The sequence below is a fragment of the Delphinapterus leucas genome, chromosome 7 (genome assembly GCF_059928025.1).
Source record: "Delphinapterus leucas isolate spDelLeu-1000000601 "Yukka" chromosome 7, BTC_Dleu_Yukka2, whole genome shotgun sequence".
Classification (NCBI taxonomy): Eukaryota; Metazoa; Chordata; class Mammalia; order Artiodactyla; family Monodontidae; genus Delphinapterus; species Delphinapterus leucas.
This window is the reverse complement of record NC_143135.1, coordinates 96,002,464-96,144,321: the sequence shown is the minus strand read 5'-3', so window position 1 is coordinate 96,144,321 and position 141,858 is coordinate 96,002,464. Positions and strand designations below refer to the sequence as shown.

Below are 141,858 nucleotides of genomic sequence, written 5' to 3'. Positions count from 1 at the left end.
TAGCAAATGAATTTTGACGAATATATTCACTTGGGTAACCACCAGCCCATCCTATTTGCATCAGCTCAGAAATCTCCCTCATATCCCTGCCCAGTCAACACCCCACCGACCCCCACCCAATCCGATTTCTATCACTGTCAATTTGTCTTGCCTTTTCTCATGCAGTTTTCATGCAGTGTGTACTCTTCTTTCACCCAGGGCAACAGTGTTGGATTCACCCACGTTGTTGCATATATCAATCACTAATTCACTCCTTTTCGTGCTCTATAGAACTCCATTGTATGGATACACCATTTGTTTATCCATCCACCAGTTAATGGACATTTGGGTTGTTTCCAGTTTGGGGGCTCTTATGAATAAAGCTGCTATGAATATTGCTTACAAGTCTTTTCGTCCATATATATTTTTATTTCTTTCAGGTAAACACAACAATTGAAATAGAATTGCTAGATATGATAAGTATGTGTTCAATCCTATAAGAAACTACCAAGCTGGCCCTTAGGGTCAATTGTGAGAACCTTCAGCCTGACCTTCAAGGCCCTACATGCCCTGGCCCTCCTTTCTTTTCAGCCCCAACTTCCGTCCCTTCTTCCCTTGCTTACTGCATATCAACCACCCTCTTTCTTGCTGTTCCTTTAAAATACCAGGCTTCTTTTGACCACAGGACCTTTGCATGTGCTGGTTCTGCTCCTTGAAATGCTTTCGCCATTCTTCTGTTCTGCAGGTCTCATTTAAATATTCATTCCTCGGGGTGGCTTCCTAACCATCCCTCACCCCATCTGCATGTGGCGATCCTCATGCCTTCTCAAAGCTCCCTGTATATTTTTCCTGTAACACACATCATAGTATTCATTACATATGGTTATGTGTATGATGTGTGATCTTGTGTTTAATATTCCTCTCCTCCACTCAACTCTAGGCCCTGTGAGTGCAGGAATCATGCATATCTCCTGTGTGTCTGGCATAGTACCTGACACATAGGAGCTACTCCATAGATATTTCAGGGGATTAAATTAAGAAGCCTGAGCCCGAAAGCCCACAGGCCAAGGATGGGGCTTGCCTGCCCTGCTGAGGAACCTGGGAGCACCCCTTGTAGAGAGGCCCAGGCAGCCAGGCTGGGCAGCCATTCCACCCGAGATCCAATGACTGGGTGGGGAAGGGAGGGAGGGAGCAGGGGAAAGCAGGAGGGGAAGAGAATGACTCATCTTCAGAGACACATGGCAAAGGGGAGTGGAAAATGCAATCCAGCAGCTTCTCGTTCTTCCCTTTGTGAGGGACAAATGCTCCAGCCCCAGTGAGCAAGGGGCGGCCATCAGGAACTCCCAGCGCCAGGAGAACATTTGCCTTGCCCCACGAGCCGTAACAAGAAAAATTTCTCAGGCTCAGAGAGAAATCAGGTTGCCCACCTCCCCGCATCCTCAGGCTCTGCCACCGCACCCTTGTCCCCAGGCTCCTCAAAGGTGGCTGTCCCCACCTCACCACAGAGGCTGTGTGGAGGAGAGAGTGGTTTCCTCCCAGGACCACACAAAAGCAAAGGAACCTTTTTTTCCAAAAGACAAAAGGGATATGAACGGGCTGACCCCAGCCCAAAGCACCAGGATGAGGCCAGAGGCAGGAGCACCTTGGACGTGAGTAAGGCATGCCTGGGGGAAATTCTCAGAAATCCTCTGTTGTACATGTAGAAGTCCAGCCCACAAAGGGGAGAGAGGGTGGGGCTTCCCTGGTGGCACAGTGGTTAAGAATCCGCCTGCCAGTGCAGGAGACACGGGTTCGAGCCCTGGTTCGGGAAGATCCCACGTGCCACAGAGCAACTAAGCCCACGTGCCACAACTACTGAAGACCGTGTGCCTAGAGCCTGTGCTCTGCAACAAGAGAAGCCACCGCAGTGAGAAGCCCGCACACCGCAACGAAGAGTAGCCCCCACTCGCCGCAACTAGAGAAAGCCCGCGCGCAGCAACAAAGCAGACGAAAATTTTAAAAAATAATAATAAATAAATAAAAGGGGCGATAGGGTGGACCAGGAACAGATTGCAGTGGGTGGGGCCATGTAGGGACGGCTCTGGTCTGTAAGGCAGCTGGCTTCTTGGCTCCAGACGGTGTGGCCTGACTCACTAAAGCAATCTCCTGTCCCTAAACAAGAAATCTGGATAGGAGGGGCAGGGGGCAGAGCCTCAGCCCACTGGGGAAATGGTCTGAAGGCGTTGCAGGGCCACAAGTGCTAATGGATGAGGCCCTCCCTGCAGGATCATCACCCAGAGCTTCACTGAAGCAAATCTGGCTTTTAACTTCTCACTGACCAGATCTCCCCCTGTAGTTCTACAACCTTTCTTCATTCAGGTGGGGTTTGGTTTATTGTTCCTGAGAGGGTCAGAATCAGTTCCCCCAACCCAGACCCCTTGCTCCCATCCCCCTAGGACACAGCCAAGATAAAGTGTGTTAGGCTGGCTCATGCCCAAAAAAAAGCCGTCAGTATCTTGACCTTTTGAGCTGCCAGAGCCTTTGAGGGGCTGCTAGCAGGTGGATAAGGCAGCAGAGGAACTCAGAGACCAGAGCCTGGGGTTATTCATGGAGATCAGCAATTCTCTGGATTCTTCAGGGTGTAAATGGAGGCAGCATGGATGTGAGAGCATGGACTTTGGGGGAGCCTTGGTTCCCTATTCCTAAAATGGGGACAGTAACACCAACCTAACTAATACTTGTCAGGATTAAGTAAAGTAAATATTACAAAAAATGATAGCTCATATGATGAATGAACCTTAAATTCTATCACAGTCCATGTTTAATCCTGACATTTTAATCCTCATATGTATAAAGTGTTTTATTATTTATGAAAGACTTTCACATTTATGATCTTGTTTGATCCTTATAACAATCTTGTAAGCACACAGGACAAACACTATTAGCCCCATTTTACAGATGAGATAACAGTGACTCAAAAGGGTAAAGAAAATGGGCAAATTCCACAGGACCCTGTGAGTATGCAAAACCAGAATTAAAACCTCCTGACTTCTAGCCTGGATTTTTCCCCCACTGGACTTCCACTCTGCCATGCAAGTCCCTAGCAGAAATTAGAAAGTGAATTAAAATCCTTTCCTACAAAAAGTCAAATACTTGAGGAAGATGACAGATGCAGGAGTGCATTCATTATCTATTGCTGTGTAACAAATACCCCCAAAACTTAGTGGCTTAAACAAACAAAAAAATTATCTAAACAAAAAAAAATTATCTAAACAAAAAAGTTATCTAAACAAAAAAAAATTACTATTAGCTCATAGTTTGTGTGGGTAAGAACTTTGAGAGAAGCTTGGTGGGGTGGTTCTGGCCCAAGTTCTCTCATGTGTTTACAGTCAAGATGCTGGGTGGGGAGTAGGCATCTGAAAGCTTGACTGGGGCTGGAAGATCCACTTCCAAGGTGACTCAGTCACATGGCTGTGGGCAGGTGGCCTCAGCTCCTCCCCACATCAGTTTCCTACATGGCTGCTTGAGTGTCATGACATGGTAGCTGCTTCCCCAGAGCCAGGAGAAAGCCACAGTACTTTTTATGACCTAGTCTCAGGTGTCACACACTGTCACTTCTGCCATATTCTATTTGTTAGAAGCAAATCTCTAAGTCCAGCCCACACTCAAGGGAAGGGGATTGGGCTCCACCCTTTAAAGGAGCATCAAAAAATTTGTGGACATATTTTAAACCATCACAAGGGATTAAACACCCTCAGATAAGCAGAATATGCTCGGAACAGGTGCAGGAGACAACATCCAGATCAGGACCAACAGGCTGGAGGCCCTCCAAGCAGCAGCAAGAGGCCCCTCACCCCAGCCAGAGCACCCGACTCCTGCCCTCATTGCCACAACAACTTGGGCTACCCTGGATCAAGGGGACCAGGAGCCCCAAGGCAATAGCTGAGATGGAGGAGGAGAGAGCTGCCAGGATGTGGTGGAGACTGCCTTCACCCAAGCCTGAGCACATGGGGGAAGGAGAGATTGGGGTACTTCATGGTACTGAGGGGGTGGAGGGCCCCATCTGCACCCTGCCTGGGTAACAGCGACATTTCTGGGGACACCCCTGACAATGCTCATGGGTCTGGAAAGGAAACCCTTCCACTGGATCCTGGCTGGCTTAGGGGGGAAACTCAAGATTCCCCAGCTTCCCCTTCTGACAAACCTGCCCATTTCCAAGCCTGAGAAGGCAGCATCTTATACCACCTGCCTGCTGGCCTCATACAACTGAATGAAAAGTGGACACTTGACCCAGCAGGAGACGAGTCATTGGCTAACCAACAGCCAATCAGATACTTTCTCTTAAGATTTTGGCATTGAGGGCCCAGAGCCTGGGAGTCAGTCTGGGGCAGGGCCTGGAGCTGGAGGTCAGGCAGTCAGGGCAAGCTGGGGGAGGCTGGAGCAGCTATTTCAGGAGCATGTGTTGATGAGCAAGCGAAGAAAGCTGATCTGCAGAGAAAGGCAAGAAAACGGAGCCCGAAGAGCATCCGGGCCGATTCACAGTGTGGCATCAAAGGGGGGGAACAGGCGGAAAGGGCACCTTTCAGCTCTCCTGGGGCCTGGATGTTCTTCTGGTTCTTCTGGCTGTGGGTTCCACGAGGCACTCTTGCATCCTGTGTTAAATCCCCTGCTCCTGAAGCAAGCTTGAGTGGTTTCTGTCTAGACAGTCAGACAATCCTGCCTAAGACCTGAAAGAGGTAGAAAAGATAGAAAGACCATGGCATTGTTGCAACACCACCAGAAAGGACCTTTGGGTAAGAGTGTCACAGGCACAAACTTGAAGCCCAGGGAATCCAGAGAAACAAAACATGGCAGCTACTCAACTCTCACGATGATGTTTTCTTCCGACACCACCATCTCCCTCCGTTCCTCCTTACTATCCCCAAGGTTGGTTTCCAGCAGCAACAAGAAATAAAATCTGACACTAAGGCAGATGACTTCCCTCCCGATCCCTTCCAGGCAGAGGTGAGCAGGAAAGACAATGTGTTACAGACAGGCGGCCCTAAGTAGCTGGTGTTGGTGTTGTCCCGGGCAGTGACGCTAACGGCTTGTGGGAAGGCGAGGGGAAGCAGAGGGGCTGGACGGAGAGCTACTTCCTTCATCGTTCATGGCTCCTCTTGCCCTGAGACTGCGTCATTCAGCTTTAAGGCAATGTGAACTCCTGCAACAATAACCACACCCATCTTCAAATGCAAGTTCCAAAGAATGGACTTTTGAATTATCACTTCATTCAACAAACACTCATTGAGCCCTTTTTATATGCCAGGCCCTGGACTAGGTACAAACTTGAAACCAAGCCAATCCTTGACCTCACGGAGTGATGAGACGTGGAGAGCACTCATTAAGTGACACTCAAGACAGGGCCCTTAGGAGCTCATGGGAAAGATGATGGGTCAGGCCTTGAAGAATGGGCAGGATCTCTCATGGGAGAGAAGGACGTTCTGGATGAGGCACTGGAGCGGGGAGCAGGCTGCGGTGGGAAGAAACACGTGACAAGGAGGCAGGAGGTCTGGGTCGTACGTAGTTCTAGTTCTGTCCTTAACTCAGAAGATCCCCTTCCCCTCTGTGGGCCTTAGTTTTCCATCTGTCGACAAGGGAGCTTGACTTCGCAGCGCTGGCATTGGAGAGTCTATGGTGGCGGTTGCTGGGGGGACGGGCAAGTTGGGGAGTAGAGTTTCTACAGTTTGATTTCATTCAGTGGTTTCCTAGGCAGCTTCCCTGGGTCAGATGGGCAATGCCCCTAGACGAGGCCGGGGGAGCCCCATCTGGTAAGACCCCACTTCATCCCTCTTTCATTATTAATTCAACAAGGGGTGGATCCTGGGCGCCAGCCCCTCCGACAGAGGTCCAGGAGTGAAGTCGCAGCCTGCTGTATGACAGAGAACCTTCGACATCTTGGCAAGGTCCAGGCTGCCCTCGGGGAGGACATCCTTGTTTCCACCCTTCTCAGCAAGGTCATTCACGTGGTTTGAAAGCAAAAAGACACCAGCAGGCTGCTTTACCGCGTTCTGACCTGGTGACCAGGATCCCAGGACAGACCTCACCGTTCTGTCCCGAAGCCCACTTCTCACCAAAGGGGCCAATATACACTTTGTGATTATGTTAATCTGCAATTTCCCTGAAATGGTTTGACTTCAGCCTCCCACAGACTGACCGCCATAGGGGAACACAGGCAAGAGGACCCTGGGACTTGCACCAGGAACACAGAAGAGCCCAGCGTGACTGTACTGTGGGTGCCTTGGAGGGAAGTAAGACCAGAGCGACTCATCGAGGTCAGATCATGGAAGATCTTACATGCTGGGCTGAGGAGTTAGGTTTCAGAGTGCAGGAGTGGCTGATGGGAGATGAGCTTAGGAAACTATGCTGACAGCGGTGAGTGACACAGACCAGTGTCAGAGGGCCAGAGGGGCCCCAGCAGCCGGGAGAGGGCCTGACCCAGACAGAGGGAGTGGGGATGGAAAAGAGCGGGAGGGGGCAGATGGAAGAGATTATGCAGGAGGGGAACCCACACGAGTTAGCCACTGTCTGCAAGTGGAAAGCCAAGGAGAGGGAGGAAAGGGGAGGTAGCCTGGGAAAGTTCCAGCTTTCCTCCCAGTACAGATCCAGCAAATCACACACCTCAAATTACAGAACACCGTAAGACTGTCTACATAGCACAAAATACTGACAACTCGAAGCATCCATAAAGCCCCCAGATGCCATCAGGTCTCCAAATACCTGGAAAGCCATTCTGCTTTTCGTCTAAATGCTTGCAAAGGGCATGGGAGTAATTAGGTTTCTCTGGCTTTAGCCCCTACAGTCCCCCCAAAGCACTCTGCAGGAAGGTAGCAGAGTGCCAAGGTGCCGGGCGAAGGGGGAGCCCAGCCCCTGCCCTCATCAGAAGCCATGCCGGTATTTTTAGCGCCGCAATCAACAGCAGGGCCCGCCTTTGGATGGGCTCAGCCAGCCTGGGCTGAGCAGGGCTGTTAAAAATGGAATGGCACACACTGCAATCAGATGTGGCGGGCGAGGGGCACGCGGCGGGGCAGCAGCTGTGGCATCTGAAGCTATTGGTCCTCGAGCTGGCAGGCGAATGGGGGAAGCAGCCTCCCAGATCATACTGGGGCTCTGAGGTCGTCCCACACCCACCCATGGTGCCCTTGAAGCGTCCAGCAGTCAGGCCCCTGCCCCAAAGCACTGCCTCCACCCCTGCTCTTTACTGTGCCAGAAACGCCACCATTAGCATCTGTACCCTGCCCTTTCCCCACAGGCTTCCCTGTCACGGCCAACTGCCGGAGCTGGGGAGACTCTTGTGAAGGGGGAGGGGCTCTGGGCCAGCGCTGCCCTACGGGGAGCACTGAGGAAGCTGGACAGACAGGACACAGAGAGCCTATCGTGCCCGCTGACATGGGGGGACCATTTGTTGCTGCCTCTGCTGCCCCTCGCTTCCCTGTTCTGATAGGAGGGGGAGCTGCACAGGGAGCCCCGCCAGGATAGTGTCACTTCTAGGGTGGGGCGTTGCAGTAAGCAGCCTGGGACAGTGCTTGTTTACCACACTGAGACCCAGGAGGCCTGGGTTTGGAGCCATTTCTACCCATCTGTGATACCTATGGAGCCTTGGGTGAGGGCCTCCCCTCTCTGGCCTCCATGGCTTTATCTATAACATGACAAGGCAGGAGTAGAGCACTGACATCCCAGATTCTCTGAGCTGCCAGCAGGCTGGGTACAGAGCGATGGATGCTTCAGGGGCCCTGGTCACACCCCCTCCCCCCATCCCAGAGCAGAGGACTCGTGGCAAGGGCAGAGCTGGGTCCCACAAGAGGGGGTACTCTTGGTGCCCCTTCCAGACCAGGAGCCCAGAGGACCGGCTGAACTGAGATAGTTTTGTCATCATGATCCTGCCTCACCAGGAGCTGAGAGGGCTCTGTCGGGGTGCAGAGAGAACAGGAAATGAGTCAGGGTCCCAGGAAACCAGAGTTATCAGAGGAGAAGGGACTCCAAAGGCCATGCAGTCCCATACCCTCATTTTACAAACCTTGGAGCTGAAGTGAGCGGAAAGGCAAAGGGCACCAGTGACCCAGGCAGACGTGTGCCTGCATGGAGGCCGGTGTGGGACAGCCAGAGGCAGGAGACAGCTCAGTTTTCTTCATCCTTCCCCTGGACCCTGGGTCCTTCAAATGCCCCTTCCATCAAGGTATTCAGCACCCCGATTTGCCCCAGCTGAGCCCTCATCCTCACAGACAGGCTGTGGGGCTTTGCAGGCATCTGTCTGCAGGTGCGAGGGCGGGGCTCTGGTGTTTATTGAATCCGTGGAGGAGCATAAACCTGCGTCGACCTGCCTCAGAACAGTGCTCAGCCGGCAGGTGAGCTGGCTTAGGAAGACGCTTCACTGCCTGTTCTGGAACCCTTTACCCCCTGCGGGACACAGTCAGGCCTGACTAGCTGGGTGCCTCGCGTGAAGAGGCACCTTGACAGGTCATTCCTTCCATCCCCCTGCCTCACTCCCCTGGTGGCAGCCATGCCAAGCCAGCGGCTTCTTAACGGCATGCTCTGGACAAATGTGCTCCAGAGCTGGTTGGCCCTGCAGCAGCCGGGCGAGTCCTCCTCCAGGCATGGGAAGCTCCCTGCTGCCTCCCCTGCCAGGACCAAGCTGAACCCTTGCTCCCAGAGCCAGTGGCAGGAGGAAACACCCCAGTGCTCTCCGCCTGTCTCTGGCTGCCCTGCAGGCATCACGCCCTCCCACCTGGAAGGTGGGTACCCATAGCCAGGGCGTGCAGACTCCAGCACCCTAAGGCTGGCACATGGCAGAGCCACGTACGTCACCGTGCTGTGGGTTGGTGGTGCATCTCGTGTTTCCTCAACACCTCAGAAAGCAGGATGAGAATCTGCTGTCTGACAGCGTCAGGACCCACAGCCTGCCGGAGGCTCCGTCACACACCTAGCGCCGCAGATGGCTGGGCTAAGTCGGGGGAGGGGCGGCTGGCTCTCTCGCTGCTGCTGCTCAGCCTGGGAGATGGTGATGCCCGCCTTCCCAGGCGGCAAGCGAAGAGCCAAGCCCCCGAGCCCCCACCCCGTGCTGGGGCTGGCCTGCTGGGCAGCAGTAGGCTTGGTCACTGCCCTCTCTGAGTCTGGGGAGGCTGGCTCTCTGTGGAGGGCTCAAAGTCCCCCAAAGCTGCTGACTGTGGGGGACCAAGAGAGGGGCTGGCTGGGACTCAGCAGAGGGTGAAAAGAAAGCAACTGCATGAAGAAGAAGAAGAAGAAGATTGGCATCACCCCCAAAAACAGCCGAGGGAACAGCAACTTCTCCCAAGAGGCAGGAGGAGCATCCACCCTCCAAGCCAAGGAACAGTGAGAGCTGAAAGAGAGGCGGCCTCAGGAGGGGCAGAGTAACAGAAAGGAATGAGAAGGAGAGAGTGGGAGATAGGGGGTGGGAATGCCTCAGTGCTCACCTCCTACACGGTGAGGAGGCCGAACGAGGAGACCCCAGAGGTCTCTCCCAGCTCTGACTCTATGATTCTAGAAAGGAAAAGACACTGGTCAGTGACTCCATCCCCAACCTCTCCCTCCATCCCTCTCCGTCTCTTGCTCCAACTTTGAGTGGTTCTCAGTGTCTGCTTGGGAGACCCTGCGTGCCTCTCTGTATATTTCGCAGTCTTCCCCTGTGTCTCCCTGCTTGTATCTGCTCTTCTCTGGTGGCATCAACCCAACTGAGAGTCCTGTGCAGGGACACCCTTCGTCGACTTGAAGAAGACGTACTCACAGTTCTGAAACACAGGATTATAACTAAGAATCAGCCAGTAGAGAGGATAAAGCTGGTCACCAGTGCTGTGCAGAGACACTGGTGGAGAGAAGTGAGAAGGGGACTTGCCTGCTGTCCTCAGGGAGCTCCCTTTATAATGGCAGAGACAAGAGCCATCCAGAAAGCAAAGAGGAAGTTCAGAGTTGTGTCAAGCCTTGAGACAGGCCCAGGAGCTGGGAGATAGAGGGCAGACAAGCAGATGGGGCCATCAAGACCTGGAGGGGACCAGGCAAACTCATACGAACAAGGGCCAGGCATCCCTGGGACAATACCCATGAGGGATGTATAGCCTTCCAGCAAAGCCTTCTGACAAAGGCAAAGGAAAGATTCAGACCACCAAGGCTGAAGGGAAGACGTGAGAGCCAGGTCTGCTTTCTCAGCATCACACCAGAGACTGTGGCAAGCATAGTGGGATCAGATGCTCCTAAGCAGAAAGACATCATCCACGTGGCCAATATGAGGCTGAGGCAGTAGGTAGCATCTCCTACAGTAGCAGATAAAGGGGACAGGGACGATTCTGTTCCTAGAGGCAAAGTCTGGCTGCACAAGTACAGGATGGGGTAGAACCCATTTCTCAGAAGCACGTGGAAAACAGACTCAGGGCTTACCTGAAAACCAGTTGACCCGAGATAAGAACATGATGAGGCCACCGATATGTCTAAACATAAGTATCTTGGGCCAGGCTGCACTGACAGAACAGTGACCAGAAGAAGGGATGGTCAAGATCTACTGCTCCTGAAGTTCTGTGCTCAGTCCCATCAGGAAGGGACACTGTCAACCAAGGCACCTCCAAAGGGGTACAGTTAGAGCAGGGGCACAGGAGGGAGGGTGGGGGAGGGAGCAACGTCGTGTATCTAATTTTACAAGTGCTTATATAACACTGTATCCCCAGCACTCTTTCAAGTCCCCAGCACAACTATTAACTCTTTATATCTTCATGATGACCGTGAGAGACAGGCACTGTCAACGGCCCACTTGCGCAGATAACAAAACTGCAGCTCAGAGAGCTTGGTTAACTTACTCAGGGTCATCCCCCAGGTAAGCCGTGCAGGCAGGACTCAAACCCTGGAGATCCAGCTGCAGATTCACTGTCCCAACCCCTACACTCCCCTGCCTCCCTCACACACAGAGCTGTGAAGGGATGGGGAGTCTTTAGCCCTCAGAGGAAGCCCAGGAGCAGCAGGCAGGGGGCAGCCTGTCCTGCGGGCAGTGGCAGGATTAGCGCTGGGTGACCCAAGACAGCAGCCTGGGGCATCAGGAAATGTTACAGGGACAGAATACAGCTCTGCAGGAGGAAGGATGGGTCTCCTCACTCGCCTCCTCTCTGTTTCTAGGGCTCCCATGCTCTCCCAACTGTCCAAGTCCTCTAGGGCACTTATGCCAGATCCTAATTTTTCTAGAGATTTCCTGTGTATCTGTTTTGACTCCCCAACTGAGCTGTATATAGTCTTTGAGGCTAGAGACTGTATTTTACGTCTCTTCAGACACCCCGCTATCTACTTCCACTCAAAGTACTTGATGGAATCATGGCATCTCAAAGTGGGAAGTTACTCCCTGAAGATCTCCTGCATGATTTCTCAGCCATGCAGATTCCCCTTTGCATCAGCCCAGCTGCAAGAGTACGTTAGCCTTGGTCACCTCCAGTAATGGAGAGCTCAGTACCACTCAAGGCACCTATTCCAGCAGTGGATGGGCAATTCCATTAGAATGAGAGCTTCTCAATATTCTAGGACAGCTTGAGGGTGGGGTGTGAGAGGAGGGAAAGGTGATGCAAAATAGAATGTAGGGTCATATAGGCTGAAATCTTTTATGCAAAAGGAAATATAGCACCTTCTGTTTGTGGGAAACCTGAGAAAGCAGGTTAGAGCCTTCTGGTACTATAGAGAGGAAGCGGAAATGATCCCCCCCACTTTTACAGGGGTAAGTGACAGAAGCACAGAGGACCAGTCCCAGCTAGTTACAGAGTGAAGAACAGGAGAGATGGAGCATGAACCCAAGATTCGGGCTCCCATGGACGTTCTAGCCCTTTGACACCCAGCAAAGAGGCCTGGGGTGGCACTTAGGCCACGTGCACTCAGATGGCCTGTTCTCAGCAACAAAAACTGTTCAGACATGCTATCCACCCTACCTGGGGCTACTGAGCACTGGAAATGCAAGCAGTGTGAAATGAGATGTGCTCAAGGTATAAAATCCACCACACAGGCCTTCCCTGGTGGCGCAGTGGTGGAGAGTCCGCCTGCCGATGCAGGGGACACGGTTCCTGCCCCGGTCCGGGAAGATCCCACATGCCGCGGAGCGGCTGGGTCCGTGAGCCATGGCCGCTGAGCCTGCGCGTCCGGAGCCTGTGCTCCGCAACGGGAGAGGCCACAGCAGTGAGAGGCCCGCGTACCGAAAAAAGAAAAAAGAAAAAAAAATCCACCATAGATTTTGAGAAGCATGTAAAATATCTCAATAATTTTTTAATATTGGACACATTGAAATGATAATATTGGGTTACTTAAAATATATTATTAAATTTAAAAAAAGGACTGCTTAAGCTGTGGCATGCCAAAATGGAACTAAGACACACATACATGAAATATGAACTCCTTGTCATATGGTGTTAAGTGTTAAGGGGTCCAGAGAATCAGTAACCCAGGAGTTTAGGAAAGAGAAAACTCACTGCAGTGTGAGGAAAGGGTCAGGGAGGGTTGAGGTCGTAGCCTTGGGTGAAGCCTTAAAGGATAGATCAGAGGTGGACAGATGTCAAGGAGAAGAGACACAAGGAGTGGGGAAATGGGGTGCACTGGGAGATCGGCATGGTTGGGGAGAGAGGTTCCTGGTGAGGGCAGGAGAAAATTAATTAGGGCAGGGAAGATAGCTCCCAACAGAGGTCCATCCAAGGTCCTGTCTTTATCCCTGTCAAGCTCCCAACCCAAACTTCATTCTCTATGGTCTCTTTTCTCAAAATGCAGTGCATAATTAATCACTGAAGAGTACCTAACCACCTCCAGGCACTCTGTTAGGTGTTAGGGATGCAGCACTGAATAAGATCTTCTCCGTTCCTGTCCTCAAGGAGTTTACAGTCGGGACATCAAACAGGCAGAATATGACCTCCCAAACCCAGTTCCAGGACCCACAGTCCCGGCAACATGTCCAGGAGTCCCTCCCCTCCCACTCCACCCCCCCCGCCCACCGAAGGAACAGCCCAACCCAGGACTCCCTCGCATTTGCTGAGCAGTCCTAGGCAGTCAAGCCTTCTGAGAGACCAGTCATGAAAGCCCAGTCCACCAAGTATCCTCGGGGTTACTGGATCTACTGGGAACTCAGCATTGGCACCCATGAGCACTAGACCCACAGGCCTGATGGGGGCACCAAAGGGCAGGAAGGGCGTTCCTGCCTTCAGAGCCCTGTCATGAACCCTGTCCAAGGTGCTGAAATACTGAGCTTCTATGGTACAAAAGGGGAAAACACTGACTCTACTATCCAACCAAACACTCCTCAAGAAAACGGGGCCATGGACTTTAGCTCATGTTCTCAGATCTGCCAAACCTGAATTCTCAGTCCTGTCTCTCCATCCCTCGTCCAAATTCACCAAAGGACAAAGTTTCAGAGGGCAGGAAGATGGGGGCTGGGCCCAGCCCTCTCTCCAAACCTCCCAGCTTGACCCAGAGGAAGCCAACAGAGGCAGGAATAAAGCATTCCTTGGATTTCCTAAGTTGGATTCTGTCACCCATTTACATGACTTGTTGGATGTCCCCAAAACAAGGGAAAGTGAGTATCCCACTGTCATATCTCACAAATCAGAAATTGGGCTTGGAGTTCTGCATGCGTATTAGTCCAATATGTATACCATTAGTGCACATTCCACAGCACTTCCGGACCACACCCCCACCCCGCGCACACATACACACCTGGACACATTGAAAAGAACTAAGGAAACAGTCCACTCTATGGAGGCTGCCTCAGTGTAAGAGGCTCTGTCACATCCCAGGCCCCATCAGTAAGCTGGCAACCCATTCTAGTCATTGTGACAAGGCCCATCATTCAAGGAGGGAGCTAGGTGAAGCTGCTCAGAGGTGGATATTGGAAGAGTTGGTCCTCATGCTATAAATCTCCCTCATTAAAGACCTTTAGCACTGCAGCCTGTGGAACAAAAACCACATTCACAGAAAGATAGACAAGATGAAAAGCCACAGGGCTATGTACCAGATGAAGGAACAAGATAAAACCCCAGAAAAACAACTAAATGAAGTGGAGATAGGCAACCTTCCAGAAAAAGGATGCAGAATAATGATAGTGAAGATGATCCAGGACCTCGGAAAAAGAATGGAGGCAAAGATCGAGAAGATGCAAGAAATGTTTAACAAAGACCTAGAAGAATTAAAGAACAAACAAACAGAGATGAACAATACAATAACTGAAATGAAAAATACACTAGAAGGAGTCAATAGCAGAATAATTGAGGCAGAACAGATAAGTGACCTAGAAGACACAATGGTGGAATTCACTGCTGTGGAACAGAATAAAGAAAAAAGAATGAAAAGAAATGAAGACAGCCTAAGAGACCTCTGGGACAACATTAAACGCAACAACATCCACATTATAGGGGTCCCAGAAGGAGAAGAGAGAGAGAAAGGACCAGAGAAAATGTTTGAAGAGATTATAGTCAAAAACTTCCCTAACATGGGAAAGAAAATAGCCACCCAATCCAGGAAGCACAGAGAGTCCCATACAGGATAAACCCAAGGAGAAGTGCACCGAGACACATAGTAATCAAATTGGCAAAAATTAAAGACAAAGAAAAATTATTGAAAGCAGCAAGGGAAAAACAACAAATAACATACAAGGGAACTCCCATAAGGTTAACAGCTGATTTCTCAGCAGAAACTCTATAAGCCAGAAGGGAGTGGCATGACATATTTAAAGTGATGAAAGGGAAGAGCCTACAACAAAGATTACTCTACCCGGCAAGGATCTAATTCAGATTTGATGGAGAAATCAAAAGCTTTACAGACAAGCAAAAGCTAAGAGAATTCAGCACCACCAAACCAGCTCTACAACAAATGCTAAAGTAACTTCTCTAAGTGGGAAACACAAGAGAAAAAAAGGACCTACAAAAACAAACCCAAAACAATTAAGAAAATGGTAACAGGAACATACATATCAATAATTACCTTAAACGTGAATGGATTAAATGCTCCAACCAAAAGACACAGACTCGCTGAATATATACAAAAACAAGACCCATATATATGCTGCCTACAAGAGACCCACTTGAGGCCTGGGGACACATACAGACTGAAACTGAGGGGATGGAAAAAGATATTCCATGCAAATGGAAATCAAAAGAAAGTGGGAGTAGCAATACTCATATCAGATAAAATAGACTTTAAAATAAAGAATGGGGACTTCCCGGGCTTCCCTGGTGATGCAGTGGTTGAGAGTCCGCCTGCCGATGCAGAGGACACGGGTTCATGCCCCAGTCTGGGAAGATTCCACATGCCGCGGAGCGGCTGGGCCCATGAGCCATGGCCGCTGAGCCTGCGTGTCCAGAGCCTGTGCTCCGCAACGGAGAGGCCACAAGAGTGAGAGGCCCACATACCGCAAAAAAAAAAAAAGAATGGGGACTTCCCTGGTGGTGCAGTGGTTAAGACTCCACGCTCCCTAATGCAGGGGACCTGGGTTCGATCCCTGGTCAGGGAACTAGATCCCACATGCGTGCCGCAACTAAAAGTTTGCATGCCACAATTAAGGAGACTGCAAGCCGCTACTAAGACCCAGCACAACCAAATAAAAATAAATAAATAAATACATTAAAAAATAATAAAATGAAATAAAGAATGTTACAAGACACAAGGAAGGACACTACATAATGATCAAGGGATCAATCCAAGAAGAAGATACAACAATTATAAATATATATGCACCCAAGATAGGAGCACTTCAATATATAAGGCAACTGCTAACAGCTATAAAAGAGGAAATTGACAGTAACATAATAATAGTGGGGGACTTTAACACCTCACTTACACCAATGGACAGATCATCCAAGCAGAAAATTAATAAGGAAACACAAGCTTTAAATGGCACAATAGACCAGATAGATTTAATTGATATTTATAGGACACTCCATCCAAAAACAACAGAATACACATTCTTCTCAAGTGTGCACGGAACATTCTCCAGGATAGATCATATCTTGGGTCACAAATCATGCCTCAGTAAATTTAAGAAAATTGAAATCCTATCAAGCATATTATCTGACCACAACGCTATGAGATTAGAAATCAATTACAGGGGAAAAAAACATAAAAAACACAAACACATGGAGGCTAAACAATACACTACTAAATAACCAAGAGATCACTGAAGAAACCAAAGAGGAAATCAAAAAATACCTAGAGACATATGACAATGAAAACACGACGATCCAAAACCCATGGGATGCAGCAAAAGCAGTTCTAAGAGAGAAGTTTATAGCAATACAAGCCTACCTCAAGAAGCAAGAAAAATCTCAAATAAACAATCTAACTTTACACCTAAAGGAACTAGAGAAAGAAGAACAAACAAAACCCAAAGTTAGCAGAAGGAAAGAAATCGTAAAGATCAAAGCAGAAATAAATGGAATAGAAACAAAGAAAACAATAGCAAAGATCAATAAAACTAAAGGCTGGTTCTTTGAGAAGATAAACAAAATTGATAAACCATTAGCCAGACTCATCAAGAAAAAGAGGGAGAGGACCCAAATCAATAAAATTAGAAATGAAAAAGGAGAAGTTACAAGAGACACCCCAGAAATACAAAGCATCCTAAGAGACTACTACAAGCAACTCTATGCCAATAAAATGGACAACCTGGAAGAAATGGACAAATGCTTAGAAAGGTATAACCTTCCAAGACTGAACCAGGAAGAAACAGAAAATATGAACAGACCAATCACAAGTAATGAAATTGAAACTCTGATTAAAAATCTTCCAACAAACAAAAGTCCAGGACCAGATGGCTTCACAGGTGAATTCTAGCAAACATTTAGAGAAGAGCTAACACCCATCCTTCTCAAACTCTTCCCAAAATATTGCATAGAAATGAACACTCCCAAACTCATTCTATTAGGCCACTATCACCCTGATACCAAAACTGGACAAAGGCACTACAAAAAAAGAAAATTACCGACCAATATCACTGATGAACATAGATGCAAAAATCCTCAACAAAATACTAGCAAACAGAATCCAACAACACATTAAAAGGATCATACACCATGATCAAGTGGGATTTATCCCAGGGATGCAAGTATTCTTCAATATACGGAAATCAATCAATGTGATACACCATATTAACAAATGGAAGGAAAAACCATATGATCATCTCAATAGATGCAGAAAAAGCTTTTGACAAAATTTAACACCAATTTATGATAAAAAACTCTCCAGAAAGTGGACATAGAGGGAACCTACCTCAACATAATAAAGGCCATATATGACAAACCCACAGCAAACATCGTTCTCAATGGTGAAAAACTGAAAGCATTTCCTCTAAGATCAGGAACAAGACAAGGATGTCCACTCTCACCATTATTATTCAACATAGTTTTGGAAGTCCTAGCCACGGCAATCAGAGAAGAAAAAGAAATAAAAGGAATACAAATTGGAAAAGAAGAAGTAAAACTGTCACTGCTTGCAGATGACATAATACTATACATAGAGAATACTAAAGATGCCACCAGAAAACTACTAGAGCTAATCAATGAATTTGGTAAAGTTTCAGGATACAAAATTAATGTACAGAAATCTCTTGCATTCCTATACACTAATGGTGAAAAATCTGAAAGAGAAATTAAGGAAACACTCCCATTTACCACTGCAACAAAAAGAATAAAATACCTAGGAATAAACCTACCTAGGGAGACAAAAGACCTGTATGCAGAAAACTATAAGACACTGATGAAAGAAATTAAAGATGATACAAACAGATGGAGAGATATACCATGTTCTTGGATTGGAAGAATCAATATGGTGAAAATGACTATACTACCCAAAGCAATCTACAGATTCAATGCAATCCCTATCAAATTACCAATGGCATGTTTTTACAAAACTAGAACAAAAAAATCTTAAAATCTGTATGGAGACACAAAAGACCCCAAATAGCCAAAGCAGTCTTGAGGGAAAAAAACGGAGCTGGAGGAATCAGACTCCTTGACTTCAGACTATACAACAAAGCTACAATAATCAAGACAATATGGTACTGGCACAAAAACAGAAATATAGATCAATGGAACAGGATAGAAAGCCCAGAGATAAACCCACGCACCTATGGTCAACTAATCTATGACAAAGGAGGCAAGGATATACAATGGAGAAAGGACAGTCTCTTCAATAAGTGGTGCTGGGAAAACTGGACAGCTACATGTAAAAGAATGAAATTAGAACATTCCCTAACACCATACATAAAAATAAACTCAAAATGGATTAGAGATCTAAATGTAAGACCAGACACTATAAAACTCTTAGATGAAAACATAAGAAGAACACTCTATGACATAAATCACAGAAAGATCTTTTTTGATCCACCTCCTAGAGTAATGGAAATAAAAACGAAAATAAACAAATGGGACCTAATGAAACTTAAAAGCTTTTGCACAGCAAGGGAAACCATAAACAAGACGAAAAGACACCCCTCAGAATGGGAGAAAATATTTGCAAATGAATCAATGGACAAAGGATTAATCTCCAAAATATATACATAACTCATGCAGCTCAATATTAAAAAAACAAACAACCCAATCCAAAAATTGGCAGAAGACCTTAATAGACATTTCTCCAAAGAAGACATACAGATGGCCACAAAGCACATGAAAAGCTGCTCAACATCACTAATTATTAGAGAAATGCAAATCAAAACTACAATGAGGTATCACCTCGCACCAGTTAGAATGGGCAGCATCAGAAAAGCTACAAACAACAAATGCTGGAGACTGTGTGGAGAAAAGGGAACCCTCTTGCACTGCTGATGGGAATGTAAATTGATACAGGCACTATGGAGAACTGTATGGAGGTTCCCTGAAAAACTAAAAATAGAGCTACCATATGACCCAACAATCCCACTACTGGGCATATACCCTAAGAAAACCATAATTCAAGAAGACACATGCACCCCAATGTTCATTGCAGCACTATTTACAATAGCCAGGTCATAGAAGCAACCTAAATGCCCATCGACAGACGAATGGATAAAGAAGATGTGGTACATATATACAATGGAATATTACTCAGGCATAAAAAGAAATGAAATTGGGTCATTTGTAGAGACATGGATGAATCTAGAGACTGTCATGCAGAGTGAAGTAAGTCAGAAAGAGAAAAACAAATATTATATATTAACACATATATGCGGAACCTAGAAAAATGGTACAGATGAACCGGTTTGCAGGGAAGAAATAGAGACACAGGGCTTCCCTGGTGGTGCAGTGGTTGAGAATCTGCCTGCCAATGCAGGGGACATGGGTTCGAGCCCTGGTCTGGGAAGATCCCACATGCTGCGGAGCAACTAGGCCCGTGAGCCACAACTACTGAGCCTGCGCGTCTGGAGCTTGTGCTCCGCAACAAGAGAGGCCGCGACAGGGAGAGGCCTGAGCACTGCGATGAAGAGTGGCCCCCGCTTGCCACAACTAGAGAAAGCTCTCGCACAGAAACGAAGACCCAACACAGCCAAAAATAAATTAATTAATTTTAAAAAAGAAATAGAGACACAGATGTAGAGAACAAACGTATGGACACCAAGGGGGGAAAGTGGTGGTGGGGGGTGGTGGTGGAATGAATTGGGAGATTGGGATTGACATATACACAATAATATGTATAAAATAGATAACTAATAAGAACCTGCTGTATAAAAAAATAAATTAAATTCAAAAATTTTTTAAAAAAAAGAAAGACCTTTACCCCCATTTACCCTTTACTCTGCACCTCTGAAGCTCTCAGTGACTGTTTCCCAGTTTCCAGAGAATTAAAGTACAGCAGGAGAAATAGAAGCTGGATAGGAAAACAAACTCTAGAACAGGAGTCAGGAGAGGCGAGCTTTGCGTGACCTTGAACAAGTTGTTTTTCCTCTGGGCTTCTGTCTCACCCTTTCTAGGAAAGTGAATGATTGCTAAGGTCCCTGACAGCCTCGACATTGAAGGCTCCGGGGTTACATGGGTTTGTCCTCTGAAGTCTGGCATGCCGACAGCATGCACATCAGAGCCAACGTGAACAACATATGTGCCAAAGGATGGCAATTGTGTCTGCGGGAAATCAGCCTGGCACTGCCCTCTATGGGGACATGGAATGAGCACAGCCCTCCCCTGCATCTGAGGACACCACGCAGCATCTCTTTATGTACATTGTTAAATGAGAACGAATGAAAGAGCCTGGCACAGTGCCTGAACCTTAGCAGTTACTCCAAAAGGGTCCAATTTCCCTTCCTTCCCCTCTCATGCCAGGGATGCTTATCTATTTTCTTAGAGGATGGTGGCGACAGGGGGAAACTGGAAAGAGGAGGGGGAAGAAAAAGGTCAGGGAGGATGGGAGAGTGAGGGGGACCACAGCTGCCATCATTAATCACCTTCCTTGGCAACCTGCATCTTGTGAATCAGCATCTGTGATACTGATAAAGGCTCCTGGAGGGAAGGAGGTGACATAGTCACAGGCAGGGTGTGATTGCCTGGGGGAGGAGGAGGTAGGGGTGAGTCCCGCTTTCAGGGTTTAATCTCAGTTGGATACACACACGCACGCACGCGTGCACATGTGCACACAAACATTGCCATTCTGCAGGCTGCAGAGCCCCCTCCTCCTGCTGCCACCCCATCTGTGCTCAGGCTGCAACCCCTCTGTCTAGTCCCCATGGCCAAGCAGGACTAGGCCGACACAACTGTTATTTAATATTTTACACATTAAGAATTCTATGAAGCCAGTCCCATTAGAAGGGCAGGGACTGTGTAACGAGGCAAACTGGTATAGTGGAAAGTACGTGAGATGGCCTAGGATACGTCTGTCTCCTCCCAACCCTCACACAGAACCTGCTGGCTGAATGAGCAGACATTGGTTGGTTCCCGGTAAACCTTGCTACCAACTAGCTGTGTGACCTCGCACGACTCACGTTTCCTCTCTGGGCCTTGGTTCCATCATCTGTGCAATGTTCGGGTTGGATTACAAGATCCCCAAAGTCCCCGCTGGCTCCAGCAGTCTGTAATCCTCTGATTCTATAAGCTCTTTGCGCGTCCCAGCAGATGGCCAAGGGCAATAGTCATTGGTTGAGCTGGTTCTCACCAATTCCCTGTGAGAAATGAGCACATACAGCAAATGCTCTTTTTGGTTCCTATCCATGTGATAGTCACTGTTTATAATTAAAATTCTGACTTATCAACTGTCTTGATTATAAGCAAGAGAGGGAAGAGCAGAGCAGGACAGAATTGCAGGTGAGCTCTGCACCTCTGTTGTTCTACACCCACCACTCCTTTCTATCTTTAAATATCCAATTTCTCTCCCTCTCTCTTTCTCTCTATCTGTCTGTCTGTCTATCTATCTATCTATCTCCCTCATCTCTCTCTCACTAAAATATTGTGATAGGCAGGATGCTAAGGTCACCCCATGAGTCCTGCCTCCCTGTGCACGTGCCCTGTATAATGCTCTTCCCTGCAGTGTGGGTGGGATTCACGAAGATGATGAAGTGAGGTAATTAAGGTCTCAAATCAGTTCATTTTGAGTTAATTAAATGGAAGTTTATCCTGAGTGGGCCTGACTTAACCAGTGAAAGCTCTTAAAAGAGGGACTGACCCTTCCTGAGGGGGGAGAGAGTCTCCTGGTGAGACCTTAAAGAATTTAGCTCCCATGTGGTAAGCGAGCCTGTAAGAGGACTACAGGGCAACAAACTGAGTGCTTCTAAGAGCCAAGAGAGGTCCCCGGATGACAGCCAGCAAGAGAATGGGACTCCAGTCCTACAACCGCAAGGCACCATATTCTGCCAACAACCACAGAGCTTGGAAGAAGATCCCACTCCATAAAGAAATCCAGACCAGCCAACACCTAGATTTCAGCTTTGTGAGACACTGAGCAAGGAGCCCGTTAGGCTGGGCCTGGACTCCTGACCCACAGAAACTCTGAGATGATAAAATGCATGTTGTTTTAAGCCGGTAGTTTTGTGATCATTTGTTATCCAGCAGTAGAAAATGAATGCAAATGTCTAATAAATAAGACACCACACTCTAGCCCCACCTAATAGGATTTGACCTGTATCCCTCTCTAATGCCAAGCACAAGTGGCCTGCCTTCTCTGCTATTTGGGAATTGATTAAAGACCTCTCCCTCTGACCCCAGTCATGGAGACCAGGCCACAAAGATGGCAACTCTACCCAGAGAGGTGCTGCCTTCTCCCATATGAAGGCAATGACACCTGTCCAGCCCAGTGCCAACACAGGATGGCAGAGGCCACTCCACAGGACAAATGCCCTCCTATTTCTCCCAGCCAATCTGGTGATAGCATGCAAATGGCTCTATTAGCTCCCAGGGCAATTGGCAGCCAAGCCATGCATTATGTAAAGTTCCACCAGGAGTGTGCCCACTCCCACATCCCATAACACAGCACCTTGGCACCTAGAGCTGACACCGGGCCCTCTGCCCTTCCTCCTTCTGTGTGCTCCCTCCTGCTCCCTCTCTGCCTGCCCCATGGGGCACCAGCCCTCACTACCTCTGCCTGCCACTTCTGCCTTACTGCAGCAGAAGCCTCATCCAATGTGACACCAGAGGGCAGGGGGACAGGGAACCCAGCTGAGGCTTTGGAATGTGCCATACCAAGGCCCAGGGGATGAGGGTGGAGCACAGGCCCCATCTCCCTTATCCAAGCACCCCTCAGCAATACAAAGGAATAAACTATAGATTCATGCAGCATGGATAATTCTCTAAATAATTATGCTTTATGAAAAAAGCTAGACTTTCCTCCCCAAAAGAGCACATCCTGTATGATTCCATTTATATGAAATTCTTGAAAATGCAAACTAACCTATAGTGACAGAAGGCAGATCAGTGGTGTCAGGGGATGGGGGAGAGAATTCTGGGAGAGGCAGGAGGGAGAGATTACAAATGTACATGAAGAAACTTGGGGGTGATAGATACACCGACTATCTTGACAGTGGTGATGGTTTCACAGGTGTATACATATGTTAAAATTTATCCACGAACATTTTAGATATGTGCAACTTGTTTTATGTCAATTATATCTCAATAAAGCTGTTTTTTTTTAATATAGTGATAGGATAGAATGTCTCATGGCTACTTTAGATTAGCAAGGAGGGAAGGCCTCTCTGAGGAGGTGACATTAAGCTGAGATAGAGGGATGAGAGGCAGCAGTCAAGCAGATGTCTGGGGAACAGCATTGCAGGCAGATGGAACAGCATGTGCAAAGGCCTTGGGAGGCAGGGAGACTGGCCTGTTTGAGGAGCAGACTGGTTCACTGTTGGGGAGGGGGAAGTGATGCAAAGTGGGATCAGAGGGGCAAGCAGACTCCAAGTTAGGGAGGTCTCTGTAGGCCAGGCAGGGAATTGGGGGTTTGTTCTAAGTAGATGAGAAGTCAGATCCTAAGCAAAGGAGTGACATGACTCCTGTTTTTAAAATCATTCTATTTTGTACCAAGAGCATGTATTACCTAATAAAAGTAAAATATATATTTAGAACAAAATCATTTTCGCTGTTACATGGAAACTAGATTGTGAAAGGGAGCCCCGTTAAAGGGCAGCTGCGGGCTTCCCTGGTGGCGCAGCGGTTGAGAGTCTGCCTGCCAATGCAGGGGACACGGGTTCGAGCCCTGGCCTGGGAAGATCCCACATGCCGCGGAGCAACTGGGCCCGTGAGCCACAACTACTGAGCCTGCGCATCTGGAGCCTGTGCCCCGCAACAAGAGAGGCCGCGACAGTGAGAGGCCCGCGCACCGCGATGAAGAGTGGCCCCCGCTTGCTGCAACTAGAGAAAAAGCCCTCTCACAGAAACGAAGACCCAATACAGCCAAAAATAAATAAGTAAATAAAAAGCAGTTTCTTTTAAAAAAAAAAGGTGGGGGGGCAGCTGCAGCTGCCGGGTGAGAGGAGGCTTGGACCGGGGTGATGGTCATGCAAGCGGGCAGGACACCTTTGAGATCTAATCTGGAGCTGTATCTAGAGCACGTCCTGGGGGCAGGGTGTGGGTGGAGATAAAGGGGAGTCAGCAGCTCCTGCAATAGTGTCAGCAGCTGGCCCTTGGGACATGGTCTCTGACCTCCACTGACCCTCCCCCTTGTCCTCTCTCCTGGGCAGCCCAGGGCATCTGGTACAAACCTTGTCATCACTCTGGTGCATCTTACTATGGTTGGTTTGTGTCTGGCCCACGAGCTCTTCTTCCAACCCCAGTACCTAGTACAGTACCTGGCACGAGGCAAACACACAGTAAACCTTTGTGGACTGAATAAGGAAAAGAATGGAGCAAATTCACTCCTGAGAGTGGAGCAAGGGAAGCACTGCAACCTGCACAGACCTTCTCCTCCACCCCCTGCCCCACTCACCCCAGCTCCTATCCCCCTACTCCAGCAGTTTCCAGGCTCTCGCTCCCCAGGAGCTGCAAGCACGTGGCCAGGCCACTGGGCAGTCAGTGCTGGCCAACTCCTGCTGGCCGGCAGCAGGACCTGACCTAGTTTGGAGCCGGTCGAGGTGACGGAGCCAGAGCAATGCAGCTCCTCAGGGCTTAGCGTGCTGAGCTCGGAGGCTGGGTTCCGCTTTGAATGCCAGAAATTTGGAAAGAGCACTGTCCAAGGGGCTATCCAAGAATGATGTGGGGGACAGGTCTGGGGGAGGCTCTTTGGAGATGCTGCTGTTCTCCTGGGAGCCCAGTCTCAGATTTCCAAGCCCCTTTATGGGCATCTGGACTGTGGGCTCTGAGACCTGTCTCTCCCTGTCCCATGCGGAAGAGTGGGGGACACTGGGAAGGGACGGGGGGTGGGGAGGATCACTTGAGCACGTCTCCCATGGCCCTAGTCATTGATTAGCTTACTAATTCAAGCATGTTCTAAACATTTATTAAATGTCAACAATGTAGGCCAAGCACAGAGCTACTGCTGAGGGTCCCAAGGCGATGAAGACATTGTCCCTGACTGTCTAGAGTCAGAGAGAAACATCAACAACCAAGCCACATATAGGCAGATGTAGTTACAATGGAGATGTGCCATCTGGGTGGCATTCCAGTGGGAGCGGCGGTGAGGGGAGGCCTCACAGTGGAGGTGGGTCTTGAGAGGAGATGCAAAGGATTAGTAGACTCTTTCTAGGTGGTGAAGGGGGCCAGCCTTTAGGGTGTCAGCAACCTAGTGGATACAATGGAGGCAGCAGGGTGGTAAGGCTATAGGCAGAGCATAGGGAAGACTCAAGTCTGGGGGTGATGGAGCTGGAAAGGGAGGCTCGGGCCAGACCCTGAGGGGACAGTTAGGAAGGCCTGGAGAGGAGGGGATGATGCAGCAGCCCCTGTGCTCTGGGGCTGAGCTTGTACCCAGCTCACGCTTTCTACCCCCGCACCCGTCACTCCTCAGGCTGGGTACCCACAGAGTCATGTGCCCCCCAAACACTTTCTTCCTCAGGGAGTGGACCTGGGCCCTCTCTGATCTCCCTTCACTGCCCATCGCCCCCCAGTCCTCAACCTACTGCCGAGTACAGAGGAAACGGGGGAGAGTGGCAGACACAAAGCTGAAGACGGGCAAGGCAGGAGAGGAAGCCACACCGGGGGTGGGGGGCTCTAGGTCTCCCCGTAAACCCATCAGGGTCCTGTCTTGGGGAAGTTAAGGTCTGAGATCTCCCCCATTGCAGGTACCCCTGCGTCCAGGATTCTGCAGGGCATCACCTCTGGGCTGAGACCACAGAGAGGGACTGCTGGGTCCTCAAAGCCTGGATGCTCCCCGTCAAACCAGGAGCTAGGAGCCTGCCCCCAGAGGAGGTCAGATGAAACTGTTGAGGGACCAAGGCTTCCTGGCCCCAGTCGAACACTCAGTCCCTAGAAAGTGGCATCTTCCAAAGGCCGGGCACCCAGGAGACCCTAAATGTATCTCCAGGGTCAGGAATGTCACTGAGTATGGCAGAGGAGGAAGGGAGAGAGGACGAGCAGCTGGTCTCTTGGCTGGCGGGAGTAGGCCCTGAGTGCCCGCCTAATGCAGTGTGACACCCAGGACCCCGTGGCAGCATAAACACTCCATGTCATGGTAACTGAAGCTGGCATCTCCTCCCTGGCACTCCTGGTGTGCGCCTTCCCCAGCCAGCTCTACCCCAGACCCTCCAGGGGGCAGGGCCAGTCGAGGGAGGGCCCCAAGCGCCACTGTCGTTACAACAGGTTTCCACGGCAAGGGCAGGCCTGCTCCTACACCAGGACGGGGCACGGGGGCCGGGGTGGGGGGCGGCGGAGAGTGGGTAGAAGGGGATTCTCCCCGGCCTGTCTGGCCTGTGAGTCAGCTGGGATGAAGCGAAGGGCAGCAAAGCAGTGGGAGCGGGACCGGGAGAAGATAGATGCGTTAGTACAGCTGAGGCAGGTGAAGAAAGGCAGTGTGGTGTGACAGAAAGAGCCCTGGCAGTAAGAAACCCAGATTTCATCCCAGCTGGGATACTCCGGGCAAGTTGCTGAACCTCCCTGAACCTCGGTATCTTCATCTATAAAAGTGGGGAGTAATATCCCTACCACATAGGGTTCTTGCAGAAAACAGAGTGGATATATATGGGAGAGCTCATCAAAAGGAAAATGCTAAACAAAGATGAGTCAAGGTTATGGAGAGACGAAGATAGATCCAATGGCAGTGAGTCGGGGGAGCCAGGCTAGGCAGGAAAGCCAAATTCTCGCTCCCAGGGAACAGAGGCGACTGTAGGGCCAGAGGTGAGACCGCTGTGCAGGTCTGGCTCCATCCATTGCCCCAGGGAATCCTCAGGGATCAAGGCTCTGGGGGTTCACCCTCCCCAAGTCTTAATCAACTGTCCCTTCCCACAGTCTGAAAGGAGTAGGCAGGGGGTCCCTCAAGACCATAGATAACCCCATCACCGAGCTCACTCACCCTGGGCCTTTCTGATGGGCAGCTTTAGAATCCACCTTGACCTTCAAGAACCAGACCATCCTTCTCCCAGAAACCACCCCATGAGTTAAATTGTATCAAGCAGGACTAACTAACAATATATGTCCAGCAGTAACAGTAGCAGTAGCTTCTAGCAACTGAACAGCAGCGTAGAGCTTACAGAGCACCTCCACCCTTAGTTATCTCCTTTAAGCCTCACTGCTGGACTTCCCTGGTGGTCCAGTGGTTAAGACTCCACACTTTCACCGCAGCGGGCAGGGGTTCAACACCTGGTCAGGGAAGTTCCACCTGCCATGTGGTGTGGCCAGAAAACAAACAAACCTCACTGCCACCCTAGGAAACAGGTGCTAAGTTACTACCCTCATTTTTTCAGGTGAGGAAACTGAGGCTCTGGGACTTAAATAACTTGCCTAAACTCACAGCTGTGTGGCAACGGAGCCAGGCTCTGAGCTAATTCCCTCTCCCGCCACCATACCACCAGCCAGCCGACGTCACCTGAGCGCCTGCTGTGTGCAGGGCCACTGGTGACAGGAGTGTAACACGGGACCTTCAAGGACAGAGACAAGAGCTATGGAATTCAGGGTCCCATGACTCCACATCAGGAACCTTTGTGGTACCTAAACCAAGCTCCTCATTTCGTAAATAAGGGAGATGCAGACAAAAGCTTCTAGACCAAGGGGCAGCAAACATTTTCTATAAAACACCAGACAGTGAATATTTTAGGCTCTACAGCCATGGATGTCTCTGCAGCATATTACTCTTGGATTTTTTTTTTTAAACAATTCACCCCTTAAAAAATGTAGAAACCATTCTTAGCTTGAGAGCTCTACAAAATAGCCTGGCTGGAGGCAGGATTGGGCCCGCAGGCTACGGTTTGCCAATCCCTGTTCTAGGGGGTCATACAGCCTGAGCTTCCTGAGCTGGGGTTCATTCAACCAAACAAACAATTTTTTGAGCACCTGCTATGTTCCAAGAGCTATGCCAAGAGCCGGAGGGACAGAGATCGATGTCACATGGTCTGTGCCCTCAGGTGACTTACCGTTGGTGGGGAGGTAGACAGGTACGGAAATAAGGTCACCTCAAGATATGATGGGAGGCTATGCAGGACAAGATACTCAGAGCAGGGAAAGGCCAGCCAGCTCTTCCTGGGGTCTCCTGGGTGCCACCCCCCATGGTGGCAGTCAGCACAGGGCATTGTAAGCTCTACGTACCTCTCTGTGCCCCTCCCCCCAGTCTGTATGTTACATGGGGGCAACGACCTGTGTCCATGTTGTCCACTCCTCCCGCCCAGCACCTAGGACAGTGCCTGGAAGTAGTAAGCGTGCAGTATTTGCTGAATGAATGAGCGAGTAGTAACTGCAGAGCTACAGCTCTGGTGCTAGGATGGGGTGGCTGCTGAGACCAAGGATTGCTCACCCTGTCCCCCGTAGTTGTTAAGGAAAGCGGGTTGACTGAGCCTGGAAATCCAGCCCCAGGCAGCAGCAGCCTTCTGTTCCACTCTCTCTGCTTTCCGCCCCCCCCCACCCCCCAGTCTTCTCCCCACCCTGGCCTGCTGCTGACTCACACAGCAGCCACTAATCACACCCCAGTCAGGCTTAATTAAGACCCAGTTACCCACAGCTTCCTAGCAAGAGGAAAGGTTGGGACTCCAGTCGCATGCAAGGCCAGAGGGGGCTGGGCTGTGTGTGGGATCTGGTGGGGAGACACATGCAGGTGATGGTCAGACATTCACTAGGATCCTGCAGTAGAAATGGTAATGATAATAATAATAGTGCAGCTCTACGGACTGTCTACTCTATGCCAGGCATGGCTCTAATACTTTCTGTGTTAACTTAAGCCTCCTCATAGGAAGCTTATGACACCAATACTATTATCATCTCCATTTTACAGGTGAGGAGATTGAGACTCAGAGAGATTGAGGCTCCATGACTTGCCCAAAGTCATACAACTAGTAAGTAACAGAGCTGAAAGGACTCCCCTTTTCCTGATCTCCGTGGCCATGGGGGAGAGAGTGTTCAGGGAGAGGAAGGGCAGCCATGTCCAGAGCCCTGACCGCGCTGCCCAGTGGCCTGGGCTCCTCCGGATAGTAAGGCCACCCTGACTCACACACAGGGATATAATTTTATTTTTTTAAATAAATTTATTTATTTATTTTTGACTGCATTGGGTCTTCGTTGCTAGCACATGGGCTTTCTCTAGTTGCGGCGAGAGGGGGCTACTCTTCATTGCGGTGCACGGGCCTCTCACTGAGGTGGCTTTTCTTGTGGCGGAGCACGGGCTCTAGGCACACAGGCTCAGTAGTTGTGGCCCATGGGCTCTAGAGCGCTGGCTCAGTAACTGTGGTGCATGGGCTTAGTTGCTCCGTGGCATGTGGGATCTTCCCGGACCAGGGCTCAAACCTGTGTCTCCTGCAATGGCAGGCGGATTCTTAACCACCGTGCCACCAGGGAAGTCCCTATAATTCCATTTTTAAGTCAACCCACATTTATCATATACCTACTGTGTGCCAGCCCCTGGACAGGAGCTGAAGAAAAAGAGAACCTCCTACAGAAAGTTCACAGACCTGCAGGGATAAATGTCCCCACTCTGGGAACAGTGCTACACATACAGCAATAAATATACATCCTGGTGTACGGGGCTAGAGCTGGGGTAGAAAAGTAGCATATACTGAATACTCCCTGGAATCAGGAATTATTCCAAGGATATCACACCCTTTACTTTTCCTTTATAAGCTATAATTATATATGTATTGGTGTGATCGTTTATTATTACTGTTACTGGTGTGATGAATTATTCCACACTAGACCGTGTACTCTGTGACACAAGCCAAGTATCCCAGCATCAGGCACAGTGCCTAGCATAAAGTTAGTACTCAATAAGCATTTTTAAATAAATGAATGAATGAATGAAACACAGTTCCTGCCCTCAAGGAACTTGCAGTCCAGCAGGGGAAGTGGAGACGAGAACCAATGGTCACAGTGCAGTGTGATGGATGCAAGGCAGGAACAAGAAGACAAAGGTGCATGGGAGCAGGGAGAAGGGACCCACCTGGAGCAGGGGAGCCAGCAAGGTGTTCCACAGAGGGAGATGCCAAAGCCCGGTCTTGAAGAAGGAGCTGGAGCTTCCCAGGGAGATGGGAGAGAGGGAGGAAAGGTGGGGAGGTCCTCGTGGCTGAGAGCACAGCCTGGAAAAGGCACGGAGGTATGACCCACCAGCTCTGTTAGAGAAACACTAACAGAGGCTCCATGAGACTGAATTATGGGTGGGGTGTGAGTGGGGAGGGAGACAAGAGACACAGCTGGGGAGGGGGCTGGGACCAGATCTCAGAGGGCCTTGCTGCTGGGCCAAGGAGATTGGACCTTATTCCTTAAGCAGTAAGGATTCTGGCAGGGTTTAAGCAGTGGAATATGTGGTTCAACTTCTGTTTTAGAAAATGGCCCTGGCAGGGTGTGGAGGATGTGCTGGAAGGTGAGCTTTGGGGGAGGCAGCCCAGTTAGGAGACTGGCGAAAGACTGTGTGAGTGTTTAAAGTGACACAAACAGTGAGGGTGGGTGGGGAGGCGAAAAGGCATACAAGTGAGACTGAAAGGACAGACTGAGTTACCATTTGAGGAAACAGGTCACTTAAGCTCTTAGAGTCTCAGTCTCCTCCTCCATAAAATGAGGATAAGATGATCTACCCAACAGGGCCATTGTGAGCCTTCTCGGGGCAAAGACTAAAGGCCCACACGGGGTCTGGCGGGTGGTAGACAGCTTTCTACTTTTTGCACCTCTCTGTTCCTTTTTGCCACGTCTTATGCTTTTGCAGCAGAGTCAGAGGGAATGCACAATACTGGAATAGGAGGGAGGAGCCCCAGGGCTCCAGCAGCACAGGGGCACGTGCCTCGGCAGAGGGACAGGGTGTCTTGCCCAGAATAAGGCTGCCGTGTCTGTAGGACTCCAGGTCCCAGGCCACTCAAACCTGCTCAGACCTGCTGCTGGTACATAGGCTTCTCTCTGCAGGGTAAACTCAGCACAGTCCCTCGTGCAACCTGCTGAGCTCACTGAGGAAATAGAAGCCACCCCAGGCCTTTCAAGCAGAGGGATTTAAATCAGGGATTTGGTTGTAAAGTGGTAGAAGAGGTAGGGCAACCCAGAGATCAGCAACAGCAAGAAGCCACCACATTCTTGGGGCTGGACAGAGCAGGCAGTGTTCCAGAAGCCCAGGAGCTGAGGTCCCCAGACAGAAGCTGGACTGGCTGTGGGCCTGCCAGAGGGAGACGGGCCGTGCAGGAAGGGGCTCTTCTGGAGGAGCCAAAGAGGAGACACGGATGCTACAGAGACCTGGCTGGAAACAGAGCAAGGGAAGAAGTATCCTGGCTTTTCCCCTCCTCCTACTCTCTACCTCTTCTAGTGCCTCCAATTGGCTGAACCCATCCCAAAGCCAGTAGGTAAGGGATCCTGGGAAATGTAGTTCCCTGTGCCTCCAAACAGGGCAGAGAAAGACCGGAAATGGATCTTGGAGCGACAGGGAAATGACCAGCACACTCATTCATTTCTTCACTCACTCACACATTCAGTAAACATTTATTGAGCACGTAGGTGCCGGGGAGAAAATGACAAACAAGAACTCTGCATCCTGCAGCAGCTGGACTGCACCCCTTATAGCCCATGCCCAGACAGCCATGGGTACCTGCTCAACTAGACTTCAGGATGGGGGTTGGTACAGAGCTTCAGGACCCCTGGGAGCTTCCGGTGTGCAGAAAGGATGGAGCTAGGCTCTGCTGAGGCTATGGACCGGAGGCACAAGCGTCTCAGCTGGCTCTGCCTCCTCCCCAGCTGAAAACTCCCAGCTCCGAACGAAACGTCACCAAAAGGGAAAGAAAACCCTTAAATCCCACTGTTTGTCTTTGGAGCCTGGGAAGCGAGGATCTAATGAACATGAAACGTGCGGGCCGCTCAGAAGTTGCCTTTGAAACCCGCCCAGGCTGGCTTTGTCAAGGAGCAGCATTGCCTTTCAAAGCTGCCTGGCTCCAAACTCCCCTCTCCTCCTTCCATGGTAGCAGGCAGTGGTTGATTAGCCGGAGATGTTAGACACTCCCTAACTCATTGGAGAAATCCCCAGGCTTCTGGGGAACTGGTATCAGGGCTGGCGAGCTGAGTACTTCCACTCCTCCTACCCGGGGCCACCCCCTCCCCTGCCAGCCTGGGCCCTCCTGGGTCTCCTCCTCCGTGGCCAGGTTTGCACTCCTCACTCCCTCCCTCACCCTGGCCTGTGTCAAACAGAGTCTCTGTTTCCTGGAGTCTTGTCTTCTGGAATCTGCCTCTTCTGAGAAGACTCCATAGACGTACCGCACGTGTGATGACCAGCCACGCCCTGAGTCTTCGCCCACAGTGGGACCTCATACACACCCCTCTTCATGTGCCCGGGCCCGGGGGCTGCCCTCACTGCCCACCACTCAGTGCAGCCCCCCTGAACGAAAGGGCTCCAATCCAGCCCGGGGGAAGGAGAGGCAATAAGGCAAGAACGTTCCAGGGCATCACCACACAGCCATCTATAGACAGGCCATCGGCCTAGAGTCATAGCCTGACCACATGGCGCTTTCTGAGACCTTGGGTAATTCAGACCCCTCTCTGGGCCTGCATTCCTCATCTACAAACAGACGGTTGTGCTAGCCCAGTGCTTCTGAAACTGCAGCTGCCACAGAGCCACCAGGAGGGCTTAAGTGTAGATCACTGGGCCCACCCCAGATTTCTGATTCAGCAGGATTGGGGTGGGGCCTCCTGAGAACCTGCATTGCTAATAAGTCTTCAGGTGATGGCTGCTGCCTCTGGTCCAAGGCCCACACTGGAGAACCAATGGGCTAGATGGGTGGATTTTAAGCCGTATTTGTCAAAGCTCCAAGGGGTCACAGGAAGCTCGCTCGCTCACGAGGCAGTAGGAGGGGTGATCAGGGGCAGGGGGATGCTGAGTAGGCTGGCCCCTAGCCCCCATCCACCTTACCTCCAGTTTTGCTTTTTTCGACTTTAACCAGTTTTGTTTGTTTGCACGTCCAGGTGAGAGTTGGTCAGAACCAAGGTTCCGCACTTTAAGCGAAATGTCTGGAACCTGCCGACTAGACTAGCGGTCAAGGCGGCCCCTTCCAGCTCTGATGTTCTAGGCCCCCGCGCTCATTCCACACCCCTCCTGGGCTTCTCCCACCTCCTTTTTCTTCTCTACAGTCAAGCGGGGGAGGGAGCCCAGCAAGAACAAGACTGTGGATTCGGGTCTTTACTCTTAGGGGAGGGGGTGTGGGAATGGGTGGAGAGGCTAGTGACTTCCCAGGTCATTGTCATGGGGGGGACATTTCAACCCAGAGATACACCTCAAAGTGGTGTGAGTGTGTGCGCGTGTGCGCATGCGTGTGCACGCATTTATATGCATGTGCACACGCACACACACACACATATCCCTCTACTTGCAACCCCCATCCTGAAAATGGGCCTGGGGCCCAGCTGAGTTGAGGAAGTTCCTGGAAAAGAGCGTAGCTGCATTCGGATGGGGTAAGTGTGGTGCATGCGTGTATCTGCGTGTTTGCACGGATGATGCCTGTGCATACAAATGAGCTACAGAGAGAGATCAGGAATGATCAGGGTGAAGACAGATTTTAAATAAAGCAGAGGTCTCCTAGCATCTCAACAGTTCAGAGCTACACTGGGGATCATCAGCTCTGAACCCCTTATACATCTGATGAGGAAACCGAGGTTCTAGAGCTAGAAGCAGGGTTTCCTGACTCCAGGGTCGGTGCTCTGCACCCCTCCCCACCCCCACTTTCACGCTCTGCTTGGATGTCAAGCCTCTCCCAGGCACCAGAATGACATCAGCTGAAACCAATGAAACATCGTGGCAAATGGACAAAAATGTTCACAGAAAAGAAGCCAAGGCAAACAAATCCCTTCCCAGCCCTGCCTGCCCCCACCCACATAGCCATTCCCCGGATCCCAGAGATGCCACTTCCAGCAGGGGACCTGCCCAGCCCTGCAGCCAGGCTGGGTGAGCCTGCGAGAGAGCAGTGAGGAGGAAAACAAGAGAAGAAACCTCCTGGGCCCTTTCAAGATTCCTGGGGCTCTCTGGGACCCAGAGTTGTGTGTGGATTGGAGAGAAGGGAAGACCAGCAGAGAAGCTGCTGAGAAGCAGCAGTTTAGAAGGAGAGGTGTGTGTGTGTGTGTGTGTGTGTGTGTGTAAAGGAAACCCACAACAGAGAGATTATCAGACTGTGCATGTGTTTGTGAAAACCCAAGAGAAACCAACAGAGCATAGCATTCTGCAGGCCGAGGAAGAAGGAACACACACACACACACACACACACACACACACACACATGCACCTGCAGACTGGATGTGGGTGCGGCTGGGAACAGGGTGAGGCCAGGGGGTAAAGTGGGAACAAGGTGAGGCCAGCAGGTAAAGTGCTGTCGGAGCGAGCCAGCATGCAGGCTGTTTGTGTCTGCGATGGGGCGTGTGACACAAGATGTCAGAGCACGTCTGTGCATGTGTGCAGCGTGGGGCCTGCCCCAGGGACCCGGAAAGGGAGTGGGGAGGGCAGGCAGCGCACAGCACCGGACGCCCTTCACAGATGTGCTCTCACACTTCTGGGGGCCAGGCAGCCCCCAGTGTCCCCTTCCCTGGGACCCTGCTGACAGACCCCCTCAGGGGCTGCGAAGGTCCTCCCCTGCCTTCACCTGCCATGCTTGTCACCCTACCCCACCTTCCTCCTCAGGGCCTGATATCCCAGGAATACGATCGTCTCCAGCCTGGGACAAGTCTCTGCTCTCGGTACAGCAACCACCAAATCCGTACCCGCACCCAGCCCACACCCCACACCCACTTCTGTCTCCGAGCAGGGCACCAAGTACAGACCTTGAGTCACACAACCTCAACTTCAGATTGTATCTCTGCCTCTCATACTGGGTGACCTTGAGCAATACTTGGGCCTTTCTAAGTTGTAGTTTCTTCTGTTTAGGGAAAAAAAAAAAAAAAAAAGAATAGCGCCCTTGTGAGGATTAAATGAGGTAATGTATGCGCAGTCCCTGGCATTGTGCCCACCACCAAGTAGGTCCTTCCCTTTCTAGCCTCTTAATTCATGCTCCCAGGGGGTAGCTTCTTATTCAAAGTCACTGAAACCCTAAAGCTGGAAGTAACCTTAGAAGTCATGTGGTCTAAGTGCCTCACCCCACATTGTAAGTAAAGACAAGAGGCTTGAAGAGACGTAACTTGTATTAATAATGGAGCCGAGACCACAGTACAGATCCTCTGCTTCTCAACCACCAACTTTCAGCTTTCTCCCTTCAACCAGAGCCAGAGGATGTTCACATCAATGTTCTTGGAAGGTTTATTCTCCATTGGTTTGGAGTGGAGCCTGAGCTCTGAGGTGTAGGCTGGAGCAGAGGCAGAGAAGGAGGACTCTGAAGGACAGAGCCATGTCCCCCCTCAAGTCCTGAGCAATTCAGCTCTGGCCCTAAACTTGCATTCCCAAGTAGCAAAGCCAAAGCTCTCAGGAGAACTGGATTCTCTCTCCCTAACACCCCCATCCCACTGCCACTTAGAAGGCAGTTTCGTGGTCCATCTCAGGTGGTCCTTTTGGGAGTTAACCCCCCATCCATTGTAAGTGATCAAAGGATTTCTTCTACCCACACCTCCCTGAAAGGAGAACCTCAAGTCATTGCAAGCTTCTCCACCTCTTAATACTTCTGTAGCACAGACGAGTGCCAGGCAGCTGCCTGTCTCACCAGGCCCCACATCTGGCTCTTTATCTGGGCTCTTATCACACCTCAGTTGTGATAAAGACCAACGGTGCTGAGGACTACAGGACTGTGCTGAAACATGCCCCCTCCCTGAAGGATGGGAGTCCCAGGGGAGGAGCTGAGGCTGGTTGCCGAGAGGACAGCAGAGGTCATGTTCCTCGTGTTTGCTCATCACACAAGATGCGAATGTTCCTGGGAGAGACCAGTGCGTGGGCAAGAGGTGAGTGCAGCGGGGGAAGTCTGGCCAGAAGAAAGAGCCGTCATGCCAGGAACCAAGCAGGGGAGGGGGTGGGGAGGAGAGAAATGCTGAAGGGGGTGCAGGGATATCAGTCAGGAAGGGGGCACAGCTGGGGAACCAGTGTGGCAGGAACCAGGAACCAAAGAATAGGAGCATCACTCACCTTCCCCACCCCCTCCTGCAGTGACAAAGCAGTCCCCCCACCCCCACCCCATCAGCAGGTACTTCTAGGGACACAGGAGGCCTGGGAGGAGGCAGAGACCAGGACAGGAAATTCAGGTTCCTGAGCTCATGCCTGTTCTTGCACTTCCTTAATCCTAGAGAGAAGGAGCCAGAAACCAGGGCGAGTTAGAGACCCCTGAGTGCACAGTCACCCCTACCCTTCAGCAGCTGACCGGGGAGAGGCTGGGCAATGGGAAGCAGACTTCCTCCAAAGGGTCCTTAAAGGCCATTTGTGTTCTATTCATCAGGACCATGCAGCCTAACCTGCAGGAGTCACACCATTCACTCCCTCCACCAAAGTTCATTTATCCAAACGCAGTAAATGCTATAAATATCTAATGCGCCTCATTCATTCATTGCTTCAGAGAAGCAGCATAACACTGCTGCTGAAAGCATGGACTCTTGAGCCAAACTGCCTGGCTTGAATCCCAGCTTCACCAGCTGATGGCTGTGTAATCTTGGGCAAGTAACTCAACCCCTCTGTACCTTAGTTTCCTCATCTCTGAAATAGCGATAATATTAATAACTACCTCATAGGAGCACTGTGAAGTTTAAATGGGTCAATATATGTCAAGTGCCTAGGACAATGGCTGACACATAATAAAAGCTAAATAAGTGCTAACTGTTATTATTATTTATTCAATCATCAAAAAGTTATTGAGCACTGACTGCGTGCTAGATGCTGGTCTAAACCTTAGGATCCCATGATGAGCCATCCAGACGTGGTCTCTACTCTCAGGAGCTTACATTTCAGCGGGGGAGACAAACATTCAATAATCACTAAAAAATTTACGTATTTACAGATTGTGATAAGAGCAGTTAAAGACAAAAATAGAGAGCTGGGGGACTTCCCTGGTGGCGCAGTGGTTAAGAATCCGCCTGCCAATGCAGGGTACACGGGTTTGAGCCCTGGTCTGGGAAGATCCCACATGGCATGGAGCAACTAAGCCCGTGTGCCACAACTACTGAGCCTGCGCTCTAGAGCCCGCGAGCCACAACTGCTGAGCCCGTGTGCCACAACTACTGAAGCCAGCGTGCCTAGAACCCGTGCTCCGCAACAAGAGAAGCCACCGCGATGAGAAGCCCGCACGCCGCAACAAAGAGTAGCCCCCACTCGCCGCAACTAGAGAAAGCCCGTGCGCAGCAGCAAAGACCCAACACTGCCATAAATAAATTAAAAAATTAAAAACTAGAGAGCTGTGAGAGCGTATAACTAACAGATTTGCAGTTCAGGGAATGCTGTCTGGGGTGTGATGCTTCTCTCACTCTTCCCCACTGAGTCTGAGCACCCTGGGTGCGCCATCGCTGTCCGCAGACGCCCACTGAGGACAAAGCCCATCTGTGCCCCTCGTGGGTCTGGCCACGGCCGTGCATCCGTGCACTCCCAGTGTAAGAAGCCCAGGCAGGGCCAAGTCCCCACCACCTCACCTGCCGCCACCACCACACCATTTCTGGACCTGGTTCTGAACAGAACCATAGTCCTGCTCTGGGTGCTCACAGTGTCCAATCAAGAGCAGCCACTTGGAAGGTCATGACTATTTGTCAGGAGTCCTACCTGCTCCTTAGAGACTGTCCTAAATCTAATATCCAGCCAGGAAGATGAAGCAGTGTATTGTGTTAGGTACGTTACAATTCACTTAGCAAATGTATTCAGTTGTCTCACGTAATCATCACAGCAGCTTTGTGAAGTTAGACCTATATTACAGAAAAAGAAACTGAGGCTCTGAAAGGTTATACAACTTTCCCAAGGTCACACAGCTTATTTGTGGAACAGCTAGGACCCCAACCTAAGTCTGCTTGACTCCAGACCCTAAAGTCTTAAAAAGCACAGTATGGTCTTTTTAATGACATGAGTAATAATATAATAGCTAATACTTGTATAACACTTTCTGTGTGGCAGGTACCATTTTATACATTGTAAGTAATTCAATCGCTTAATCCCTATAATAATCCTATGAGGAAGATACTATTGTTATTCCCATTTTACAGGCGAGGAAATCGAGGCACAGAGAGGTTAAGCCGTGTGCCCAGGGCCAGTGAGATGAGTCAGGAGGTCGAGCTGACCATGCTTTGTCACAGAATGGTGGAGTTTAACGACCTTAGCAGCCTCAGCTGGAGGCTGAGAAAGGAAGAGATGGGCTCATGGCTGCGGTGGAGCTGCCGGTACCTGGGCAGAGGCTGTGCCTCTCCCCCACGCGGCCTCTCTCACCCACCTGTCTCCAAGTATCCAGATCCAGGCTTCCCTATGACCTGGCTATCTCCTCCCCTCCCCCAGGTTCACCTGTGCGAACCGGGGCGTGGGCACCATCCCGTCCAGCTCTGTCTCCTTTCTGTGCTAGACACACCACCTGGCCCTGGTGTCTCCATCACGAGGCTCCAACTGCAGCTGAGTCAGGTGAGGCTGGGAGTCCAGGGCCGCTGTGACGGAAGAAGCAAAGGTCAGCTGATGGCCGGCTCAGAGGCCCAGGGCAGGGTGGCCCCTCCACCCGACTTGGGTCTCTTTCTCCAGAAGGTGAACTCAACCCAGCCCAGTGGGCCTGACCTAAAAAATCAGACCCCAGAGAGTGGCATGGACATATATACACTACCAGACGTAAAATAGATAGCTAGTGGGAAGCAGCCGCATAGCACAGGGAGATCAGCTCGGTGCTTTGTGACCACCTAGAGGGGTGGGATAGGGAGGGTGGGAGGGAGGGAGATGCAAGAGGAAGGGGATATGGGGACATGTGTATATGTATTCACTTTGTTATAAAGCAGAAACTAACACACCATTGTAAAGCAATTATACTCCAATAAAGATGTAAAAAAAAAAAAATCAGACCCCAGGGCAGAGTGGGGGCAAGGGGTGCCCCCTGAAGTGTCACAGGCTCCACCCAGAGGAGGGTTCAGACAACCAGCTTTCCTCTTCCCAGATACCCCTCCCCCCATTCCAGCTAAGCCTCTGCCCTTCTCAGGCCCCTTCGGCTCCAGCCCTCCCCATAGGGCACAGGCCCATCTCTGTCCTCATCACAGGAAGAGCATGGGGTGATGGACAAGGATGAGGAAGGGGCAAGGACTAAAGGTGGCCAAGGACCTGGGAAGCTGGAGAATGCATTTTACTTTTGTCCTTGCATCAATGGCACCGTCCTGCCGGCACCACCAGGGCCGTGGGGCCCTCCTACTCCAGCCTGCACACCTTCCAAGAGCTTAGCCTCCTGAAGGCGGAAGGGTTTTATCGGGAGTCACCCCGGCAGGAAAGGGGGAGCCCTTCCAGCAGGTGGGGCGGGTGATGCGGGAGCGCCGAGGGAGGGGAGCAGAGGCAGGGCGGCGAGGTGCCCGCAGCCCTGCAAGGTGACTTGCCGTCCTTTCTCCCTCCTGCGGCTCCCGGGCTCAAGACTCCAGAGGTCTTGTGTGGAGGACGGAGCAGAGATGAAAATAAAGGAACCGCTGTGTGGGGCTGAGAGGGCTCCACGGGCTAAGTGCTGACTTTAGCGGTCCCCGTGGACAGGAAAGCAGGGCCTGTGCGGGTTGCAGCGGGAGCTGTGGATCCTGTTGAGGTGGGGCTCTCCCTCTAAGTGGTCCAGAAGCATCTAGATGAGGCCTTGTGCTGAGCTGGCTTGCTTCTACCTTCCAGCTGGACCACAAAATGGGAGGAAACATCCATAAAGTACCAGAGCCGGCTCTGTGGCCAGAAGTCCTACCAAGGGACTGCCAGTTCCCCCTCTAACTGGTCTTAATTTCCATGATTTGCAGGTCTCAGTCTCACTGAGGGTCCATTCCCCATCATGATGGATGGGCAGGAATAGTCCAGTGAGCCGGCCCTCAAGGGCTCTGGGCCGGTCCAGCAGGGTCCTGTGGGCTGCAGGGCAACCCAGTTCTCCACCTGAGCCCCAGGCACCATGCCCACTAGAGCACAATCCTCTCTCCCAGCTAACCTCCCAGCTAGAGGGCCCCATCCCTTCATACAGCAACAGGATGTGGAAAGAGAATGAGCTTCGTACTGGGGCCTGGACTGGAGCTCCGTCAAACCTCCCCGAAACCCCTCCCGGGACCTGGCACTTAGTCGGTACTCAATAAACTTATTGAACCGCTGCTCGGCTGATCTAGGGGACCTTGCCTTTCACCACGTGAAACGTGGACGTCTTCTGCCTCCCACTCTCAGGTTCAGCTTTTGTCACAGTGACTAAGATACAACTCTGGAGTCAGGCTGCCTTCATTTGAATCCCTAATATATTACCACTCGCAAGGGAACCTCAGGCAAGTTACCTAGCTTCTCTGTGTCTCAGTCTCCTTATCTTTGAAATGGGGGTAGTAACACTACCTACCTCATTGGTCCATCACATGAAAAAGTTCAATTATATTGTGGGAGCAGAATAGTGGACCCCAAAGATGTCCATGGCTAATCCCTGGGCCCTGTGACTATGCTTCCTTACATGGTAAAGGAATTTTGCAGATGTGTTTAAAGTATGGCTCTGGAGATAGATTGGTCTGGATTATCTAGGTGGGCCCAACCTAATCACATGAGAACTTAAAAGCAGAGAAGCTTTTTGGGGAGAGAGAGAGATGTGATGACAGAAGAAGCATGAGAGAGATGCAACATTGCTGGCTTTGGAGACAGAGGAGGGGGCCACAAGCCAAGGGCTGCAGGCTCTGGAAGCTGTAAAAAGAAAGGAAATGGAATCACTAGAATCAGCAGGAAGGAATGCAGCCCTTCCTACACCTTGATTTTTAGCCCAGTGAGACCTGTGTCAGACTTCTAACCTGCAGAACTGTAAGATAATTTTGTGTTGCTTACATATTAGTGTGTAAGCGCTTAGAATGGGGTCTGGCACATAGTAAGAGCTCAATAAATGTCAACTCTCGATTATCTTCATCGTTATCATCATCGTCATCGTCACTGTTGCTGTGGTTATAATACAGGGTAGAGGACCCACTGTTGCTCCCATTCCAGGGCAGCTGCCCCTCCAGCATAAGCTGCTCCGAGCCCACGTCCCACTTCACTGGGGATCACAGACTGCGTGCAAGTCAGCCAGGGGGCAGAGGACATCCTGAAAACAAAATGGCACTTGGTACAGCCACCGTGTGAGTGAGAGACACATGACCAGCCTCCCTGCGGCCCCGTTCTTGTGGAGAACAGGAGTAGGGGCACCCGGGAGAGTGGCGTGGGCCTGCCTGGTCCGGGCATAAGGCCTGCCTGGAGTCGCCACTGCAGAGACGACAGCTCTGGGGCCTAAATGCGCACCATTCCACACCCACCCACCTGGGACTGCTGAGAAGACAGCCTTGGCACCCCAAACTTGTAACTGCTGGGCTGTGTGAGTACGAACAGGACCTGCAGTGCGAGCAACTTTGAGTTACACAGAAGGGGGTACTTTCTCTGGTGAAGGAGCATCGAATAGCACGTGATGCGGGATTTCAGATTGACTCAGGAAGGGGGAGGGACAAGAAGTGGTCTCCAGAAGCCAGGCTGTGGTCAGCCACGGGTCACCTCACAGAACAAGCCCCCCTCAGGGCCCACTCCCACGTCCCCGCCGTCTCAGTCAGCCCCCGCCAAGTGAAAGTGAGGCTTTGCTCCCCCAGCAGAGTCCCCCAGCCTGCACACCTCCCCTCCTCCCTTCTGGAAGCCCTTCATCCCCATCCCCACCTCCAAAGTGACCCCTACATTCCCCCCGGGTGCTGGGGGCCTCAGAAACCTGTCCCCACTTGATCTCCTACTTCTCAAGAGCCACTGAGGCCCAAGGGAGTAGCCTCTCAGAGTCCCCAGATGTAGGGTAAGACCCTTTGCCTAAGACTGAACTGAGCCCAGGGTAGGGACCAGACTGTCGTCCGACAATGTCCACGGACCTCGCCATCTCAAGGGACAGGGGTCATTTCCTTTTAGACCCATGGACAAAAGCACTGTTAGACTGTAAGTTCCCTGAGGGCAGGGTCCCTGCCTGTCCATTCACCACAGGGCCTGGCCCAGAGAGGGCCTCCAAAGCCATTTGTTGGGTAAGGAACACCCTCTAAAAGTCGACAACCCTCTCAGAGGGCCGTGGACAAAACCCAAACCCTTCCCATCTCCCTCTAAAGGGGAGCTCGGCCAAAAGAGCCACCCCAAAGGGACTGACTGCTTTGGGGTGACAGGAGACAGGAGAGAGCTAGGCTGGGCGGTGGGTGGGGGGCCACAGGGAGAACCACTGCTCCCAGGGATACCCTGACCTCAGCCCAAGGGCCCATCCCATGTGGGTCACCCACCGTCACCTCCCTTTCTATCCAAAGTTTAGCTCTGAGCTGGCGTTTCCCCACTGCTCCCTGCTCACCCAGCACTCCCTGGACGTTCACGGACCATGGAATCTCTCCTTGTTCCTTCCTCTATCCCCCAATCTACAATGTCACTTTCTGATTAAAAGAACTCCCCTAACCAACACCCCAACTCCGACTCGCGCCACAGGGAGCCGATCTGCGTGGGGAGCTGGCAGGGTCACTGCTGATCCATGTGATTCCTCTGTGCAAATTAGAAAAAGATGCCTTTTTCTCCAGATGAATGCAGGCCCCATCATGGTACATGGGCTGGTGAGGAGGGCATAGGCTGGATTTCAGCCCCTGGCCACCCCTTGCCTGAGTATCCTTGCACGGTGCACAACCTGCCCACCTGCACACAACTGTTAGACTTCAGGGAGTACACCCACTGAAGGAGCCTAGTAGACCAATAAGTCTTAACCTCTCATTTTACAAGTGAGGAAGTGGAGATCCAGGAAGGAAATGTAATTTACTGAAGGTCACACACCAAGCTGGAGGCAGACCCAAGGCCAAAGATCCAGGCACCCCGACTCCCAATCTAGCACTTTTCCCTCCCGCTGCTCTATCCAGTTCTCACTCTTGGGGACAGATGGCAAAGCCGAGACAGCAGGAGAGCTCCCAAAAGCAGCTCCTGGGGAAGCCTTCTTGCACTAATTAGAGGAGAAGTGATAACCTCATCCCAAACTACACATAAAACTGAACATAAAACTCTCTGAACCGTGTACCACTTAACCCTTGGCTGATGTGGAACGTGAATATAGCTCTTCCCCAGTTATTCCCCATCTACAACCTCATCTATCCTAGGCTACTTCACCGTGAGGATGTCCCCAATGTCTGTCTAGGCCAGTACATCTGTCTTGGCCTGGAAACTCCCAGATGAATTTCTTGCTTCCGGAGAACCCCTGAACACGCACAAGTGCTCAGAAGATGACTTTTAATTTAGATGAAGGTGAGGGCAATGGTGATGAAGAAGGAGGAGAAGGGGGGAGGAAGGGGGTTGCGAGAAGGAGAGAAAGAGAAAGAAGAAGAAGGGCAATTCCTAATGTATTATATTAATTTCTTATCCTGGGATCCTAGTTGCCTATAACATCACTGAGCTGTGCTTCACGGAAATGGTGGTGAAGATACACACACGTGTATCTCTCTCTCTCTGTCTCTCACTCTCTCGGTGGTGCCTGCGATATAATGTGGTGATTAAGCTCAGGCAGAGCCAGACCTCCTGGTTTGGAATCCTGGCTTTGCCACTACTTGGCTGTGAAATTTCAGGCAAGGGCCTTGGCTTCTCTGTGCCTCAGTTTCCTCTTCAGTAAAATGGGATAACAACAAACATGACCTCATAGAAGTTTCTGAAGATTATGAGAGTGAACATATGGGCAACACTTAATGCGGTGCTTGGCTGATAGCAGGCATGCAGTAAACCTTGTCTGTAACTATATTGGGGTGCTGTTTCTTGACACCTTGTCCTGGCCCTATTTTCCTATGGTGTTGGGGGAATTGTCCAGGCTGCCTGGAACAATTTCCAACTCAGTATTCCAATTGTTGGAGCAGAGAGGGACTGCCTTTAAAAGTAGTGAGCTTCCTGTCACCAGGAGCAAGCAAGTGGAATCCAGGTGAGCACTTGGCATGGATGTGGCAGAAGCAGGGTGGGGGTGGGGGATCTCTTCCAAAGTCCCTTCCGAGCCCAATACACTATGAGTATGTGAATAAACACACATCTCCTGGCACCCACATGGGCATAACCTTGCCCACAAACGGGGACACACATACAAGGGTGCGGTCTCCACACTGGCTTTCGGGACCAGGGAGAAGTATTTTAGGCCAGGCAAGCCAACATCCCCAGCCAGCCCCTCCCCCAGCACCCAGCCTATTCCTGTGTACACACAGGCGACCAGGTGGCAAGCAGGGAGGCACCGAGTGGGATTTCAAGGAGCCTGTTTCCTACCACTCCCGGCTGTCTTTTTACAGGCACCAGCTGCCAGCCTCCGCGCCCCCATTGCAGGCCAGCTCCAAGACAGGGTGGGGCAGGTGACCAGGAATGGGATGAGGTAACTGGGTGTTGGCTCTGTCTCTGATGGAGGTGGACTGAGAGTGTACCTGGGGTAGTCCTGGCAGCTCTGGCCTCTAAAGGGCCGTAGTGCCCAGAATTCGGATGCTGTGAGAGGTAAGGACTTCCCCACTGCAAAAGGAATGAAGCAAGAATTTGTAGGAGGGTCAGAAGCAGCCCCCCTCCAACCAAACCTATTCCTACCCCTGCCTTGTCCTGACTGGCACCCCACCTCACACAGTCCCCCAACACTTGTCCTGGGTGCTGTGTGCCATCCATGAGGCGTTCTTTGGAGAGGGCAACGTGCTGATGAACCAGAGCAGCAGCACATTCAGACCTTCCTATCAGCCCGGGATGCATTACTGCATATCATTTGTCTGCAGCAGCTGGGACAGCGGTTCTTCCTTCCGAACAATATCGGCTTCGCCTGGTATTAAAAAGGGCCCCTAAGTGCCACGAACACCTTTGCTAGGAGAGGAGACCGCACACTGGGGAGAATGGGGGGTGGACCGCCCTGGGATGCACATTTTGCTGCGGATTAGTCCAAATGTGGATGCAAAAATTAGGTGGGGGAAGGGGAGGAGGAGGAGGCAGACGGAGCAGGAGGGGGACAAGGAGCCCGCCCAGGAGGCAGAGCTTTCCCGAGGACCAGTACACCCAGCCCCACTCTGCAGGAGGCAGGGCCCCCTCCAGCTTCCCTGCCACAGCCCGGTTCCTCTTCCCAATCAATGACCTCTTTGTGGCTGAGAAGGTACGGGGACCACTACAAGAACTGGGGGTTGGGGGGAGGCCACCTCGTAAGCACCCGGGCGCGCACGATCCCAACTTATTGCCGTCGGAGCCAGGGCTCCCCAAAAAGGTCTCCACACCCCTGGTAGCACGGGGCTGCCAGGGGCAGTGGCTGGAGCCTCTCCGACTCCGTGCGGCGGTCGCCCGTCCCCCAGTCCCGGGAAGAAGCTCCCTCCCCCGGCCCATGCCCGCTAGGTGGCGATCGGCAGTCATGCTCCTCCCACCCCCGGCGTCCCAGCAGCCTGAGAGGCCCCTGGACGCCCGCTTGGAGGTGGGCGGGGGGTGGCAGGTGCACCGAGGTGGGGGAGGGAGATAGGAGCAGTATTCCCTCCTTCATTTATTCATGTCCATGGAATTTCTAAGGTCTCAGCCTTCAGTTGCATTAAAAGTGGCCAAGGACCAGGGAAGCTGGAGAATCCGTTTTACATTTTTTTTTTTGCGGTACGCGGGCCTCTCACTGCTGTGGCCTCTCCCCTTCCGGAGCACAGGCTCCGGACGCTCAGGCTCAGCGGCCATGGCTCACGGGCCCAACCGCTCCGGGGCATGTGGGATCTTCCCAAACCGGGCACGAACCCGTGTCCCCCTGCATCGGCAGGCGGACTCTCAACCACTGCGCCACCAGGGAAGCCCCGGTTTTACTTTTGTCCTTGCATCTATGGCGCCATTCTCTCTCTTTTTATTGAAGTATATAGTTGATTTACAATGCTGTTAGAAGTGTTAGCTTCAGGTATGCAACCAAGTGATTCAGTTATACATATATATATTCTTTTTCAGATTCTTTTCCTTTATAGGTTATTACAAGGTATTGAATATAGTTCCCTGTGCTATACAGTAGGCCCTTGTTGTTTATCTATTTTATACATAGCAGTGTGTATCTGTTAACCCCAAGCTCCTAATTTATCCCTCCCCCCCTTTCCCTTTTGGTAACCATAGTTTGTTTTCTATGTCTGTGAATCTGTTTCTGTTTTGTAAATAAGTTCCTTTGTATCATTTTTTCAGATTCCACATATAAGTGATATCATGTGATATTTGTCTTTCTCCTTCTGACTTATGTCACTTAGTATGATCATCTCTAGGTCCATCCATGTTGCAGCAAATAGCATCATTTCATTATTTTTTATGACTGAGTAATACTCCATTGTGTGTGTGTGAGATAGATAGATAGATAGATAGATAGATAGATAATCTCCCACATCTTCTTTATCCATTCATCTGTCGACGTTGCATGTCCTTCTCTTGAAGGTCTAAATACCCCAGTCCTCCAGAAGCCCACAACCTCTGAGAGACAAGAGATCCAGGAAAAGTTAATCCGAGGTAATCTATGCCAAAGGCCAAGTAGGAAGTACAGCCAGTGCTCTGAGTTCAGAAACAGCCACGGGATAAGACACCACAGAGCTCTGATAGGGGTAGACATAAGAAACGGTTGCCTAACATCCAAAGCATAATCAAGACTAGGGTGACATTTTTCCTCTGGGTAAACTGGGAAAAGATCCCATGTTTACTGAGTGCTTAGTTCCATGTACCAGCATGGTTGATGTCTTCTCATTTAACCCTCACTTCACTCTGTGGAGTGGATGTTAAGCCCACCTTACAGAAGAGGAGACTGACGCTCAGGGAGGTTGAGGAACTGGCCCTAGACTGGAACCCATAACTGCCTGAGTCCTAATCCCACCCCTCTTCTGCTGTAACACGCTGCCTGTGGGACCATCTCTGGATACACTGCTGGGGGCCAACACAGGGAGCGTAGGGGAGGGGAGAGAGAGAAAGCAAAAGGAGCCTGGCAGGCTAGGAAGCCACCAGGTCAGGGCCCTTGTCACCACGTCCTGTTGGCACAGCCAGCCCTTTCTCAGCATCCTGACCAAACCACCACTCACTTAACATTCCGCTCAGTTTTCACTCCTTCCGACTCCAAATGTTTATCAACACATGCTGTAATATAATCAGCTCCTGGGAAAATACACACTAGGTAACAGACGCTGACAAGAGTGTCAAACAGATGTCCCCTCCTGTCCCTCCCTCCCTCCCAGCCAGAGCCGGCACACCACCCTTCCAGCCCCAGCAGGGGAGGCCCTCCTTCCTCAGTAGCCCAACAGTGTGAGGGTCACAGTGCTGGGGGCTCACACATCTCACCTCGTCCTCATGGCAGCACTGTAGGCCTATCCATGCCCACTTTGCAGATGAAACCAAAGTGAGGCGACAGCACCATCGGAAGCAGAAGAAGGGATGACCACTCTGCCTGTTCCTTCACTAGGAGGCCACCTCCCCGGTGGAGCACAGGCCTTTGAAGAAAGCTGTCTCATCACTTTTTTTTTTTTTTGCGGTACGCGGGCCTCTCACTGCTGTGGCCTCTCCCGTTGCGGAGCACAGGCTCCGGACACGCAGGCTCAGCGGCCATGGCTCACGGGCCCAGCCGCTCCACGGCACGTGGGATCTTCCCGGACGGGGTCACGAACCCGTGTCCCCTGCATCGGCAGGCGGACTCTCAACCGCTGCGCCACCAGGGAAGCCCTGTCTCATCACTTTTAAAGTTGTTGGATCTGAGGCCTCAGGGCCTGGCTTCTACGGACTTGACAGGCCAAGTCAAGTCGGGCTGGCAGCTTGTTCTCCATTTCTGCCCCAACCAGGCTGGGGACAGAATGGATCCTGAAAGCTCAGGACCGAGCAAACTAGGGAGACTTCAGATGCCGTGCGAGAGGAGAGAAGGGTCTGGGGAAGGGGCAGGCGCCTTCTTTGTCCTTTTCTCTCCCCTTCTTCTACTACCAGAGCTGAAGGACCCAGAGGCCAGCCCAGACAGAGGGGAGAAGAAGGGCACAGAGATGGGGAGAGCCCTGATGGGACAGGACCGCCCCCCAGCTCAGGACCTCCGGACTCTCTGGGATCAGCTGTCTGAGGCTGGGCCATCCTAAAGGAAATCCGTATTTGCTTTTCCCTCCAGCACAGTCAGTTGCTCCTTTCATCTGACAGGAGTTGTAAATGAGACTTTATGGGATTTCTAATGATGGTGGTTTCCCTTTATCAGCCTCCAATTCCCACTTCTCAGCCCAGTTGACTCCAGGAAATGTTTTGACCAGGAATCCAGAATCTAGCACCAGGCCCCCACCCTGGTTGCTGCTTTGCATAGCAACAGCTAGAAGTTGTCAAACAGGCATCGGAGGCCAGGAGCAGCTCACGACGGAAAAGTCAGATCTGGGTTCCAGGCCGCCTCCCAGATGGTGTATTTAACCTCTCTGGCTCTTGCTTCTTCAACTGTAAACCTGGGGTAATAATGCCTGCTCCACCCACCTACCTCACCGGGCTGCTGTGAGGATCAAATGAGATTACAGGCCTCAAAAGCCTTTGAAAAGTATAAAGCAATCACCCAGCCTGGTTTTGCTATTATTATTATTGCTGTTGTGATTGTGTGTTGGTGCCACTGGGAAAGCCGATTATGGCGATCTGTGTGTCTCTGAGAGTGAGCTTTTTTGTGGGCACGGGGGTATATGTACTAGATTTGTGCAAGGACGGAGTTCCTGTGTCGGCACCTGCCTTTAAAGGCACTTACAGGCAATGTATGTGGCTATGAGTATATTGGTTCATGGGCACACATTCAAGTGTCTTAGTATAATATCATACTAAAATATAGGAATATAATAATCCTATATGCCAGGCATTTTGCTAAACATTTGATATGGAGGTCGGGCCAGTGTAGGTATGCAGGCACCTATGGGAGGCTAGCTGTGGAGCATTTGTACCATCTGTGTGTCAGTGTCGGGCGAATGTAACGTGATGTGTGCCTATTCATCTCATGCACGTAGCAGGGACTCTCTCCATGTGCTCACCTGAGTTGCAGTGAATCTGAGTGTGTGCATGCAAGCATGTGTATGCACGTACATGCATGTGGGCACACACCCACCTCCCTGTACCTGGGTTGATGGTGTAATTGCTCATTATTTATCAACTGCCTGGCTGTGGGAGCCCCTGGCATGCCCTGAGCTCATTGCCAAGCAGCCATCAGGCCCACACACCCATTGTGATGACAGCAGCCTGCCTGAGAGGGGAGGTGCCACTCTACTCTCTGGAGCCCCAGTCTGTGCCAGGCAGCAGGGTCCCTGCCAGGGGATTGACTACGCCACCCTTGAAGCTGCAGGAGTGCTCAGCGGATGGGCCAGGCTCGAGGGCCTTGGGAGCAGAAAAGACAGCTGGCACCTTCAGGTCCAGAGGACGAGGCTGTAACAGGCCAAATCCAGTGCCTGGCCCAGGAACACCATCTTAGCCAAATAGGGGCTGGGGCTGCCCAGTGGCCAGGCGTGAAACATCCTTGCTCTCTCTGCCACACCACCACGGCTCCTCACTGCCCTCAGGATTGAGTCCAAACTCCAGTGTACAAGGCCCACACAACCTGGGCATGCACCTCCCAGGCCCCCGGCTTCCCACTCCTCTTGCACCACACCCACCAGACTGAACTCTCAGTCCTTTGATGCACCCAGCCCCCTGGGCCTTCTCACTGCCTTTCCTTCTGCCTGATTTCTCCATGCGACACCCCTGGCTAGCCAGTTCTCACCCCTCGGGGATCAGCTCACCTCTGCAGGAAAGCTTCCTGACCCTAGATTAGGGAGGGGTCCCCACTCACCTGACACGCCCATAGGCCCCTAGATTTCCTTATCATCCCACTTCCTAATAGAACCTTTCTTCCTCATTAGACTTTGGCTCCAGCCACAAAGGGAGCATGTCTCAGTAGTACATGGCTTTATTCCAATGCCTAGCATGGTACCAGGTCATAGGTGGTGCATAAATATTTGTTGAATGATTTATTTTTAAAAGCCTGTTGAGAGAGAGTGGCTGTCTCAAGCTCTCCATGTATCTGTATCACAGTGTGCATTTGAACAGGCTCTTGGGGTCTCAGATCTCAAGGCTGGGGAGAACCACTCCTTTCCCCACTCCGTCCCCCCATCCTACCCCACCAATCATGGTAGAGTTTACAAGCTGCTTTTACAAAGGTCTTGGAAATCATCAGCATCCCTTTACAACTGAGGAAATTGAGGCACAGAGAGGTTAAGGTGTCTCGTTCATAGGGGCCAGCTCACTGGTGTGGCCAGAGCTTTCCTAGTTTTGGCACTGAAAGTTCCACGTCCCGGGAACCCCCTCAGCCCCAGGTAAAATGGGACAGTTGACCACCCTTCTTGTCCGGGATGCAAACCTAGGACTCCTGACTCCAAATCACGTATCCGCTCCCTGCCCAACTGCTTCCTGAGGGTCCTCAAAATTCAGTGACCCACCCTTTGGATGGCCTCTCCAGACCACTTGGCACTGCCCTGGAGCAACTCTCTCCAGAAGCATGTGTCCAGGAGTACAGGTCATTAATACTAACCTCAATCAAATAGAATTCAGAGAGACGCTCATTTCTGGAGGGAAATCACTTTACATAATATAGAAGAAAACTAAGTCTACAATTAAAATAACTTCATAATGATATTAAAGCAAATGTTTAAAATAAAAAAAAAACTTCACTCACAAAACATTTTCATTTCTCCATGTTGCCTTTGCATTTTTCTCTTTCTAAGCGCGGAGTTTTTACAGAACCGCAATGAAGTGTATCACGCTTGTTCTCATTTTCACTTCATATTACAGAACTCTCGCTTAGGTTTGCCTCATTCTGGATCCTCCATGTCACTAACACCCATTAGCTTAGATCACAGGGAGTTTGGGCTCAGGGCTGCCTCCTTCCTGAAAGACCCGTTTCTCAGCAGGGATTGCTAACTCAGGGCCCCAGCTGGGCTCCTGCGGGTTGCCATGTAAACACCATCCTTGGGCATGTGTGCTGTTTGCAGGGCAGAGGGACACAGCTTTCATCAGGTCCTGAAAAGATCAGCGCCCTAGAGAAGGACACGCAGCCTCACGTCCACTCCCAGGGCGAGCATCCACCATGCACTTTCTCTGCAGGGCTGGGCTGACCCAGGAACTCTGTTCCTCCCTTACAATAAATTCCATTTCTCAGCTTCCATATGGCTCTCAAAAAAAATCCGTTTCCTCTCCACGATCCTGATAATTATCCTGACCACAACGCCACCCTCCATCCTGAATCTAAAGGCAACATGGAAGGGGAGAGAGTGTGGGTGGGAGGTTGAGTGTCTTCTTTCTTTCTCTAAGTCTTTTTCCCTTTCACCTCTTTCTGCACTGGGTATGCTCCAGGCTGGAATTTGACCCATCCTCTTCCCATCTCTTGGTCTAAGCTCCCTGGTCCATGGGTATCCTCACTGAAACCCTCTTCTTAGCACCACTGTTGAATTTTAAGTATTCCCACCCCAAATGAGAAATGATCCCCCCATCACATCCAGAATTCCCTAGGGTTTTGGATGTGGTGATTCACAGGGACATGTTGAGGGTCTTCCAACCAGAGGCAGAGTGTAGACTGATTTACCTTCTGGAATCCCTTCTTTCTGGAGAATTGGGTGGTTCAAGAGGGGACTGTGGCCTTTCAATCATCGCTCAGAGCTCCAGCCCTCAGAGCCACAGAGATCCCTAGGAAACCATGGCCCACAAGGGAGAGGCTAGCTTCCTATTAGCCACTGAGGTACCACTTTGACCCAGTAGATCATCGGACCTGGGGGGCAGCTGCGTTCCACTGACCTGTCATCTTCAAGAGCAATGGCAGCGTGGCAATAGGGAGGCTCTGCCGGGATCTCTGTAAGAATAACAATAATTAAACGTTTCTAAGCACTGTGGGGTACGGGACACGGAGGCATCATCATAATCACCACAGCTACCAGGGTGATGATAACAGTAATTAGATGCTGTGGTTTCCCAACTACCCCCCGGGAGCACTGCCTGGGGTGAGGCTGGCCTGTCAGGTTAATGAAGGGGGCACCAATGCCAGCCAGTCCTCTCTGGAGCTGGCTAGGGCTTTGGCCACACTTCCTCCATGAGATTCCTCCTCTTCTCTTGCCTTGCCCTCAGCCTCCACTGACCCCAGATTGGGGACTGGGGACACAGGAGAGGGTGACTCCCGTTCAGCATATCACTCTAATGTAGGTTCAAGTTCAACTCATCCTATCAACAGATTTCAGGGGATTGGGGAATCTTGGGGACTTCTTAACAGGACTCCCCTCACATCAAAGTGAGCTTTATTAGTCAATTAGTGAATGACACAGAGGGGCCTGGGAGATGGCCAGGAGGGGAAGTCTTTATTGTATTGATTTTGGGCCTTCCCCAAGCCCAACAGCTGCCTTTCTGGAAGAGCCTGTGGAAGCCGAGGGGGGACGGTGGGGACAGTTTCCTGGGTAGGACATCTTCCTCAGGGCTGGTCTCTGTCTAGTCACTGCCCTCAGCTGTGGAGGAGGTAAGAAAGGTGAGCCCAAGGGCCTGTCCTTTGAGCAGACTGTCATTCCTGTACTCATCGAGTCTCAGAGCCAGGAGGGAACGTGGAATTCATCTGGTATACTCCACGTCAGAGCAAGAATCCCATCCAGGGCATCCCTGATAAGTGGACCTGGGGCCTCAGTCTGAAAAGGGACAAGGAGTTCATTCCATTGTCGGTTCCCTGAACCGACGATGGTCCTGATTGAATCAATTGGTCTTGATTCTTCTCTGTGAAAGCACACAGGCTAGGCTTGTTCCTTTTCCAGTCAGGGTTTTGGGAGCTTGTTAATCACACCTCACTTCCACCTCCTTTGGCCTTCTCCTTTATGAGGTCTGAGGCCACCTTCCAGTCTCTCTCTGCAGTTAACTCCAACTCCTACTTGACTGCAATGACCTTATTATTAACTTCCCTGCTTTCCAGCCCCAAAACTTCCATCTTCACTGCTCTCTTCACCTTCCCTCCAGGCTCAGAGAAAAATGAGTCCTCTCTTTTCCAAGGCTAACCCCTCCTCCACCCTAGTCCCACCAGCCACGCTTCCTCCAGGGCCTGCCCCGTGAAGTGTACCCTCTTTCCCTTCTTACACTTGTTTTGCCAGTCCTCACCGTCCACTAGCTCTCTTCCTTCTGCCTCAGGATGCTCAGGGGCTTTTGAGTTCCCATCACAAAGGGGCAAATAAGCCCCTTGGTCTCTGTTGTGCTAATCCCCTTCAAGATTCTGGTCCATTTTACTCATTCTGTTCACCACCAAATTCCTCAAGAGCAGGGTGGACACCAGCTGCCTCTGCTTTTTCACCTTCCACATTCTTCTGCTCCCACTTTGATCTGGGTTCTGCCCCCAACACCACCCTCTCAAAGGTCACTGGCGTTTTTGTCACTGCATCCAAAGGCCTCCTCTGATTCCCACCTGCTCTCTGCAGCATCAGACACTATTGGAAACTTCCTCCCCCGTTAAATTCTCTCCTCACTTGGCTTCCATGACAACCCTCTCTCCTCACCCCCCTCCTCCCTCACTGACCAGTCGTCATCTGTCTGTCCTGCCCACGTCATTGCCAGATTCATCTCCTGGGAGCCCAGCTCCGACAGCTCCCAACGAGCACTTCTCTGTTCAGAAACCTTCAATGGCTCACCATTGCCTGCGGGAAATAAAACAAAAATCATGGAGTTGGGCTTCCCTGGTGGCGCAGTGGTTGAGAATCCGCCTGCCAATGCAGCGGAGAAGGGTTCGATCCCTGGTCCGGGAAGATCCCACATGCCACGGAGCAACTAAGCCTGTGCGCCATAAGTACTGAGCCTGTGCTCTAGAGCCCGTGAGCCACAACTACTGAGCCCACGTGCTGCAACTACTGAAGCCCACGTGCCTAGAGCCCGTGCTCCACAACAAGAGAAGCCACTGCAATGTGAAGCCCGTGCACTGCAACGAAGAGTAGCCCCTGCTCGCCGCAACTAGAGAAAGCCCACGCGCAGCAACGAAGACCCAACACAGCCAAAAATAAATAAATAAAAACAATAAATTTATAAAAAAAAAAAAAAGAGAGAAACATCGCAATGTCTTTCAAGAAATGGTCAAGGCTAAATAACCATGCCCCATCTCCCTAAAAAAACAAACAAACAACATGGAGTTACAAAATGATGCAACTATATGTAATGCATAATATACGATGTAATAATATGTCAGGGGGTGCAAACTTTTTAAGCCGCAGAGTCCATTATGAAGACTCTTTCTTAGAAGCCCAGTGTTTGAAGAGCATGAAAAAAGTATGCTCTTTAAACATGCTTCCTATTGAAGCAGGGAATAGGGATCCCAGGAAATTCTAGGGCTTTCAAACCACAGTTAGAAAACCACTGAAAAAATTAAATTCATCAGTCTGCGGGTGAGAAAACAGGCCCAGAGAGGAGAAGTGACTGGTAGAAAGTTGCACAAGATGTGTTAGTCAATCAACACATTTTCAGTAAATGTGCCTACTGAGTGCCAGACACATTCTAGGTACCAGCAATAAAGCAGAGGACAAGACAGAAGTGGTCCTGCCCTGGAGGGACTGACAGCCCAGCAGGGAGTGAACCAAGTATTATAAACAACTACTGAAAGTGGTCACAAGTATGCCAAGGAAACTGTGGGAACATATAGGAAGGGACTCGCCTGGTCTGAAGGGCAAAGTGGGCCACCCTGGGGAAGTGACACATGTAAACTGAGCCCTGAAGGATAGATAAGTAGCTGGTCAAAAGAAGTAGAAGAGCATTGAGGCAGCTCCAGCTTCGGTGAAGCCCAAGGAAGCAAGTTTGGTGGCTGGAACCTCAGGAAAGCCCAGCGGCTCCTACTCAAAGCCCTGGAGCAGGCTGAGAAAGGGCTGCAGAAGCAGGCAGCCTCAGTGGCCTTACTGAGAACTTGACACTGGCCTCAGAGGCTGGCTGGCCAAGGAAGGCCTCTCAGGCATTGGGACCTAATCATTTGTATTGGAAGACAATCCACTGCTAAATCAATGGGGTATTGTGTACTGGATCCTGGAACATAAAGTAGACATTAGCAGAAGAAAAAGACATCGGAATAAATTCTGTAGTTGAGTTAATAGTATTATACCAATACTTATTTCTTAGGTTTAACGAAGGTACCATGGTTATGTAAAACATTAATATTAGGGGAAGCTGGATGAAAGACACTTGAAAACTCTGTACCATTTTTACATCTCTTCTGTAAGCCCAAAACTATTTCAAAATAAGAAGTTTTAAAAATACATGTATCCCTCTGGCACTGTGGCAGAGAGGAGTGAAACTGGATGCAGGGAGAGAGATTACAGTAATAACGATGACTAACACTTAAACCGTTCTTCCTGTACACCAGGCATTGTTTCAAATACTTAATGTGTTTAACTCATTTAATCCTTGCAAGTCCATGAGTGAGTATTTTATTCCCCCTCATTTTACACATGAGGAAGCTGAGGACAGAGAGGTTAAGTCAGTGGCCCAAGGACACACAGCTGCTAAGTGACAGAACTGGAGTTTAAGGATTCAAATCTAGGCAGTCTAGCTCCAGAGTCCTGTGTGCTTGAGCATTACATTGTACTCCTTCCCCTCAGTGTGCACTGGCTCTACTGCAAGGATATTGCAAGGATCAGGCAGAAATCATGAGTGCACGGACTAGGGTGATAACAGTAGAAGTGGAGCCATGTCACTAGACTTAAGACATCTATTGGAGGCATACTCAACATTTGCTTTTGAATTGGAATATGATGGTCAAAGAAGAGGGAAGAAGCAAGAATGACTCCTAGGCTTCCTTCTGGCTTAAGAGTAGGGACCAGAACTTAGTCTCCTGAGGCTTGGTCCTATGTTTCTTCCCGTCACTGAGGGAAACATTCCAGACCTTTCACAGTCTACTTTCACTTTCTTGTCCCTTTCTCTTATGATCTTCAAAATGCAAAACAAGCTGGACCACCTGCTGCTCCCAAACAGGCCCCAACCTCTCCAACTTTCGTGTCCTTGTACAAGTTGTTCCCTCCACGGAAAGTGTCCCCTCCATCTCCCTTGGTCCAAATCTGATCAACCCTTCAAGGCCACCTCTTCCAGAAGCCTTCCCTGCTCTCCACAATGAGAAGCACTCAGTGTCTCCTTTGGACGCCAGCATCTTTTTGGCTCTCTTTGGCAGCGAACAACTTCCATCCTATAATATAGTTATTTGAGTGGGGTCGTGGCTCTTGCTGTCTTTGGTGACCTCAGTACATAGCATAGTAGATGCTCAAAAAGATATCTGTTCAGTGAATCATCTATCTGAGTAAACAAGCTCTATCTTATTTCTCTTTGTCCCTTCCTGGCTCCCTTTTCTGTCTACTGCAACCCACCGCACACGCACACCCGCGCGTGCACACACACACACACAACACATACAAGCTGGCACCCATGTTGGTGCTTTGCGTGTTTCAGGGACCGGTTTAATCCGCCTCCATCTTCTCCACCCAACCCATCCCCAGGCAGCCATGCCAACCCCCAGGCACAGTCTCTCTGGAAGCCCATTTAATGGCAGGAGATCAAAGAAGCCTTACCCAAGGATGGAGAGATGGGAGAACATAAGCGGGGAACTAGCAGGCATTGGTGCATCTGGAACTGCCCCTTCAACCTATCCAGTCCATCTCCTACAAGTGGTCCTATCCTGGAGGAGGTGACAGCCCAATGGTGAATGGATCAAGTATTCAGAAGCAGAGTCTGAGGCCACTGCAGTGAACTCAATCCAGCACTGGTCCTTACAGGGCCAGACTGGACTACCACAAACCAAACTGATAAGGCATTCTCCAGGTAAAACCCTCGTGGTGGCTACCTGGTATTCACTGCAGGTCTCTCCTTTCCCCGAGTCTTAGGCTCAGGTACAGATTAATGCCTCTCTCCTCCAGCACTTGCCTCTGTCTGATAGATAACTCACTCAGCCCCTGTGTGCCTTCCCCACAGAAGCCTTCCCTGATCCTCACCCCACCCCAGGCTGAACTGGGCACTTTCTCTGAGACCCGTCAAATCATGTGTGCACATCTCTGGGACACACCACACACATTAAATGATTGTTTATAACATCTGTTTCTGTTTGTCTTCCCCCTCTGCCCCCTAACTAGACCGAGTGCGCTTAGGGCAATGACGATGTCTCTGTATCCCCAAGCCTGGTATGGTGTTTGGTACAAAGAAAGCCCAATTACATTTGTTAAATGTAAAAGATGGATGTATGAGTGTGAATGTTCACGTGAGCGCTTTAGTCTACAGGCTTCAGCAGGAAACCAACAGACACTCCAGGACCAGATCCCAAATAGTGGGAAAGCGGTGTCCTCCTTGCCCATCCTCTTTCTGCTCGGCCTACTCCCAGGAACTAGAATTTACATTTTATCAGGAATGGGCCACTCCCCCTCTGCTCCTGCCTGCTGGGCAAAGGGCAGCAATGGGCAAAGGGAGCATTGTCTGGTCAGGCGTTCGGGAAGAACTTGCTTCTCCTTAGTGGGAAACTCTTTCTGTCTGTCTCCTCTTGAGGGAGAGGATGGGGTCCGGAGGGAAGGAACAGAGAGCAGGCGCCGGGCTGCCAAGGGCCCAGAGGGCCCAGCCGCCTTGGCAGGAAGCCAACCACACCCGGATGTGGTGGGTGGTGAATGGGATGGGGCGGAGAGTCCCTGCCTTGCCGCGGACACTGGATGGGTCCCTTTCGCGGGTATCCTGCAAATCGCTCAAAACAGAGGTTCCACAAAAGGGGCAGAGCATGATTTCTTGCTCTATTTAGGGAGGGGAGGGGGCTTCAGTTTTTGGAAAAGGAACTCCTGAAGGGAGCGTGTATTAGAAAAGACCAGAAACCTCAGCGGCCCCATCTCACCCACGAATGCCCACCACTGACTTCCCTGGCAGCTTCCGGAGGATCCCCCCGCATAGCTGCCTCTCCATTTAGCGTTCAGGTGATGCGGAGAAGCAGGAGCTACTGGGTTCTAATCCGAACCCTGCCACTTTCTGCTCATGCCCCTGGGCGAGCCGCCTTGCCCTTCTTTGGGCCTTTGTTTCCTCATCTGTAAAGTGGGGCCAGGGTTGGAGGAGAGGGCCTGGAGAAGACCTTTCGCCTCGGACACTGCTGGATCCTGGTTTCTCCGTACTGCACGCCCGCTCCTCCACAGCCCCGCCTCCACCCCGTCCTAACTCCACCCCCACCGAGCGGCTTCTCCCCTGACGCCGGCCGCTAGGGGTCACTGCCTCCCTTTGTCAGCGACGGAGGAGGGCGGCTAGCCCTTCGGCCCTCTCCCCGGCGGAAAGGCGACCGAAGGGGCATCTCCCGAGCAGTGGGCCTGAGCGCGACCCCACGGCCCTTGCTAGGGATCCGCCTCTGCCTGGGGCCGGAAGGTGTGCGCGGCGGGGCGGAGGCCGGGGCCGAGCGCGGGCCGCGCGTGGGAGCCAGGAGGGGGTTAACGCTAACCCCTCCCCTTCGGGCTGACATCACGGGGAGAGCGGCTGAGAGGCTGGAGCTCGGCGAGTGAGAGAAAGAGAGGGAGAGGAGCGAGCGCGGCTCGACTCGGTGCCCGGGCAGCTCCACATTGTTGCGGATCGCCGGGACCCGGCAGAGCGAGCAGCTGCGGCGCTGCGGGGACGCGGCGCCCCGGATCGCTCTCCTCGCCTGGAGCCGCACCGCCCGATCGGCTGGGCCGCCGAGCCGCGCGCCCTCCGCCTGGGCCCCGAGCCCACCGCGCCGCCCGCCCGCCGCCCTCGCTCGTCCCGCCGCCCTCGGAGGACGGCCGCCCATGGACGCCTTCAAGTTGGAGCCGAGCGGGAGGGTGTGAGCGCGCCGGGGGCCGGGAGCCCGCGCCGGGCAGCCGGGCGCGCCGGGGGTGGGTCCCTCTCCCCAGCCCGGCTCTGCGTGGAAGAAGAGGGCGGGGACCGGCGCGGGGAGGAGAGCGGAGGAGGAGAAGGGGGCATGACTCGTGCAACTTGCGGCGGGCATCTGCCGAGCCTCTGAGCCGGCGGCCGCCCGGGGCCCGGATTGCGTCCGCGCCGATCCCACCCAGCCCACCCCGCCCCGGCCGACGGCTGAGGTTGACCTGGATCTTCAGAGCGCCCGCCGGCCTGCAGGGATCGCCTTCGTCTTCCGGGCTGCTTTCTGGAGCGCGAGGAGCGCTCTCCTCGCGGCCCCTCTCGCCGGACCCCCGGCCCCCGATGGCTCGGATGGGGCTTGCGGGCGCCGCTGGACTCTGGTGGGGACTCGCTCTCGGCTTGACCGCCTTCTTCCTCCCAGGTAAGCACGTTTCGCCTCTGCCTTTCCCTTCCACACACACCCCCCCCAATCCAGTGCCTCCCCCGGGGCTGGGAGCTGGATGGCAGGCACGTCTGGGTTGTAGGGAGTGAAAGGAGCCAGAAAAGTTGGGTCACGGCTTAGGTAAGGGGGTAACGGGTGGCACGGCGGAGAAAGAGAGGTTGAGCAGCCGAACAGCCTGCCCTGCAGGGAAGCAGTAGGATGCACGTCTCTGTGTAGCAAGAAAGCACTTTCTCCGCGCAGTTTTTCACACAAAAATAATAATATGTAATAGCGTTCTATTTATTCAGTAACCAGCTCTCAGCTCCGGAAGCAGTTTGCAAACACTTCATGTTACATAAATGCAAAATAATCACCGTAATCACCGTCTCGGGGTACGAGACAACAGCCCCAGGGGGAGGGCGTCAGTCTCGGATCTGGTGGGCTGCAGGGCTTGGCGGATAGCAGGGGGGCTTCGTTTCTTCTACCAGGCCCTTTGCCAGATGGTTTCGGGCGCTGCCGCACCGCGTCGCCCCACCACCGACGCGGAGAGCCCGCTCCTGCGGCAGGGCTCACCTGCGGCTCCTTTACCCGGAGGCTGAGGCCCCGGCGGCGCGAGATCGCAACCTCCCCGCCTTGCGCAGGGCTGGGCTTCGCCTCGGAACTGCAATCGCAGTTTGGGGGGGCTCTCCCCGCAGGAGGCACCGCGGGCTTCGTGCCAGCCAGGTAGCTGCATGACCCACTTTCCCGAGGGTGCCCCGCGTGTCCTTCCTTGAGATGCTGGCGGCCGAGGGGTTAACGCGACGCCCGACCCCGGGGGTGGCCCACGGTGGCCCCTCTGACGGATGGGGTGGGGGCGGAGGCTGGGACTGGCCCGGGCGTTTTGTGCTGGGGAATGAACTGGAAAATGCGTTTAGGAGGCAAATCCGACCGAGTCCCCTCGCCTGGATTTAACCCTTTGTGTCCCTGGGGAAGCTGCCTGGCTCCCACGGTGGCTGGGGACACCGCGCGCCAGTCGGGGCTGGCGGGTGGAGTGGGGGAGGGGTTTGGGGGAGTTCCTCCAGGCTTCGTGAAGGAAACCTGAGACTACCTCCCGCGCTAGCTAGATGGGGGGCTTGGGAAGGAGGCTGGGCAGAGTGGGGGCTTGGCTGGAGCACGTGGCCCCGGCCTTAGGTGGCAAAATAAGGGGTCGAAGTACAGAGAAACCGGCTCCGCGTGGGGCGAGAATGTTGGGTCTCGGCTGTGCCTGCAGCTCCGCGGAGGAGGTACGTGCGGTGTTGCAGACTCGGAGGGCTGTCTGTTATCTGAGGGCCAGCCACGTTGTGTGTTTTGCGGGGCTGGCCTGCACTTCTGGGAGGGAGGAACCTGGCCGCGTTCACTTTTGTACCCCGTCCGCCACCAGCTCACTGCCAGGGCTCCGAAAATGCCTCGGAGTGGCCGATGGCGGAGAAAATGGTTTGTGAAAGTCCGCACCACGGTGCCCCTGGCCCTGCAGCCTGGGGGGCGCTGCCCTGCTAGGTGTGCGGGGTAAGGGTAAGTTCCTGGGCACACAGGTGTCACTGCCCATTTCAAAGCGGCATGGTTGGGTCCCTCCACGCAGCAGGGTGGCGGTGAGAATAAGAAGTCTTTATCTTTCCCTGGACCTCCTGGGAAGCCAGCAGGAGATGCTAGAAGCTCAGGCTCTAGCACTTGTCCGACACCGGGGTTTGGGCTTCCGGGAACCCTTCAATCCCATATTACCCACACCCAGTACCCAGCAAAAGGACAGCTTTCCTGAGGCCTGTGTGGACCAGCATACTAGGGGTTAACCTAATCCTGGGTCAGACAAAGAGCGGGAAGGCTTGGGGAGGGGACGTTCACTGCCCCCCCCACTCTCCCCTCCTTTTGTTACTCTCTTACCCAGCTTTGTGGTGCTGTGCTTGGTAGTTCATTCCTTCTTTGGGGGGCTGGAGGCCTGCCCTGCTTCCTCCCACTCAGGAAGTGGGGGCAGGGAGGTGACACTGTCACCTGGCTCAAGTGTAGACACTCCTCCCACCAAAAATCCAGATTGAGGGGGTGGGACGCAGAGAAGGAACCACACAGCTCAGACAGGCAGCTAATAAGCCTCCTTGATTGATCGTAATTGTCATGACTGGGTAGCGTCAGTCAGCGGGGCAGCCAGAGTTCCCCGACCCGAGAGCCTCCTTTACCCGGTGCCTGTGGCCCTGGTGCCTCTGTGAGGGGAGGAAGGTGGATGTGGTAGTGCCCACACGACACTTGGACAGAGGCTGGTGGGCCCAGAAGTTGCCCTCCCACACCCCGTTTACCATCACCCTCAGGCACCCTCCTGATTGCCCGCTGCTGCTTCTCTCTGGGGACTTGGCAGCCTGATGCTCCTTTCTGGGTTCTCCTAGGCTATGGCAGGGGGTGTGGAGGGTGGAGGAGAGGAGCCTGGTCGGGGGGGAGCCCCCCCCCGGGCTGTGTGTGGTGGCCCACGGACTTCAAAACACTCCAAATCCGGCTCTTGATGTGTAAGCACAGAAGTATATTTTCAACAACACAGACTACCGGGCAGGGTGGTGAAGCCCCACAAGCCTCTGAGATGAATCTGTTCACTCAGAGGACAGGGCCAGTGGGGCACGGGGGCTGCATCCCAGAGGGACAGGAGGAGCCCGGGAGAGGAAGCAGAGAACCTGTCTTAGAAGCAGGTGCGCTGAGCTGGTGTCCCACCTACACCACACCCTCCCTAATTGGCTTCCCCAAACCTTTTGTCTGGAAAGAGCACACACGCCCCAGGTGTCACGCACACCCTCGGAAGACCTGTCGGGGCCACAGCACCCCCTTCTCTGCAGCCTATGCAGAGCTCGCTGTCATGGTGGTTTCCTTCGAAACCTGGGGTGTCAGGACTGTTGGGATATTCTCCTCTCTCCCCATCGCTCACAGACAGTGGTGTGCTCTGGCTCGCTGGGCAGGACGTTATGGCAAAACCAATCCTGCTGGTCTGGGGTTTGCAGTGCCGGTAAGCAGGAATCCCAGTGCCCATTTCGGAGGCAGCGCTGTGGAATGTCTCAGACTCAGATTCAAGGCCGAATAGTCAAGGCTGGAAGGGAGGAGGAGATATGGCAGAGCCTGGGCCCAGCACCCTGGGCTGAGTGGTCTAGAAAGTGTCTCTGAGCCTGACTCTCTGTGTTTACGGGACAGGCCGCCCCTTGTCGCCTGATACTGGCCTAGACTCTGATATCCATTCCATTCTCGGCTGCTCAGCTTTGCACAGTAAATCCACCTCGTTGGCCTGACCCGGGACCCAGTTGTACACTGCCAGGATGGTCTCCGGCCAGAACCCTAGTGCTGACGACTGAGCAAGTGGGCCGGGCTGTGGAGGGTGGGGGCCAGGGGGTCAGCCCCAGTTGCTGTGCCTGTGATACTGCCATTGTTTAGCAGCTGGCTAATGTTCATTGTTCAGCACAAACAGAAAATACCCAAGGGAGGCGTGAATATACCTTCAATTTTCCTGATTGTATCTTTCCTGGTTAACCTGGTAAACTGAATGGCTCCTACCTGCTGGGGGAGACAGTGAGGGTGTCTGTATATTCACCTGTTATGCTGATTTTTTTTTTTTAACTTTGAATGTTAGCCAGTGAGCCAGGCTAAAATGGACATTAGCCAGCTACGGGGCTTAGGCTGTAACATTTTTGACAATCTGCCTATGGCCTCACCTTCAGTATAGAGTGGGTGCACACACACATGTGCAAGACTGTGTGCATGTGTTGGTCATCTACAATTTACTGTGCACATGCAGACCCATGGGGACTAGGACAAGGAGGTGTGTGCACTGGGATCTATGGGTCACCATGGTGCAGGGGCCGTAAATATACATCAAATATATATTCACATGCAATTGATTTCTTACGGCTTTCCAACTAGGATTTTGTGAGTGGCCGTGAGCCTTGGTAACACCTGTGTTTATGTCAGAGGGTCAGTGAGGGTGACTTTGGAAGAGACCTGAGATTTGCCCTTAGCCAGCTCCTTCCAAGATGAGCTGTCATATCCTTTGGGCTTGGGAAGCCTGGACACTGCCTTAGTTTTCTGCTCTGCCCTTGGCCTTAGACTGGGCCACTGCATCCTCACCGGGAGATGCTCACCTGGAGAGACTTTCCGCTGCTTCTCAGGATTTCTGAACGGCTGGGAGGGGCCACAAGAAATAGAGTTTCAGCTACTATTTTGGCATCTTTGCTTCCTGCATGAATATTTGGGGAAAAGGATCAGCTGGAGAAAGGGGATGTACTCTGGGCATTTAAAAAGGAGCTCTTGAGTCGTGGGCTGTGAAAAGCCCTGCTGAACCATATGTGTGCCCAGGTTGGCAACATACATGTACCTGGAAGCATCTCAGTTCATTCAGCAGAAAGCAGGAGCCCCCTTGTTGAAAAGGCAAGCGGGGATGAGGGGCAAGGAGTGGGGAAGAGGCCAGTCCTGGGATCCCAGGACCCTGTGCCCGAGTCCAGCTGGTAAATGTTTCTGCCCCATGATGCCCGCCCCTCTTCATAGAGACCAGGTCTGCGGAGCCAGCAGCAGATGTGCTGGCTGGGGCAGGAGGTAACTTAAGATCTGAGCAGGGATCACCTTGCACAGGGAAAGCCCTGAGCTGGAGATAACACCCCTTAGTCCGGTTAACCCTTTAAGCTCTGGATTCTCTTGTGCTGTTTGGAGCTGGGAAATGGGGAGAGGGAAAAGATAGGAGAAAACACATCAAACCTAATATCTGAACACTGACAGGGAGAGATGAACTCAGTGCAACAGGAGAGACCCAAGAAGGACACAAAGAAGGTCTTCCTGACAGCAGACTGTAGGCTCTTCAGGGCAATGGATAATCCCAAGGTTTATTCTGGGGTAGCGGAGGGGCAATGCTTATGTATTCTCAGGAACTCATGAGATCTGTGCCTTTCACAGTCTTCTGGGGTAGAGTAGCAGTGGTCCCAGGCCCCAGTCAAGAGGGAGCAGCAGATAGCTCAGTTCCTCTTCCCACAACCCGGAGATCACCCCATCTTGGCCACCCAGCAGAGTGAGAGAGCAAAGCAAGGCCAGCTGGACTGGATTTGAATCCCATCTCCACCAATTGCCAGTTGAGTGGACTTGGTTAAGTTGCTTTGTAGGCCTCAGTTTTCCCATCCGTAAAATGGGTTTCTGCTAATACAGCTTTCAAAGGAGGTTTGTGAAGATTAGATCGACAGTAATGTATGAAAAGTGCTTAGTGCATTGCCAGGCATGTGATAAATGTTCAGTAGTGGTAGCTGCTCTTATTCCCTACACCTTTCCTCTGAGTGGTCCTGGCCCCCACTGTGTCTGCCAGCTGGGCAGTGCCAACTTCACAGTCCCTTGAGAAAGAACCACTCAGCTGCCTGCCCACTGCTGACCTCTCTTCCCCACCTGGAAATGATGGCAAAGGCTGCAGCAGCCCTGGGGGACTCAGGTGGCCTGGTTGGCTGCAGACACCTACCTGAGCCCAGCCCTGGTGGTCATGTATGGCACGAGCAGCAGGTGCTGTGCACCTTTGTTCTGCAGTCTGTCACCGAGCGCTCTCCCCTGCACCTGCCTCACTCCCTGGCTGGGGCCCAGCTGGGCACCATGGCCCATCTGGAGTGCTGGCTGGGGCAGCAGCCTGAGGCTGGCATGGAGGGCCTGGGACTCAGCCCCTGCAAACTTCCACACTTGGGAGAAGAGTGGGCCACAGGACCCTTTCCCAGCAGTCCACGGTACCGGCTCTTCAGGCAAGATGGTACAGTCCGAGGTGTAGAGAATCTGTCCTGGGGTCATGCCCTTCTCACTGGCAGAAAGTCCTTTTGGTTTCTCCAGCTGAAGGCTCAGTCCTTTCACCAATAATAATAAAGATGTTTGTGACAGTCTTTTCAGTTCATAGTTTCAGCTGATCCTCTCAGTGACCCCATGTGAAGGGTATCAGTAGCTCTCCCATTTTACAGATGAGAAAAGTGAGGTGTAGGTTTAGTACCTTGCTGACCATTTCATGCCAGTGTAGCCAAATTAGATTTCAAGTCTTCTGACTCCAAATTCAGTAGATGAGGAAGATGAGATGGGCTGGGCTGGACAGATGCGGAAGAGGCTGAGCCAGGCCACGAGAGAATGTGTCCGGTGAGGTGGTCATTCACTTTGCCAGCAACCACCAGCTTACACTCTCCCTGACAACAAGCAGAGCATGGCGGCTCCCTGGAGAAATGAGGGATAAGTTAAGGATCTAGGTTGGAGGGTGGCCCAGCCGGAGCTGACCAGAGAGCCCAGGTTGGCACAGAGCACAAGATGCCCAACAACAGAACAGCTTGGGGGAGGGGGCATGTCAAGGGGAGCATATCCTTTCAGATGCTAGAGCACCACTCCCGGGGATCCGACCTGAGACGTGGGCACGGCCCCTGAGGTGTAAGCACAGAGCCTCCGGGCACAGGCAGGCACACAGCCAGCGTGTGGGCCTGGCCCGGGGCAGAGCGGTGCTCAGACAGCATTGTGGACTTGACTGGAACAGTGGAGGGGGTGGGGCGGGGATTTGGTAGGCAGAGTCGATTCCCTCTCCTAGGCTATCCCCCACCCCTCTCTGGTCCACGCAGACCCCAATTTCATTCCCAGTTTATGAGGAGTCTCATTACCAAGCCACAGACAATAAAACCCGCCTGGCCACTCTGGCCCGGATCTCATTAGAGGACATTAGTTCCGCTGGCTTGGTGGCTCCGTTGGGACACAGCTGCAGGCGTGGCCCAGGCAGCAAAACAGGCCAATGGCCATGGGCACGAGCATGTCCCATTGGGAGTTCGAGTTTGCTCTGTGGGCCTAAGCAGGGTCCTCCTTGCCCACCCGCACCCGCACATTCCTGGAATGCACGTTCCCCAAAGTTGGGAACATGGAGTCCCTCCTGCCCCCTTGGACCCTCAGTTCTGCTCCCCACCTCAAGGAGGCAAGGACACAGCTCCCTCCAGGGCTACGCATAGGAGTCCGCCTTCTCTGAGAAGCTCAGCAGATCATTTTCATTCCATAGAAGAGGGCACAGGGAACAGCACGCCCACCCCCACACACAGATCTGAGAGACACGTCCTAGCAGCAGAGGTGGAGTCTGGAGCCTTCCACACGGCCTTGGCCTGAATCTTAGCCCATCTTTCTGTCCAAAAGGTGGGGGTAGAGACCTGGAGACCCCATGTGAGAAGCGTTTTTCATTCCCTATAGATGCAGTTTCACCAGCTGACAGCCTCCACAGGGGCTTCCTGGCCCTTCTCCTCTCCCCAAGGTGGAGTGACTTGCCCACAGTCGCTGTGATGGAGCCCTGGTTCCATCTTGGGGTTCTTCCCACCAAAGACGGGATTCTTTCTTTCTTAGCAGATTCTGGTGTCTGTTGACAGCCAGCCCCTCTGCCTGTGCCCTCCCCCTCTGCTTTATCTTTCTTCCCCCGCAGACCAGCCAGTCACCACCATACCACCAGGGCTCAGTGAACGTAGCCATGAAAAACAAGACGAGGGCAAAGAAAACCGCGCCCCTTCTTGGAGCCTCAGTCTTGTAGAGGAAAGAGAGTGCCAGGCCGGAGTAATTGGTTCTTAGCGCACACGGGCTCACTTGGTGTGCTCCACGCGGGGGTCACACAGGCCAGCCCACACTTCAGCACGTGAGCGCCCGCCAAATCAGTCAGCGGAGGTGGGAGCGCCAAGCTGTTTGGGAAGACATCGGCAAGTCAGCCCTGCTCTGGGGAAACGGGGGCTGGAGATCTATGCCAGCCCCTGATGCTCCCCCGTAAGGCCCTGCAGCTTGTCTGGAATTCGAGCCCCAAGTGGGATTGGTGGGCTGACTCCATGGGATCCATTCCCTGACCCCTGAGCAGCGCCGCAGGTATCCCCTCCGTCACTCCTGGTCTCTCCTGGGCAAATGCTGTCAGCTGCTGGGACAAAGGAAGTAGACGAGGTGCCTCAGAGCCGAGCCAGCCTTGCCGCCACTTGACCCACTTGACGTGGATCCCACTGCAGGAGGGGCTGGTGGCAGTGTCCTCATTCGGGGACTCCTGCAGCAGCCCCTGGCTCGCCTCCATCCCCAACTCCTGGCTCTCTGGCTCCAAACTGCCTACACTGCTTCTTGGATGAATGCACCTAAAACATGCCTGAGAAGGATACTCCCAAGCCCAGAAGCATTTGATGGCTGCCCCCTCTCTGGCTCAGCTCCCACCACCTCTCCGGGCATGGCAGGCCCAGCCAGCCACACACCTCATGCTTTCCCACCTCAGTGCCTTTACACGTGCCGTTCCCCCCAAATCGCCCTTATTTCCCATATCCAAAAACTGAGGTCGAGCGCTACTTTTATCATGAAGCCCCCAGCTGGAGATAACCTCTCTCACTCAAAGCCCCCACCTCCCGTCCCCAGCACCTCATCCATGCCACCCATGGCAATAACCACTCTGCATCTTGCTATAGTTATTTGGGCCTGGGATTTATCTTCATAAGACTGAGAGCTCCAAAAGGACAGGGCCCATTGTTGATAGAGCTTGGAATCCCTAGGGCCTTGCACAGGGTTGGCCACACCATGGGCTATCTGATAGCACTGTAGTAGGTGGATACATCGTTGCACAGTGCATGCTAAGTGGATATGTCGTTGCTTGTTTGGACAGTGATGATGATAGCAATAACAGCAAACTGTTATCAAGAGTTTTCAGACACTCAGACACGGTTGCAAACATCTCACGCGTAATAACTTATTCGGTCTTCATAACAGTCCTTCTTGTGGAGGGTCCTTCCCCCCGTCTTTAACTTATGAACAAAGGAGACCTGAGCAGAGGTTAGGTAACTCGCCTCTGGTCACGTAGCTAGTAAGTGGCAGAGGCAGGATTCAGATCGAGGGAATCAGGTCCAGTGTGCATGATCCTACCACTTGGCTAAGCGGCCTCTCTTCTGGGTGATGGAGGAAGACAGCTTACTAAGCCTGGAGTAACACAGGACCTTGCCTCAAGAATGCCCATCCCCCGGGCTTCCCTGGTGGCGCAGTGGTTGAGAGTCCACCTGCCGATGCAGGGGACGCGGGTTCGTGCCCCGGTCCGGGAGGATCCCGCGTGCCACGGAGCGGCTGGGCCCGTGAGCCATGGCCGCTGAGCCTGCGCGTCCGGAGCCTGTGCTCCGCAACGGGAGAGGCCACCACAGTGAGAGGCCCGCGTACCGCAAAAAAAAAAAAAAAAAGAATGCCCATCCCCGTTGCATAGCATCTTATAGCCTACCCTCCTGCTCCGTTTGATGGTGCAGGAATGACCTGGGGCCTCCCTGGAGCACTGGGGAGTCATTAGTGCTTATCATCAGGGAGCTTCGGCCGTGGTTACTACTCATCCTTTGGATGCCTTACAGGTACTAAAAGTACAGTTGTTACATTCCTGGTATATCCTGCCACCGTCACCGTTGTGTCTTGGGAGTATTAATGTGCCTATGCTAGAGGGAAATGTCTTGCCATTATTGCTCTTTCATCCCCTGAGCCTTTGAGCATCGCTGATGCCGTTTGGGGGCCTCCCACCATGTTTCACTGTGAGACTAGAGGCAGGTGTAATAGCTCCTCTCAGAGAATCTGCCTGGAACTGCCACCAGCAGGTGTTCCCAGGCTGGCCCCAGATCCTGGGTGGGTCCACAGCTCAGCAAACTGATCCTATGCCAGGGCCTGTCCTAAGCTTCCGGAAGGTTCCCGTCCCTCTTGCCCTCACCCAGAGATCCCAAAAGATGGCAAGGGAGGTGGCCCCTACCTGGGGAGAGGGGCAGGGAGAGGATTTAGGGTGTTCACATGTGCCAGCTGCTTTGATCTCCTGGGATGAAAGGGCCTGGTGCTTCCTGTACCACAGGCAGGTTCAAGACAGGGAGCCAGGGACAGAGGCATTGGCCGCCTTGCAGCTGAGGTATCGAACTGTCCCAAGAAGGAGGATCGTGGGAGCGGAAAAATCAAAACCCTTTCCCAGTGTTGTGGTCACGGACCAAGAGTGGACTCCAGATGGCTCACGTGTGATCGTCCTCTCGAGGGTCACCTGGGGCCAGTGCTCCTCCAGCACTCCCTGACCCTGCAGATTACCACGGGTGCTCAGGCCTCACAAACTCCCTTGCTTAATTAGGAAGGTAACTCAGCTGCAAAACAGTCATCTGATATGTTTCGACGCCAAAGAGAAATTCCTCCTAGACCCTCTGGTGTTCTAGATTATCCATGCTCCGTTAGTTTGAATTACGGTGCAACTTCTGTGGCCCAGACACAGGCCAGAGCTATGCGATCGGTTCCTGGAGCTGGAATCCTCCCGGCACCCGGGAAGTACTTGGAAGCATAGGAGGAAGGAGGGCTTAAGACCCATGTGCCCTCCATGCAAACCTAAGGATTGCCTTGTCAGCACAAAGGAGCCAGCTCTGCCCAGAGCCTGCCTGCCCCGGGGCCTGCGATGCCCACGGGCGCTTTTGAGTCAAGCCACTTTCGTGCCTTCTAGGCCAGGCCTCCTTTGAGGGTTTTAAGTCAATGGCAGAAGCTTCTACAGCGGCTTCTGGGTAAAACTTGGAGCAGAGGCAGGGACGGGCTTCTCCTTGAGTGTGAATAAGATCGGAGCGGAGCAGCCACACTGCACTGGATTATTTTATTATGATTGCCCACCTCCCCCGTCCCCAAACCATCCTGATCTCATTGGCCTAGATTGCTGCATATCTCAGAATGATGGATGGGCTGCCTCTCCCTTCCCAGGCAGGGTGGCCGGCCCTGCTACCGAGACACCTCCTCCCCAGCCCCTTCCCAGATTTATTCCCTGTGTTTACGGTGCCCAGAGAGTAATCAGTGTCCTGGGCCGGCTGCGCACTCTGATTATCTCTGCTCGGTTGATGGATGAGCCTTTGGGGAACTTAGATGACAACCCCCTGCCCCTGCTCCCCTGTGCCCTCCCCTGCCTGGGCCTCAGCACCCTTCCCAACCTTCGACGCCTCCCAGGAGTCAGATAACGGGCCTCTGGGCTGGAACCGAAGGAGCGGGTAGTCGTGGAGGAGGAGAGGTGACGGTCTTTGGCCCCCCACCTCTCAGCACTGCTGTGGGGTAACTGGAAAGGGTCTCTGTGGCTCCCCCTTCCCTCCAGGGAGCCTGGGACAGCGGGCAGACAGTGCCACCAGCTAGCTTCTCTGCAAGTCAGCCCCCCCACACATACACACACACAGCCCAGCTCTGCTCAGAAGCACCCTTCCCAGAAACAGCTCCATTATCCTCTCCCATCTCCCATCACTCCATTACTCCTACCCCCTCGGCACTTGTGTACACAGTTTGCACTGTAATGATAATTTGTGCTGGTTTATGTGTTTCTTTACAAGTGTTTTTATGTCCTCTGTGTGTGTATGATAGAGGTTTATGGTTTGTGTGTGTATGTGTGTGCCCATGCATGAGGTCACGTGCTCTGTGTGTGTGTGTGTCTGCTCCTGATCAGACTCTGATTGCCATCTTCTCCCCCACGGAGGTGGGGGGGCTCTCACCCAGCTCCCTGCGGGGAGGGCAGAGTCTGGATCCTGGGGGGTGAGGGGAAGGGTAGGGAGAGGTAGGCAATCAAAGATGATGGCTGTCGAGGCAGGGTCTGCACTGTCCCCCAGCCACCAGGCAGAGAATGCAGAAGGTCAATCTTAGATAACTGTTTTGTCTATAGGATCACAAACAACTGGTTTGACTATATTTTTCCCAGCAAATTGACTGAACCCACTGTTGTTTTGGAGCCAAGCGGTCTCTGCCTTTTATTACTTACATGTGGCCGTGTATATACCTATGTCTTGTCTTCTCCAGACTTGAGATCCCGTCACTGGAAAATGGGGATGTGATACCGGGAGGTTTAGAAGTGGTAAAGAATGCATGTGGCCACGTGGCGTGATTAGCACGGTGCCTGGTACAGAGCTAGTCTTCACACCACTTGGCTGTTATTAGCTACTGCCCGCCTGGGGACCCCGGGTCTAGAGGAAGGTCACTTCCCAGGGGCTGGGAAGCCAGGCCCAGGAGCCCTCCCAGCAGTTCATGACCCGCTGGGTGGGGTATCCCTCAGCAGGGCTCCTGTGACCTCTCCATGGTGATGAACTCAGGAAGAGTCAGGCGCTCAGGCCCCTGGTCTCTTGAAAAACCATCCCCCTGCCCAGATGGTCACCTGGAAAGGTGCCTGGTGACCCTTGGAGCCATCCTGTGTTCCCTTCTTAAAGGGTAGTTAGAAGCAAGAGTTACACGCCCTCGACCAAGGTACCCCAGGTGCAGGAGTCCGGCTGCCCCCAAGGCCCGATGCCAGCCCTTACGGGACTCCCACTGCCCTGGGTGTATGGTGGGAGAGGGGTGGTGGGCCCATTCCTGCACCCACTCAACCCCGTGTGCACTGATGCCTCCAGCACAGCATGGGACAGCACCAGCCCTCTGACCTCACACACAGCAGGTGACACCTCAGAGTGCCACCTCTGCATGCCTGTAAGACAGTGGCCTGGCTGGGAGATGGAGAGGAGGAGCTGGGGCCTCATGAGGTAATTGCCTAAGCCCATCACTCTCCCTAAACCCTCCCTGCTGGGACATGAAGGGGCGGGGGTGACTATTAAAGGCGGGTTATACATCTGAGCCCACCTGTCCCCTCCCAGCCCCAGGTCTGGGAAGAGCCTCCCAGCCGGGCCCTCAGCTGAGGATACCTCCTGCCCTGCAGGTGAAGTTGGGGAGGACCAGAAGAGTAAGTCGCAGAACCCTAGAGTCTCAGGGTTGGAAGGGGAGTCAAATAATGTAACACCCATTCGCTTCTTAAAACCCCCCAACAACATCCCTACCTGTTGGTTGATCATCCAGCTTCAGCATGAATACCTGCAGTGATGGGGAACTCACCACCCTACATGGAAGCCCATACAGCTCTAACTGCCCCAAATTCTCCCTTGTACTGAGCTGAAGTCTGTATCCCTGAAGCTCCCACCTCTTAGTCCTGTTTCTACCCCCTTGGAATCCTGTAGAACACATCTGATTCTGCACATGGGGGTCCTCCAGGCATTTAAAGATGGCCTCTGGCACCCGGAGTCTTCTCTCCCATGAACTCAGCCAGCCAAGTCTGATACCCCCTCCTTCTCAGATGCTTTCCTGGGAACCAAGTTGTCTAGATCCCCGGTAACAGGTGTGATGCTCCAAAAGCCGGCTGACTGGCCCAGGGATTTCAGCCTAGGCGTCCCCAGCTGCAACCACTGTCCCAGGGGCCAGGAGGAGGGAGTGGGTTAGCTGTCTTCACCCTTCCCCACCTCCGCCTCACCTCTTCCCAACCCCTGTTTTCCTTTGGATTAACAATAAATTGCAGTGAAAGATCCGTTTATCTCCAGTGGGAATTAAGGAATTAAGCTGGTGAGGGGCCTGAGAGAGGGAGCATATTGCAGATTCAGGGCATAGAGGACAGTGGGGAGGGCGGGGGACCCTCTGCCTGCAGTCACCTCACTGTGAGGGGGTGGGGGCAGCCCCCTAATTCTCCCAGCAGCCTGTGCCCTAACTGGCACAGGTGGGGACCGGTTGGAATGGGTGTGGTCACCAGTGGGAGGCGGTGCCCACAGGGATGCCTCGGGGGGGGGGGGGGTGGTCTCCTGGCAGCCTCTCCTGTCGCCCCTTGGTGTCTCGTGCCATTGTGCAGTGGCTCTGTGGCATGTCACGGCGCTGGGAGAGCGAGCCACGGCATGTGGCGGGGTGAGGCACCTCACCATCTGACCTTGTGATACACAGACTGTGATACAGATTCTGCAGCCGCAAGTCCGTCCCCCCCACCACCACCGCCGCAGGCAGTTCATCAGTACCGTCCAGGCACTGAAAGCGCGTCCCCTCCCCGCCCCAGAAGACCCTTGCGGGCTTCTTAGCCGTGGATTCCCGTGGCCATTGGTGAAATGAGTCTTTGGCCCCTGGAGAGTCTGGCCTTCTCTTTATCCTGAGGGTAAACCAGAAGCCTCCTTCCTGAACCCCAGAGGAGGTTAGTCAGACTCCGGCCCCCAACGCGTCTCCACACGCCTGCCCCCAAAACCCAGGAGGCGTGGCTTGGAGCCCCCTCTGCCCTGTCCCGCAGGCTCGCTGCTCCTTGCCAACGCCCCACCCCACCCAGCCTCAGACGGTGGTCCCCTTGCCAAACCTGCCAAACCCTGAGGCTGAGCAGGGAGAGATAAGGAGCTGAGCTACGCTTGGAGGGAGGGGGCGGGGAGGGGAGCAGTGAAGAGGGGATGGCTCCTCCCTTGGCCGCCTCTGGGTCACCCAGACACGCCCCCATATAATATTTTCTATCGCTGCCATCCCTCTGTCTCCTGACACCCCACCAGGTTGGGGAGAAGGAGTCGATATTCGATGGTAGCAGCCACCGGGAAGGGCGGGGTAAGATAAAGAGCGAGGCGGGGCTGGGGACAGTCTGTGGTGGGTGGGGCGGAGGTGGGGCAGCCTCCAGAGCGGGGCTGGGGAGTTCCAGAGGTGCTCGGGATTCAACACCGGTGTAGGGGTGAAGGCGCAAAGTGGGCCCTCAAGTCCAGGAGTCTAGCTGGTTAATAATTAGTAACTCTGGTTAGTAAATCATTGGTGTTTTCTCCCCAATTTCAGCTCCCCCACCTCCAGCCCTGGAGAGCCTTCTAGGCTCTGCCCTCCCCCTCTCCCAGCTGCTTTCTGGTCTCTAGAGCCAGCGTGGTGTTTAATCTCCAAGAGTAATTAGTGACCTGCAGGCCTGCTCCCACAGGCCCTTTGGATGCACCCAGATATTGCCTGCTGGGAGGACAGACCCTTTGACCAGCGCAGAGAGCATCTCAGTACTCACTCTCCTTGGCTCCCATTGACTGATTTGGTTGGGCCCTTTCTGCTGGCCAGATGGGGTCCTGGGGTGATCCTGTGGGTAACTGTTCCCTAATCCTTTAGGTGAGGTCAGTTAGTTTACAGCTGTTCTTTGAGCATCTATTAAGTGCCAGGTATGTCAAGAAAAAGTACTTTAAGCCATTCAACTTGACATTAAAGGCTTTATTCAAAGGCTCATGGCGTGGGGGGGGGGCACGTGTCCTTGAGGTTTGGCCTTTGGGTGGCATTTTCATCTGTAACTACTGGAACACTTCCCATTGGGAGTTGTCCTGGTTTCCACACCTTTTCGTGACTCCTTGGTGCAATCCCGTCCTGGTGGCTATCAGAACAGTTCTTTCTAGAGCTGTTTTTGTAAGCCGTGTGGTCAGGGGACGGGGGGGGGGGGGGGTGGGCGGCGGTTGGCAAAGGAAGGGCAGAAAAGGGAAAGGAGACAAGGGCTGAAGCGAGGGCACTGGGAGCCTCTCCTGCCTGTTTCAGTCCTTGGCAAGAGCTGGGGCTGACCCCAGTTGTGATGTACCCTTTGAAAACAGGTGTCCTCCTGCTCTGGGCTCTGGGATGGCACACAGAGCGGGTCTAGGGAATTACTCAAGTGATTAAAGTCTGCACAGGGCTGCACTGGGCTGCGAAGGAGACACCTGGGCTCTAACCTGGGGGAGGCTTCCTGCGGGGAAGTGGCCTTGATGCTGAGACCTGGAGTCTGAGTGGGAGTGGCTGGGGGAAACGGCAGACAATGACCAGGGCAGTCTGAGGGAGGCCGGATGCAGACACACATGAAAGAAGACTAGAGTCTTCGGGAATGTCTTCAGGATGGGGGAGCCGGGAGCCTGTAGCCATGGAGGGGGCTGGGAAGGCTGTGTGGGGAATTTTGGCCTTCAGAGAACAATCCCCTCTATCTGCTCTGTCCAGTTTCAGCCTGACCTGCTCCCCAGACCAGCTGGTCTTAGCGCCAGCTGGACAGTCCCTCTTCAGGCCCCACGTACAATCCTCCTCTTCCCGGGACACAGCCCTCGCTGGACTCTGCCCATTTCTGTGCTTGGAACCCCAATTTTGCATTCAGTGGAGCTCTGGCCAATTCTTCTCCATCCTCTGCATCTGATTTGTCGCCAGTTCTTATTGGTCCCATTTCTGTCAGACCCCCACCCCGTGCCAGTCCCGACACCATCACCCTCTGAGACGTCTGGGGGCCTCTCCCCATTCCTGGGTGGCCTGCACACACTGAGAGCAAGGAGAAGTTGGGGCATGTCATGCTCCTGCTCTGCCTGGAGCCCTCCTGGACTCCCCGGTGCTGCTGTCTTAAACACAGACTCCGTGATCGAGGCCAGGGCTCTAACCCCCCCAGCTAGCACTGCTGACGTCCTGGGCCAAGTAATTCTGTGTATTGTAGGGTGTTTAGCACCATCCCTGGCCTCTACCAGGTGGATGCCAGTAGCCTCCTCCCACCACCCCCCACCATGTGACAAGAAAAAATGTCTTTACACATTGCTGAACATCCCCTGGGGGCAAAGTTACCCCCAGTTGGGAACCACTGGTCTAGGCTCTTGCTGTAGCCAGAACCTACTTTTCCAAAGATAACCTCCCCCTGCCTGACTTGGGCACATTCAAGTTTGCAGCCAGAGTTAACTGCTCCTGGCTCCTCCACTCCTGCCCCTGGGCCTTGGCTCCAGCTGCTGGCTGAGCCCAAAGCCCCAACATATGAAAATACCTGTGAAATACCTGGTTCCCAAATGGCCCCTTCCCCAGTCTCCTGGTACTATGTTGTCTGGTACTGTCTCGCTTTCCTCCCCTCACCCTAGACGCCGAGGTCTTTGCAGGAGAGGTCTCAGCCTTACAATCTCTGCAGGCTCTAGCTCAGTGCCCTGTACACAGTAGGTGCCCCGTAAATGTACAGTACACCGATGGGAGCTGCTGGCTTGCCCTCCTTCTCAAGCCCAGTAAGCCCTGAGGTTTCCTTCCCCCGCGCACCTCCCTGTTTTCCTGGCACTTTGTTTAACCCCATAGCCAAGATGCGAAAACTGCTCTGCTTCCCTCTCTCGTGACACCTCCCATACTCACGTCGTGTTGTTTGTGGCAAACGAAAGCATCTTTTTGCCATTTAGTCAACATTTACTAAGTATTTACCTCCCATGCCTTGACCCCTAGGGAGCAGGGGGCTCTGTAGTCGCGCGTAGATGTGTGGTTTCCCAGGGTGTGTGTTGGTGCATTGCTAGGTGCAGGTGTTTGTGTCTGACTTAGAAGTTGTGCCATCCACGCCAGGGTTTGTTGGGGGTCTGCTCCTCCACTAGCTACTCCACTGGCTAGGCACCCTGGGCTTGTCCCCTCTACACGCCCTCCCTCACTTTTCATTCCTTTGCTCACGCTGTCCCCTCTGTTTGGTGAGCCCGATTTCACTGCCTGGTAAAGTCCCAGTCATCCTGCAAGGCCCTTTCTTCTCTAACTCCTCTCCCCAAGTTCATCATTTTCTCCCTGGTACCATCATGGCGCTTGTGAACATTCCTACCATAGCACGTGATCACGGTATTAGTTCATGGATTCCATGTCCTTAAGCCCGGGACGATATCATTCGTGTGTGTGTGTGTGTGTGTGTGTGTGTGTGTGTGTGAGTGAGTGTGTGTGTGTGTTTATAATCCCTATTTTCAGGCACTTGATAGATTCTTAATACATGTTTATTAAGTAAATTGAAGTAAATTGTTTATTTTCCTAAAGCATTTTCTTTGTACTGTTCTAAGAATGTCTCTGATTAATGACTTTGCTTAATCATTCTGCACGTGCCCCCATGTGTTTCTGTGCCTGCAACCGTGCACATACATACACGTCTATATGTATACAGCACTATTTAACTGCACACGTGTGCTTGGTTGGACATGCATGCGTGCGTGGGTCTCTGTTTCAGTGTTTCTGTAGATTTAAATGTGGCTCCCCACCAGTGCAGCCCCTCTCCAAGCCCCTCACCTTTGAGAATTGAAGGAGTGAGGGTGAGGGGGACTGGGTGGTGACTCCCCCCAGGCAGCTTTCTCCAGCCACCTGAGATCTTCCTCCCAGAACTTCCTTCTGACCCCAGCCCATGGTCTGTTGGAAGTGACCAGGGGCTTCCTGTCCATCCTGGGGCAGCCTAGGGTAGGCAGGTTAGGTTGGAGGGCAGAGCCTTCTGTGGCCTAGTCACATCATACCCCCTTCCCGATCCATCTCTGCCCTGTTTAATTGGAATTTGTCTAGTGGAGACCATCTGTTCCATTCCGTCCTGTTTCCATGACAACCAAGTGGCTTGAGACTGAGGTTTGTGGTGAGAGAGGTGGCCTGGGGGATGCTGGGAAAAATCAGTGATGTCCTCCCCCTCAGACCGGCTCTGCCTCGCCCTTTCCTTTCTGCCCTGCCCTCACCCCCAAGCCCAGAGCAAAAATAAAGCTATTGCCTGCCAGGGCGTGAAGTCCCCCAGCATCCCCTCTCCCAGCTCAGCCCAGCCCTGCTCTCTCCCAGGCTCCTTTGGGTTTCCTATACACGGCTCCCTCCGGCTTCCATTCATAAGCTCTTGCCACCAGCAGACTGGGGAGCTAGCCCTGTCCTTCTACCCACACCTGGGACTAGAAGGGAAATCTGGGGGCACAAAGCCCTGCAGTTTCTGCCTGCACTTTTGAGCCTCAGCCACCCCTGCCTCCAAACCACTTCCTCGCCCCATCCAGGCATCTTAAGATCTCCTTCAGCCGGGGATGGCACACATGCACACCCCTCACTTTACAAGCATCAGAACTTTCAACCCACTTTGATGGTTGATGCATTTCCCGTCCCCAGCCAGTGTCCAGGGAACCTCGGTCCCCACGGACCTTCCACATGACAGGACTTTGAGAGTGGGGTCCCTTGCTTCCCTCCCAAGGGAGTGAGTGCTCCCTCCGCCGCCTTAGAGACACTCAGGGCCCCCTGTACCCAGGGCTCTCCCACCCACCCCACCCCCTGGCCCTAGTGAGCAGGGTGGCCCCGGCAAGTGCGTGGCAGATAGAAGAACTCTGAGCCTGGGGGGTGGTGGGCAGCTCTGCAGCTGGATGGTCCCTGGATTCCCAGGGGCTCAGACAGACTCGGACACACTGGGATGAGGGTGAGGCTTTTTCTCTCCTATTTCTGGACAGACAGTTCTGTTTTCATAGTGTTATTTTCTGCCCGAATTTCCCCATCTATGGCAAAGCCTCTTCCGTGCCTGCTCTATTACCAGGGGACCCGCCTGTCTTCAAAAATAAGTGATGTGGCTTGTCAGGTGACCCGTCTGTCGCTCTGGTCCCAGGCATAAGGTGCCGCCCCACCTCCTGGATGTGGGGCAGGGAGCCTGCCCAGAGGTGGGGGTCCCAGGATCTCCCCAGTGCCCACCAGCCCAGCAGAATCAGCCTGGGGCAGAGGAGGGAAGACCTCAGAACGTCGATGCTCAGAGCAGCTGTGCTGAGCAGGGGACACCCAAATTTGGGGGCTCCGCACCCTTGCAGAGGTCTCCTAGTGGCCGGCCTGCCTGTGTCGGGGTGGGATCTAGCTCCCTGCCACCCATCCTTCTTCATGTGCCTCTTATTATTGAGACATAATTCACCTACCATAAAATTCACCCTCTTAAACTGTACAACGCAGTGGGGTTTAGTATATTCACAAAGTCGGGCAGCCATCACCACTCCCTCATATAGAACGTTTTCGTCACCCCGAAAAGAAACCCCGTACCCATTTGCCATCATTCGCCATTACCCCACCCCCTCCAACTCCTGGCAATCACTGTCTACTTCTGTGTCTCTGCATTTGCCGGTTCTGCACAGCTCATATAAGTTGAATCATACCCGGAGTGGTCTTTTGTGGCTGGTGTCTTTCACTGAGCATCCCATGTGCCTCTTTCCATGTCACCACCCTGATTCAAGAGCACCAGTAGCTCCCAGTTGCCAGCAGGGTGAAGGGGGTGAAGTGCAGACCCTTGTCTGGTACAGAGCCCTCTTTAAACTGGCGGCCAGTTCCCTTTGGTGTCACCTCCGCACCACACAGCCAGCACGTTAGCCACAGCCAGGCTTTTAAAGACCGTCTTCCCTCTTCCTGTTCCCTCTTCTGCCTCTGAGGGACTCCTGCTTATCCTGCAAGACCCAGCTAAAAATCTCACCTCTTCTGCGCTCCTCCATCACCCTCAGAATCATTCCTCATCTGAACTCCCATGGATTTTGGTTCATACTTTAAAAAGCAAACAAACAAAACACAGCACTTATCACTCAGTAATTATTTGTTTTCATGTCTGGTCCTCTGCTAGACTGAGCTTGCACAGAGAAAGAAAATGTCTTATTCTCTCTTGTTCCTCTACCTTCCTACCTCTTGCCGCTTCCACCATCGCCTCTACCCAAATGAACTAGTGCTGTGCTTGGCACACAGTATGTGTTCAGTAATGCTTCACAGACTCGAAAGAGCCAGTGTCCAAAATATCCTGGAGGAGAGAGCCCAGTGCAGGGGGCGGCGAGGGCAGCGTGAGGCTTAGGCCGGTGAGGTGAGCGGGAGGCCAGGTGCCCAGGGAGCTTTATGACAAGGTAAGGGTGGTGGCCTTTACACCTGTGTCTGATGAAAACCTCCCCATCCTTCAAGGGTCCCTTCAGGATGAATGGACTCTCCCTGACCACCCCAGCCTGCAGGGATATCAGTGGTCCTAAGTGTCCTTGCCAGATGGAAACTACTAGAAGGCAAACGATGGATTCTAAAACCCTCTCCCTCTTCACCCAGCCCCATGGGGAAGAATTGAGGGTCCTCTGGGACCCTCTCTCCTCCTATAGACATTGGCCAACTGAGTATAAAAGCGGGATGATAATACCACGTACTTTGAGGATTTCCTTGAGGAGTAAATGAGAGGGGGCATACAAATGCTCTGAAAGGGCCGGGAGGGCACCTATTCTCACATGTGCTATCAGCACAGATTAACTGAGGGAAGGGAGCGGAGGCCCGGGGTCTCTGGCTTGAAGGAATCACTCCTTCTCTTTTCTTGTCTTTTATGTCATTTCCAAGAGATTAGAAACCCTGATGGGGCAATTCCATACTGTTTATTTGAAATAGGCTGGAAAGCAGACAGAATTTTATTTTCTTGGGAGGACGGTGATGAGGGGGACAAATTAAGCCTCCACGCCTACTCTGAGCGCTGGGGATGTGGAAAAAAGAGAGTGGTGCTGGGTTGGGGGCATCGGGAGGTCCCTCCCTCTTCACAGATACCAGCAGTTCTGGAGCAGAGGGAATTGGGTCGTTCCTGCTGCCGGCAGAGCAGTGAGGGGCTGGTGGCCAGGGTGGGGCAGGACCAAGTGAGGCCGGCAGCCTTCTCCACGGGGAGTCACCGGAACCACTGGCCCTCCCCACGGTGCGATCCGGTTCCCAAGGAGGGTGCCTGGCAGACCTTCTGCCCCTGCAGAAACAAAGCTGCCTAATTGCCTTTTAATCTGGGGATGTCAGTCCGATGGTGTTCGTGCTGAATTGTAAGGGGAGATAACATCTTTCCCTTTGAGTGAAACGCTATTTGATCTCTGTGTGTCAGAGGAAGGCCTGTGGGACGGAAGGTGGGACGGAAGGAAAGGTGGAAGGAGAGGAGCGAGGGCCTGGCTCCTGGCTGAGCTGAGGCTCTATTTCTCCCCATAACAATCATAAATAAAGGGGAACAAGCATCCTGCTTGTCTTGGCTCAAGGCCATTGTTAGGTGCAGGCTTCCTCCTCACCCCTGCCCCTCCCAACCTCCTTTCAGGCCCAGGATGGGGAAGACAGATTGTCTGCAGGGAGAGAGAGTGGGCTGCCAGCTGTCTTACCTGGAGAGGTGGGAGAGGTGGGCTCCCAAGACCTGAGTGCACCCTCCCCCGCCCTGCCCTGCCTCTGGCCTTGGCTCTCCCTCCCCACCTTTGCAGAGGCTGCTCAGATGTCCCAGGTGATTACAAGGGCCTCCTGACCAGTGCCTCTGCCTCCACTCCCTACTGTGTCGGTAGTCTTGTCCAAACCTAACCTAGTTCTCCGCTTGCTCCCACTCCCCAACGGCTCCCGTCTCACTCAGAGGAGAAGCCTGGGCCCTCCATCATCTGGCCCCTACACCTCTCCCCTCCAGCCACACCCACCAAACTTACCAGGCACACGCCCGCCTCAGGGCCTTTGCACCTCTACTTCTGCCTGCCATGCCCTTGTCCCAGGCGGCCACACGGTCGGCAGGCTCGCCTCCTCGGTCCTTCCCTCAAATGTCCTTCTCTCAGTGAGACTTTCTCTGGTGACCCTTGGTCTGAAGTTAAGCAGCCCTTGCACATACCCACACAGACACACCCACACAGCCCCCCTGAAAGTCCTGCTTGCCACACCCTGCTCCAGGAGCTGTCCCTGACCTGTGCATCCCAATCCCTCCGACGGTGCCCCACTTCCTGCAGGGTTTTATAGCATCTACAGGGTGCTCTCGCCTCATCCTCCTAGCGCCCTCTGCAGGTCAGGGTGGGCATCCCTGATTTACACTTGAGGAAGGTTCTGAGGGGTCCAGGACTTGCTGGAGATTTCCACATGTGAGCAGCAGGCTCTTAGCTGGAGCCGTGCACATTTTTTCTAGAAGCTTCTGCCGGGCTGAGTGGAAGAATGTCCGAGCCCTCCGCCAGCCTTGGATCTGTCACCGTGGCCTGGGATGCAGGCTGTCCTGTCGTGGGAGCGGCTCACCGCCTGCTGCTCCGTGTCCCAGCTCATCTAGGTCCCCTCCCACCTCCTCCCCTCACTCCCTGGCGTGCACACAGGCCCAGCTGATCTTTCAGCCCTTTTTCTGCATCTGTCCACCTGGCTGGAGAGACCCTCCTGGGAGGGGGCAGGGTGGCCTGTCTTTACCCCAGCGAGGAGAGTCAGACCCCCTCTGAGCCCTCGCAATGCTTAGTACTCCAAGTTATAGATGGAGAGGTGGACACTGAGAGGGCCCGGGAGGACCCCCCTGATGCTTGGGTCGGCTCTCTGCCTCCGGAAGCCCCTCTCTCGCAGCTCTGGGCTTTCTCCATCTCAAGAAATTCTGGGGTAGCTCCTGAAGGATCCAGGGGGAGAAGGAAGACAGCCCTGCCCTCGGTGCACCAGCAGGAACACAATGGCAACCAGGGACACCAGCTATGCGGCCTTGGGTGAGGCACTCCTTCCACCCCAGGTCCACGTCCCTGGTGCTAAGGTGGGGTCCCCAAGCCTGGAGCTGGAGGGGCTCACAGGAGCAGGTTTCTGAAGGAGCTGAGCCCAGTGGGTTGGGAAGAGCGGTGACTGGTCCTGGAGAAGAGGCGTGATGCGGTGGAGTAGATGATCTGGAAGGGCCGAGCACGCGTTAAATTAACCTGGCAGTGAGCTACCTTGCGTCGTATGTGATTGACCCTTTGGGGATCTCACTTGGAGCATTGAAGCTGGGGGGAGTTATCTTAGCAGTAATGCAGGGTGACAGGAATCAAATGTGGAAGTCACACAGGAAGCGGGATTGCTGACATGGGCCAAGTGTGCTTTCGTTGAAAGAGCGTCAGCCTCGGGGTTAGGAGTCCTGCTCAGCCACTTGTCGCTGAGTCACCCTGGGCACTCTCTGGCCCCAGCTTTCCCATCTGTACAGCAAGAGTGTTAGACTAGGGCTTCCCTGGTGGCGCAGTGGTTGAGAGTCCGCCTGCCAATGCAGGGGACACGGGTTCGTGCCCCGGTCCGGGAAGATCCCACATGCCGCGGAGCACCTGGGCCCGTGAGCCATGGCCGCTGAGCCTGCGCGTCCGGAGCCTGTGCTCCACAACGGGAGAGGCCACAACAGTGAGAGGCCCACGTACCGCAAAAAAAAAAAAAAAAAGTGTTAGACTAGCTGTCCCTGTGCAGTCCCTGCTGACCCATCCTCGGTGTACAGTGATGTGCGTGGGACCAGTGACTAGACTTCACCACTCGGGAAAGTCCAAGGCACTCAGAGACCAAGATGGACACAGGAGAATGTGCTGCCCCCCAGGGGCCAGCTGGTCCCTGAGCCCTGGGGATGTCCGAATGCCTTTGCTGTCAGGCATCTCTCTGTCCCTTTGGCAGCCAGCGTGAAGGCCCTTCCTGACTACCTTTGGGCCTCAGAGCGGAGCCAGGCAGGACCTGGCCCCCTCTGTCTCTGCCAGGAGCGATTCTCAAAGCCGCCAGGGTCCCAGACCCTTTCCACTGGGGTGGGGGAAGCTCAGCACCTTGGCCCCTCCAGTTGTACCAGGCATCAATCCGTTCTCGGTGACTGATCACTAAGGCCTGCATGCAGGCGCTGGCAGGGTGCTGGGATCCAGCCTTGAGCAGGTGGGCGCCGTCTGTGTTCTCATGGAGCTTATGGTCTAGCAGGGAACAGTGAACAGGTTACTACAGGTGTGGCAGTAGCCAAAGAGATGGCCTGGTGAGAGCACACAGCAAGGAGGCTTAACCCAGTCTGGAGGGACCTAAAGGATGAAGGGACACTGGAGAAAGAGGAGAAAGAAAAGGGAAGAGCACACGTGGGGGCCCTGCATCTGCAGAAGGCGTGGTACTCCTGGGTGCTGGTAGGCGCGACGGGCAGCAGCACCTTGAGCTAACGTTTCCCGCGCCAGGCTCCGCTCTCAGTGCTTCGCTTGTAGAAATTCACTTAATCTTCCCAACAACCTGTAAGGAGTTTACTGGCATTTTCTCCATCTTTATAGATGAGGAAACAAGTACAATACAGAAAGTGTATAGTCACACAGCTAGCCAGTGGCAGAGCTGGGATTTGAACCCAGGAGCCTGATGCCAGAGCCTCTCTGCTGTACAACTCGAGAGAACTGGGATCTCCAGCAGACGCCCCTGATGAGGTAGGACCAGGACAGGAGCAAGTGGCAGGGCCAGGCCTGGCCCAGCCATAATCAAAAGGGAAGACACGCTTTCTTGCAGCACAGAGAGGGCTTGGCAGTATACAGACAGCCTCTTCCCCCAATCTGGGACTGGCCTGGATGGCATCTGGTGGTGGCTGACCCTCTCCCGGGCTCTGAATCAAAAGACATGGGGAAATGCACTTGCTTTTCAGTGAAAGGGATCAAGATAAAACAGCAGGAAGAATTTCCCAGCTGTCATGACCATACGCTATTAAAACAGGCAGCCGAGGGAGGTGGAGGCCCCTCATGGAGAAGGTCAATGTCTTGGTTGCGCAGAGCTGCAGAAGAGGGGAGTGGAGGCTGGGGAGGTATGGGATGACCCCTCGGCTCAGCTCCGAAGGTGAGATACAGTCAGACAGATTGCAGGGCACTGTCCCACAGAAAGAGACATCCGCTGTCCCCAAGCTGGTGCCACCCTTTTCCTGGGACCCTGTCTGCCCCAGCCCTGCCATCAAACTTCATTAAATTGCATTTTCCCAGAGCAGGGCAGGCCAGTGACAGAATGAGTCAACGCCAGCTTGCTACAACTGTCGCCCCTGGAGCCGGCGGGCATGGAGGGAGATAATTGGGAGTGGTTTGACAGCTTAATGTCTGGGGTTGGCTTCCCAGAGCAGTGGAGGGGTGGGGCAGGGTGGACGCAGGCAGCCAGCACGGAGGAGGCAGGGTGATGGGGGCTGCGTCCATCCAGATTGACCCCACCCCCAACACCTTTCCCTCCATTTCCTTATCAGCAGCTTGTTGGGCAGGAAAGTAAACACGGGGAAGGAAATTAGATCTGGAGAATAAATGAGGCTCTCTTTATTAACTTGTCAGAACTAATTAACATCTCTACCAAATTCATCTCCTCTCCAGCTGCCCCCCTGAGCAGAAGGAAGGGAGGAGTCTGGAAGAGGCCGGATCTGGGCTTCGGGGTCCCGTTCTAGGGACTGCAGGCTGAGAGGGACCCCACCAAGTTCTCTTGTCCACTTACCTGGGGTGCTGAGTCCCGTTGTGGGTGACACAGCTCAGGCGTAAAGCCCCAGAAAACCCCAGCACCAGGTCTCAGCTACTTCACCTCTCTGAGCTTCTACCGAGAAACCGAGCCAGGGCCTGCCTCTCGGCCAGGGGTGTTGGGAGGGTGTGAAGCAGCAAGTATTGATAGCTTCTGGGTGCAGACTCAGCTCTCGATGTTACTATGGGAGATGGAACATAAGTAAAGCACTGGAAAGATCTCACAGTTTCTTCGTATTCACAAGGTCATTTTGGTTTGACCCTAACAGTAACCTCAGGAGGTATTAAGAAACAGTCATTGGCGTTCCCATTTCACAGATGACCCAAAGGGAGCACAGGGTGGTTGAGGACCTTATGGAAACCACACAGCAAATCGCTGTAGAGGCAAGACCAGAACTCAGGGGGGCAAGTGCTCTGCTCCCCGGCACGGCCCATCCCACCCCCACCCCTGGGCTCTGCAGAGACCTGACTCATGGCCAGAGTCTCACTTACTAACAGATGCCTCACTTCCTGGGTTTGAGCTCAAGGTCTCCAGCCCAGAAGCCTGCCCTCGCTACTGGGCACTCCTTCAGGCTGGCCCTTGACATGGGCGAGAGTGGGGATTCGTCTTGCAGAGTGGGTGCCTTCCCTCACCACCCGCCCCCATCCCAGAACCGGGCCCAGCCCCACCACTTTGGAGAATAACCAGCTCTGAGAAAAGCCTCTCCACGCCAGGCAGAGGAGAAGCCCTTGAGAACCAGCCACGCCTTGGTTGCAAAATCCAGTCTGTTCTCTTGCCTGCCGTGCTGTGGTAGCATCCTAGAGGTTCCATTCCTGCCAACCGGCTGCTCCCGGGGGACCCTGGGAACACGTGGAGGCGAACACTGCCCAGCCGGTAGCATCAGCCCGAGAGCTCATTGCCTTCTGCGTGTGGAGCCGGTTGGGGGCTGCCTAGAGAGCAGAGGCTCCCGGACTGGCCAGGCCGGGGGGGACCGGAGGAAGCGTGGACTGTCCAGCTCCTGTATGTGAAATGAGGAAACTGAGGCCTCAAAAGAGAAAGTCCCATGTTTGGCTGGCTCATGGCACCACCAGGGTCAGCACCTGGGTCTCCTGACTCCCAGCCCCGGCCCTTTCATGAACTAGGTGTTACGCTTGGTGAATGGTATCACAACAAGATGAACGTGTTACATCGGGGACCCTCAGAGCCAAGAACAGGCTGAGGGCTGGTGGCAGCCGGACAGGGCAGCGTCCCTGCTGGAGGAGGGGAGGTGGGACATCTGCCTAGCGGGGCCAGACCACAAGGCCCAGGTCCAGAGGCAAGATCACTACCCCCGTGCCCTCTGGGCCTCCTGGCAGAGCTCTCAGGAGGGGCCTCACCCCTACAGGGCACACGGCCCTGCTCCATGCCCTCAAATCATGGACCGGTAGTAGCCAGGCACCTCATGGGCAGCAGCACCATTCTCTTCAGAGCTTGTCGCATTTACAAATGCCCTCAGCAGACCCACTAGTGCCGGCGGGGTGGGGTTAGAATTCCCATTGTACCGATGGGGAACGGAGACCCGGAGAGGCTCTGAGTTTCCCCGTCTTCGTGGGCCTGAAAAGCAGCGTCCTTGTTCTGGAGGCCTTAGAGAGCAGGGTGTAAAACGTCCATGCTTCTCTGCTCACGGACTGTGGTGGTCCAAGCACCTCTGAGCCACGGTTTCCTCAGCTGTCTCCTAACGCCTGCTCTGGAAGGCAGTGCCCATGCCCAGTGAATCCACCAGTGTCTTTCAAAAGGCCACATCCCAGGCTCCTGCCGCCGTCCCTCACACGTCTGTGAGCGATGAGGGAGCCGGGAGAGATGTCAGAAAGGAGCCCTCCCAGCCGTCCTGTGACTCCAGCCAGGCCCAGAAGCCCGAGGTGCCCGAGCGCGGGGGTGTGGCAGGCAGCTGGGATGGGGGCCTCTGCCCTCCAGGACTCGGGGCCAGGCCCTGACAGCGCTGGATGTGGCCAGCTGGGGTGGTGGGAGAAGGACCCAGGGAGAGAGTGGAGCTGGCAGACTTGGCGTTGGCTGGCTGGATGTGGGACAGAGTCCCAGAGTTCCCACGAGTACACTCAGAACTTTCTTAGAGGCACTGGGAAAGGAGGTCGGGAGAAGCCCCTCAGCCCTCGTCACACCTCCGGCCCCTCTGGTCCTTCTTTCTCCTGCATCCTCAGGGCCCACAGTATGAATACAGGTCTGTGCTGGCACCCACCCCGGAGGCCCCTTACCCTCTGCGGGGAGCACACTCCAAGCTCTCCTGGGTCCCCAACCACTTGCCATAGGACTCCAGGACCAGGCCACGCACCAGATTAAGGATGCTGATTTGGGGGAAGAACAATTGAGCTGTCTGAGATCTATCATGGAGCTTTGAGGCTGTCCATTCTTCTGCAGGAGGGCACAGGGCAGCTTCTAGAACCCAGACAAATGGGGGTAGCCTTAGTCTTTGGGGAGGGTCTGGAGCCTACTTTGGGATGCTAGAAAGGGCCTACTCCAGCCCTGAGGGATGGTCTCAGCTTCTTGGCTCAGCTTCCATGACCCCTAAGTACCTACATACCAGCTGCCACGTCCTGAGCAATTACTCTATGTCACACTATCCATGAACATACATTATTTTATTGAATCCTTATAGCCATATAGTGATCAGACATTAAGTCCATTTTACAGATAAGGAAACTTATCTCATGAGCGCTCATTGCCAGTGAGTGGAAGAGCTCAGCCCAGGTCTGTCTGCTACCACCCGCGTCCCCTCCCTACCTCTCCCGTTCTCTCCTTAAGAGGAGGACCTGCCTGATCTCCAGCTCTGGCACCTGATCCAACAGGCCCCAGCACACCACAGGATAGAGTGTGCTTCCACCGCAGTAAGAGGAATTGAGGACAGACTTTAGGAAGGACTTCTCTGTCAATGAAGTGTCTAGAACATTTTAGCAGTTTCCCAGGGAAAATGATAGGATCTCCTACTATGAAGACCTTGAAAGAAGGGGAAGAGATTTATTTAGTCACCTAGGTAGAGTTTTGGGGGGTAAAGCCTTGTCAGAGGCAGAGGGTAGTATATGACAGCCCCTCTCTCTAACCTCTGGTTGGGCAGTTCAGAGGCTCAACCTCTGGCTGGGCGTGACTGCCCTCTGTTGCTACCACCTGGCCCAGAGGGTCAGGTATGGATGTCGCCTTTCTAAGGACCTGCTTTCTTGCCCAGGTCCACTTGGAGCCCTTGCCAACTGATGCCTGGGGTGGCATGTGGGGCAAGGCAGGGCCTGGGTAGGTGCGGTGCCCGGCTACCTGTCCGGGGAGAGCTCTATGGCTGAGCTCTATGGGGAGAGCTCAGCCACTCCAAAGCCCCAGACTCTGCTCCTTTTCCCTCCCTTGCTCCCAGAACTGGGCTGGGAGGAGACCCAGACTGGGCAGGTCACCGAGGACTTCAGCCTCTGATGCCCCCCTGTCCTTTGGGGAAGTCCATCTTATTCACTTCAGCAAATCCGCAGAGAACCTACGAATGTCAGCCAATGAGTTGGGCACTGCCTGCCTAGAAAGCTGAAATCTGGTCTTAGGAGAGGTTCTAACTGAACAGACAGAAAAACAGAGGGCGGTCTCATTCTGAAAGTGCACAGAAACCAGACTCACCACTTTTTAGCATTGCAAGTTGGCAAATTTCTCAACCAGTGGGCCTCGGTTTCCTCCTCTGTAAAATGGGAACATCAGTACTTGCTCCAAAAGATGGAAGTAAGAATGATGTGAGATCCTAAACGGGAAGCACTCCCCAGTGCCTGGAACGTAGGAGTGCTTCAATCAGTGTTGGAGGAAATAAAACAGCTTGCTGTTAGAATTCTGGGAGGCAGGAAGCACGAATACCAGTACTGACTTTTAGGGGTGAGGGAGCCCACAAAGGAGGGAGGACTGAGCCTCCTGTCTGATGGGAACAGGGCTGGAGCAAAGATGAAGAGACACAACAGGGCAGATTGTGTAAAATAAAGTGCATATTTTTAATTGCTTGAGTTCACATCTCATAAAAGGAAAAAAACTAAAGCACAAGCCTTGGCCATCCCCCCCCCCCTTTCTCTGCCATGAGCCAAGAACCAGTTCCCGCCGGCCTGTCTTGGGTTCAAAGCGTCTCCCTGCCCTAGTCCTCACGCCAACCTGCCCACCCCCTGCATCCACTGCGGGTGAGGGGGGCCTTCCCCTGAGCAATGGGGGCACTGCCCCTCCCCGGGCCAGCCCCTGCCCGCTATGGTGGGCAGCACCTAGAGTTGTCAGGCCTGATGGGAGATGGGGAGATGGGGTGGGGTGTGGGAGATAGGAGTTAAAGGCAGCTCCCCCAACCTCTGCCTGCCGGCCTCCTGTTGATTGTAGCTTATTGTCAGGGTGAAATGGCACAGCTAGGTCACTATTGTTAGGCCTCGCAGGACTTTTCCCCAGACAGTGGAGGCTAGGTGCTGCTTCCTCCCTTGCCCTATCTACAGCCAGCAGTCCTGCTCCCAGGGCGTGTCTGAGCCTGTAACCTGGGAAGCCGGGGCCTTGGGCCCAAAGCCCGCTGAGCCAACTCTGCTTCCTTCCCACCCTGGGAACCCACCCTTTCCGTGGTTCCTGCCAGCCCTGGTCCCCACGTCCTCTGAGGTGGGACAGACCTCCCAGCCACCTGCCTGTCACTCTCAGTTCTCCCCTTCATTCTCCCCGCCCACCCCTGGCCCCCGAGCCCTGACTCACTCCCTCACTTCCCACTCAAGCTGTTCTCTGGGACGTGTCGGGACAGGGCGCCTGGGTTCTGGTCCTCCAGGCTCTGGCTCTGCCCACTCTCAGTGGGGGTGGGGCACGTGGGGAGGATCTGCTTTGACCTGCTTCTTCAGGCTTCCTCCCTCCTCCACCCCCAACCCCGAGGGGGCAGGCTGGTGGTGAGCTCCAGAGCGCCTCCTGATTCACCCTTAAGGGCCCCAGCCTGGGGCCACTGAGGGGAGTAGGGGAGAGGGGCGCTGGCCATCTTCGCCTTGATCTGGGCCAGCTTGGGTCTCTGAAAACAGGACGTGAGACGCCAGCCTGCCCACCAATGACTCCTACCCAGAGGCCTTCACTCAGCCAGGTGCCATGTCTACACCATTCCTCTTCTTCATCCCTTTGGGACCAGAAGAGTAAAAGAAGCATCAGGAGACTTGGATTCACTCTCTGATCTCAGTTAATTTATTATATAGCCTCTAGTAATCACCTAACCCTTCTGGGTCTCAATTTCAACATCTACCACATGCACGGCACCTTCCTCTGGCTTGTTCCAGGATCCAGGATCATCAGGGTAAATGGGGCTGGAAGAGAAGACTGATGGGATTAGCCCTGGCACCCTGGACTGGACTGCAAAGGAAGGGTTGGGGGGGGTCTTCCCACCTCCCGTTGGGGCCTGGAATTGGATGCATCTCTCACATATGGGGCCTCTCAGTCTTTCTCTTATAGAGAATCCTTCCTTTTTATACATAATCATGGCATTCTCCAGGGAGTCTTTGATCGTGAGCTTTCTAAGAAGTCTTGATTAAAAGATCTTAATGACTGGAGCAGTCAACAGAGCACCCCGTCCGAGTCTGTCCTCTGAGATGTGACTCTAGCTGGGCTCGCAGTTCACTGAGCAAACACAGATCGGGGTCCTGCCTTGTGTGGGCACTGCAGCTTCAGAGTAAGAGACAGCCCACGCTGGGCACCCGGGGAAGGCTTGTGCTGTGGGCGCTTGAGCACAGAGCTAGTGGCCAGGGGACCTGAGTGTTGAATTGGGTGGGAGCTGGTGTGGCGGGTGGGGACATGGGAGGGCCCAGAGGAGGAGCTGGGAATACAGGCAGGGGGACAGATTGTGAAGGCTGCTAAGTAGCTCAGATTTGCCTTAGATTTCGCCCGAGGCAGTGGAAAGTGGGGGTGGGGAGGGCACTGGTGTGACAAGGTCTGCTTTGTGTTCAAATCCACTTGTGGCTTAGACAGGCCACTTCACCAGCCTGAGCCTCAGCTTCCCAACATGAACAGGAAGGCTTCACTGGGAGGAATTTTGTGAGGGGGAAATGAGATTCCGCGCCTAACAATACCTCTTAGATAGTGAGCACTTACTAAAGGTCCGCTGTTTTTAGTGTAATCTGTGCCAGGACTCCAGATTAGAAATGGTGGAGGCCTAAATTCCCAGTTGAACTGCAGTGTCAAGGGCTGTATTCTAGAAATCCAGAGGAAGGAGAGTCAAATGGATATAATGAGGTGACTGATGTGATGGAGCCCTGGGAGGGACGGGGGTGGTGAGGGAGCAGCTGGAGAGAAGAGTTCAGTGAGGAGCTGCCCAGTTGGCAGGTGCACGCTGGGGACCCTCAGCATGGAGGCATCATTAAGGCCTTAGGGGCACGTGGACCCACCTAGAGTTGACCAAACATCCACAGCCAGGCAGCCGGTCCTCTCCCCTCCTTCATCTCATGCTCCTTCCTCCAGTCTCCTCCCTCTCCAGAATAGTACAAAATCTCTAGGTCACCATGAGGTTCCAGGGGTAAATGTCTTCATCACTTCAGGATGAGGCTGGTTAGTGTGAGCCAAGCAAGAAAGATACAGGAGATGCCTTAAGAGACGCCCATCTAGGGGCTTCCTTGGTGGCGCAGTGGTTGAGAGTCCGCCTGCCGACGCAGGGGACACGGGTTCGTGCCCCGGTCCGGGAAGATCCCACATGCCGCGGAGCGGCTGGGCCCGTGAGCCATGGCCGCTGAGCCTGCGCGTCCGGAGCCTGTGCTCCGCAACGGGAGAGGCCACAACAGTGAGAGGCCCGCGTACCGCAGGAAAAAAAAAAAAAAAAGAGACGCCCATCTAGCCCTTTCCATACAGACCAGACAGGAGAGAGAATCGCAGCTAGAGGAGAGGTAGAGGTCCGTAGCCTTCCACTACCAGCCCACCGCTCTTTCTTTCTACACCTGACTTGTCTCCCGGCTTGATGAGCTATCCGCTTATCTAATGACCCAGAGGCAGGGCCTTTGTAATCACAACAAGAGAAACAACCGCAGTACGTCGCTGTGGGCTGGTGTCCGGCTGGTAACTGTCCCCAGGCCCTCTCACAGCCACTCTCACAGTATTGAGTCCAGGTGGCTGAGGTCGCGCCTTCCCACTTCTCTTCCTCCAGGGCCCAGCCCTGCCAGCTCCTCCTTTCCCCACTCCCACCAACTTCTTGGCAACTTTGGATGAGTTGCTTTTCTCCGCACCTCTGTTTCCTCCCCTGTAAGTGGGAGCTTAGGCCAGATGGTCCCCATCTAAGGGGATGCACCACAGCTGAAGGATTCTCAGCCTGGTCCTTCCTCCCTGGGTCTGTCTGAGTGCTCTGTCCCTTTGACTTTCCTATCTATTTATACACAGAATTCACCCACAACATTTCAGTTTTCCAATAGCATCATTAACTACCCCAGTAATTAAACCCAATTAGCAGTTGTAGGGGCCTTTCTGAGCGAGGAGCCATTAGCCGGGGTGAAAATGCATGGGAATGAGAGAGAAAGAAAACCCACCCTTTCCCAGCATTAAAAATGAAAGCCCGAGACAGCACTGCAAAGCAGAGGGCCCCAATTAAAGCTGGGGCCTCACTCGTTAAGCTAATTTGACATGCCATCCCACCCAGCAGCCTCTGATGGGAAACCCGCTGGTAGAGCTGGCTGGGAGATGTGTCCAAGCTTCCTGCTCACCTTGTGGGCTAAGCTGGGCCCCCAAGTACCCCCTCCAGCCCCCTGCCCAGGGAGGGACATGAAGAGTCTGCCCATTTTTCATTAGCACCCGCTGCCCACTTCCGGGGGCTTCAGATAGCTAATAACCCAGAGTGGATGGGGCGGGGCTTGTGGAGGGGACGACATGGTGGTGGAAGTGTGGTACAGGCCGGCTGGGAGGAGCAGGGATGAGAAATGAGAAGGAAAAGAAAAACCCGACATTTCTGGGGCCTTGGGAAAGGCAGAGGTTGCAGTCACTCTCCCGTCTGGGCCCGAGGCTGAGGGGACTCCCCCCCACACACCCGGGGATGGCGATGAAGAGTAAGTGAGGTTATATATGTCAATGCCTGACACATCATAGGTGCTTAATTGATGGCGGCCAGCGTTAGCCCTTTGCACGCCTGGTCCTCCTAGCTCCACATCCCCGGAGGCCCTGGGGGAAGATGTGGACACCAGCCTTCACAGGTGCGGAATCCCAGGGACAGAAAGAGGAAGGTCCACAGCCAGAGATCAGACTGGAAGTCAAGTTTCTTAGCTCCTGGACTGGGAGGAAAAGAGAGCAGAGGAAGAATGATTTTGGAGTGCCCAGAATTATCCCTTTGGCCAGGGCTGCCCTGGGCCCAGTAGTCCCGCTAGGAGTGGGGCTGGGGGGCTCAGCCTCACCCGGAGCCTGGATGAGAGGGGGGATGTTGTCTGCCTTCCCAACGAAGAGCCCTTCCCAGCCCCATCAGCATGGCTGCCAACAGACAAGCGTCCCAGGTGTCACGTGCACCCTCACCCACGATTCTGGGGCTCGGTAGGTGTGTGGGGAGGGGGGAGGCCGCGGGCAGCCGGTGTTGTTTTGAGGAGCATAGCCTCTGGAGCCAGGCTGCCGTGTCAAATCGTCTTCACCGACTATGTGACTTTGGGCAGGTTACTTGACCTCTCTGTTTCCTCATCTCTAAGATAGAGACAATAAATGGTACGTAGCTCCCGGAGTTGTTGTGAGGATTAAGTGAGTTAATATCTGTAGACATTCAGACCTCGGCCTGGCACAGACAGGTAATATACATGTGTTAACTGTTCTTACCGTCCACTGGCAGGGGGCTGGCAGGGGCCCGGCAGGGAACGTCATCCTTTGGTACTTTCTGTGCTAGGGAGGGAGGGGAGCATGTGAGACCCCTGGCTTCTGCTGCTAAGGGGCTGGGCTCAGCCTTGGGGCAGTTGTGGGTAGCAGGCAACACCCTTCCCAGACTTAGTAGAACATGGGGGTCTGCTCCCCACCACACGCATACGCATCCCGCCAGGGGCCACTCCTGGCTTTCGGGGGCCGCTCCCGGCAATGCGGTGGGCAGGGCGAGGAGGGCATGGGAATGGGAAGGAGAGGGAGGGCGGGGAAGGGAAGGGAAGTGAAGCAGGTGGCCGCAGAGGCTGGGCTGCATCCCCGCCGCTGGGTATTGTGCCCTGCTGACTACGTGCTAGCTCTCTATGCAAGGCAGGACGAGAAGCAGGTCCTGGCATGCCGGGCCCCTACCCAGTGACTCCTGGAACCCTAACAAGTCTGAGCTGGAAGTGGGACTGGGCGAGGTTCCTGATAGATTCATGTTGGGCAGAGGGATGGCGGGGGCGAGAGGGTGGGGAGAATGGGAAAGACCACCCCCCCAGTCGAAACGACGGCACTGCCCGTGTCGGGGGAGAGTGGGCAGGGCTGGGGGGAAGTGACCAGGGCTTGGGGTTTTCGCCTCCTGCCTCTTGGGTTCCCTCTCACCCCACCTGCCCTGGCCCGACAGGGTGGGAAGAGGACAGGCTGTGACAACGGCAGGGACCTTCTCCTCTCAGCATTTTGCCAAGAAGAGGGTGATGATTTCAGCGCCGCTGAGAAAGGAAGTGGAGGAGAAACGAGGGGGAGGGAAGATGGCAGCCCCGTGGGGCCAGGCAGGAGGGGTCATTTGGCACAGATGCCCTCACTCCATCCTTTCCCCGGCCAAAGAGGTGGATGTGCTCAGGCCCGTTTTACAGGTGAAACAGGCTGGGCTTCGGGGAAGGTGTGGGACGTGATCGTGGGTCCCACTGCTAGTGATTGCTGCTGCTGAAGTCACAGCAGGACAAACTGGGTAGCATGTACCCCATCACCACCCCTTTCAGCCTCCTGGGCGCTGGGGAAGGGACAGCCCAGGAACTAGACATGTCTACAAGGTCCTGGGCCATGGGGTGGCGTGGGGAGAGAGCAGGATGAGCCCCCCGTCAGGCAGATCCACCCACAGAGGGAGGCCTTCAAGCTCAGCCAGCCTATCCCTGCAACTTGATGTCAGGACCCTTTGAAGACCCTGCTTTCTCTGGCCACCCCAGTCGGGGATTACTGGGTAGGAAAAAAACTGTGAGCTGTGACTGCCTTCCTTCCGGGGTACCACAGAGCTGAGGCTGAGCTCAGGTCTGGAGCGAGTTGAGGTTAGAACCACATGCAGGATCGTGCTTCGCTCTGTGGTTAAAACCAGGAAGAGGTTAGCGCAAGTGTTAGGGTCGTGACCCAGGTCTGCGGTCTAGGTTGGCACTGACACGACGACTTGGCTGGGGCTGGTTTGGGGGTTCATACTGCGGCTTGAGGAGGATGCTATTCTGGGTTACCGTTGGGGTAACAGTGAGTTGGGGGTGTCACAGCTAAGGGATGTTAGAGAGGTTGGGGATCCAGCACCTCCTGCTTATGTTTGGAGGAGAAATGGCCATTTTCGCTTGAGCCGTGCACTGGGGAGAGAAGCGGGGCTGGGGGTTGCAGCTGAGCCAGAGTGGGTTGAGCATGGGGGTGTGCAAGGGGAGGGTGTTCTGGATGTGACGGAAGGACCATTGAAAGACTCTCTCTTCCCTTTTCCCAAAGTTCTGCTCACCTGTTGCATCCCGTGACCCAGGCCACCCCAGGCCTCATTCAAATGCTACCCAGACCGAAGTCCGAATTTCTGAGGCATCGGGAAGTGTCTCCTCTGTGGGGTTTGGGTTCTCCCATCGGCCAAGGGAGCATAAGGACTGAGGTTTACCTCCTCCTCTCTACCCCAGCAGGCCCTCGGCCCTGACCTGAGGGACCCTAGCGGCCTGCCTTCCTGGCTCAGCTCCAGCCCCCCACTGGAGACCCTTTAGGGGAGGCCCCTGGGGCAACACTAGCTGAAGAAGGTCAATCAGAGAGAAACTGTGACCCGAGCATTTGCCGGTTCCCTGCTTCCTGCCCTCGCCTCTTGTCTGCACCCTAGACTCTGCCCAGTACGGAAGTTTAATGCTGCCCAGTGTGCGTGAGGTCAAGACTGCTCCCCGCCCGCCTGAAGCCCAGGAGCGGAGCTCATAGGGCGGCACGGAAGGCTTTGGGGGGATGGAGACAGTCCTGAACTGGGAGGTGTGGAGAGGGAGGCTGACCTGCTGACGTCTGGGGCCAGGTTGTGGCAACCCAGACATTCAGGAGGGGCTTCACCAAGGAGGGGCTGTGCAGGGAAGGGCCCTTCTGCTGCACCCGAGACACTTCCCCTGCACCCGAGTCCAGATCCAGAGGAGGCCCCGTCTGCAGGCCTGAGAGCACCCTCTTCCCATCCCCCATCCCCACAGTCAACAGAAAGCGTCCCAGGAGCCAACGCCCAAGGCCTGGCTCTGTCCTTGTACCATCTGTACAGGGAGGGGGCCCAGCAGAGACCCGGCCCCTCCTGCCCTGCCTGGCAATATTACGTCTGAGCTAAGCCTTGGACTGCAATGTGGCTACAGTATTGCTCATTTGGTCCAGACGGACCCATGTGTCCTGCCCAGGGATGAAATAGCAAGTTTGGTGCCTGCAGCAGCCACCTTCTCCCTCTCAGGCCCCTTCTCCTTCTTAAGCCTCTTCAGAAGCAGGTAGAGGGGAAGAGGTTGTCCTGGGCCCTAATCACTGACCCCCACACCCTGCCAAGAGTCCAGGGTTGCCACTGTGCTGTGGCTACAAAGCATCTTCGCAGAGGCCGCTGCATTTCAGCACTAGGGACAAGTGAGACCGAGGCCTTCCTGTGGGGTGGGGTCAGGAGCCCGTCTACCCCCCGAACCCCAGCATCCCTCCTGAGACCCTCAATGCTGCACCAGCCGGGCAAGTCCAGTGTAGTCCTGCCGCCCTGTCATTGTCCTCTGAGCAGCAGCGGCCCCACCCACCCTGCAGCCTGGACGATCCTCCCACTCCAGCCCTAGAGTCCCTCCTGGCAGGAAGAATTCTGACCCTAAAGCCTTGCCCAGGAGGAGCCCCAGAGGCGGGGTGGGCGGGGGCGACAGGACACAGGGCTGCCAGCCCACGTGGAGGAGGCTGGGGTGTGGACGGAGGTGCTGGGAGCCGAAAATGCCGGTCCAGGGTGGGATGGACACAAGGGCTGGTGCTGTAGGTGCCACAGGGAGGGGTGGTGTTTGTGTGTGTGTGTGTGTGTGTGTGTGTGTGTGTGTGTGTGTGTGTGCGCGCGCGCGCATGCCCACTCATCTCCTGAGGCCTCGAGGCTGAACAACCTGCACAGAAGCAATCAGGCCACCTGCCTTAAAAGGAAAGACAGAGGCGAGCCAGGCCGGGGGTGAGAGGAGCAAACGGCAAAACTTAATGACTTTAATATGAAAGAATTTGCCACTAATTAAGCACAAGCACTCCACTAATGCAGAGAGCACATGTTGTGGATCTCACTTAAGCAGGAACCAAATGAGGTGACAATCCTTCCGAAATGATAGCAGTTTACCAGCCGAAGGAAGATGCTGCCGACCTCATTTCTGCTCTTAGAAACACAGCCCTTTTGTCTTTGCGGCCTCTTGGCACTGAGTGTCTCCCTGTCTGCGCCTCTGTCCCCGACTCCCCCTTCCCCATGCTCTTCTGTCCTCTGAGGACTGCACGCCACTCTGTCACCCATGTTCTGACAGCAAACAGCAGTCAGGTGCAAACTCCCTAGGCCTCCTGTTCTCTCCACCTGTTCCCCCCAAACACACACCTCCTCCTACCGGGTAGGGAGCAGGCTCTCCAGACAGGAGCCTGCAGCTCCTCTGCCCCGAGAGAGATCAGGACACTTCCCCTCCGGAGTGCCCCCAGCCCTCTTCCCCACTCCCCTCCTCACCCAGCTGACTCAGGTCTGCCCTGCGCGTCCATCCCACACTCCAACACCCCTGCCTGAGCTTCATGCCCTTTCCTCTAGGCCAGTGGTCTTAACTGGAGGCAGTTTTGCCTCCCGGGGAACACTTGGCAATGTCTAGAGATGTTTTTGGCTGTCACACCTGAGGGAGGCTGCTACTGCGTGGAGCAGGCAGAGGCCAGCGATGCTGCTAAATGCCCCACGGTGCACAGAACGGTCCCCACAGCGAGGGGTTATCAGGCCCCAAATGTCAGCAGTGCTGAGGTTGAGGGCCCCTGCTCTGGGAGAGTGGCCTAATCACAACAGGGACTTGCCCAAGATCACATGGTGGGTTGGTAGAGCTGGGATGGAAACCAGCTTACCTGACTCCTAGGTAGCTCCTTTCCCCAAGACTATAATAGTGACAATACTACAACCACTTGTGTAGCGTAACTGTGCCAAGCACTGTGCTAAGAACTGATGTGAATTATTTAATTTTCACATCCACCCCAGGAGACAGTCCTGTAAGTGTTCCCCTTTTATACATGAGAAAACTGAAGCACAGAGAGGTTGATGCAACTTGCTCAGTCACCCAGCGAATAAGGAGCTGATATAAGCCTGGGTCTGTCTGCATCCAAAGTCAGTGCTCATGGATGAATGAATTACTTACGTCCCCCCGCCCGCCGCCATATTCCTCTTAACCCCTTCCCCATCAGCCTCCCACCCCAACCCTGCCCTTTTAGATTGAGCCTTCCCTGAAGCTGGCACCATATACCCACCTGACTGCCTTCCCTTCCCTGTACAGGCCCAGCCCCCTGCCACTGGGGAAGGCAGCTGCCTGGGCGTCTGGAGCTGGGCACTGGGGTATCCGACAGGCCCCTCCTGGTAAGAGGTAGATCAAGAGACCTCCACTTCTAAACAGGTGGTGACCATTGGCATGGAACCCACAGGGCTGGGACAATGCATCTGTCACCCCTGAGCCTTGGGAGGCTTGGGGGATTCGCCCTGTTTTCTCGGCAGCCCCCAGCCTCTCCCACCCCACACTAGCCTTCCGAGGAGGCTGCTGCCTACACTCCCCAGAATGTGTCATTAAAAACACACATTTGCTGAGGGGAATCCGGGCTGCCGTGTGTCCGCTGCGAGATATGTCGTCTGCTGCAGCCGGGGTGGAGACGGCCGGCGTCGGCCACAGAGAGGGGACCTGTCTGAATCCTGGCCTGAGAGCCAGGTGGTTCCAGGTCTTTGAAGCCTCAAAAGCCTGACCAGGCTGGGAGAAATCCAGGCTATGTAGTGAGGGGCGTGGAGCTGGAGAGCGTGCAGGCTTTGCAGGGCTGAGACCTCAGCAGCAGGGCCTCAGGGCCTCAGGGCCGCAGCTCGCTTGGGTGAGAAGAGTATTTTTCACCTTACGGTCTGGAGTGAGGAAGGAGGTGGGGCCGGGTGCTAGGAACTGGGGCAGAGGACAGAGGAAAGAATCGGGAGGTGGCAAGTGGGAAGCAAGCGGAGGATATGGGGTTGGGGGGCAGACAAGCGGTCACGCTTTGGGGGTGTAGCTTCCTGGTTTCCATCAGGAAGGAGGAGATTCAGGCCCTGACCCGCTTCCCTTCCGTGCAGATGTGAGGCCTCACCTTCTGTCTCTGTCCTCCGGCCCTACCTGGCCACACCATGCTGTGTCCTCCTGTACAGGCCCCCCTCCTTGGCTAATGTGCAATTTCCAGGAAGGTGCAGTCGGACCTGAGAAATGGCTAACCCTGGCCTGGGACCCCAGCTAGCTCACAGCCTTCTCCAACCACTTGAGGCCCCCTTATGCTTACTTCAGCCCAGGCACTGGGCTGAAGTCCTGATCTTTCCGCTCAGTAGGGGAAATGCTATGACAGGTGTATGCTGAGGTCCTGGGACCCTCGGGGTGTAGGAACACCTCACTCATGGGGGAAGGGGGAAAACCTCCCCAAAAGTCAAGGCTAAGGTTATTCAGGAAGGATGAAGAGGTGTGGGCAGGTAGCAGGGTATGTGGGTTTTATTGTTTTTTGTTTGTTTGTTTGTTTTGTTTTTAATTATTATTATTATTATTTTTGGCTGTGTTGGGTCTTCGTTTCTGTGTGAGGGCTTTCTCTAGTTGCGGCGAGTGGGGGCCACTCTTCATCACGGTGCGTGGGCCTCTCACTGTCGCAGCCTCTCTTGTTGCGGAGCACAGGCTCCAGACGCGCAGGCTCAGTAGTTGTGGCTCACGGGCCTAGTTGCTCCGCGGCATGTGGGATATTCCCAGACCAGGGCTCAAACCCGTGTCCCCTACATTGGCAGGCAGACTCTCAACCACTGCGCCACCAAGGGAAGCCCCGGGGTATGTGTTTTTAATGGAAGGAAGAATGTGGCGGGGAACTGGTGGTCTTGTCCCACGTGGCAGGAGAGAGAGAGCAGGCAGGGGAGAGGCAGCTGGAGTCTCGGATGCCCGAGATGAGGTCCAGAGCCCAAAAGGACTTTGGACTTGATCCTGAGGGCTGTAGGAAGCCATGGAAGGGTTTTAAATCGAGAATGCTTTGTATTTTAGAGAGCAGAAAATGGATTAGAGGGGGAAGCCTGGAGGCAGGTATGTATCCTTGGCATTCTAGTACAGTAGACTGGGCAAGAGATGATGGTGGCCTGCACCAGGGGCAAGGCCTGGGGAGAAGAAGGGCGGCAGGGATGAGATGGTAAGTGCTGGGTTCAAAGGAAAGGGCTTGGGATTTACTTCACTGGGGGTTCCCAGCCCAGGAATGTTGAGAAAATAAGGAAGTGAGCCTCTGCTGGAGGTGCGGGTGGGTAGGAAAGGGGCTGAGCCGGAAGGAGGGGACTTAGGAGGAGTCTGGATTGAGGCCGGTGGGGATGGAGAGCAAAGGTGGATGCAGAAGCATTTAGGAGCTAGCACCAGCTGCGCTTGGTGATTACGTGGCCGTGGAAGAGCCCTGTGTGCCCCGGCTCTGCCGTCACGCAGCCTGGATTTTCCTGGCATCCCAGGAAAATGGGATGAGATGGGCAGTATACAGAGGTAGAGCACCCGCTTGGTAGAGACGTTCCAGAGGCTGATCCAGGGAAGGTGCAGAGCAGGGGCAGAGAGAGAGCTGGACAGGTGACATCCAAAGTGGAGTCCTCCAGGGACATGGGGTCCAGCACTCTCGTTTTACAGAAAAGGAAACTAAGGTCAGAGAAGCAAACTGCCCTACCTAAGGCCATATAGAAAAAAATGACCAAGTAGTGGGGGCCAGAGCCCACCTCTCCCAATTTCCAGTAAGTACCCTCCCTTCCCACCAGCCGGCCAGAGGAAAGGTGACAGGTACGGGATGAGCAGTACAGAGAGGACCGAGAGGTGGAGCCTGAAGGCTAGAGATGGAGGGGGCAGAGCCGAGAGAGGCTCCCTGTTTCTGGGATGCCAGGAGTGGAGTCAGGAGCTGCTCAAGACCAGCCTACCCTGGGCTTTGGGGATGGGCAGCCAGCGTGAAAACAGGCTTGGAGGAGAGCCATCCAGGTGTCCCTGGCCACTTGCTCCTCAGTGGGAGAAGGCAAAACCCAGCTCCCTGATTCATCCCCAACCCCCAACCTATCCTCCTAGGGTTCAGGGAGAGATGGGACCAGAGCAGGCCCCACCGCCACCGCTCCCCGGGGGCTTCCGCACTGCCAGAGAGCAGGGCCCGCCCAGCCCGTCTGGAAGATCCCGGGCTTCCACTCTGGCTCCTTCTGGGGCTTTTCCCAGGCTGCCGCGCCCCCTCCTCTCCCATGCACTGTGCTTACCCGCCCCAGGCGCCGGGCGCCAGCCCCACAGCCCATCATTAACCAGCTCCATGTGGGGAGTTGAGGAGGGTGTGCATTAGCCAAGAGCAAAACATTGGCAGTTGCTGTGACCCCAAATGAGGGGTGGAGACGCCTGGGTTCGGACAGTAGCAATTAGCCCCTGGCTGTGGGATCATGGGATGTTAGCACCTCTGCTGGTAAGGTGGATGTGGAGGGGACGCAAGGCTCCAGGACACCTGGGACCGTCCCAATAGGCACTGCTCCCGGAGAGAATCCCACCAGGCAAAGCCCCTGCACTGCAGGAGGCCGGGGGGTCTTTAGTGCTGAGCTAACAGTGGCACCGGGCCGGGCTGCTCAGCCTAGACTCGGCCCTCACGCCTTCTTGCCATGTCCAGACCCAGTGAGGGGGGGCTAGGGGTGCAGGGACGAGAGCTGGGCCAGCTGCCACTTCTCTGTTTCCTCACTGAGCCCTCTGCCCTGGCTCACCCCGGACCCCATCCTGGATGTAGAGGAGAGGCTGGAGGCTGGAGATGCAGCCTGGGCACTTGGGGAGCTCCAGAACTAATAGGGAAACATGCCCAGGGCATAGATACGAGACAAGACAAGCTCAAAGGACTCCAGTGAGAGCCCTGCTCATGTGGGTTCTTGCTGGCAGAACGATTGGGTCCAGGCGACACTGATTGGGAAAATCTTCCCAGAGGAGGGGACCGTAGGAAGGGGATTCCTTCCAAATCTCACCCTCTACCTCACTAGCCTCTCCCCCATGAGGTTAGGCCGTGACACCAGAAAGTGAGGAGCTAGGCAGCCCTGGGAGTTGACATTTGGAGAAGTCGCTGCACTGGGAGGAGGGGACCTATAACCTTTAGGTCACTGTGCTGACTCAGCAGGGTTTCGTCTGGAGGCTCTCCCCCCTCTAATGGGTGAGTCATTCCCACTTACCACTTAGCTGGTTTCTCACCGGATTTCCTGTTCCTTTCTACCAGTTCCAGGGCAGGGAACAGGGGAGCATCCCTGGAAAGCCCTAGAGATGGATCCCAAAGGATGCCGATTTCAGAGAGGCCCCTTCTGCAGGGCCCAGTGCCTCCCACCCAGGCCAGGCCTGCCACTTCTGCCCACCCAACTGAGCGCACCCAGGCAGAGTCTCAGGAAAGGAATGGGGCACCGAAGAAGAGGTAGCCTGTGCCAGAAACCTCTGAATCCCCCAGCCCCGGCCCTCCTCTTCACCCACCACATGGGCCCAGGCCCAGCTTGCTCAGCTAGGGAGAGAGGGGTCTGAGGTTTCAAAGGTGGGGACAAACTGGTCGAGGTGGGTACGGGGAGGAGAGCAGCCCCCGCTCTGGGCCACACCCCGCTGCGTGGGAACCCATGGCCCCAGCCTCGGATTAGCTCGATGGCAGGCAGGGCAGGCGGGCAGGGCCCTGGGGAGCAGGTTTGTCGGCCACAGCTGAGGAGCCTTTGTGTTTTGTTGCTGAGCTGGGGCTTTTGCAGGTCCGTGACGTCTCGGGGGCAGGCCTGATGCCTGCCTTGTTGGCTCAGCACTTCTGAGAAGCCACGAAGGCAGCCCAAACTGCCCGACCCCAGTGCCAGTGGGGAAACTGAGGCACATATGCACAGGTCCCCGGGACCTGGGTCCCAGACCCTGGAGCTCATAGGGTGGCCAGGGAGAAAATAGGCAGGGCATGAGGTCAGGAAAAGAAACAGACTCATTCTTTGGTATCCTTAGGATGCAAGAACTCCTCTACTGGGACTTCCCTGGTGGTCCAGTGGTAAAGAATCTGCCTTCCAATGCAGGGGATGCTAAGATCCCACATGCCATGGGACAACTAAGCCCCCATGCCACAACTACTGAGCTCACGTGCCTCAACTAGAGAGCCCATGTGCCGCAAACTACAGAGCCCACACACTCTGGAGCCCACACGCCGCAACTATAGAGAAGCCTGCATGCCGCAATGAAGAGCCCAAGCGAAGATCCCGCGTGCCACAACTAAGACGAGACACAGAGAAAAATAATTAATTAATTAATTAATTAAATAGAATAGCATTTTTTAAAAAAGAATAAGAAAACTGGAGAGAGAAAAAAAAGAACCCCTCTGCCAAGGACACAGGTCCCAGTGGATCTCTTCACCCTCACTCCCCACCTCCCTGGCTTTTTCCTGCTCTGTACATAGCAGCCTCCTGCAGGTGCCCCCAACCTTGGCTCCCAAAAGTCCCTGTTTCTGACCTTGCACCTGACACGCAATCACTGGACTCCAATGTGGGCTCCAGCCCTGGCCCCCAGCCCCTTGACCCACCTGCCCGCCAAGCCCAGCACAGGTAGCCCGCAGGCACTGTGGCTGCAATATTGTAACTGGTATTTTTGTGCCATTTCTCCAAAGGAGCAATGGAGGCACTGAGATTACACAGGAGGGACACCACCCAGAATGAGGCCCTGGAGCGTTAGATTGAGAACCTGAGTCTATTTTTTTTTTAATTTATTTATTTATTTATTTTTGGCTGTGTTGGGTCTTTGTTGCTGTGTGCAGGCTTTCTCTAGTTGCGGCGAGTGGGGGCCACTCTTCATTGTGGTGCGCGGGCTTCTTATTGTCGTGGCTTCTCTTGTTGCGGAGCACGGGCTCCAGGCACACAGGCTTCAGTATTTGTGGCACGTGGGCTCAGAAGTTGTGGCTCCCGGGCTCTAGAGCTCAGGCTCAGTAGTTGTGGCGCACGGGCTTAGCTGCTCCACGGCATGTGGGATCTTCCCGGACCAGGGCTCGAACCTGTGTCCCCTGCATTGGCAGGCGGACTCTTAATCACTGTGCCACCAGGGAAGCCCCCCTGAGTCTATTTTTATGGCAGGTTAGGAAGAGCACTGGGCTGGGTCCTGCTGTTCTGTGTTCCTGAGCAAGTGACCCAACTGCTCTGGCCCCTTGTCTCCTCCTTTGTAAAATGATGGGTTGCATGGTCCATTGAGCTCCACTGTGCTACCATTTTGGTGGTCCTGGTTCCCACATCTGGGACAGCCTCTGCTTCTCATGTAAGAGGGAGCCTGTGGGGAAGAAGAGGTGGTACCTTCTGTGGACCAGCCCTAGCTGCTTGGGGAACCAGAGAGAGTCTGTAGAGTACTCTCCAAGCCCTGGACCCTGCCAGCATCAGCCGTGACATGATCAGCTCAACCCAAGGTCAAACCTGCTCCTTCCCTCTCCCACAGGGACTTGCAGTCTATTTGGAGACGGGAGGATACAGTAGAAAACATGCTAAACACACATGCCAGGAAACAAAAAAGGGTACAGATTCATGTTATATGCAGTTGGGCAATGAATAGACGTGTCAGCTAAGTAGGAGGAGTCCAGAAGGACTTCCTGGAAGAGGGGGACTAGAAGCACACATACAGTGCCTAGTACTGGGTAGGTGCTCGATAAATATTTGTGGGGTTTTTTGTTTGTTTTTCTTTTTTGCGGTACGCGGGCCTCTCACTGTTGTGGCCTCTCCCGTTGCGGAGCACAGGCTCCGGACGCGCAGGCTCAGCGGCCATGGCTCACGGGCCCAGCCGCTCTGCAGCACGTGGGATCCTCCTGGACCGGTACACGAACCCATGTCCCCTGCATCGGCAGGCGGACTCTCAACCACTGAGCCACCAGGGAAGCCCTCGATAAATATTTGTTGAATGAAGTGCGGGGAAGGGAGGCCTCCTGCTTCATAAATGAGAAATGATGATGGTGATGGTGATGATGGTGATGTTGATGGTGGTGATGATGATGATAGCAACTAACATTTACTGAGCATTTCATTTTGTGCTAAGTGCTGTCCTCGAGTTTCACATTTACTCGTTTAATCATTACAACAACTTTTACAATAGGTATTATTATAATCCCCATTTTACAGATGTGCATCCTCAGTGCAAACTGAGGCACAGAGAGGTTAAGTCATTTGCCCAAATTTTCACAGCTCGTAGGTGACAGAGGGGGCATGCAAACCCACACTGTCTGGCTCTTCACACCCCACCATACTGCCTGATGGGGATGGTGACCTCTTCAGAGGGTGGGAGGAGCTTGGGCAAGGTAGGGGAGACAGAAGCATCAGTTTTCGGGCTGTCAGGGCTGGAGTGCTTGGTGGAGAGGCACGGACCAGCCAAGGAAAGGGGCTGTGTGGTCTCCCAGGGGACTCCCCTGCAGTGCACCCCTTCTCTCAGGCCTTCCAGAGAAGGCTTACAATCCACCTCATCCTGCACAGAGGAGGGCCCTTCTCCTGGGTCCCCGCCCTCAACTAGCCCTTTCTCACTTTTCGGTGGTGCCTGCAGCAGTCTGGCCCTGGCTGTCAGAGTCACTGGGGTAGAGTGTGCCCCACTCTCTGAAAGCCTCCCAACCTGCCCAATCTAAACCATGAGGGACACACTCCCCTCAGCCCCGCATCCCCCAACCAAGACACGTGGATTGGGTTCTGGGTCCCTAAGCCTAAAGTGGAGGGAAAGCTGAGGGAGGGTCTTCAGCCCTTACCAGTCTTCCCAGCCCCTCCCAGTTCCACAACTCTAGGATCCCCGCCCTCAGTGACCCCAAACCCCATACTCCAAGCGTTCCCTTATGCCCACCCGCCAGGGTCCCCTCACCAGCCCTGCTAACAGCAGCGGTTCTAGGTGCTTTCACCAAAAACATTTTTACTGCAAACATTTTGCCACATAACTAATTGGCCATGAGGCAATTTTGCCATGAAAGAGAAAAAAACTGGTTGACAGTTTGGTTTGACAGTCTGGTTTCAACTAGTTGAGATGCGCTAGCGTTTCTTCCAGTTAGTGACGTTACTGATGGCTTTATCAAGCTGACAGAAGATGATGGTTTTCCCCAAGAGTTGGTTTTGTATTTTGAAACACACTACGTTGGAGGAGAAAGAGGCCAAGGGCCTCAAAGGCAGAGTTGAGCCTACATTTCCCATGGAACTTTTTGGAAAGTCTATCAATGGACGTAAGACAATGTGCTGAGAGCACACAGCAGTGCAGAGGCTCTCCCAACGCAACACAAAGTTCAGTTACAAACATGCACCCTAGTGTTCGGAAACTGATACCTCTCTGAATGAAGGAAGACATTTTAGCAGAAAAGAAAAAGTTCGATACCAAATGAGGAGACGAATCAACAAATGTATAAAATAATATGAACGAAAGACTTGGAAGACAAGTGCTTACTCCTTAGACAAGTACAACCCACAAAAGAAAATCAGTTCTTTGCACGCTATTGCCATGCATCTACACACATTTTATTTATTTATTTTTAATTTTTGGCTGCATTGGATCTTCATTGCTGTGCGCGGGCTTTCTCTGGTTGCAGTGAGCGGGGGCTACTCTTCGTTGCAGTGTGCGGGCTTCTCACTGCGGTGGCTTCTCTTGTTGCGGAGCACGAGCTCTAGGCGCATGGGCTTCAGTAGTTGCAGCACACAGGCTCAGTAGTTGCGGCACGCGGGCCCTAGGGCACACGGGCTTTAGTAGTTGCGGTGCGTGGGCTCAGTAGTTGTGGCACACGGGCTTAGTTGCCCCACGGCATGTGGGATCTTCCTGGACCAGGGATCGAGCCTGTGTCTCCAGCATCGGCAGGCAGATTCTTAACCACTGCACCACCAGGGAAGTCCCTACACACATTTTAAATTCAAATATTTTGTATTTTGCAATAAGGTCTTTTTAATTTTGTTACTCATTTCTCCTGTTTCATTATGGCCTTTTTAATGTCCCTCATTTATACTTTATTATTTTATCTTTTTCGGCAAAATTGACTTATGGACAATTAGTTATGCGGCAAGAAATGTGGCAAAGGCATCTGTGGCAAAGATGCTTACAATGGAAATAGCAGACAAGGCTAACAGTACGCTGTAGGCAGAGAGGCCCATGTCGGGATGCACCTGCCGGCCTGCCCGCTCATCACGGGGGCAGAGGGGCAGGAGCCCAGGGAACCCACTTAGTGCGCAGTGAGCGGGCACCCAGGCACCTTCCTCGCTGCCCCGCCTGCCATGGGGTTGCTTCTGGGAGAGTCACACAGGAGAGGAGACAGCAGCCTCAACCCCAAAACAGACGTGGGATGGGGAGGGCCACCCCAGCCTGGTGAGGCGCTGATGAGAGGGGGCTTCTGGGGCACCTGAGCCCCTTGCAGAAGCCTCTCCTCCCCACGCCCAGGCCGCAGTCAGCCGTCTCCCCTCCTGGCTCACAGCTCTGCAGAGTGAGGCCACTGCTGAGGACGTGGCGAATGAATGTCAGCCTGTGCTCCAGGCACTGAACTCTGCCTGTCCCTACATCCCCAGTGGGTGAAAGGAGACGGGGTGGCAGCGGGCTTGGTGGGCTGTGTCCCGTTGTAGGCCCCACTGTGCCCTGGTACCAATCCCAAGGTAGATCCTGGTGCCCACACCCCTACCCACCCCCCCACCGTGGCCCGAGCCTTCCCAACTGGCTTTTCCTGTTCCCGGCTTTGTGTGGTGGAAGTTCCCCAATTATACCCACATTATCCCAGCTGCTGGGCAGCCTCCAGCAGGCTTGGTGAGTAGAGGCTGGGCGTGTTGGAGGGAGCACCCACTTACCCTGCTGGAAGGCCTAGGGCTTAGCCGCTTGCCAACTGGCCAGTCAGCAGGAGTACTGGGCTTACTGGCCCACTGACTTCACTGTGGGACTGTGTCTGGGGTGAGGCCACAGCTGGGCTGGGCTGCAGTTCAGGGAATCAGACTGGCCAGAAGGGACCATTGGCGCCGTGGAGTCCAGCCTGCTCCCTTACAGGGGAGGAAAAGAGGGCTCGGGAAGGGGAAGTGACCCACCAAGGTGCCAAGGCGAGCTCAAGACGGAGCCGGGCTAGAAGCCTGCCCTCCTGACCCCCTGCTGGGTGTCTCCGGCATAGTTCTCCCACCAGCCCACAGTGTTCTCCACCGGGGACATGTCAGAACCCCCCAGACCGGCCAAGGGGACGGCTGGAGGGGTGGGGTGGTGGTACCCCAGGTGGACCTTGAAGGGCTGTGTGGACGTGAGCGGGCATAGAGGAGGGAACCATCAGGGAAGCTTTCAGAGCATGGCGAGGGCCTAGCTTGGAGGGCCAAAGATATACTTATTCAGCAGGCATGTCTTGAGTGCCTACTGTGTGCCAAACACAGGGGATACCGTAGTGCCTGGAGAGACCTGGCCTGTACCTTCTTGAGGGGAGGCGTGGGGGCCAGCATACTTCACTGACCGTTGTCTCGGGACCCTTCAGAAGAGTGTGGCCTGCTCATACCTCCATCATGCAGAGGCAAGCATAAGCCCCGAGTTCCCAATCTGGAGCAGCAGACTCCCTTAGTGGGTGGGGGGGTGGGGCACGTTTAGGCCATCCCTCGGGCTCTGGGTCAGTCCAGGGCCTGACACTGATGTTATTGATGGCACTCAATAAAGTAACTGAGTGAAATAAGAATGGAAGGACGGCTGATGACAGAGCTCAGGAGCGAGCCCACTGGAGTGAATGACTGAGCCAAGTTCAGAGTTAAGGAAAAGCTCAAACAGAAGCCACTTGAGATGGAATAAAGCAAAATCTGTAGGGAGACTAGAGGGAATTTATTCATTCATTCGATGCCACTGATCACTCCCTCCCTCTTGCAAACCTCTCCTCTCACGGCTTCCAGTGCCATTTGTCTGGCCACAAATATTTACTGAGCACCTACTGTGTGCTAGATAATGGGCTAGGCGCTGGGGCTACAGGGATGGAAAAGACACAGACGCTGCTCTGGAGGAGCTCACCGTCTGGCAGAGGAGAAGCCAGAGGTGTGAACAACCACATTCCCAGGCAGAAAAGACCTGTAATAGGGTTGGGAGGATCAGGGAAGCTTCCCAAAGGAGGCGGCCTGAGTGGGATATCCATAGGTGGGAAAGGGGCAGGGCCTTCCAGGGAACGAGAGGAACAGGCCTAGACATGTAGCATCTACGGCTCTGTGCTCCTTGGAGGCTGGGACTGAATCGCTCATTGACGTGACTCCCGTGCTGATAATAGACTCAGAAATTGATACCTAAATGGGAAGAGGGAGAAGGAAACACAGAAATATGGCACGTTCTGAGGAGGGGTCCAGTCTGACCTGGTTGGAAGGCCTCATGTATGGAGAGACGTGGACAGAAAGGCAGGACCCAGGTTATGAGGACGTCAGATGCCAAGTTAAGACATCCAGGCTTGATTGTGAAGGCGAGTTAGAGCCAGAGAGGCTGAGCCTCGTGCAGCCGCCTTGCTGGGTAAGAGGGGCCCAGCCAGTGCACCCCAGGGCCCGGGCCCTCAGCCCTTCCTGAGTGGAGGTGGCCATAATGATGGCCACTGTGGGCCCCGGTGCTCCCCCAGCGCTTCCTGCCTCCTGACACTTTCTCATCCGTCGTACAATTTGGTTCTCCTAGCAACCTGTGAGCTAGAGAGGACTGGATTATCCGCCCCATTTATCAGACGAGGGAACCGAGGCCCAGGAAGGTGAAGCAGCTGGTGGCTCCTCTGCTGAGCCTCTGCTCAAAAAACAGCACATTCAACCCTCATCAAAAATAAGGGTGTGGACGGTATTTACTGCCATGGAGCAACACTGATGATATATCACTAAGTGAAAAGACAGTTTATGGAACAGATTACGGTACGCTTCTGATTTTGTTTAAAAAAAACAGATGGTTACCTGGATATATAGAGAAGAATGTAAAAGAGAGCACTTCCTATCAGATGATCAGTGATATGTGAGTGGTGGGATCACGGGTTGTTGTCATTTTCTTCTCAGTATATTTTAGTATTGCCCACAACAGTGTTTCTATAACAAGCAATTATTATTTTAGAGTCAGAATTTTTTTAAATAATGACTACTGGAAAATAGAAGACCAGCGCACAGGGAGTTGGGGCGGGGGCTGTGGCTGTCCCTGACCACCCTCTGCCATCTCCCTCGACCAGGCGCCCACACCCAGGTGGTCCAGGTGAACGACTCCATGTACGGTTTCATCGGCACGGACGTGGTGCTGCACTGCAGCTTCGCCAACCCGCTGCCCGGCGTGAAGATCACCCAGGTCACGTGGCAGAAGGCCACCAATGGCTCCAAGCAGAACGTGGCCATCTACAACCCGGCCATGGGCGTCTCGGTGCTGGCCCCCTACCGCGAGCGCGTGGAGTTCCTGCGGCCCTCCTTCACAGATGGCACCATTCGCCTCTCCCGCCTGGAGCTGGAGGACGAGGGCGTCTACATCTGCGAGTTTGCCACCTTCCCTGCTGGCAATCGAGAGAGCCAGCTCAATCTCACTGTGATGGGTAAGCTGACCGGACCACTCCTCTCTGCTTGGGTGGGGCCTGTGGCCTGGGGGCTTGGCCATCTTCAGTGGCCCCAGATGCGCTCCTTGGGTCGGCATGTGCTCCGGGCGTGGCACTTCTGGTCTCTTCTAACCAGGCTGTCTCAGTTCACTAGGGATGGGGGCTGGGCCTTCGCTGTGGACAGAGCTGAGGGTCAGTATTCAGGTTGGTGCCCCACCGTGGAGCACTTTCCAGGTGGCCAGGAAGCGGGCAGACGCCATGGTAAGGGAGAGAGCCTCCTGAGCACAGCAGGACTCCAAGAAGACTTCCACGTGACAAAAGGGGATACAAAGACTAGAGCAGGAAGGCTGCGGGTTAGAGCCGAAGAGGTCCCTGTGAGAAGTGCTGGGAGGGGCTTTGGTGAAGCGTAGCTGAGAGGCATGGATGGCCAGGGTGACCTGAAGCAAGGCCTGGCAGGTACCTGCCCTCCTGGCCTGTGTGTCCTTGATGAGGCAGCAGAGCCAGACTCATGGCTGTCTCTGGTTCCCCGCAGCCAAACCCACCAACTGGATAGAGGGCGCCCAGGCAGTGCTTCGAGCCAGGAAGGGGCAGGATGACAAGGTCCTGGTGGCCACCTGCACCTCGGCCAATGGGAAGCCTCCCAGTGTGGTGTCCTGGGAGACGCGGCTGAAGGGTGAGGCGGAGTACCAGGAGGTCCGGAACCCCAACGGCACGGTGACCGTCATCAGCCGTTACCGCCTGGTGCCCCGCCGGGAAGCCCACCAGCAGCCCCTGGCCTGCATCGTCAACTACCACACGGACCGCTTCCGGGAAAGCCTCACCCTCAACGTGCAGTGTGAGCGGGGCCGAGTGTCGGGGGGCTGCGTCTCCCAGGGTGGGGCAGGCGCCGTGGTCCCCTCACACCACCCCCACCCTCGCCAGCCCTCCCTCCTTTGCTTCTCACCTTTCATCACTCTCCCCACCCCTCCTTCCCTCACCCCCTTATCCTTCCTCTTTTCCTTCCTCCTCCCTCTCTCTTTCTGGGGGTTCTTCGTCCTCCCCTCCTCTTCCCCCTTTGCCCACGCTCTCTTTCCCCCTTCCTCGTTCCCCTGCTATTTCTGCTCCGAGGGTCCGTGACCTCCACCCTCCCTGTCATTCTACCCCCTCTTCCTGCTGTTTCCATGTCACTTCCCCTTCCATCCCCTCCCCATCAGAGCCTCCCTCACCCAAGCTCTGCTCTCCTGACCTCACCCTTTTCAAACATCACCTCTTGTCCCACAGACGAGCCCGAGGTGACCATCGAGGGGTTTGATGGGAACTGGTACCTGCAGCGGATGGATGTGAAGCTCAAGTGCAAAGCTGATGCCAACCCCCCAGCCACCGAGTACCACTGGACCACGTAAGTGCTGCGGGGCTGGCTGGTCGCTTTGCCAGGAACCTTGCTGGTCACAGGGAGGCCCACCCACCCCACCTCCAGAAACCTTGGGCAGAGAGGAAATGAAGGTCTAGGCTCAGGTTGCTCGGTGAGAAGGGGAGAGGGGCCATGAGAGACACGCACACACACATACACACGCACACATACACCCCCTTGTTTGACAGCATCAGGGTCCGTGGGACAAACCATTCTGCCAGGGGGACTTCCCTCGTGATCTGCCTTCCTTCAGCTCCCTAATAAAGAATGTTGTGGTGATTCAGTCTGAGTCACTCCCACCCCAGCCCCCACTATTTATTTTTATCGAGATGTCCCCAGGGAAGCTGGCTTTCTGGAGCATCCCAGATCTTTCTTTGTTCCTTTTCCTTCTCTCCAGCACCCCCTGATTCTCAGGGAAGAGACAGCAGTCAGCCCAGAATGCCTGTATTCATAGAGTGCTCGTCCCAAGGCCCATCCTCCCATTCTTGGCTTCGTGGTCTTCGGGCCTGGACCTCAAAGGGTCTAGTCTCACTCCCCCCCGAGCCAGCTCTGATGGCCTGAGCCAAGGTTCCTCCCAGAGAAGAGCTGGATGGGACACACAGAAAGCAGAAAGACAGGGGCGTGGGGAAGCTAAGAAGCAGGTTGACATGGGTGGCCAGAATACGGCTGCCCAGATCGTGTCTACGTTCTTTTTCTAGGAAGTAGAAGGCGCTGACATACCTTAGCTGTTTGTTACCATCCACTTCCTGGAACCAGAAGTAGTTCCGAAGGTGCGAGTGGGCAGGGCCCTGCTTGCCAAGTTCAGCTCCGGGTCCAACAGAATACTAGTTTTGTGGCATGAAGGATCAGGAGGAAGGAAAAGGTTTCCTGTGTTCAGGAACCTTCTAGGACTCTCCCCCTATGAAAAAGACCTGTGACATGCCCAGCAAGAAAATGAGACGGTGAAATGGAACATAATTCCTAAACATGGGTCACATCTCGTTACCTGAGTAACTTGTTAAAATTCTAGGCCATGACCCCAGTGGTGCAGCTTTAGTAGATTTGGGGTTAGGACCCCAGACTATTAACCAGCTACCCAGGAAACCAAGGACCAAGTACCAGGAACCAGTGTGGTGGAAAGAGCACTGTGCCAAGAGTCCAGAGCTCTGGCTAGAGCTCCAATTGTCACTTTCTAGCTGTGTTTCCTTGGCCTTGAACCTTGTTTCTCTTCTGTTGAGTGGAACCAGTATCTACCTGTCCCATCTGCATGTCAGTGCTGTGATGAGCAAATGTGAAACACTGAAAGATGATTGTTGTTTTTGATTGTTTTTACCCCTTCCGAGACAGATGCTGCCTATGAACTCAGCCAAAGGGCTGATGGTGTTGAAGTCAGGTGGGTGACACAGGGGCAGCTTCTCGGGGCTGGAGAGTCGTAACCCTCTGCCTTGTCTCCCAATCCCTGCAGGCTGAATGGCTCCCTCCCCAAGGGTGTGGAGGCCCAGAACAGAACTCTCTTCTTCAGGGGACCTATCAACTACAGCCTGGCAGGAACCTACGTCTGTGAGGCCACCAACCCCATCGGCACCCGCTCGGGCCAGGTGGAGGTCAATATCACAGGTAGGAAGCTGCGCCCTTCCCTGCCACTCCCCGCCCCTCTGCGCCCGCTGCCTCCACTGCCAGCATCTACCACCTATGGGCTGTGTCACTGTAGGAAATTTGCGTCTCCTCTCCCTGCTTCTCTGGTTCTCCCTTGAGCTCTGGCCACTGGTCTTGCTTTGCTTTTCTCTTTCCTCTGTGAAGGTTGTGTGTGAGACACGGTGACCCCCCGCCCCCGCCAGTCAGAGAGGGGCAGGAGGGAGGCTCCAGGAGGGAGGAAGGAAGTGCTGTTTACAGCAATGCTGTTTTGGGGGTGGGCGTGGTTAGAGCCTGCCCATGGGTCTGCACACCTGTGATGCTGCCTTGGTGGGGTGGGCTTGTGGGAGGAGCTCATGTCCTCCGAGCTTTGCTCCTGCAGTTCAGGAAACCTGCGTGGGCTGGAGGGCGAGGCTTACCTCAAGCAAAGATACAGAGGGAAAGCCAGGATACAGCCCAAAGCCATGGTGGTTTGTGTGCCCCGCAACTGAATTGCTATCTTCCCTGCATTCTTCTCTCTCAGGGCAGATGGGAGGGACACTCAGCCTCCTGACCTCTTAGAGCAAAGGGAACACAGGGGCTGGGATGTTCTGGGGGAGACATCACATGGAACGTGAAAGGAGCATGGGCTTCCGTGTCAGACAGCTGGACAAGCCGTCATCTGTGAAACGGGCACAGTATGACGTGCCTTGAAGGCTTGTCGTCAGAATTTATATAACGTAGGCCAAGCACCTAGCACAGACCCGTGTGTCAGTAAATGGCTCGTGTTATTATCTTGTCTCTGTCATTATCATTATTAATGGAAAGATCAAAACAAGCCAACAGAGGGGTGAAGTACCATCACAACTTCGCAACCAGGGTGTCTTTAACCCTGTATCTGAGCTAGTTCCAGGGTGAGAAAGTGACAGAAAGACCCTCCTAGGACAGGAAGTGACATCATGCTGCTACTGAGCTGGACAGGAAGTGACCTCAGAGAGATGTTGAGCTAGGTTCAGGGATACTGGATGTTGGGCGGCGGTTCCTGGCTCCAGGCACAGAGCTTGGGCAAGTCCTGAGGATTCATTAGCTCTGAGCCTGTTTCTCAGAAGTGGGAGGCCTCACCTGTGGGTACATTCAAGGCACAGCTGCTGATAAAACAGCCCGAAGCTGTCCGAGGGCTGCACCCACCTGTCCTCGGGGCTGTTCTGTCACCTCTGTCACCAGGGTTGGAAGGAGATGGAGTCACTTGTCACTTGCTCTTTTCTTCAACTCCCTGCTCTGGGCTCTCGGACTGGCTAAGGTGGTAGAAATGTCAGAGGGAACACACAGTTTTCAAGGCATGAGCCCGCTGTGTCCCCCTTTGCCTGGCAAAGCGATAGAGCTATTCTTTTCTACTTAACCCCCCTCCTAAAAAAAAGAAATGTCAGAGGTGGAGCCTGGGGAAAGCTGAGACAGCCCCTCCCCCACTCTAGGGTCTCGGCGTTCCCATAAGTTGGCAAGGATGGTAAGGCCAGTGTCACACACTTCTCGCCCCCTGGAGAAAGTCTGAGCAAAGCTCCATAAGAGCCTCTAGGCGCCTGAGCTCTGGCCATGTGGTACATGAGGGTGAACAATGTCATAAGGGAGCGTGACCACCTGGGGGGATGGGGGTCATGTGAGGGACAGCACAGACTTGGCCTGAATGTGTTCACATACTGGATCTTCCTGGCTGTGTGGCCTTCACCCCTCTGAGCCTCAGCTTCCTAGTCTGTAATACAGAGACCATCATACTTATCTCAGGCTTCTTTTGATCACGCCAAATCCGTATACCACGGCCTAGCACACAGCATGGACTTCCTGCATTGGGAATACCTTCACCCAGCAGTGGAGCACCAACGTCACCACTGCATCCCCCTCCACCACTCAGGCTCTCTGGGGAAACTGCTGATTGGGAAATCAGGGGCGGAGGCCAAGAAACCCTGGAGCAATGACCTCCCATTGATCCCACTGCCCAGCATGAGCGGACCGGCCAGAGGCCCACTAAGCTTACGGGGCTAAGTGGTACTGCCCTACCCCAGAGGCAGGGCCGGGACAGGAAAGTCAGGGCCTCCCTTCTCCCAAAGCCCAGGAGAATGCGGGAGCACCGTGAGCGCAGGGCTGCTCAGCAGGGAGACACAGCAAGTCCAGGGGCAGGGAGGAAGGAAAGGGAGCAACTTCCCAGGCCCAGGCTGGGAAAAGAGAGGAAAGGAAGGTAGGGAAATCAGCGTGGAGGTGAGCCATCTCCTTGGGCGTGTTTGCTCCAGTGGTGCCCTCAGTGGGATCTGTGGTCAGGCCTAGGTGGCCTTGCGGGGAAGGTGGGCCGGGGCCGCCCAGGGCTCCAGCTGGAAGAGGCATGCAGCGTGTCCTCGCGTGCTCCCCAAATACAGAGCGGGATGGGGGTGGTCACCAAAGCCACACACATGGGTGGTGAGAAGGGCCTTGCGTAAGGGGACTCTGTCGTTAACAGCCCAGTTAGGCAGGAGCCAGGGAAGTGTGATGCTCCCTGAATCATCGATGGGCCCAGGAGCTGTTTCACTGGCTGTCCCGAGGGAAGGTCTCTCAGCCCCCTCAGGAAGACTCAGCCAGGCGGCCTGAACCTTTTCAGAGCTGTTCGCTCTGTTCACTCTCGTACTCACGGGCAGCCGCCGACCCCACCAGCCTTCCTCCCGCATCGGCTGGTCTCCGGGGGGCACAGCCATGCCCTGTGCTCCAAGCCCCGCTGGTCTGGAGGGAATGCATGAACGAGATGGATAAGTGGAAATTTAATTTTTCATTCTGGCCGTCGTACAGGTAATAGCTTTGCCCTGGGCGCATCTGGTGAGGGAAATGAAGAGCAGAGCAGAGGAAGGCGTGCAGCAGGGTGCGTGCCAGAGACACACGTGTGTGCAGGGCACACCTGCACAGGGCCGCTGCACCACCTGCACAGACACACTTTGGCACAGGCTTCTTGGGATCGCAGATCCCAGAGGAGGTGGCCTTTGAGTTGTTCCTTCAAAGACGAGTGGTGGGTGAGCGGCGGCGATGGAGGAAGGGTGTGGGAGGAGAATGGCTGGGGCCGAGGGGGCGGGAACAGAGGGAGCAGAGCTTCCTCTCTCTTGGCCATGGGCGCCCTCCAAAAGCAGCAGCGTGGCAAGGAGGGTGGTCGAGACTGAGCGCCTGGGAGGCTGTGTGGATGGCACCTGGGGGACCAGTAAGGGGCTGTATGTACAATGAGTGTTTTTCTAGAGGGAAATGACAGGTCCAGGCTGTGGCCGTGCGACTGACAGCAGAAGAGACAAACCCACCGGAATTTGCGGATACACTTCACGGGGCCCGGGCCCACAGAGAAGCCCATTTCCCAGCGGTGGTTTCATGGGGTTGGCCCCTAGTCACAAAACAAACCTGTGAGCTCCCCTCCGTCCTCCCTCTGGGGGCAATGCTGAGGACGGGGAGGGCTGCGAGGGTATGGCCTTGACCAGACAAAAGAGGCCAAAGAAGGCAGCATCTACCCCTGGGACTGGGTTTGTCCGGAGAAGAGTGTCCAGGGCACTCCCAGGAACCAGGCAGGAAGGCCACCGGGGTGCAGGGTGTCCCCAGTTTCCATTTCCAGCGCTGAGCCGGCTCAGCCATCAGGGGTGAAGGCAACAGGGTCTGCGCTTTAGGCCGGGAGTCCTTCAGACCAAGGGTTGGTGGGGCTTGGAGGTCCATCTAGAAGGGAGGGCTGTGTGAGCCTGCGAGCGTGCGTGCCCGGGCGTGAGTGTGGGCGTGTGCCTCTGAGCGTGTCAACGTGCACAGGCGAGCAGGCGAGCGCTGTCTGCGTGCTGAGTGTGCAGAAGGGGCCCGCAGCTGTGCTGTGGGCAAATGTGGCCGCCTCCGGGCCGCCCGTGGCAGCGCTGAGGAGCCTGTGGGGAGGCAGCTGCGTGCACACCCCTGGGAGGATTCAGTTCCCTCCACCGCGATGAGGCCCTGCCCACTGGTCTGCGTAGTGCACGGCTGCTGCAGCTGCAGGAGCAGGAGAAGGGCTTCCCGGAGCTTGACCTCAGGCCTTCCCCCTCCCTGGGCCCGCAGCACTGCACACTGGGAGGTGTAGTTCTCACAGCTTCCCGGCCTAGGCTTCTGGTGCCAGAGCACTGCCTGCCTGCCTGCCTGCCTGCGGAAGCAGCAGGCGTTGGTTTGAGAAGCCCGAACATTCTCTTTGACCCCAAACCTCCTCTGGATCCTAGAACCAGACTAAACCCTAACCCTCGCTCCACCTCCGATCCATCCAAAGCCCCCGTACTAGCCCACCCACCTCAGTCAGGAGACCCCCGGCCCCAAAGGAATGCGGAGCCTCCACTGCCCCAGGGTCCCAGCCAGCCTGCCATCCCCGAGGGGAGGCTGCAAGCCTTCAGCAATGGGGCTGGGCTGCCCCCTTCCTAAGAGGAAGTGAGGGGAGCCGGCTGGTCCCCCACCAGGAAGCGCAGATGACCCCACGGCCCAGCTCTTCTCTCCCACCAGCTGCGGCCTTTGAGGCTCTGCTACTGGCACAAAGACGGGAGCTACTGGCTGAATGTGACAGCTGCAGGGGTGGAAGGGGAGGGCGCTCCGTTCCACACCAGACAGCCACCTCTGCTTACAAATGAGTTAGGTCCCCACGTGCACGCCTTCTGCACCCTCACTTGGCATCTCCACACAAGTCTGCGTTGCTGGAAGGTCATCTTAACCGGTCTTCTGCCTCTAGGCAGGCTGGCCCTAAAGTAGGCAAAATAACCAGGGTTCCCTTTGGTCCCAAAAATCTCCAGGGAAGAGTAAACATACTTAGGACTCAGGTGGGGAAAAGGTAAACAGAAAGCCCTAGAGAGGGAGGAGACCCAGAGGCTCACCTCTGAGACATGGCCTTGCCTCTGTAGAATTCATTCGCCAAATGTTCTTGAACTCCGGCCACGTGCCAGGCCGTCCAGGTGGTGGGGGGTACATCACTGAGCCAAAGTCCCTGTCCCCGTGGAGCTTACGATTTAGCACAGGAGGACAGACAACAAATAGCAGATAAAATACGTTTGAAAAATTCTGTGGTCATTTTGAAGGTGATCAGGAAAAAAGAAAAGCAGGGTGAGGGGTTCACAGTGCTGGGGGCGGGAGTTCGTGAGCTGTGATTTTCGATAAGGTACTCAGGGGAGGCCTTGGCGAGAAGGTGACCCCTGTGAGAAGTTGGAGCCAAGCCCCGAAGGCGTTGAGGCAGTGAGCATGGGACACCGGGGGGAGGAGCTTTCCAGGGCGCAGAGCCGCCAGTGCAAAGGCCCTGAGGAAGCTGGGAGTGGAGCGAGCTGGGAGGAAAGCACGAGATGAAGGCAGAGGCACAGATCATGTAGAGCATTTTCAGCTCAGACTTAACAGGATCTTTGTGGCTGCCGTGTTGAGAATAGCCTGTACGGGGAAGGAGTGGAATTGGGGAAGCCAGTTAGGCAGCTACTGCAACCATCCAGGTGAGAGATGATAGTGGCTGGGATCAGGGTAGTAGTGATGGAGATGGTGAGAAGAGGTCAGGTTCCAGATTTACTTTGAATTCGAATTTACAGACTAGTTGGGACAGCAGCCACTCTCGTGAAACAGGCAATACAGTAAACTCTACCATACTGTGATTAGTGGGGCCCAAAAAATTCAGTCTAGTCAAGTGAAATGTAGGAGGGATTTACTTCTCCTTGGGTCTCTGTTGCTACTGAAGGCATAAAGGTAAATATAGTTGAACTAATATTGTACACAACGGGAACACGCTGAATTGAGTCGGTCCCAAATTATCATGACACTGCCACTTCCTCAACCCCTCTCCCTGTTCCTGCAGAAGAAAAGAACTTTAGCCACTTGAAAACTGGCAGAAGGACCAGAGCCAATCATGGTAGATCCTAATTTGCATTTACTGTGGGTTGTTCTATCAGGCCTTACAGTAATATGTCAGTATATGACTAACGAAAGGGAGTAAGCTATTGTTTATACCAGAATGAAAGCTGCAGACCACTGGTATGCAAACATCCTAAAGAGAAAGAGAAGTGTGAGCTGGAGAAGAGAAGGCTGCACAAAGAAGGGACCGAAGCACTGAAATAGGCAGAAGGAGATGAGGAAGGGCATTCCTGGCAGGGGAAACAGCATGAGCAAAGGTCTGCAGTAAAGAATCTACTTGGGGGCTCCCCTGGTGGCGCAGTGGTTGAGAATCCGCCTGCCAATGCAGGGGACACGGGTTCGAGCCCTGGTCTGGGAAGATCCCACATGCCGCGGAGCAACTAGGCCTGTGAGCCACAACTACTGAGCCTGCGCGTCTGGAGCCTGTGCTCCGCAACAAGAGAGGCCGCGATAGTGAGAGGCCCGCGCACCGCGATGAAGAGTGGGCCCCGCTCGCCGCAACTAGAGAAAGCCCTCGCACAGAAACGAAGACCCAACACAGCCCAAAATAAATAAATAAATTTAAAGAAAAAGAATCTACTTGGACAGCAAGAACGGTGAGTTGGCCAGACCTAAGATCAAGTTGCGTGATGGAAGCTTTGAAGACCAGACTGACGTGGTCCAACAGGCAATGGGGAAGTCATTGCTAGTCTTTTGAGAAAGGGAATGGTAGTGTCTACACAGTGAAAATTAGCCTGGTGACTGTGGATGGAGTGACTAAAGGCGGGGCAGAGACCAAATGAAGGTGGGAGATTCACGGATCTACTATAAAAGTAAAACCTGGTGTCAAGTGAGAAGCTATTGAATAGGAAGAGTCAACAAGATTTGGTGGCAGATTTTGACCCAAGAGATGGAGTAGGAAGAGTCAAAGGCAAATAAGATCCTAAACTGGAAGAGCAGACAAATGATGGTGGAGTTGTGGTGTTGAATGGAGTGGGTTTGGAGGGAAGACGGTGAACCATGTTGGGAGGGATGGGCCTTGAGTGGGTGGAGAGAATTCCAAGTGAGGTTGTGCTAGATAGAAGAGTGTTCAAAGTGTGTCCCCAAATACTTCTCTTGTGAATGGTCCTTGAGTCAGGAGGGTGGGGTTTGTGTTCCAGTAGGCTGGGAAACACTTTGTGTTCCTCTTACAGTCCACAGTGTGCATGAGAAGATGAAAGGGCTCCGATGCTTTGTCTCCACAGACATTTCCCGAAGCGTTTGACCCCAGTATTTTTGCCAGCCCTCTGAGCCAATGGCTTGAGGCTCCATGGCCACAGCTTGGGAACTGCTGTCCCAGAGGCCTTTGGAGATAAAGCCCCAGAGTTGGGGGAGAGCTAGCTACCCGAGATGGTTTGGAGAGCCAGCAGGATCAAGGGAACTCATGATACTGAGGCCAGGTCTGTCCCTAGGACAGAAAGCAGAGGGTAAGGTCCAAGGATGGAGCCCCGAGCCAGGCGGCTGGAGCAGAGAGAAGGCCCAGCAGTGCAGTCTGCAGACAGAAGGCTCCAAAAAGATAGCTGAAGATCAAGGACTCCTTGTATGTATTGGAAGGCAAAGGAAACACGTCAGAGAGGAAGGGCAGGTTCCTCCACCTGATGCCTTTCTTATTCTGCTGGCCTCTCCAAGTCCTAGTCATACTTCAAGGCTTGGCCTAAGTCTTCTCTCCTCCAAGAAGCCTTTTCAAACTCCAGGCCGCAGGACTTTCCTGCACTGCACTCCTGAAGCCCTTGTCGGCCAGCGCCCTTGATGTCCACATGCTGCTTTGCCTAAGAGTGTCATTTGGTTCCTCAGCTGGGCTGTGAGTTCCTTGTATCCTGTGACTAGCGAAATAGATGCTCGGTACATGTTTGCTGAGTGGATGGGTGGGTGGGTGGATGGAGCAATGATGAGGCAGGTGGCGAGAGGAGAGAGCACACAGGTACGGGGTAAGAACAGAAGAGGGAGCCGGCAGGTTGAACGTACAGAGGTGGCTACGTTCCTGCCAGCTGCCTCTTGGGCATTTCTTGTGGCAACATCTCCCACCTCGCCGGAAGCAAGTGTGCAGCCCTTTTCAGGGCAGTAAACAGACGGGACCTGGTGAACCAGGAGAAGACGCTTGAGGTTCAGGGAGACTGTTCTGGAAGTGGGCGGTGAGGACGAATATTCAATAAATATTTATTGGGCGGCCACTCGGTGACCTGCACTGAGGACACAGTGGTGACAAGTGGGAAGCTGAGTCCTCAGTGGTCGTGCTTCTCTCTGCCAACTCCCGCCCGTGGAGAGGCCCGAGCAGGAGCCTCTGGGTGGTCCCAGCTCAGCCATGTGACGCAGGCAAATCACCTCCCTTCTTCGGCCCCCGTGTTTTCATTAGCCCTTCCAGCCCGAACTCGTGGAATGCCCTTCCTCTTCTCTTCTAGAATCCTTGCCCTGCTCCCGCTGCAGACAGCACCCCACAGGCTCACACACCAGACCGGCTCCACCTCTGGGAGGAGGGACTGGCCTCATAGGAGGAACAGGATTCCCACGGAGTGCGTGATGCTGAATCGGGGAGTGAGCTGGCAGAAACAGATTCCCAAAGGCCATAACATATGCCCAGATTGACCGCCTCCCTTGGCCTGAAGAGAGGAGGGCTGAGAGCAGCCGAGGTCAGCCCTCCAGGCCTGCCCTGGACCTGCCCACCGGCTCCTCCTGTCCAAGGCCAGCCGTGGTCTCCGGTGCCACCCTGTGGTGGTGCTGGGAACCGCCTCCCTCAGCCTCACCTGGGGACCCCTTCGGCCTCTGGCCGGGCCCCACTGGCAGACAGACACCGGCCCAGCCTTCTCTCCCTGCCCACCCACTTCCTTTCTCTTTTCACCTTTTCTGCCTTTTTGTTTCTGCTCTGTCCTCAGTGTGTACATATTTGTACACACACGTTCATCACATCAGCACGTGTGTGGGCCGGCCGTGACAACAAGGGTGTATGCCAGCACGCGTGCTCGCTCGTGTATACTTGTCATCTTTGCTACTGACGTACTCTCATGCTCCCTTTCTGCACAGCCATGCTGAGCATCTTATGCTCATAGCCCAGCTTGGCTGCACCCTGGCCCCCACCCTGCCCTGCAGGGCCAGACTGCAGCCAAGAACCACAGCCCGGGCGTCTGGCACTCACGGGGCATCTACGGGGCCAGCACCACCTCGGAGCAGATGAAATCAGGCGTGGGGCACCCGGTCTGCTCCAGGCTCCAAGTCTCAGAAGCCAAGGTGTGGTGCTGGGGCGCAGTGACATTTGCACAGGCTTTCGGTGCAAGAGAATCAACGACGCGTCATTGGCTGATGGCCTCGGACAAGTTATTTGACTTCTCTAAGCCCCGTCTCTTCGTGTGCCGGAGGGAAATTAATAGCATACTTACTTCACGGGGTGTCATGGCGGTGACTGGCGTCTACTGGACCCTGGGTCACGGGTGGGCTGGCCCCACATCCAAGGAGAAAGTCAGCACGGGGGCTCTGGGGCTACGGGGCTGTCTCTGCCTCTCCCTGGCCCCGACTACCCACGCTGCGGCGTGCTGGGCTCCTGGATGGGTGGGGTGCGGGGGGGGCCTTGGGCCCACTTCCTGGCTTTCCCTCCCCTGCCACCCCTGCTGACTCCCCAGGAGCAGACACTGACACTGTCCCCCTCCATCTCTCTTCTCACCCAGAGTTCCCCTACACCCCGTCTCCTCCCGAACACGGGCGTCGCGCCGGGCCAGTGCCCACGGCCATCATTGGGGGCGTGGTGGGGAGCATCATGCTGGTGCTGCTTGTGGTCGGCGGGATAGTGGTGGCCCTGCGCCGGCGCCGTCACACCTTCAAGGGTGACTACAGCACCAAGAAGCACGTGTACGGCAATGGCTACAGCAAGGCCGGCATCCCCCAGCACCACCCGCCCATGGCCCAGAACCTGCAGTACCCTGAGGACTCGGACGATGAGAAGAAAGCCGGGCCCCTGGGTGGCAGCAGCTACGAGGAGGAAGAGGAGGAGGAGGAAGGCGGAGGGGGCGAGCGTAAGGTGGGCGGCCCTCACCCCAAATACGACGAGGACGCCAAGCGGCCCTACTTCACGGTGGATGAGGCGGAGGCCCGTCAGGACGGCTGCTACGGGGACCGGACTCTGGGCTACCAGTACGACCCTGAGCAGCTGGACTTGGCGGAAAACATGGTTTCTCAGAACGACGGGTCTCTCATTTCCAAGAAGGAGTGGTACGTGTAGCCCCGTCTGCAGAGCCCCTGCCCCAAGCCCACACCCGCACGCCCCCTGCCCGCCCCCCACCGTCCACTGCCCCAGGAGCTCGGCAGAGACTCACCCAGCTGCTCGGGGTACCTGGGAGCCCCAGGGCACACGACCTGGCTTTGTTTTGATTTCCTCCCTGCCCCCCCACCCTCCCCCATGGTGTGTGTTCACTGTGGCTTCGGTGTTGCTGGTACCTTTCCTCCCCGACCCCACCTGCCTCCCTCCGCAGGGAGCCCTAGTCCCGTCTTGTGTACCTAGATGTCCCCTCCGGGGTTTGGGGAGACAGCCCTCCCCTGCCCCCAACACTGGAATTTGTCTGTGTCCTCTCTCTGCGAGTGGAGGGCTGAAGGGGCTCCAAGAGGAGAAGCCCCCTGCCGCCGACCCCAGATGCTGCTCCTTTTTCCCTGGGAGAGGGAACCCGGCACCCCCTCCCCCATCCCACCGTGAGCTGGCCCCTGGAGCTCGGACCCCCGGGCTAGGCAGCCATTGCGCCCAAGGGGTAGGGGAGGGGGGTGGCTTTTCTGAAGCATCCAGGGTTGTCTTTGTTTGTTAAGGGAATCAAGCTGAGGTCCCCACCTGAGGCCTTGGGCAGTGTGTTTACCTAGCAAGGTTAGTTTTACATTTGTTTTCCTCATTGGCCTCCAGGGAGTTAAGGTGGCCCAGCTCTGGTGTGTCCCTCCTCTTTACCCCAGTCTGCTGCCCACATAGCGGGACTCCAGGTAGACTCTGGCCCACACTTCCCATACACTTCTACCAACAAGTACGCACACTTACACACACACACACACACACACACACACACACACACACGCGCGCCGCTCGTGTCTACCCCTGTGCTCCCCCTGGGGTCACATGCCTTACGCAGGCTGGACACTGCCCAAGGCCCACCTCTCTGCTCCACCTCTCCCCCTTCCTTCCAGCTGAGGATGGGGGCAGCCTTCAGAAGCTTCCAGTGAGAGCTGACACTAGGCCCTTCGGTGCCTCCACCCTAGCATCTCAGGCTGGCTCTGAACTGCTCCTTATAGCATGGAAGTTTCTTGAATTTCTTCCTATCAATCAAGTGCTAGCAATTCTTGATTTTCTTGGGGAGTCAGAGCTGGGATCCCAGAAGGGAATTACCTCCAGGAGCTACAGGTGAAGGAGGATCAATGCAGAGGGCACCGGAGAAGGAAGCCCGCACAGTAGGAGCTCTGCAAACACAGGCTGATAAGACTCTGCAGAGCGCAGGTAGCTCCTGGCCCACAAAGGCCGATGTAGCTGCTCCGGGCCTGCCAGAAGGTGCGAGCGGAACGGGGAGCCAGGGATCCTGAGTCTGAAGCTCCTGCTTGCCACCCTCCCCGTCCTGCTTCAGCTATCGCTGGTCTCCATTCTGGATGAGGTGGGGAACCTTGGAGAAGCTTTCCCTTTGAGTTGTAGATTCCCTTCCTGAATGGGGCTCTGGGTCCCTGTCAATCACCGGAGACTGATGGTCTTCCCCAGGATACCATGGAGGAAGGCCCCGCCCAGCCCCTTATTTGCTCCCCCAGCTCCAAGTGCCTCAGTTACTCCATTTGCCTACCCCATCCCCCCAGCACTCTCGATGGGAAAGGCCCTGGGATGGCAGAGGCAGGTTCATGCCTGCCCATGAGGATTCCAGTGAACTCAGCCCAGGGTGCAGGGGCTCTGTGGGATGGCAAGTGTTGGGGGGAGTTAGGCAGACCACTCTGTGCCCCACGGGCACCAACCTACCCTGCCATAGGCTTCCCAAGGGAGCCGCCAGCCTCCCGCCCCACTCCTCCCCTCCCTGGTGCTGCTATGGAACCCCCAGCCAGCTCCATCTCTGCCCTGGCAACCCTGGACCCGCCAGCTGGGTCACACTCCTCCCCCCAGCCCCCACTGCCCTAGCCCCAGCCCAGACCACCCAGTAGCCACGTAGCAGAAGTCTGAAGCCATGCCAGCCCTGGGGCGGTACTCCCCTCTCTTGGCATTGGGAGTACTGGGTGGGGTGGAGTTGGGAGAAACTTCTGGGGTCTTTCTAGCCACAGGGCAGAGGGGGTGGAGGAGCTGGGCTGCATCTCCCAGCAGTAGTAGTGTCCCCCCCCCCACCCCAGGGCAGAGGACCTTTTCCATGTTACATCACTACCCCATCCCACCTCACACCACCCTGGCCCCTCTGCTTGGTCCCCTTGCCCCCCAGGCAGGAGGAAATCCCAGGGGCCTGCCTGATAGAGGCATTCTCTCTCCCCTTGAAATCACAAGACTGAAAGGACTCTTCCTCTGTGTCTCCTTTATCTGCACTGCCACCCCCTCTTCCTCCTTATATGATGGACTTAGGAGGCCCCCGGGCCTAGCCAAAGCACTGAGTCCCCCTTAAGACACCTCCAAGCCCTCCCCTCCAGCAAAGCACAAATTGTGGGGCCCACACCAGATGTGTGGGCCACGTAGAAGGCTCCTGCCTTGGCAGGGACCCATCAGCAGCACGCCCAGCAGGGCAGCTGCTACCCGGGGCCAAGAGTCGGCACGAGGCCGGGGTCGGCACTTGGGCCTGGGGTGACAGGGTTTTCTGTGCCCCAAGTTTGTGGGGCGGTGGGTACTACTGCTGGGCCCATAGCCACAGCCGCTGGCACAGGGAAGGTCTGGCCCAGCAGAGAGACGAGGACGTCTTTCTTCTCCGTGCCCCCAACGTGAGCTGAGCTTCTGCCTTTGCTGGAAATGAAATAAACTTGGTCTGCATTGTGCCAAGGCCTCCCCACTTGTCATCCTGCCTCTTGTTGCCCTCCCCGTCCTTGCCCGTCCCCCACTCCACCAATACCCCTCTTTCCTTAAGATTTTGATATTGTTCTAATGTGTAACAACCCTCTGAGTCCCCTTTGATCAGAAGCATCTGAAGAGCAGCAGCGTGGAATCAGGGAACACAGGCGCGCACGTGCAGCCGCGTCAGGCCTGGCCCATGCGTGCACGAGGGCGCACACCCCCCGACAGACCCAAGCACAGGTGCCCCAGCCCCACAGACCTGCCAGGGGGCTGGGCTGGTCCTGCTGAAAGCCCTTCAGGAAAAACTGATTTCCCAGCGCTCGGGCCATAAGAGAGACTCACGGGGGCCCTGTTTCCCAGGCATGTGCCCCCATGCCAACCCCCTCCCGCGTGCCCGAGTCACTGGTGCAATAATTTTTCTGCCGTCCTCCAAGCAGAGGAATTGGGGATTGTGTCAGGTGGTGTGGGCAGCTCACGTGAGAGGAGGGGAGGGCTGCCAGACCTCCCAGGGGCCAGACGGAGACCTTCTAGGCCTGACTGCCACCAGGAACCCTCAGGTGGGCCCCACCAGGCCCCAGGCCCACGGGGAGACGTGCCCAGGCCCCTGTGCCGTGGCCCAGGCGGTGAGGGCTTCTGGGACCTCGCTGCTGCCACCTGATTGTACGGCCAGAGGAGCCTCTGCCCCACCCGTGCTGCTGCTTTTCTGACTCCTGCTGTGAGGAATGGGATTCTTGGCCGGAAACAAACAAACAAACAAAAATGGTTTTCTTTTTTTGTATAAATGGAAACAAAATCCAGGAGAAGCTGCCCCCTCCCCTCCCCCCGGAGTGTGATGCACTACCTTTGCTTCAATTTCTTAGTCACTGTTTTCGTCTTTGGTCCCAGGGACGGCCCAGCAGATTCTCCTGGTTCTAACCCAGGGGGTGTTTGCATCACCCCCTTTTACTTGTATAAAAAAAAAAAATGATGGGTTGAAAAATGTACTGAGGAAAAAAAATGTACTTTTTTATAAATAAAGTCTTTAAAACAACCCCGGTTGCTTCGCGTCCCTCGGGAGCTGGGCCCTTCCCCACGGACCTGGGGGCAGGACAGGGTACGCGGGGATGAGCCGGCGCCCTAATGCAAGGAAGGCAGCTTCCACCCCGGGCCCCGTTCCCATGGCTCTGGAACACTGACTCGGACCCCGAAGGAGCCCCCTGCCCAGGCCAAAGGAGCCCCAACCCGCCCTCTCGCGGGAGCCCCAAGGGCAAACGTGAGGGTCCTGCCTGAGTCCTCAGCACAGCTCCCGGGCTGCCACTGAACCGCCTTCCACACAAGTGGCACCACCGTGGACAGCTGCATCGGGAGGGGTTGGCCACTCAGACACAAGCAGGGAGCCCTTCAACATGCAGCCTGAGAGTCTGGGGACCGATGGTGCAGAGGGAGGGCCCTGTGCTGGCTAGAGTCCCCTGCCCTCCTGCCCCAGAGCTCCTACTCAGGCCCCTCCAATTCCCCTCCTCACCCCCCCGCCCTCCCACCGTCCTGCTCCTTCCTGCCAAGTCCCCTCCTGTGGCGGTTTGGAGAAGAAAACCAGCAATGTCACACCTGTCGTGTTAGATCCCTGGGGACAGGGCAGAGGCGGGAGCTTTATCCTCTCATCTTTTTGGAGGATACTGCCGACTGCATCCCCTGCAAGCTCTCAGAGACCCCGCCCCGCCTCCCAGGGGGCTGGTTGGAAGGAAGGCCTCCTAGTTCCTTGGTTACCTCGCTCCTCCCCGCTCCAACACCATCTGCTTCCCATCTTCTGGGCTGGAATGCAGGACAAATCGATCCAGGGGTGGCAGTGGCAGGGGCTTCAGTGACTGCCCCCTCCCAGCCACCCCCAGCAGCATCTCCTTTCACTGAAATCCACACCATACACCCCTGAGAAAAGGGGGTGGGGACGCTGGAAGCCTAGGTGGCTGCCCAGCAGCAAGCACTCCCGCCCATCTGGGACAAGACCACGCCCTCCATACATAGGACTGGGGTGGGCGGGACTGGCGGGAGCACGAGAAGCCAGCAGCTGTTGGCAGCTGGCTGGGTCCCTCACTGGAAGGTCAAACCCAGCACCTTAGACTGTGTTTGGATGTCGACACTCGAGTGAGATGCAAATTGGTTGTTTAAGCGGTCACTTCCTCAGTTCTCTAGGCTGTCCATTTAAGTTAATTTTTAATTTGCACAGGCAATAAATGCTTAATTACATTATTAATATATTGGAAGAGAGCAATGGACAGAATGTCCTAATTGGCATTTAACTAGAACGTTCCGGCAAATTAGCCAAGACTTTCTCCGGCAGCCGAAGGAGGGCAAGCCAATTAGTCCCAGGCACAGCCCCATCCCCCAAGATACCAGGAGGCCAGGACACACGTAGCTTTCTAGTCGAGCTCGGCTTTGGAAGAACCTTCTGCTACTTAGGCTACTTCTGCCCAAACTTCAACCCTTGCCCCTGTGCTCCACCCACACCCTCAGCAGAACAGAGGACAAAACGCTGGATGGCTTGGAGACAGGATCCACCTGAGAGGCCAAGGTCCCCCTGGGGTGTGCCCACCATTGCCTTACCTCGACTGTGGGCCCAGAACTGAGATAGCTGGGCAGCCAAAGCTCCTCTCTGGATACCAAGGAGTCCTCTCTCCCATCCTCCTTACCTTACCCTCTGCAGACGGTTAAGGGAATGAACTTGATGAATTGAGGGATTCATTTATCCACTCATGCATTCCTTCATTTGGCCACCCTGGGCCAGGCACTGTGCGAGCCTATGACAGTCCCACCCAGAGTCCCTGGTCTCAAAGAATTCAGAGCCTCCAGGGTCCTAAACCCCAAAACAGTGCCATGCTGGCCATGGACTGAAGCAGAGCTATGTGTAAAGTGCCATGGTAGCACAGAACGGGAATGACTAATTTTGTCTGGGAAGGTCTGAAAGGCTTGATAGAAGAGGTGAATTTTCCCCTGGGCCTTGAAGGATGTGTAGAAGTTCCCCAGACCAAAGGTGTGTTAAGAGTATTCCAGGACGACTTGGAATTTAGCATCTTATATTAATTCTTCTAATAAAAGAGATCGTTCTAGTCCAACACACTCGTTCAGCATGTGGAGAACTGGAGCCTAGAAAGAAAACTAAGGTTTGGTAACCAGACCATCAGAAAGCATGTGCTAAATACGCTCAAGGACAAGGCCATGTCCTGGGAGCAGGAGGAGGAGGAGGAATCCAGGGGAAGGGGTGACACCAGCCTGACTCCCTTGGGGGTATACTAGATGTGACCCAAGGCTCGGTACCCCTCCCCCACGGCCCCAGAATAGGACAAACGCCCATGGGGTGTAAACTGGGCTTTTGGGAGCCACACTTGGTGTTGAGTGGAGCCATCGGTCAGACAGGGCCCATGGGGAAGACTTCCTGGAAAAGGCGGTGTGATTCTGGTCCCGGTGCTGATGTAGTTTTTTCCCACACCACCGAGCAATCAACTCAATTCTGACAGTATTTACCTGGAGGTAGCATCCGATCTCACAGTTAAGGGCTCAGTCGCACAAGACTCCTCCCACTTCAGCTGCTAATCACGAGTCCAGGTTGTTACCTGTGCTTCTGACTGGCTGGCTATAAATCAGAGGTCCCCACGACCCCCTCCCTGCGTTCGATTAATTTACTAGAGCAGCTCACAGAACCCAGGAAACCGGTTTACTCGCTATATTACTGGTTTAGAGTAAAAGGATCCCACTCGGGAACAGTTAAGTGGAAGAGATGCAGAGGGCAAGGTATATGGGAAGGGGCCTGGGGCTTCCATGCCCTCCCAGCACCAACCTGGAAGCTCTCCAAACCTGTCCTTCCGGGGTTTTATGGAGGCTTCCTCACATAGGCATGATCCATTAAATTATTGGCCATTGGTGACTGAACTCAATTTCCAGCCCCTCTCCCCTCCGCAGAGGTCAGGGGTGGGGTCGGAAGCTCCAAACTTGGTTCGTTTGCCTGGCACCCAACCCCCATCCTTAGGTGCTTTCCAAAAGCCAGCCCATTAACGTAAACTCAGGCGTGGTGGAAAGGGATGTCCTAAGAATGACAAGACACCTCTCTCACTCTTATTCCTTAGGAAATTCCAAGGGCTTTAGGATTTGCGCCAGGAACAAGACGAAGGCCATATATACACTTCCTGTTAGAAGTCAGAATATCATAGGTGGTATCTGCAATGGTTTTGAGGAATGAGAGGCACATAGGTTGGTGGGAAAATGGAAGAGGAAAGGGCTCTGTGAAAGCTGGAGGAGAACAGCAGCCAGACCCTGCTCCTAGACCTCCTCTGTCCTCTCCCCACAGCCAGACACTTCTGGTGAGCAACGCTTGGGCTCCAGCTTGGTACTGGCGTATAGGGCCCCCAAACCCTATTTTCTGCCTCGGCTTACAGGCCGGATGGCAGAGCCAGACCAAATCTCAGGCCCCAACCCCAGCATCAACTCCCAGATGAGAAGCTGCAAGCACTGCCCCCTTCCCTCCCTCCTCTCTGCCAGCCACGCCTTCCCTAGCCGGAGGGCACCCTCGCTTCATTGCCTTGGGCCACATCTAAGCTGGCCCTTCTGGCCAGACTCACCCCAAGCTAGGAAAGGTATAGGAATGGCCTTGCTTGGCTCAAGAACCAGCCCCAGGGCATCATCAACACACACCGCAGGCTCCATTGAGCCAGGGAACTAAACCCTGGACACACAACCCAAATCACCCGGGGATTTACAAAACCAAATATCCAGGCCCCACCCCCAGGCCAATAGGGTCAGAGCTCTAGGGTTGGGACCCAGACAGCTGTATTTTCAACAAGCTACCCAGGAGGTTCCAGTGTACAGCCAGAGTCAGAGCCGCCGGTGTGGAGGCAGAGGCCGTCCAAGGTGTCAATCATGAGGAAGAGGCACGTCATGAGATGGGAAACTGGGACTGAGGGGTGGGTAGTCAGGTGATTCGGTGAGTTAACGCACATAAGAGTTTGGGTGCCAAATATGCTCTGTATTGTCACCATCATCAATCATCTTCGTCTTGCCATCCTCATCCCCTCTGAGACGGGATCCTGTATGACAGCGGCTGCAGTGGAGGCCAGTCCCTGGAGGCAAGTAGGGAGCCAGGGTGGACCCGTGCATGTAACACTAACGAAGCAGGTTTTCTGGGTTGAGAACATTCCTGAGCGCTTGGCCACTGGGCACCTGTGAGAGGGAAAGTGGGATCCTGAGTTAAAAGCTCAGGCAGGCAGTCTCGCAGGCCCGCCCTTAATGGGGATGTCGCTCCTCAGTGATCCCACCTTAGAAGAAGCCAATGGGGTTTATGAAGGACAGTGATAGTACCCTTAGAGTCCAGTTAGGCAGATGAGGGGGGACCCTCGGAGAGAGACAGAGAGGGAAGGTGGCACACCGGGCCCCGTATGCCCTTTCCTCCTTGCCCAAGGACTAGCCGAGGGCCCCTCCAGAGCCTTCTCTGAGGAAGGCATTCCATTCAACAGGGAGCAAAGACCTTTGGGGGAATAACTGACTCACAGACCGGCAGGCTAGGGTGCCCTCAGCCTGAACTCCTCCCACCCACTGTCCCCTCAGTTAGTGGCCAGCTCATCTCCATGGAACCCTCAGCCGCGAGAGAGCCTCCATGGATGAGAAAAGAGTCAGCAAGTGATAGGACCACGCAAGCTGCCTTCCTACCAGGCTGTAAGCCCCTGGAGGGCTGAGACCCCGTCTTATTCATCCTCAGTGCCCAGCCCAGGGTGGACAGAGTGGGTGGTCAATAAAGGCTGAACCAAACCGAACTCATCCAAGTGAGAGTCAAGAGATCTTGCAGGTGGCATGGCCCAACCTCCCCAAGGCAGGGCTGTCCTCCAAGCATCCCAGGTGCCTCTGGAGAGGGGCACCGCACTGCCTCTAGAGCTAAGCCCTAGCATCAAAGGGCAACTTCTCTATTCAGACAAAATTTCCCTCCCCTAAGTTTCACCCATTGGCCTAGGTATTTCCCTGAGAAGCTACATGATCTGGCCTTCCCAGGACAGTCCTTCAGGTATTTGGAGATGATTGCTCCTGGCCCAACCTCTTTTTCATATGATTCTCCCTCTGCTCTAGTCATCAGGCCACTTAGCAACACATCTGTTAGGAACCTGGACTTAGGAGTCAGGCAAACCTGGGTTCAAGCCTTGGCGGAGTTGACTTGTTGTGAGTTGACTCACATCAAAAATCCCAGTTATCTTTGGACTTTGGGTGGTCATAATGTATCTCTGGAGGTTCACTGATGGTAACAAATGTACAACTTTGGTGAGAGATTTTGGTAGTGGTGGCTGTGAATATTTGGGGGCAGGGGGGTATATAGGAAATCTCTGTGTCTTTCAATTTTGCTGTGAACCTAAAACTGCTCTAAGAAAAAAAAAGAGCCTTTAAAAAAACCCCATTACTCCAGCTGTTCCTGAAGAAAACCCATTACCAGCTCTCTCCCATTCTGAGGGCCAGGGAATACATGCTGTTTCCAGGAACTGACCTGACCGGCAGGCGATGGGGGTGGAGGGATGGGAGACTCTCTGCATGTCCTCCCTGAACCTGGTGTACTCTCTCTTACTCTGTGGCACAGCCAACCCAGCTGACCTCATGGTGATGGTATGGAACACAGAGGGGCTCAGTTGTGGTGGTTAAATTTCCAGATGCATGGGTGGATGGACGGGTGGATGAATAAACCTCTGAGTCTTTTTCACGTGTGCTGCCTCTGAGCAGACCTCTCTCACCTGCACTTGGGCTGCCTATTTTTCTCCTGAATGTGGCGCTTTTCATGTATCTCTGCTCTGTTTTATCTTAATGGCAAAGTCAGCATTTCAGCCTGTTGGGATCCTTTCAGATGCTGGTTCTATCATCAGTTGAGTTCACGCTCGACATCTATTGAAAACCTGGTGAAAGGAAAGAGGCAGGGCCTTAGGGTCCATTGATCTCGATTCAATCCCTAGTCCTACCACTTGTCCGCTGTGTGAACCTCAGGCGAGTTGCTTGCTTTCCCCCAGCTTTATTTCTCAATCCATGTGAACAGACTGCTGGGATGAATAAAGGTAGTATAGAGAGAGAAAGTTAGTTGTAAAGCAGATAACACTGGCACCTACCACAGAGGGCTGCTGTGGGGATTAAAGGAGAATCATCCCTTTATAAAGCACTTAACACAATGCCTGGAACAGAGTAAGTGCTCGGTTAAGCTAGGATAATATTAGCTCTTACTGTTATTTTCCCCACTGTGCAACTGCCCTTAGCAGCCGCAGATTGCAGCATGGAGACAGAACCTGTCGTAGAGACGACATCAGGCACTCGGGCTCTTGACAAGTCCAAGTAGAATCCCAGCTCTGCGCCTTCCTGGCTGTGGGGCGACCATCCCCTTAGTTCCTTTCTCCCTGATTTGCATCATCCCACGCAAAGACCCACCAGCTAGTGGGAGGGACACAGGCATCGAGGGGCTGCGATGTGCCCCTCGAGGGCATGGCTTTGGTGGGGATTCCGATGCTAGGCCACCGCCGGGGGGTGGGGGACTGGGGCCAGCCGTGGGAACATGAGGCCACAGTTACTCCAGAGCAAAGGCTTCCAGCATGCCCTCCAGAGTTTCATCTTCAGGAATGCCCCAGAGCCTCCTGAGGTGGGAGGCAAGAGGATGGGTCTCAACTTTCCACTGTTTTACTTTCCAGGATTCTGTGTCAGGTTTTAACCCTTTGTTATTTTTAACTTAAAGGAAAATTGTACTGAGGGATACAAACAGTAAAGTGTCAAACCTTAAGGGAAGAGCTCCATATTTTTATAACCATGTTATATGTATACCCCCACGTCATCAACCCCAGATCAAGTCACGGAGGCTCGTTCAAGCTCCCTCTCAGGCAAACACCCCCATTCTGGAACTTCACATAAATGGAATCATGCAAAGTGCGCACTTACTTGTGTGCCTGGCTTCTTTCACTCAGTACGATGTCTATGAGATGTATCTGTTTAGTGTGCCTCTCCTCGCTGTGTAACGTTCTATCGTGTGAATTTGCCACAATGTAAGTCCTCTATTCTGTCATTAGTGAATACGTGTGTGGTTTCCAGTTTGGGGCAATTATGAATAAAGTTGCTGCAAACAGTCTTGTATGTAACTTTGGAGCACTTAACACTCATTTCTGTTTAGAACGGAATTAGGATTGATAGATACAGCCAAACGGTTTTCCAGTTTATGCCCCAGTGTAAGAGGGTTCTGATGCCTCCACTTCCTTGCCCACACTTGGTATCATCTATCCTTCTAGGTTTAGCCATCCGGCAAGGGCATAGAGGTATCTCGTGATTTAATTTGCATTTCCCTTATGACTAAGTATGTCAACACTTTCATATGACTATCAGAGATTTGGAGTTCTGAAAGGGTCCTAGACTTTAAAAAAATTTTTTTTGGAAAATCCATTGTCGTGCATTCCCTGGAGGATGGGTTAGTGTCCATCCAGCCACTCTGTGGTCATCTGGGGACAGGTCCCTGTTCTAGGTAGCTAGGAGGCCCTGGGGAGGCGGCGACAGGACAGGTAGAGCCAGAGGAGGAGGGAGGATGGTGTGTGCTCTGGAAGAGTCCCAGAGTAGCAGGAAGGAAGGGCCAGCGATTGGCAATCGGGAATTCTGACACAAGACACAAAGCAATGCCCTGTGGCTGAAATGAGCTGTCGAAGTATCACGAGGATGACACTGGGTGGAATTAGCTGGGAAACCTTCATCTGCTCCCCACGATCGATTCCTAAGCAATGCAGTTTTCCTGGAGTTTCACCAAAAAAAGGGCAGGGGACGGTGAGCCACACCCGGATGGGCTTTTCACTGATGATGACGATGGGTTGGCAGGGAAGTGCAGGTGGTCAGGGCTGGACCGAAGGCAGGAGGCAGGTAATGTGCTGGAAAGATGCCTGGACTGGGAATCAGGAGGCTGAGCTCTGCTTCCTCTCTGCCACATCTCACCCAGTAACTCTGAGCAAAACCCTTCGCCTCTCTGATTTCATGACTTTCTACGTGTGGAACAAAGAACCGGGGAGATGGGAGCTTGGTGACCTCTCCTGGGCTACCCCTGGAGACAAAGCGGGGCTGGGGTGAGAGGTCCCCCGCAGCCCTGACAGTGATGAATCACCACGCCCCATTCCATTGCCTCTATCTACTGTAATTGATCCTGAGGCCAGGTGTCTGGGGTGATAGTGAGCAGGGGTAGCTTCCAGAGGAGTCTGGCTTGCTGCAGGAGGGGGAATATGGGGGAGGGTGGGCAGCAGCCCCCTCACTGGTGAGAACACCCCACGCCACCCTCCTCTGCAGAGAAGTGACGGATCTGCTCTGCTAGCAGAGCAGAGATCCAAGCCTTTACAAGGGCTGAGCAGAGAAGCGGTCCCCACTGGGAAAGCCACAGTGGGAGTGGGCTCCCCATGTCTCCTCTGACAGCGTACTTAGGGGGTGTCAGCTGCTATGTGTCTCCAGGGTTTTCCTCCGGAGTTCACCCTAGAAAGACTTGGGGTTTCGTTCAATGAAAAGTGTAGGTCCCTTACATGCAGCTCTTTCAGGAGACATCACAGGCTCGCAAGGGAACTGGGGCCCAAAGCTGGTTGGTACTGGCCTTCCTGCAGGCTCTGGGTGAAAACGGCACACAGGAACCCCCTGATTGGGAAGACTCACCCTCCAACACCTGCTGCCTCCTTTTAGGTGTTTTCTGCCATCACCTCCCAGCAACCATCCTCTCCCTTCCTGAGCCTGGGTCCTGGGGTGCCCCGCCCTTTGCCCTATCCTTTTGCCCCTACAGCACAACACGTGCAGATCCCAAGCAAGACATCTATCTACCTATTTTAGAATTATAGACCATTAGAGACAGAGCAACCTCAAAGATCATTTGCCCCAACCCACAAATGGGGAAATCGAGTCCCAGAAGGCTAACAACAGTAAGAATTCCTTACATTTATATAACATTTGGAAATTACACAGTGAATCAAGAGCTTTTACTAATAGCTAAGACTTATAATGTCACTCACAAGTGTCAAGCACTGTCCAAATTACTCTATGATATTAAATCCTTACCTCAGACTTAGAATTACTATTCCCATCATTACCAGAGAAATGAAGAGAGTTGTCCAAAGTCACAGAGTTTGCTGGGCTTCGAACCCAGGCAGTCTGGCCTCAGAGGCCATGCTCTAACCATTGTACCACCCTTCCCACTGCCTGCAGCCCTCCTAAAGGGCAGAGTCATGTCCTGACAACAGAGTGGGAGAAGAGCCAGGAGAGGGGGCCGCACCAGCCTAACTCCTGGGGGGATCCTGGGCCTGACACAAGTTTCAGTACACAAAGCAGCAAGTATCCCAGGCAGGGATTGACTGAGCTTGTGGGAACCACGTTTGGTATCAGATGGAGTTATCAGGGGCAGGCGGGGCTCACAGGAAAAGCTTCCTGGAAGAGATGGTATCAGAGATGATTTTGGAAAACGAAAGTGATCTGGAGAAGATGTAGAATACCCAGCGTGGGGAGGACCTCCAGGTAAATGTTTGCATCAGGAATCAACTAGACTAGACCAGGCGCTTTGGGTAGCCGGAAGGCACTCGGCACCCCAGGACCCTCACAGCCAGCTGAGGAAGTCAGCAAGGAGCCCCTTTAGCTGATGAACAACCCGGGGCTCAGGGATGTTAAACGTCTGGCCCAAAGCCACACAGGCGGCGGGTGGTTGACTCATAACCTGGACCCAGGCCTTCCGACTCCAAGCCAGGTGCTCTTCGCTCCCTACTGAACCTCCCATTGAAAAGAAATAAAATGCCACCATGGTCACAGTTTTACACCCGCTTATAACTTACGAAATGTGTGGAACACACACAGGCCCCTTTGAGGTAGTACTCCGGGATCCCGAAGCGTGGCCTAGGGGCACGCATGCATTGGTGGGCGGGCCCAGTTTGGGAGTCATACAGACCTAGGTTCAGTCACCAAATCTGTCTCTTATCAGCTTGGTGATTTGGGGCAAGTGGGGTAAAAGAGAGACAATAAGGCCTACTTCGCGGGCTGCAGTGAGGGGCAGGTGTTACGAGGCACGTGACCTGCGCACAGGCAATACCATCCCACACCTCCCCCACCCAGACGCCCACCCCCAATCCAAGTCTGACCTCTTCCAGTGTTTTTCCCAAGAAGGACCCAGAGTCCAGGTGTCCCCTGTTTCTTTTCTTGAGATTGTTTTCCCCTCAACTTGAGAGGGGTGAACAAATTTAATCAAATCTCTCGGGCTTGCCATGGTGCCACTCAGAGAACTTGCCAGAACTAGCTGTTCCTCTCCTCCTCACCTCCCCAGAAGTGTCCAGATCCTGAAGGCCTCCAGATCTGCTGCGCCTTCCGAACCCCTGGCCCCCAGCGACCCCAGGGCATTGGAGCTCATCCCCCCCCCGCCAAGCCCAGCGCACCCCCTCTAAGAACCAGAGCTCCTCCTGTGTGCGGTGCATTCCCCACCTTGGCAAGGCCCAGAGAAGCACCATTGAATTTCACAGCGTTTTAACGTAGAATTTCCAGATCTAAATCCCCTCGTTTTCAGTACTCCTCTCAGTATGCGCTTGATCTGAGAGATTTGCCACAAGGAGGGGGGGGGTCCCGCAGAGGACCCCTGCCCAGGATGGACGGACAGCTAAAACATCGGCACCCGTGACTCGCAGGGAGACAGACATAGCCCCTCAGCTTCTGGCTCTTTGCTTCCAGAATTCTAGCCTTTTCAGGTCTCCTTCCCCACCCAGCCCCTCCCAGAAGCCTCAAGAGCCCCCAGTTTATCTGGCTAATGTGTCCCTGTAGAGGTGTTAACTCCAGAATCACCTCCAGCCACCTCCTGAGTACCCTGCAAATGTGGTCCAACCCTGGAGGAAGGGGCAGGTAAGTGGGATGGGCATCCACGAGACACTGAGTCAGGAAAGAACCACGGGCGCCCTGAGGGTGGAGCAGCTTTGCCCTGGTGGCTCAACATGTGGATCCCAGCAAGTGTGGCCACCACCTCCCTGTGACTTTGGGAAAAGCCACTTCTCTCTTGTCCCTCAGTTTTCTCGTCTGCGAAACAGTGATGTTAATCCTTGCTGTGCCTAATTCCTAGGATTACACCAAAGACTCCAGAACGCCGGCGAAAGCCCTTTTGTAAACCGTGAACTTCTATGCGGAAGTGAAGGACCATCATTATGTAGTGAGCTGTCAAGGTCATTCCCCACCAAGGAAGCATCAAGGCCCTGCTAGAATACCTCCAGTGACAGACCTCACACTTCCTCCCAGGGCTTTCTGCCCAAGCTTTCTGCCAGCAGCACTGACCTTCAGAGATTTCTAGTGAGTCTGTGGCTAGATGGTAAATTACCTTAGGAGAAGAAGTAGGTCCTCCATGAACTTGGCCACCCCTGTATGTTTTTATTTCCTATTCTTCTTATTTTCCTAGTAACACTCCTTTTGGAAATGGCTCATCTTGCCCCAGATAAAATAAAATGGAAGAAGTTTATCCTCATAGGCAGTGACTGTTGTAGCAGGAAGTTTAGGCAGTAGGTGAGGGGGTGTGTGGGGACCATTATGGGTCCATAATGAGACCCATGGGACCCCTCCCCAAAAACCAGAGCCTGTTCAGAGGGGGAGCAGCGGGGGAAGAGCCTGAAAGAGCTGGAGAGGCAGCCCCTTCCCCGGCCATCCCTCAAACCGTGCAGGGGAAGTCCTGGGCTTTGTGGGTGGTGACGGTCCCCCTGGGCACCCACCAAGACTGGGAGAGTGATGGGTCCCCAAAACAGGGAGCAGGGGCTTGGACGATAGGCTGTCTCCGAGACCCCGGGCAGCATGCATGTCGGGGTGGGGAAGGGGCCGTCAGTCTGCTGTCCCCTCCTCCCACCCACCACTGGCACCCTGAACCAGCTCCAGACCATGCCCTGTGGCTGAGCCTGCTCTGGAATCCACCGGCTATCGTAGCCTTCAGCCCAACCCCCAGACCATGCCTAGGAATCGTCTCAGCTGTCCTGGACTTCACATCTTTCTGCTCCACGCACAGAGCTGATACCATCACGCCACAGTGAGGCAGGGTCAGACGTGACCCTGTCACTCATGACGTCTCATCCCAACCCCAGGGAGGCAGGCCATGGCTGTAATAGTTCCAACCAGACTAGAAGAGAGAGGAGGCTCCCGCAGGGCCCCCCTGACCCCCTGGTCTCTCCCCCTCCGCAAGGGACAGTGGAGGCTCCAACAGCGCAGGAAGTCTCTGTGCAGTGCCCAGCAGCTGAGAGGGGGAAGGGGGCTGGCGAGCCTGCCTGAGACGTCACGTGACACCGACCCCAGCCCAGGGAGGTTTGGTTTCTGTGAGGGCAGAGCCCGGGGCCCCTTGCTCTGCCCAGGCTTCCTACTGCTGGGTGCTGGACCGTGGCTCCCGAGGGCAGCAGTGAGGGGTAATGAAGGAACACCTGCTGGGGCTGGAAGAATCTGGAGCTCACCAGAGGCGGTCAGTCCCTCCCCCACAATCCAGGCAAAGGAGGGAACCAACATTGTGCTTCAATGTCGGAATCACCGAGGGCACCACTGATGTTAGAACACTACTATTGCTGCTGCTACAATTCCTAGAGGTCGCTCTACCCCAGGAGCTCCGTGTGCGTTATCTCACTTATTTCTGCCATTTCTCCACTTTACAGAGGAGAAAATTGAGGCTCAGAGCAGCTAAGGTCACAGCACTAGAAATACTGGAGCATCCAGGCCATTATTTTCCCCACTGCTCTGTGTGCCTTCTCAGATTTGGTCCTTCTTTCCCCTTCAAAGCAGCCCTTTGTAAGAGAGGGAGGAAGGAGATAGGAGCTGACAGATAAGGGGAGAGGGCACCCAGGGGGGCGGAAGGGAGTGCCCAGCCCAGCCCACAGGGTGCATGACAGACAAATGGCTTCCCTGTGCCCCCTGGCCCTCCCCAGCTCGCTGGGCAATAGCCTCGCTCATCTTCCTCCCTCTGAGAGGGCTGGGGCTCAGGGTCCTGCCTGGCAGGGTCCCCAACAGGGAGATAGTCCCTCTCCCCCCAGGAATGTGCATGAAATCCCAGTAACTCTCTCCAGCTGGGCCCAACTTTGCAGAGGGCTCTGGGAGCAAACCCTGTGGCGAGGGGTGGGCTTCTGGGAAAGTTAGCCTCCCTCATGTTCCTTTTTCCCCCTAATGACAACTCAAGGTGTAAAGGGCTGGGTGGGAGGGGCTGGGACCCTGGTGACACTGGCGAGAGCATTCCAGATGGCGGGAATGCTGTGTGCAGAGTGGGAAGTGACTGCCCTCAGCCCTCCCCAAGGAGTGTCACAGCCTCTCTCTCTGTGTCACACACATGCACATGTACACATATACACCCACATACATACGTATACACCCATACACATATACATACAGACACCCATACACACATAGACTCACACACACATACACTCACACACACTTGGATGTCCTAAGGCCTGCACAGGCCTAGACAAGTTGGCTTTGCAGATCGTGACCAGCAAGGGACTAGGGAAAGCTGAGGGCGGGGATGAGAGCGGGTCACAGGCAAGATTAGAGGAGGGGTCCCAGCCCGAGCTGCCTGGGAGTTGCCCAAGGAGCAGACACGTCCCCTGCCCTCCTTGAACCAATGCTTATTAGGCACTGAGTGGCGCAGGCACTGTGCTGAAGGCTCTGACACGCACTAGCTCATTTACAGCTGACAACAACCCTATTGTGGTTCCCATTCTACGGGTGAGGCTCAGAGAATTGGAGTGACTTGCCCAAGATTCTACAGCTAAGTAAGTGGCACACTCAGGAAGGAGCTGGCCTGTCTTCCCCCACAGATGAACAGGCCTCTCCTCATCAAGGTCGCTCGGAGCTCTGCACTGAGGACCCGGACACCTGGGTTCCTACCTCACTTCCATCATCAGTGAGATGTGTGACCTTGAGCATTTTATTAACTTTCTCTGAGCCTTCAGTTAGCCATCTGTCAACAGAGGCAGTGGGGTGGGGGCATCAGATGAGGTAATTTAAGTAAAAGCACATGGAATACAGGTATGGTATCATATATATTATAGTAAGCTAAGGTGGCCACAGGTGTAATTTGGCCCAGCATACTAGCTCAGGGAAGAAGCCAGGACTCCAGGGAGGGGAGAAGCGGCAACATCATCACCACCAACCTCGTCATCACCACCAACATCACCACCACCAACATCATCACCACCAACACCATCACCACTGTCAATATGCATTTATGGAGTAGCTAACAACAAAAATAGCAGCCATTTACTACATATTGACTATGTGCCACGCACAGTGCTAAACACTTTCCATAATTCATGTGTGCTCCAGACAGATGACATGGAAGTCAGAGGTGAGGGAGAAACAAGGGCAGGGCTGCAGAGCCCAGAGCCCCCGGTCTCCATCCAGAGGGGCCAAAGAAGGTGACTGCAAACTGACCTCCACCTGAGTGCAGAACCAGAGAAAATTCTGTGGTCAAAGGCTTTCCGCACTAAT

General features: G+C 54.1%; 1 protein-coding gene and 1 pseudogene across 3 annotated transcripts; one reads left to right on the top strand and one right to left on the bottom strand.

The window, feature by feature from the left end:
• Positions 1-45,370: 45,370 nt before the first annotated feature.
• Positions 45,371-61,622, bottom strand: LOC149748822 (uncharacterized; annotated as a pseudogene).
• Positions 59,143-126,402, top strand: NECTIN1 (nectin cell adhesion molecule 1). 3 transcript variants are annotated; one of them, XM_089915696.1, is made up of 7 exons: positions 59,143-59,233; positions 109,699-109,922; positions 110,228-110,578; positions 111,111-111,413; positions 111,839-111,956; positions 113,413-113,564; positions 123,104-126,402. In XM_089915696.1, the coding sequence occupies exons 3-7, from the start codon at positions 110,263-110,265 to the stop codon at positions 123,652-123,654; spliced, it is 1,440 nt and encodes a 479-aa protein (XP_089771822.1). In that variant the 5' UTR covers positions 59,143-59,233; positions 109,699-109,922; positions 110,228-110,262; the 3' UTR covers positions 123,655-126,402. The 3 variants fall into 3 exon arrangements, with proteins under 3 accessions (XP_089771822.1, XP_030620396.1, XP_089771821.1); XM_030764536.2 differs by lacking the exon at positions 109,699-109,922 and having other exon boundaries at positions 59,149-59,233; XM_089915695.1 differs by lacking the exons at positions 59,143-59,233; positions 109,699-109,922 and adding an exon at positions 100,107-100,176.
• The last annotated feature ends 15,456 nt before the right edge of the window (positions 126,403-141,858 follow it).

Excerpts from the sequence above, each read along its gene's own strand:
- NECTIN1 (XM_030764536.2), top strand. The coding sequence starts at position 59,155 with ATGGCTCGGATGGGGCTTGCGGGCGCCGCTGGACTCTGGTGGGGACTC. Across the intron at positions 110,579-111,110 it reads GCTCAATCTCACTGTGATGG|CCAAACCCACCAACTGGATA; the intron begins GTAAGCTGACCG and ends GGTTCCCCGCAG. Across the intron at positions 111,957-113,412 it reads ACCGAGTACCACTGGACCAC|GCTGAATGGCTCCCTCCCCA; the intron begins GTAAGTGCTGCG and ends CAATCCCTGCAG.